This window comes from Ruditapes philippinarum, unplaced genomic scaffold (assembly GCF_026571515.1).
Source record: "Ruditapes philippinarum isolate M1 unplaced genomic scaffold, ASM2657151v2 ctg1297_1_1_1_1, whole genome shotgun sequence".
NCBI classification, from domain to species: domain Eukaryota; kingdom Metazoa; phylum Mollusca; class Bivalvia; order Venerida; family Veneridae; genus Ruditapes; species Ruditapes philippinarum.
The window spans coordinates 134,355-278,533 of record NW_026863527.1 but is presented as its reverse complement, the minus strand read 5'-3'; the positions used below and the strand labels follow the sequence as shown (position 1 = coordinate 278,533).

At 31.9% G+C, this 144,179-nt stretch overlaps 4 protein-coding genes and 2 pseudogenes across 13 annotated transcripts; 3 read left to right on the top strand and 3 right to left on the bottom strand.

Moving 5' to 3' along the window:
- Window positions 1–5,416: 5,416 nt before the first annotated feature.
- Window positions 5,417–17,188, bottom strand: LOC132722321 (uncharacterized). Of its 2 annotated transcripts, XM_060706798.1 has the most exons (5): window positions 16,924–17,188; window positions 16,504–16,699; window positions 7,291–7,414; window positions 6,687–6,901; window positions 5,417–6,327 (listed from the first exon to the last, which is right to left on the bottom strand). In XM_060706798.1, exons 2-5 carry the CDS (start codon window positions 16,571–16,573, stop codon window positions 6,269–6,271), a joined length of 468 nt encoding a protein of 155 aa, XP_060562781.1. In that variant the 5' UTR covers window positions 16,574–16,699; window positions 16,924–17,188; the 3' UTR covers window positions 5,417–6,268. The 2 variants fall into 2 exon arrangements, with proteins under 2 accessions (XP_060562781.1, XP_060562780.1); XM_060706797.1 differs by lacking the exon at window positions 16,924–17,188 and having other exon boundaries at window positions 16,504–16,798.
- A 5,119-nt stretch (window positions 17,189–22,307) lies between these two features.
- Window positions 22,308–39,345, top strand: LOC132722320 (solute carrier family 23 member 1-like; annotated as a pseudogene).
- Window positions 39,346–49,390: 10,045 nt separating this feature from the next.
- LOC132722312 (solute carrier family 23 member 1-like) lies at window positions 49,391–61,283 on the top strand (annotated as a pseudogene).
- Window positions 61,284–62,570: 1,287 nt separating this feature from the next.
- LOC132722318 (uncharacterized) lies at window positions 62,571–103,736 on the bottom strand. 9 transcript variants are annotated; one of them, XM_060706789.1, is made up of 29 exons: window positions 103,354–103,736; window positions 94,464–94,656; window positions 89,515–89,638; window positions 87,495–87,605; window positions 86,703–86,819; window positions 83,744–84,793; window positions 80,331–80,462; window positions 80,037–80,069; window positions 78,745–78,777; window positions 77,494–77,588; window positions 77,054–77,135; window positions 76,611–76,700; window positions 76,210–76,336; window positions 75,650–75,729; window positions 74,958–75,062; window positions 74,546–74,672; window positions 73,979–74,061; window positions 73,241–73,483; window positions 72,670–72,780; window positions 72,135–72,234; window positions 71,328–71,448; window positions 68,705–68,858; window positions 68,158–68,316; window positions 67,424–67,599; window positions 66,962–67,042; window positions 66,458–66,535; window positions 66,056–66,249; window positions 64,691–64,777; window positions 62,571–64,139 (listed from the first exon to the last, which is right to left on the bottom strand). In XM_060706789.1, the coding sequence occupies exons 2-29, from the start codon at window positions 94,634–94,636 to the stop codon at window positions 63,919–63,921; spliced, it is 4,287 nt and encodes a 1,428-aa protein (XP_060562772.1). In that variant the 5' UTR covers window positions 94,637–94,656; window positions 103,354–103,736; the 3' UTR covers window positions 62,571–63,918. The 9 variants fall into 9 exon arrangements, with proteins under 9 accessions (XP_060562772.1, XP_060562774.1, XP_060562773.1 ...); XM_060706791.1 differs by having other exon boundaries at window positions 94,464–94,650; XM_060706790.1 differs by having other exon boundaries at window positions 103,436–103,736.
- A 21,024-nt stretch (window positions 103,737–124,760) lies between these two features.
- On the bottom strand, window positions 124,761–126,456 carry LOC132722311 (uncharacterized). The gene is made up of 3 exons (XM_060706781.1): window positions 126,344–126,456; window positions 125,763–125,982; window positions 124,761–125,472 (listed from the first exon to the last, which is right to left on the bottom strand). Exons 1-3 carry the CDS (start codon window positions 126,441–126,443, stop codon window positions 124,761–124,763), a joined length of 1,032 nt encoding a protein of 343 aa, XP_060562764.1. The 5' UTR covers window positions 126,444–126,456.
- A 1,572-nt stretch (window positions 126,457–128,028) lies between these two features.
- On the top strand, window positions 128,029–141,091 carry LOC132722317 (uncharacterized). The gene is made up of 4 exons (XM_060706787.1): window positions 128,029–129,380; window positions 139,504–139,686; window positions 140,229–140,371; window positions 140,886–141,091. The coding sequence occupies exons 1-4, from the start codon at window positions 128,046–128,048 to the stop codon at window positions 140,965–140,967; spliced, it is 1,743 nt and encodes a 580-aa protein (XP_060562770.1). The 5' UTR covers window positions 128,029–128,045; the 3' UTR covers window positions 140,968–141,091.
- Window positions 141,092–144,179: the final 3,088 nt, after the last annotated feature.

Below are 144,179 nucleotides of genomic sequence, written 5' to 3'. Positions count from 1 at the left end.
GCTTTTTACATAAAGTTATTAAATACAAATATAACAACATATTTATTTACTTGGTTTTTACGAATAAAAATTAAACTAATTAACACAACATACATTAACTGCTGATAATAACAGCTCCTTCCATAGGTCAAAATAAAAAGCATTTCATAAGAGACGACGGCTCAGCGGCGTCGCCAATAAATGGAATTATTGTTAAAGGTTGAATAAAATATGTTATTTCCATTATATAAATTATTTATACTGTTGAATGTTGTGCAACACTATTTAAATGAAAATAAAAGATTATATTGTGTATTTGTTGATTTAAGAAAAATTTGATACTATATATAGAATTGCACTATGGTTAAAATTGTATAGATTAGGAATACAAGGTAAATTATTGAGAATTATTAGGGACATGTATACAAAAGTTAAATCCTGTGTTAGATCATGTAACGATTATTCCTCATATTTTGAGTATACTGTAGGTTTAAGACAAGGGGAGATAATGTCGCCACTACTTTTTTCTCTGTTCGTAGAAGACCTAGAATTATTTTTACAGGATAACATTAGTTCTGGACTTGATATTGAAGAAATTATCTTACTTTTACTATTATTTGCTGATGATATGGTTATATTAGGAAAATCGCCTCAAGAATTACAAATGCATTTAGATAGATTATATGAATATTGTAAAAGTTAGGGATTAGAAGTAAATACAGATAAAACTAAAATTGTTGTATTAAGGAAAAATGGCGGTTTACTGGGAAATGAGTTTTGGACATATGATGGTAATGACATTAAAGTAGTGAATAATTTTAATTATCTAGGAACAGTTTTCAATTCAACGGAAATTTTACTTTAATTCAGGAATACATTGCAGGTAAAGCTTTAAAGGCGCTTAATGTTTTAATGTTTTGCTTTTAAATTGTAAAAAGTATAGTTTTAAACCAAAGTTATTATGTCAGCTATTTGATTCTTTTGTTGGCTCAATTTTGAGTTATTCGTCAGAAATATGGGGATGTACAAAATCAAAACAAATTGAAAGAATACATTTAAAATTTTGTAAAAATATATTGTCAGTAAGAAATACTACCTGTACTGTTAGTGTATATGGAGAGTTGGGAAGATATCCTTTGTTCGTATCCCGTTATGTACGCATTGTTAAATATTGGTTTAAGTTGCTGCACCACAGACAATATTATTTTACGCTCAGTTTACCAGCTATCATTAAATGATTGTAATAAAGGATTATGTAACTGGGTAGCCTATGTTAAAAAGCTTTTGTGTGACTATGGTTTTTCAGATGTTTGGAATAACCCACATGATATTGTATTTAAAAACTTTATCCCGATATTTAGAACAGAACAGAACAGAACATATCTTTATTCAGACTTGTACATAGTACATCATCTTCAACACATATATATTTAACAACTAAATATTCTGCACATGATTAAAGCGTTACAAATCAATACAATTTTAATTTTTGTTTTCATATAAACTGATCTACAAATAACAGGAGAGTGAAAGTATATTACAATACAACTTATCATAGTTAATAAACATGATGAAACGGACTCCATAAAATACAATTTAGACAACGGCTAATTGATTGTTTTATATAGGGGTGGCATGTATCTAAAGAAACAAGTTCTGTATTGGAATTATATGAGTATAATGTGTGTAAAATTAGTTTTTGTTACAAAATTTATTTCGATATATTGCCTGATCATTTGAGACGACTTATTACTAGATTAAGAACTTCTGCACACAGCTTAAGAATACAAACTGGTAGATATGCTAGAAATAGAATACAAAGAAATGAACGGTATTGTCAATGTTGTTCTTTAAGAGACTTAGAAGATGAATTTCATTTTGTTCTTATATGTCCATGTTATACAAGTATTCGTACCCTTTATATTAAAAGATATTATTTTGTTAACCCAAGTATGTACAAATTTATTGCATTGCTGCAAAGTAATAATAGAAATGAGCTATGTAAATTAGCACTATATTACAAAAATGCTATGACTGTTAGAACACAGTGTTAAATAATGTTCAATGATAGATCAAAATTTAGTTTATTAAAAATAAAGTTTAATGATATATTAAAAATTAGTTTTGAAATTGATTTTCTTCTTAAATATGTTCATCCTCACTTAACTGAGGCTTAATAACAAATATCTGAACAATGACAATTGTTACAACTACAATTATTAATCTCTTTATATTATTTATTTTAATAATTTCTTTATATTGATTGCACTGAAAAGTACCTGTTACTTGAATATTATTATGTTATGTATATGATGATGTACTATGTACAAATCAGAAATAAAAGATATGTTCTGTTCTATGTTCTGTTTCATTATATATTTTCCGCACCTCAATTATACAAACGACTCATTTCTAAGCGTTGGACCCGGATATATTTATTTCTTAATTGGTTAATTTAATCGTTTAAAATTATATTGCATTTGAAATAAAAAAAAAATGACAAAACTAAACCCGGATATTTACAAAGTGATTAAAAGGTTTCTGACTGAAATTGTTTCCATTGTAATTGCTTTTACATCAGACTTGTCAGTATAGAGTTATTCCAGTGCTCACTGTGTGGGTTTCTTTCGACAAGCAAAGAAAGAAATAAGATTTCAGTTATCCAGAAAATATGTTTTGTTAAATACGAGTATATTTCATGTTATAAATCATTTGAACATGATGGAGATATTTTAATCATAGACAGATTTATCACAATCAATGAATAAATTATATCCGCACAGAGTCTGCTAGATTCAGATAACGTTCTATTCCCGAGGTTAATGTTTTTATTATAGTCTGAGATATCACTATTAGTTATTTTTTCACTTTTGTTGTTGGTTTGTTATCTTGAAAAATGGTTGAAAACAAAAAAATCTTTGTATTGTTACATGTTTTTCTTGACAGAAGCAATGATTGCCTCTAGTTAATTTTCTATATATTTTCAGTTTTTAAATACCATAAAAACGAAATGATATATTTACTGAGCTATCTTCAAATTAAATAGTTCTTTTTGAATATGCTGTTTTTACAAAATTTTGGGGTACTTACAGAATATATCCGAAACATGAAAACAACGATATTTTTTCATTAGCTAAGTGATTTTTTTGTTGTTTTTTTGCTGTTGTTTTTTTTGGAGTTCTATTTTATTTGTCAATTTGATTGAATTTTGTATTGTGTCCGAGTTTTTAGCTCGACTATGAGAGCTGTCGTACTCGCCCCGGCATCCGCGATTACAGTTTTGGTTCAGTAAAATATTTTACTCTATAACCTTTTCATTTCTTAAGGTATCAACTTCAAACTTCAAATATATGTTCCTTATCATCAACCACATCTTATGTGATAATGTTCATAACTCTAGCAGCAATATTTTCAGATTTATCTCCCCTTGAACTTAGAATTTTCTTAAAAAAATACAATTTTTTACTGTTAGTTCTTTATTTCTCAAGGGATCAACTTCATACTTCAAATAATTATATGTTCCTTATCATCAACCACATGTTATATGACAAGGTTCATAACTCTAGCACCAATATTTTCAGTTTTATCTCCCCTTGAACTTAGAATTTCCTTAAAAAATACTATTTTTACTGTTAGTTCTTTATTTCTCAAGGGGTCAACTTCGTACGTCAAATATGTGTTCCCTATCATCACCCACATGTTATATGACAAAGTTCATAACTCTAGCGCCAACATTTTCAGATTTATCACCCCTTGAACTTAGAATTTTCCTTAGAAATAGTATTTTTTACTGTTACTTCTTTATTTTTAAAGGGATCAACTTCATACTTCAAATGTATGCTCCTTATCATCAACCACCACATGTTATGTGACAACGTTCATAACTGTAGCACAAATATTTTTAGATTAATCTCCCCTTGAACGTAGAATTTTCCTTAAAAATTTTTTTTTTTACTGTTACTTATTTATTTTTTAAGGTATCAACTTCATACTTCAAATATATGTCCCTTATCATTAACCACATATTATGTGACAAGGTTCAGAACTTAGCACCAATATTGCAAGAATTATCTCCCCATAAACTTAGATTTTTTATGCTCCCCGAAAAATTTCGGGGGAGCACATAGTCGCCGGGTTGTCCGTCCGTACGTCCCGAATTCGTGTCCGGTCCAAAACTGTGTTATTTGAAGTCTAATTTTACAACTATTTCAAAGAAATGATCACCCTATTGAGACAACGTGTCGCGCGCAACATTTGGGTCGCTACCTTGAAGGTCAAGTCACAGCATGACCTTGAAGTAAAATCGTGTCCGGCCCATAACTTCGTTATTTACAACTATTTCACAGATTTGATCACCATATTAAGACGACGTGTCGCGCGCAAATTTCGGTCGGTACCTTGAAGGTCAAGGTCACAGCTTGACCTTGCAGCAAAATCGTGTCCAGCCCACAACTTGGTTATTTGAAGTCTGATTTTACAACTATTTTACAGAAATGATCACCATATTGAGACGACGTTACGCGCGCAACATTTGGGTCGCTACCTTGAAGGTCATGGTCACAGCATAACCTTGAAGCAAATGGTGTCCGGCCCATACCTTCGTTATTTGAAGTCAGATTTTACAACTATTTCACAGAAATGATCACCATATTGAGACGACGTGTCGCGCGCAAGTCGGTAGATAGATCTAATTGAGTAGAAGTGCAGTGAAAGAAAAGTAACTCTGCATTGCCTAAGTTTGGAACTATCACACTTTGAACTTTGTCTGGGACATAACTCTGGAACTACAAAAGATATACTTTTCTGTGTCCAAATCCTAGTCGGGGAGCATCACCCGGTTCAACCGGCTCTTGTTTACTTGAAAAATGTTATTTTTTTGTCTATAACTTCTTTAGTGGTAAAGATATCTACCTCAAACTTCAAATACTTATTCCTTATCATCAATTACATCTTGTGTGATAATTTCAGAATTATCTCTCTTTGAACTTAGGATTTTCTTTAAGAAATATTTAATAACTTCGTTACTTGTTTTTGGTATCTACCTCAAACTTCAAATATATATTTCTTATCATTATACACATGTTGTGTGAAAAAGTTCATAACTCTAGCGTGACTATTTCCATAACTATTCCCCCTTGAACTTATGGAATTTATGTTAACAAATGTTATTTTTTTACTACTTAATTCATAATTTTTCTCTCACAGTTTAGTCTTACTTTCTGCGTCCAGTATTTTATTAGTCGAGCTTTGCTGTCTCCTGTGACAGCTCTTGTTAAAGTATCTTTTGGCGGCCAATGATATCAGTCCTGTTTTTGAAAAAGAAAAATAGTATATGACGAAGGCTGCAAGTGATAAATAAAGTGGTGTTAATAAATATGAACACAATACTGTTAAATATATCGAATATAATCGAATATAAGAACTAGCAAAGTTATAGCTTTATTTCAAATTTACATATTTTCTTATTGCAAAAAAACATATTGGAATGATATAATGAAAATGCTGACGACTCACATTATGAGTAACATGTAAAATATTCATGTTCTCTAAACTTTACAGTAATGCAAAACAGAAATAAACTTACACAAACAAAGCATACTTGACTTCTTCAATTGACCCTAAATATATGTTTGTTTTCAAACAGGACAACAATCAAATTACAACGTAACATTTCACGAGGAGATATACATTAAAATAAACAGATGCTATATCTCAGAATCCAGATTTTACTGTTTACACAGATTTCAAACTGCATCACTCTCGGTAAGCTACGCATCAACTTATGTAAGTGCGCAGTAACCTAGTGGTTAAAGTTTTTTCCCCTCAACACAAGGATCCTGGGTTTGAGTCATATTCGACTTAGTTCGCCATATGACACCAACACAGATAAGACTAAGAGGTTTTAAACAAATGTATAAGCTGTAAGAATTAACCTGTTTTACAACCGAGCTTAAATGCCTTATTGAAAATATTTAATAAAAACCCTTAATTGGACAGACCTTAATTAAAAAAACATACATCGATGCAGTAGGTCGTTCGCAACATACTCGTACAATGGGAAAAAGTTACTTTAGTATTTACATTTCATTGCACTAGTGTTGTTCTACGTGTAAATATCCAATATTAACAATGTATTGTTGTTTTGTATACATGGTACAAGCGTATCTAAGATCTTATCGATCTCTAATTCACTTTAAATCTCATATCTTGATAAAATAGGAGTAATATATCTTTTTATTTTGTATAGGAATGTACAACTGCGACTGCCTCAGCGAGGAAAATTTCGTCTTTAGAATTTCAACATATAAACAACAACACTGCCAAATATAATATGTCCACTGTGCGAGCCTGAAATATAAAACATGAAAAATAGTTTGAATTATATTCACGTTAATTTGTTGGCGTATACAGAGAAAAAAACAACAACAAAAACACAATAACAACTAACAAAACATATACATGTATAAGATAGTATCATATACATTATATATAATGAGGTAAAAACATGTTCAAACAAGAGCTGACTTTTAGACTATTGAGAGTTGAATAAAACTTCATATTGGATTAAAACGTAATACTGGAAAAAGAAACAGACCTTTGAAATCTTTTTACAAAGCTGTGATTTTGATGCATGTTACTGCACACGCAAAACACATTAAAACATAAAACACATTAATTAGCATATCATGATTTTTTTTCAAACTCACTTGTAATCATAACGTTATTCTCGGGATTCGACTGCGGTTCTGATTCTGATGCAGATGCACACCCATTTTCTACCAGTAGCTGATATGAGATAATTTGTTCGTTAGATAAATGACAATCCCAAGGTGAGAAAGTGATTTCCTCGTATTGTTCACTTATAATGTCCAAACACTGTGGCACCTTTTTCCCTACACATTCAAGAAGTCGATGAAAACGACTGAAAAAAGCAGCGTCAAAATAAAATACAAAATATATCTATAAATAATGTATTCACTTTTTCTCTTACAGTCATTAGATTTTACTGATAAATAATAAAATAAAATTTACGCTTTCTTATCTACCTGCCTCTCAAAACACGCTCGATATGACACGTGATTGTTCTAATACCCAATTTACGTATTATATTGGTCATATTCTTTATCATTATCACTATAGAATTTAACAATGTAAATTATAATAAGCTTGAATAGGGGCATATATATATAGGGCAACATTCCACAAAAATCAGAAATTACTGGAGGCTTTAGGTAATCCTGTTATTGGACCGGAAGCTTTATTTTCAAGCACACGCGCAGTCTTCAAAACAACAGGTTTAGAGATACCTACATGCATACAGCAGTACCGTTACCAGAATCTTTTGCATCTTCCAGCAAGGACGCCGGATACTGACACTTTGTCATTGTGTCCGCTTTATTACTTTCAGTGCATGTTTCTATACAAATTGCCCACGCTGAAACAAGATAATATCATCTTAAACAACACAATTACAAACATGATTTTTCCCAGAATTATAATGTAAAAGTGTATAGAGAATATTATGCTTAATTCTGTCTTTGGATACCATGAGGTGGAAGGAGACACGAACATTTTTATAACGTATACATACTTAATTCGCAATAGAATTGTAAAAAAGATTACTAAAAGCAAAGAAACACTCATTATATAGCCTTATTAATTTCAGAGGCACACAAAGTTTATCATTTCTATTAAATTATTCATTTTTACTGGTAATTAGCGAAACTTTCATCTAGACTGGAATTATACCCGAGAGGATAAAATCCAATTCAACTGGCTTTACCAGCACCAGTAAGAATAATTTGTAAACAATTCATTTATTCATCATGCCAGTGTATGACTGGGGACAATCTAGTTATCTATAATTACGAATGAATAAAATTTACAAGGGAACAAAGCAAAAACAGAACAGCCATATCTCTACTGCATGCAATATTCAGATCTTCTGTTTACATTTAGCGCAGCTTCAAATAGAAGCTTATTTAAATCAGGTTGTTCTGCATGGTAATAGATTAGTGCACGTAAATAAGGTTTGCATATATTCGACGGTCTGTTGTCTGCCTCAAACGCTTTTAACGTTGTTTTTTTTCCCATTTTTTTAGTTCACTTTTAAAGTATCCAAAAATTTGCTCATTGACCAATTATCTGAACCATCTTTTTCATCTGTTGCTTTTTTGCAATAAGTACAGTTATAGTAAACTAGCTAGTATTTCGTATGGAATTCAAAATACAACTATGTTTACCTTTTGCTACTTTTGTGACAAACTATTTCACGTTTATCACTACTTTCTTCAGATAACAAGCATCTCACATTCTCAAAACCATTATTTGTTTGCCCTTTCTTAAGAAGTAAAAATTATTCATTTCTGAGGCATAATGTGCCTTTAACGACGAAATTTTATTGCTGCCATTGAAACTGAGTATAAAACTTATGTACATGATATAATTGTAGAATTGGTTTTAATAAAATATTGTAATGTTTTAAATGGCCACTATGAAATACTTAGATGTAACTCTCTATTTTTGTATTTATTGCATTACATTTGATATAATGAATAATTGTTTTATATAACTGTTTATTAAAAACCTTTATTAGTAAAAAACAAACAAACAAAATACTTTCAGTACTCGTGCTGATTACACATGCACGTTGTTAAAGAACTCAGGATTCAGTGATTTGGCATACATGTTTTAAATCAATACAGCAGCAAATTGTTATTTCATGAAGATGTCTAAAACGATGAATAAAACATACATTTTTAATACTCCAAGGCTTTCTGCTGCTAACTTTCAGTGGAATAAAAAAAGCAATTTGCATTTTGCATATTTTATATACGATGTTATTACAATAAAATATCTTCGATTATTCTATAGCATTTTTTATACTCATAAAATGCATTGATCAACCTGCACGTTATTCGTTCCCAATAACGTAAGATGTTGTTGACGTCAAAATCAAATGGGGACATATAAAGGATAGGAATATTATTTGGTTTTCAGTGCAAGATATGTTACAACAGATGCATTTCATTGTGTCAAAAAAGCCATCGATCATCTAGGTATCAGTAATAAAAATTACAGACTCATAAAAAACGCGACATCACTCATTAAATTATGACTCAAAGCACGAACTCTTATTTGCTCGTCTTTGTATAAGATGACTCACTCGACATTTGTCATTTAATCACGATCTCTACGGTTAATATTTATGTAGAAGGAGAAACAAATGTTGTAATTCTCTACTGATGAAATTATCTGAAAATTACAAATATGTTAAAAACGACGACGACAGCAATCTTATCGCCTCTCCCATTATAATAACAACAACATCAGCTGCAATTCAATAATAAAGTGCAGAAATTAAAGAAGAAACATGTGTTGATTCAGGTTCACGTTTTCCCGATAAATAATTTAATACTGAATCAATTTAGCTAATTAGTGTCTAAAATTTGTTCTAAAACAGTCGTAAGGTCAAGTGAATCTTATTAAATAATCTGTATTGGCAGGTTAAACATGTATACTTTAACAAGATGAGATAATAGTTCTCACAGGCTTGCGTTGTAGTACATATTTTACATTTAGCTTTTTTGCTGTAGAAAATTGTTCGTATTAACAGAAACAAACTTGATACTTTGAAATACTTTGAAATACAAGATTTTAACTTCTTTGAAAGTCTTTCAATGTAAAATGTTCTATTACGTAATCATGACAAATTTAAGATAAGATAAAAACAGATCGGATCTTATTTTTTTTCTTCATTCTAGAAGAAATTAGTATTTCTTTTTCATTCAAATGTATCAAACTGATTCATTCTTTTACTTAGTCAATACAATCAGAAGGGGGTAAAGAAACATTTTTTTGGCGTCCGTCCTTGCGACCATACGTCCGGATTTATATCTTAGAACTGGATGATCCAATTTCAACTTAAAATGAAATTTTGAGTCATGGCATTTCCTTACTATAATTATTTTAAGAAAAAAATCCATTTTGATTCTTTACTGTATAAGTAATTGGTTGGAATGTAATGAAATTGAGCATGAATGTATATCATAGAATGAAAAAATAATTATTTGAATCTTAATAATGTCCAGTCCTGGTCTGGGTTCAATAAAAATTGGTCGAGCATAAATCTGCAAATTTTCACCCCACTTGAATACTTTAGTAACATATACTAATATATAAGATAGTGAATGATCAAAAGACATCACAAAATGTCATTATTTCATTTTTGTGTCAATTTACAGAATAGAATACCATCTAATATTCATGTATATAAAGCTATTTTGCTTCAGCTCGGCCTGTTTGGCCGTGATTGTTGTTGTGGACATTGGCAATATAAGTACCTTATTTATATCTATGTCATATCATTCAAGTGCTTTGTATCATTTACTGAGGGAATATCAATTCAACGGATTTGTATGTTAATATTTGAAATAATATACTCACTTGCAAAAAAAAGTGTGCATTTGGTGATAGTGAAATTTTGTATACTTATTTAAGAAAAATATTGGCATATATTTGGTATCAAAATTTGTGAAAAATGTAATGACAACAACGGTTAACATTTAGTTGAAATTCGATTAATAACATAGTACTTGTAAACAGCTGAGAGGAGCTGAGAGGTGAAAAATATATTGGGATTTTTGTAAATGTGTAATTAGACAAATGGCGTTAAAAAGTCACAATCTACAACTTTTACTTTTCGTCCTTCCGCTTTTTCACAACAATTATCAAATTTTAATACCAAGTAAACATTTTTGTGGTCAATACAGTTCTGCCAATTCTGATATCAAATTTGCCAATATTTTGCTCAAGCGCAAATTTAATTTTCTTTGGCAAATGAGTATATTATATGTTTAAATATTTATTAAAGTATATACTTATATTCATTAATGCAATGAATGTTTTATAACAGGTTTCATTAAAGCGAAACATGCAATCAAACGAAGCCTATTGTTTATTTAATTTCTTTCCCACAGTTGTATTCATTTTTATTTATAACTTATCATTGCTTAAAATGATATAAAATCATTCTGGAAATAGTTAGTTACACAACGGATTTATATTATTATAGTCTGTATGATAAATCAAATATAGTGCTGCAAATTCATAGGGTAAAATGACATAGTGGTCTATGTCAGCCAACACCAAGTTTTATATTATAATATAAATCCGTGGTTACACAAACTTTTCAATCTCCAACGTTTCGAGGGGTTAAACCCCTCTTTTTCAAGGAGTTTCAGAAACTCGTTGAAAAAAGGGGTTTAATGCTTCGAAACGTTGGAGGTAGTAGATAATTATAAAATGATTTAACATTATTATATGAAATGTTAAGACACTGACGTTACTAGTAAGCTCATAGGTAATTCCAGTGCTTCGGGTTGTATATTGATTAATCTATACTTAGATAATAGTTTTCAATTTCAGGAGCAGCCTTTACATGTATTTGAAAATCAATGATACAAACGTCTGTATGATAAATCAATAAGCATCTGTTTGATAAATCAAATATCAAGCGTTTGTATGAGAAATATGATAAATCAATAAAAGAACTGTCTGTATGATAAATCAAATATAGTGCTGCAAATTCATAGGGTAAAATGACATAAAAGTGGTCTATGTCAGCCAACAGCAAGTTTAAAATACCAAGTTGTTCGTCTATGTCTGTAGTTTCCGCAATGAATATTCATTTGGCTCAAGTCCTCTGAGAAACTTACAAATCCAAGATGGCGTCAAAGATGGCCGCCAAATCCCTAAATATTCTAGAATATTAATGTTGACTCATATTCATTTCCATTTTTGTATTTCAAGTGCAATTTTGCACGGAATATATACCAAGAGTCTTTACTTCATTGGAGAAAACAGATTGTGTTTTGCTTTTTTATACATAAATAAGCAAACTAATGCCAAACGTATGGGTTCTTGCTATGATACTCTTGTCTATGCTTAAACAGAGAAATATTTATGACTTATTTTGTTATTCCATTATTGTAATGTACTCATGATGAAAGTAGTGCTTTAATGTATTCATATCATATCTAAGAAATGTTTGTTTGTAATTAAGCAGTAAGACATATAAAATGGAAGGCGCCACATTAAAATAGTTTTAAAATGTAATGTTGTAACTCGTACTTATTTGTTCTATCAATTATTTCCCCTTATTTTGTGTTTCTGACAAATTATAGCTTCTATGATGCAGTCCATGTAACACATTAACATATTTAACAATGAATATGATATTTTGATTCTGGTAATTTAATGAATTACTGGTCAAATCGTACAGCTTGGCATTTTTATTACAAAAAATCACCAACCAGAGCCAACGAAGCAAGACAGAAGACGAAAATTAATACAATTCAGATACTTTTAGAACTGTCCATTATAGAGTATTCCGCTTAATCCATCAGATGAAATCAAGAGATGAAAGCGAAGCGTCCAAATGGAAAATTTTTTAGCACCAAGCTTGCGGTACGCCTTAAAATAACTGGGTCATAGCCTCTTATAAAATTACTACGACCCATGATCATTGAAAGTTTATAAACCACATCTCCATAGAAAATCAGGCTTGATTATACCCAGTCGTAAATGATTTTTAAAGTACAAATGAATTTTAAAATATACCTGAATTAAGATGGTTTTAACTATGTAAAATATTTACGTAATTTATGATAGCGATAGCCTTGTTGAAGAAGTTTTCCTGTAATAAATCGTTCATTAAAATCATCCACACGACAGCAGGCCCTGGCAAATCTAATAAACTTAGAAGTATATACCCCATATGGTGTTGCATGAAGTACTTGTGAAAAGTTAAAGGTATTTAAAAACATAGATTTTAGTTACAATGATATTGTAAATGATAGAAATGTTTAAATCTAAAAAGGATAAAGAGTATGTTTAATTCATTTTAAGTTCACTTGGATATATTTAAGATTTTATTTAATCTAATTTGATCAAAATGAGGATTATTCATGTTCAGGGTATCATCTATGTAGTGGGAAGTGTTATTTTATGCACTGTATAACTTCCGGTAAGACTTAACATAAAATCGCTCTCGTAAATCAGTATCAGTATTAGGCCACTAACATGTCATTGGCATTATGATTGTAGAGAAGATCCTTTAAGAGTATTAAACAAGGCAAAGTTGATAATTCAGACTCGGTTTGATGGGTCTGTAGTCTGTTCATGAGAGACAATGTAATTTGCAACATCTCTCACGCCTCTTAGTACCGGCTAAGTAGTATTCAATCTTCAACTATAAAAGATTTGCAATCAATAATCCCAAAGAAACTATAAATATAACACTAAAATTAAGTAAGGTGCAACTTTTTACGGCTGCCACACAACACTTGAAACCTGCTGCCTGATGTTGCAGGCTCGGTTTGATCGAGCCTATTCATGGACGGTACTGGAACGTACAAGCTACCGTCTGAGCCCCCTAGCACCTAGTATTACTATCAAGTACCCAACAGGGAAAAGTTTAGCTATTTTCGTCCAATTGAAAGCTCATGAATTTAACAACGAACTTGAAAAAAAATGCATTTGGTCAAAATCATATACAAAGCTGTCAGTAGGCCAGGGTGTTTGACTATGCTCAGTGCTTGATAGTAAAAAATGGAGCATAGAATTGTAAAAAAGATTATGATGGTGAACAGATGTAAACAGATGTGCAAAGTCTCAAAGCCATGTGTCTATGGAATTTTGAAATTATCTGAGGTGATACGCAAACATTCCAAATAAAATAAGGGGCATAATTCTGTCAAAAGGCTTGATAGAGTTGCCTCCTACTGTGTACAGGTTGGAGGCACGATGGTGCAAAAGTGCAAAGTTTCAAATCCATATTTTTAAAGTTATATGTCTATGGACTTTGAAAATAGTTGAGGTGGTACGCAAACTTTTACGTAAGTTGTTACGCCGACGCGACTCTCGGGTGACTATGATAGTTCTCCTTAATCTTCGAGCTTAAAATGAAACTGGCCTCATAATATTTATTTTCAATTCACTCACAATACTATTTTATTCATTATTCAGATCCAGTCTAGCAGGAAGGTCTCTAACTGTAAAAAGAATTCCCTACCCATTTCAAATTTTCTAGAAAATTACATTTTACATTTTAATGAATATATCATATCCGTAAATCATAATGGCAAAACACCAAGTATGATTAAATTGTAGATTATCATATGTTAAGCCAATGCCTTAAAACAAGAGCTTTAAGTCGGACAGCACGCTCGAATACTCAAAATTAACAGCCTGCATAATTAAGGAATTCTCTTATGTCACAAAGTAGTATATTTAAAAGAAAACATGTTAGAGGGAAATAATCTACAATAATGATTTAGTTTCAAGTGCATTACCTAGATGGTTGTGGAGATAAATCTTGTCCAAGTAATGCTTTAAGAAAATAAATGGATACAATTATTTTCAAATAAATGCTCGAGTGATGGGTCTTGAAAAGTGACCTACAAGTATAATCCAAAAATCATATTTGAAGTCGAACAATGAATGTTTATGGCGAAGGAGAAACTTGCAACTGAGTCCTTAACCTAATGTGTAGATACATTTGTAAAGCTGTATAAAACAAAATAATGAAGGTTACACTGTTTAAACAAAAACGAACTAATAAGTTAGACATACAATGTATTACGAAAAGGACACCCAGTTTGCAACATATTTTCCTCTGTCGTTTAAATTAGACGATGAAAACTAGAAAAAAATGCAATAAAGTCAAAATTTATAGCATGAGATAATTAAAAATAAGAAATTTAATGTAAAATTTCAATTGATTTACAAAACTGAAAAAGAAATAAGCCAACATCAATATACTAGAATTTTAGGGAATTGGCGGCCATCTTTGACGCCATCTTGGATATCTCATGCAGCTTCGTATCGGGTTTGGGTCAAATGAATATCCATTCCAGGACAAAAAATTTGGTACATGAAACTTGTTGTTGGCTGACATAGACCAGTTGCCCCTCAAAATAGGCTAGTAAAGTAGGCTTATTTGCAGCACTAATAATACAAGCGTCTGTATGATAAATCAATAACATAACTAGTTTACCAGAAATGTCAGTAATTGTCTTGGCTTTTATGTATTATATCTCATCTTAAGGGACTTATTAGTGTTAAATATCGCTGGAGAAATGCGGCTATGTAACATGTGTTCTTGTTGCAATATTTAACTCATGTATAACTGTTATTTAAATATGTGGACTTTATTCTGATCTATATTTATTTGTTATATTGACATTGTTTAAACATTAATTCGATATAAGCTTATTTAAGTTATAAATAAATGTATAGAACGAAGAAGTTGTTTTCGTCGGGGTCTAATTAAAATGTGTTGTTATCAGTAACCGTTGTATTAATTAGCACAGTAATTATCTGATGTGAATACATAAATATTTGATATACAAGAACTGTGATATTTTTTTTTTCATCTTTTAACATTATTAGATTAAACAGTGAACATTTACAAGGAAAAGTTTAGATAATGTCTGTATCACTATATGTTATTATCTGTTATCCAGTATGATTATATTATTATAATTATTATTATCATTTCATCAAAATCCAGTTTTTGCATATTTGATTACTTGAAATACAAAAATTGATTACAAAAATATCAAAACGTATGAATGACTTACACTGACAAAAAAAATTACCATCTACTGTTGTAACAAATGAGCCGCGTCACGACAAAACCAGCATAGTGCGTTTGCGACCAGCATGGATCCAGACCAGCCTGCGCATCCGCGCAGTCTGATCAGGATCCATGCTGTTCGCTATCAGTTTCTCTACTTGTAATAGGGTTGGTAAGCGAACAGCATGGATCCTGATCAGACTGCGCAGGCTGGTCTGAATCCATGCTGGTCGCAACACACTATGTTGGTTTTGTCGTGACGCGGCTCAAATGTTCATAATACTTATCATGAACAGAACAGAATTCTTTCTACAGACTTATACATTGTTAACAACCACTCAATTAATCATAGTCACAGGGCAAGTGAAAAACGTACAAGCTAAACTCTTTTTTTCATAATAAATAAAAAAATGTTTAAAAAGCAAAAAGTTGTTGCAAAAAGACAAAAAGGTTGTGTTAAGAGTTGATGATTGTTTTTTTTTATGATAAAGATTCTGGGATATATTAAAAAAAAACTTAATTAAACTAGTTTTATTTTGCGTTGGTAGTAGATCTATATAAATTTGAATATAGATGGTCTAAAATATGATAATACATTTTATGGTTCTAAATTCACAGGCTATGAAAACAAGGGCAAGCATATAAAATGATATTCATCCTCAAGGCCAATATAACATCTATGACATGATAATGTCCACCTTTTCCAATAAATCCGATTTTTTTTTAGATATTAAAGTCTCATGTATTTCAGCAACCTGTTCGTGGTATTGCTGAGGAATACAATGTACTTTCCTTTTCACAGATGTTTACGGAACAGCATCTTTGTAGAATGGTTTACCTGTAGGCATAATTTACGTTAATATTTAATAAAGTGTTTAACTCACCTGTCTGTGTAATATATGAGAAAATAAAGACGAGAAAAATATATCCAGAAGAACGTGTCAGTAATTCCATTATATAACACTAGAAGTTTCCAGCATTATCACAGAGCTCGTTTAGATTCGACGTCTAGATCACTCTTTAAATCAATATTAGCTCCCAAAGGCAACAAAAAGCGATATGAAAGTCTGACGGGAAATCCTAGTGAATCACATTTGAGCCGCGTCACGACAAAACCAACATAGTGCGTTTGCGACAAGCATGGATCCAGACCAGTCTGCGCATCCGTGCAGTCTGATCAGGATCTATGCTGTTCGCTTATTAACTCGCTTACAAGTAGAGAAACTGATAGCGAACAGCATGGATCCTGATCAGACTGCGCGGATGCGCAGGCTGGTCTGGATCCATGCTGGTCGCAAACGCACTATGTTGGTTTTGTCGTGGCGCGGCTCATTTCATAGACTTCCCGTAAAACCATCTCACGTGCTTCCAGTTCCGTAGAAATCTGCATTTCCCGCCAGACACTGCATAATTCAATTGTCTCAGTAGAAAGTATCAACTATCGGTTATTTTTATTTTGCTAATCAAATAAATGCTAAATGTTCAGAAATACAATAATGGCTTAATTGTAATTTGTAACCGAATTATTCTTCTATAACGAACTTTTCTGAAAATTCATTGCAATTCAATGCGCTAAACATTATAAATATTTATGTTCTAGTGTCGGCTTGATTATAATTCTCTTTATCTGTATCAGTACTGCCTGTCTTCTTGTAAAAAAATCTGCTGAATCGTGTATTTTTTTCCTGAAATCTAAAAAATATACATAATCTTATATCAACTAAATTAGATCTAGGTTAACTGTAACACTTTACTTTTTTATGCTTTCGATAAAGATTTTGAAAATGCTTTTTTCAAAAAGATTGTAACACGTGATCATATATCAAAGTTCCATCTGCTGTTTATTGCGAAGGGTCTATCTGGAAATAGATCAACCTTCATGACCTAAGAACAGATATTGTAAAAGTTTATCAGAATTTTCTGATTGAATGAAGTATTGATTGGTAGCTTGGATATGCCAGTGCTGATTTTAATACGGTGGAAATTTGGCCCGACTTAGATCTAATTTACCAAATGACCTTTTTGTACTTGTAGAATATCGAGCGTTTTTTTTATAAATTTTTATAACCATTTTTATATTTAATTATAAGCACTTCCAGACCGCCACTGTCTTTCAATACACATCTTTCGTTAAAAATACCATAAAACTAATTATTTATTACACAGTACTTGAAACAATGTTTAACTTAATGCCCTTTTTTCACAGTCCCGGTTTGCCACGGTTAAGTCTACCGGGATCTGGTCTCCACCGGGATCAACCGGGTATACACAGGGTTAACATAGGCACTTACCGTATATATCCGGTGCTTAATCGGGTACAGAACCGGGAATACACCTGACCAACCGGCATAGACCCGTGCAGTATGACCAGGCTCTATACTTTTAGTATCTCAATTTTTACATTTTTTTTATTTTAAATCCCTTAATTTTTAAATGAACTATTCCAAATTCAAAGCTAAGCAGGTTCATTAGAAATATGTTTCATTAGTAATCATACAATGGTATAGACGATGTTACAAGCTCTGATATATACAGGCCTCTTGTGTATTTGTATTGTAAGACATTATATTGTATATAAGGCGGCGCTGGTAATTACGTGAATTATTACAAAGGATTCTGAAAAGGACTTACATCTAAGAGTGAAAATCAATAGCCACACTATAGTTATGATTTATTGTAAAATATTTCAGACGTGCATTTAGCCATATATAAGATATTGATTTAGTGTGAATATTGCAGACGTGAATTGAATTTAGCCATATAGCTAATGCAATCAGTAAACTGTCAAGAACGTCACTTTTAATTTGAAAACCGAGATTGGTATACGAGATCAAATTTTATTTCTCGCCGATTAAATGAAAATACGTTTTTCTTAGTTTTTTCCATCTTTTATTGTACATTTATATACATGTTTTATATAAAGTTTTCTCGTTCTAAAGAAATATTTAATCTGATTGAATAATTTTTTTTTATAATAATTGTATTAATAATAATAATATGAATGGATTTATTTTTGGTAGAACACTCGTCGCGAGACCGAGATAATCCGGGTTCGAGTCATTTTTATTCACTGCCTATTAAATATCTAATCAGGGAATCTTAGGAAAATATTTTTAAATTGCGATACTTGAAATCTTAACAGTTCTCTTTTTTTACATTGAATAGCTGCTGGTCAGTTTTCATTGCGAGATATATCAAACTGAATGTATTGTCGTGTGTGCGTGTGCGCGTGTGCGTGCGTGTGTGCTGTAGCAAACTTTTTAAAAATTGTTTTTAATTATCAGATTTATTTTCAAATTTAAAATAAACCAGACATCCACTGATTAAAATTTGTGTGACTTAAATACATGTCACATAGATTTATTAATCTTTCTAAATCGCAACCAAATTACCAACTCTCCAATAACACAGCACACTGCATAATTATTGGTAATAAAAATAAGCCACTTACAATCGACAACAAATGACCCTGCACGAAAACGCTGATAATCTTTGTGCATTCTGCACGCACAATTTGATATAGAACATTTCCATATGCTTTTTATTACGTTGATTCAAGAATGTTTACTATGCTGACGTCGATAATATTTAAGTTATTGGATTACATCCCTTTGAAGAACAAAAACCTCTTTATAACAGCATCAATTCTTCCCAACTTTTTATACCAGAGTAACACCTCTCAGCACAACAATCAAATTCTTTGTCTATTAAAGGATATAGCCTTCAACTAGCAGATAACACTAGAACAGTTTTTTTTTTAAATTAATTTCATGCATGTTTCATGATTCGCGAGAATCCCAAACTACCTACCAAAAAGTAGTGAGTGATTTGAATTTAAGATGTTTTCCACGCAAGACAGAAAGTACTTTTCCGGAATAAATATAACAATTATATAGCACGATAGATGTGTTCTCCAATATTGAAACGCCCTGTCACCCTATGTCCAGACTCAGCTGGTTATTCACGAGAATACCAAACTACATACTGGGAGGTAGTTGGTAATTCGGATATTGCATATATTCCTCTGAAAACAGAAGAAGGTATTTTTCTGAAACAAATTTTTACTGTTTTATAACAAGATATGTGTTTTCTATAATAAAATAACACGCCCTTCACCATAAATCGACCAGGGGATTCGCGTAAACCAGAAGGTTGTTGGTTATTGGAACATTACATGTATTTCTCTAAACAAAAAAACAACAACAAAAACAAAACAAAAAACAACAACAACAAAAAAAAATTCAGAATAAAAGGAACAAATATATGATAAGATGGATAAATCCTACCAAATGGTGATTGAATTAAAAAGTGATAGTTTTAAGTATACAAAATTGGTTTACAGTCTAACACTACATTCATTGTGTTCTAAAGAATACGAAAATAGTCTCTAGGATACATTTAGACTTTGATATTTAGGTTTTAGAAAGTATACATGTCAGTCCTGTAATAGATAGAAAATTTCAATGAAAAGAAGGGGGTGGGTGGCAGGAGTAGGGATGTATCCTCTTTGAAAGCACTTTGCAACTCTGACAGATCATCTTAATGTGACAGGCATTTCATTCTCCTAGAAAACTCACATCGTTTAAGTCTATGGGGAAAAAGAATATTCTACTGAAATCGTATAATTTATACACGGGGTTTTCACCTGGCCTAAATACATTTTGCTTATTGTAAGAACATGAAACTTTACCATTTTTGTCACCGTTCCTGGACTGCGACATGCAAATTACAAGATTTGATCATTTCTACTCGTAAATTGCATTGAAGCCAAACAAAATAAATAATTATATACTACATGACAAATGGACGACAAACTACACACCATGTTTTTGTCGGGTTACCAATGTATGAATTGAACAAGAGGGCCATGATGGCCCTAGATCGTTCACCTGACCCATCCGATGACCTACTTTTTCATCCGAGATGACCCATGTTCGAACTCATCCAAGCTTTCACCTAGACAAGCATCCTGACCAAGTTTGATGATGATTGCGGCAAAAAAGTGACCGCTAGAGTGTTAATAAGGTTTTTCTATTTTTAGCTCCGGTGACCTACTTTTTCATCTGAGGTGACCCATGTTGAAACTCATCCAAGCTATTACCTAGACAAGCATCCTGACCAAGTTTGATGATGATTGAGGCAAAAATGTGACCGCTGGAGTGTTAACAAGGTTTTTCTATTTTTAGCTCCGGTGACCTAGTTTTTCATCCGAGATGACCCATATTCGACCTCATCTGAGCTATCACCTAGACAAGCATCCTGAGCAAGTTTGATGATGATTGAGGCAAAAATGTGACCGCTAGAGTGTTAACAAGGTTTTTCTATTTTTAGCTCCTGTGACCTAGTTTTTCATCCGAGATGACCCATGTTCAAACTCATCCAAGCTATCAACTAGACAAGCATCCTGACCAAGTTTGATGATGATTGATGCAAAAATGTGACTGCTAGAGTGTTAACAAGGTTTTTCTATTTTTAGCTCCGGTGACCTATTTTTTCATCCGAGGTGACCCATGTTCGAACTCATCCAAGCTATCACCTAGACAAGCATCCTGACCAAGTTTGATGATGATTGAGGCAAAAATATAAACGCTGGAGTGTTAACAAGGTTTTTCTATTTTTAGCTCCGGTGACCTAGTTTTTCATTCGAGATAAGCCATGTTCGAACGCATTCTAGCTATCACCTAGACCATCATCCTGACCAAGTTTGATGATGATTGATGCAAAAATGTGACCTCTAGAGTGTTAACAAGGTTTTTCTATTTTTAGCTCCGGTGACCTAGTTTTTCATTTGAGATGACCCATGTTCGAACTCATTTGAGCTATCAACTAGATAAGCATTCTGACCAAGTTTTATGATGATTGAGGCAAAAATGTGACCGCTGGAGTGTTAACAAGGTTTTTCTATTTTTAGCTCCGATGACCTAATTTTTCATCCGAGATGACCCATGTTCGAACTCATCCAAGCAATCACCTAGACAAGCATCCTGACCAAGTTTGATGGTGATTGATGCAAAAATGTGACCGCTAGAGTGTTAACAAGGTTTTTCTATTTTTAGCTCTTGTGACCTAGTTTTTCATCCGAGATGACCCATATTCGAACTCATCCGAGCTATCAACTAGATAAGCATCCTGACCAAGTTTGATGATGATTGAGGCAAAAATGCGATCGCTAGAGTGTTAACAACTAAATGTGAAGGACGACGGACGACGGACAATCATCGATCCTAAAAGCTCACCCTGAGCATGCTCAGGTGAGCTAATAAAAAAGCACGAAACCAAATTGTAGGCTCCGACGGGGTAAACAATTTTTGGAAGACTTCTTTAGCTCTATTATCCCGGAAAGAGTTTATTTCTGGAAAAGAAATCGAATACCCGTCTGAATGTCGATTCCTAGCCTTTTTTTAAAATGCTCATACTTAAAAAGTGTTTGCAGTTAGACCTCATTTACATAAATCATGGCATAATCTGTCAGTTTTGTAAGAACATATCGTGTGCAGAAATAGGAACGAATCCATTTACGGCGTGATTTCGTCTGTATCATGTGTTTTAAACTACATCTTTATCTGGCCCATTAGATAAAGAATGCAGGAAGGCGGGTAGTGTGAAAATAAGATGTATTAGATAAGTATTTATGCACGGTAAACAAGTTTATGTGAAATTGATATTGAAGAATTTAATAATTATTTAATAATTATTTAGAGAACATCATTGCGCTTCATTTAGGACACATACGCAAGCAAAAGGAATAGTTATGGATAAAAATGAAAGAGAAGATGACCTCGAGTTTGACAATAGTCAGAAAGTCTTAAATGGTATGGTGTACGGTGTAGAACAAAATCCACCCTGGTACCTCAGTGTGCTGCTTGGACTCCAGGTACTTATTAACATGTATATAGTATTCATTACGACATTATGACCCCCTATTTTTTTTAGTCATTTTGATTAAGTTTACATTTTAAAGGACGTTTAAAGAAAAAAATCAAAGATTTATTATAGGATTTTTTAAATAAGCCGCTTTAAAGCTGAAAATTGCACGAAATTGACAGTTTTCTTTCCATTTTTCAAATATTTTAGGCGTAAAACGATAAATTTTATATCAACTTTAAGGAAAGAACAATTTCCGTTTGATGCTGTATGATTTAAGGTATTTTGTCCGCCAATGGCGTTGTGATACCCGTAATAGTTGCCAAGGATACGCAACGACGTCTTAGGAATTCCTACGGGTGGTACTAATTGTGCACCCTTGGTCGCCGATTTGTTTTTGTACTGCTATGAAAGAGACTTTATGTTGAGTCTCTCTGAAGATAAACAACAAGATGTTATAGTCGCATTTCATAATAATTCCAGATACCTTGATGATATTTTTAATTTAGATAATTCTTATTTTGATCAAATGATGTCTGACATTTATCCGCATGAGCTACAACTAATTAAAACGAACTCTTGAAATTTTAGTACATCATTTTTGGATCTTCATATTACTATCAACAACGATTCTATTCACACAAAAATCTATGATAAAAGAGATGACTTTGACTTTTGTATAGTTAATTATCCATATTTAGATGGAGACGTACCCCATGCAACATCTTATGGGGTATATGTTTCTCAGTTAATTAGATTCGCTAGAGCTTGTAGCAACGTAAAGGATTTCAACGAGCGGAATATTTTTATTACCGACAAGCTTCTTAAACAGGGCTACCGCTATCATAAATTACGGAAATATTTTACTAAATTTTACAATCGTCATTTTGATTTAATTTCTAAATTCAATAGTGATTTAAAAACACTTCTGCGACAAGGGATTAGCCAGTCTGGTTTTTATGGCGATGTGATTTACAAACTTCGTAAGATTTTGGGTCATGGTAATTTTTCTGCTGTTTTCACTAAAATCATTAAACGTTTTATTAAAAGAGGTTATGACCCTACTATTTTAAGACATACCACATGCTTAGTGTTCAACCCTTGTACAGTTGGACACTACGCTTTCCTCTTTTGATTACAATGGGAGACTCTATGATGGACAGTTCTTAAAGCCCTTTGGGACTGAATTGTCTTAATGTTCGTCTTCTGCCTTGCTTCGTCAGGCCCTTGTAGGTGATTTTCTTGTTGCTCTGTCTTCCTTTAGGACATTGAGTACTTTTGTTATGGTCATTGGGTTTACTTTTATATGTTTCTACATAATCATTTTAGTGTTTTACTTATTTAACCTTTTGTAACCATAACAACTGTTAGAATTTCACTTGGCGGGGATTCATTTTATTTACACTGTCTCGTTTATAGGAACATGGTGGGGCTTAGAGCGAGGTTTGGTGCACCATTAACCGGTTTAAACTCCCCAGCAGTCATTATTATGCTGCTGACCGTTCCAAGGCGGCGCCCCTCTGTGTTCCTCAGATGTATGTCTATGTTGTTTCATACTGTTTTGATAACACTTTTGCTTCTGTTCCTTGTTGTTTTCTCGTCTACGGTAAGTATCTTCCCCATTTACCCCTAGTTTTTATTTCTTTGATTAACCCCCCCCTTCCCCCGGTCTCCTGTCCCCTTCCCCTGTGCCCTTTGACTTTGTGGGCCTATTATTCAATCATTTATTTGTTTTCTTTGAATTCCTAATCAGTTACAAATTATTTATCATTTAGTGATTGGCCTGTCCGTGCTCTGTCTTGTGCCCTGTCCTGTTTTTGTTTGGGGTCCGCCTGGGCTCCTTGCCACTGGTTCTTGTTGCTGGGTCGTATGGGGGTTGCGTTCATTGAACGCCGCCTTTCCTTGATGATCTTGTTTATCATATTTTGTTCAAAAAACGGGCTTTGATGGTCAACTTTGACATCATGCGTGCAAAAATTAGTTGAAACTGTGGGAATAAAATCAACGGAATCAAATCAGAAATATGGTCAACTTTCTGCATGTCAATTTTCAAGACGCTACTCGAAAGTTCGCAAAGTGTCGCGTTCTACCTTAACAGAAATAAATATATCGTCGAGTTGTAGAATCCGAGTAAATAGATACTGGACCCTATAGATATCGGAAATATAAACGCTGAGAATCGGCGCTACCAAACACACAAGGCAGAGCGTTGGACCGTGGATCGGGCGACCCTGGTTTGATTCCCGGGCGTCGCAGGTCACTTTCGTTGTGATCGTGAAATCCTTTCGCACTGTACAGAAGTGATCAGTACCTTGCGAAAGTGAAGGCAAATACTCGTAGTACTGGTAAACTGCTTGACAGCCATGTGATGGCTGAACTGTGCTCTGGTAAATTCTGGTAAAAAGTGCCGTGATCCGGAGTGAAAACTACCAACACCACCATCACCTACCAAACTCACATCGTATTACCGGCACCAGTTATGACAGACGGTGGTAACAGAGAGCCGGCACCACTCACGACAGAATGTAAAAGTGATGACTGAGATCTCTTGTTATATGTTTATAAGTTTTGTATAAAATATCTCAATAAAGGGATTTCGTATTATGCATATTTACATTCATCCAGTACGGTCACTTAAACCACATATCCACCAGATAAGGTTTTTGAAAATGCTGTCGATGTTTGCTCTGTAAATGGCTAAAATTTTGACAGAAATTCAAAATAACTCTTTTATTGATTTCTCTGTTCTTACCACTATAGTTTTCTGTACAGCGGAATATTTTCTTGACCTCATTAAATAAAATTTTGCAATATAACGCAATACATTTGAGATCCTATATGTTATGCATAAATGAATAAACAGAAGTTGTGTCCTTTGAATACAATGTTCTTTGAAAATATTGCTCATTTGTTTTGGTCACATATTCATTTCTATCAGATAAAGATACTTGCGAAAAGAGCTACAATGAAGCTAACATATACAAGTTCCGAAAATGAGCCGCGTCACGACAAAACCAACATAATGGGTTTGCGACCAGCATGGATCCAGACCAGTCGGATGCGCAGTCTGATCAGGATCCACGCCGTTCGCTATCAGTTTCCTTACTTGTTATAGGGTCTGTAAGCGAACAGCATGGATCCTGATCAGACTGCGCGGATGCAAACCTTTTATGTTGGTTTTGTCATGACACGGCTCAAATGTTTAAGAAGCTTAAGACGATCTACGAGACTGTATTTCAACTAAAGTTGATCGAAATAATTAAAAAAAAAGAGTATCGAATGCAATTAAGTGATTATCGTATTCAAAACTGTACACTGACATTTGATAAAAGAAACGCTTTCAAGGTATTTTTCTGTATAAAATGGTAAACGCAAAAATCTGGAATTTATATACCCACGAAAGTGCTGTCGAATCTTAGTTGCAAAGTTTCATATATGAATCGTGATTCTTGCTTACAGATTTAGAGTTTCTGTACAACAATTTTGTTACGAGCTTTATAAGATTGTTTAGTCATACAGAAATTTTCATAATTTACAAAGACGATTGCTTTCATCATATTTTGTGATCTATTCTGCTTGGTTTTAAAAACCACTGAAACTACTGATTGACGAAATCGTATCATTCCATGAAAACAAAAATAAAATGTCCATATCTTCATGTATCTGAGATGTGTTCATACCTGACCAACGTCGGATACCCACGATTGATAAAGATGTCACATAACATGCAATCAACCGCTGATGAATGATAATGGTTCGGCCGTGGGTATCCGACTGATATTGGTTCGGCCGTGGGTATCCGACGATGATACCTGACAGACTGTTCTATAAATCATTATTTTGATATTGTAATTGATATGAAGCCCGTCAAGGCATTTCTGAATTAAATGCATATGAAATTTTATGACTGAGCACATTTAAACTGATATTGCAATCACAAAAATGAGGTAAACGTGAAAACAAGCGTGTCCCGTATTTGGATGAACCGACCCGTAAATGGTAAAATTAATTATGGAATATTCGTTGGAGTGTTACGAAATTTGTCAATGCATTTTGGTGAAAATGCAATAAGTTTGAGATATATTTTAGAAGGTTCACTGAAGGTTTTCTGGAGCAGAATTGATGAAAACTGGCTAGAATTTGTCCTTAGATAAAAGGATTCTAAAAACTAAATAATATCCCTTAATCTTTTAGATAAATGGGGTGTGAATTCATAATGCATCTGCATATATATAATATTTCACTTAATCAAGATAATTATGTTAGCTGTCTAAACAAACATACTATCCACTGTCTTACAGCTGATTTATAAGATATAAGTAAATTACTTGCTCGTATTCGCACTATTGCAAATGTTTTATTTGTAAGCTTATCTAGCAATTTTGTTGAACTTTTAGACTATATATACGCTCTTCAAATCAACTTTCGACCATTTTCAGTTCATTTTTCTTTTTCAAACATAGTTAATATGACCCAGTCTTGCCAAAAGAATATCTGCTCCTTTTAATATATAAATATGGAAACATAAAATCGTTATAAATATATAATTCGAAGTATCAACTCTTCTTGCCTCTGAAGATTGGGCCATTTACATAACATATTTAAGAATCCTAAATATTTTTTTCAAGATATGAGATGTCATAAAACTTTTCGCATTTGATAATTGAATAGTAAATAAATAGGCACTATCGAGAATTTGTCAGTAACAACAGCTTTTTCTAATTTGTTCATTGCATAGTTCTGTGGATTTTGAAAATAATGGTTCAGCATGTTCAGTATGAATTGCTTTATCAGATGATTATACCTGTAATTTGGTATTTTTGTTTCTTCTATTTGGCTTTTTTCAACTTGGATGGTTTCAGTATTCCTACTTTAATATTGTATAATCGCCCTTAAGATAGGTTGCCAGTCTGTGATATGCTGGCTTCATAACCTAAGATCTCATTTCAGGAAATCCATGTTATTTAGTTCCGTCCATTGTTCACACCCATTTTTAAATTGCATTTCATGGAATGGCACTAACGTGTGACATTGAAGGTTCCATGATAACCGCCGTATGAACACATCTGCGTATGTTTCTTAATTCAAAATTTCACCATTAACACGACTAAATGTTGAATTCTGCTTAAGGCGGTGCAACGGGGCGTGGACGGTAACTGGCACTTTCCTGTACCGTCCATGAACAGGCTCAATTAAACCGAGCCTGTAACATTTTTGATTTTGTCGTTTTTTTTGGCGTTTTTTAGGTGTTCCGTTTTTATCTATTTTAATAATGATCGAATTTACGTAATACATATAATTAGAAATTCTGATTCCCAGATGTTCATATAATAAAACTATAGAAAGTCATATAACGAGTCGGGTAATTGTTGTAAATAGAGTATTATTTATGTTGTTGTCGTCAGGTATATGTGTGTCAATTTTTATAACAAAGATCAAGTAGTGTCATGATTGACGTGTTGAGAAAAACACGGTTTTGTTGCTTTTGGTCAATAAAAGTATTCACATATAGAGACAGATTTAAAGTGATATGTTAATTTGTTATTGATTTTGTCGCTCATACTTTAAATACTTTTATGTGAAAAGATATTCATTCTTAAGTGTTTCTATATTCATTAGAACGTGAAGTAAATCCACAAAATCAGTTCTACATTATTAAACTTGCAACATTTCCGAGACACTTATCATTTAAAGTTATTAAATAAACTGCATCTAAGATTTATGCAAAATAGTGTACTTATATGATAATATATGTTTACTGATTAAGAACAGGTCTAGTGAAAATATGTTATTGATCACTCATCATTCTATAAAGAAATTTGTCCCTCCTGAAATCGTCACTTTATTCATGAAATGCCTTTATTTATGTAAAGTGATGGTTGTTGCCGCATATTATTCTTATTCAGTTCATGTCGCCTTTAATTAAATACCAAATATATGCTAGAAATCTGCATGATTGACGCAATTCTATAACCGACTTATTCAGAATATTTTGTTATGTGTAGTCATGCATAGGCTGATTTTTTTTTAAATTTAATTCGACAAGATATGCATTTTTGCATTAAATTTGTCTCCTTCACACAAAATATAAATTAAAAAGTTCTTCAATGAAATTCATCAAGACACAGAGTAAACTTTAAACAATGCCTAATGTTAAGTTTTCTACGATGATATATAAATCGGAACACTACTATATAAATTAGAAAACATAATGTTAACCAACAATTGTAATATTTGATCAAGTTTGGAAAAACTGAAAGTACATGCACATATTTCACAGCATTAATCAAACTTTGTATTTAGTAAGCTTCAAATATGAAAAAATTAAATTTAAATAGCATATTATAGTGATAATGATATAAATAAATTTGTAATCAAAGTATTGAAGTACAGTTGGGCAAAGTAAGAATGTCTATAAAACAATGTGCACAAATATGTTATTCTAAACAGAATGTGAAAACTGTTGTGAAATTGGCTTAAGAAACATACGTGAATTTATAGATTTGAATCGAGCGTTTTACTTACTAATAGTATATCTGCTGGCCGTGACACACAAAAAAAATTACGTGAAAGTCACGTGGTATGGACACATGACAACACTGATATTTTAGCATGTTCACCAAACTGTAAAATTTCGACACTTTATCAATTGATTATAATCGCTTAAAATAATCTTCTTTTTTGGCAAAATGCTACACAGACTCAAAATTATCAATTTTGGATGACTTGTTATTTCAGTTAAAGAACTTTTTGTCAAGAAATGCAAATGAAAAATAAGCAAGGTAATGATCAGACAAAAAAGTGTTAATATAAGATAAAACAAATTGTGTGTACTGATAACATAATCTACAACACCCTTATTACCTAGAAGGGTATACTTACCGACATTCCTGTCAACTTCAAACTTTCAAACTTATTTCCTGTAACACAATTTTCTCATGGTTTTAAATCATAAATATGCTGCTCAAATTAAGATTTATCAATAATATTGTAGGTTGCAAAAAGCATTATTTATAAAGATACATTTTATTACCGAATTTAACATTTCATGTAAATAAAGGGAGGTAATAAAAATTTATATTCTATAAAGTTTAAGTCAAATTTTACAATAAGAAATGAATGCATATATTCTAATGATGAAATATTATATGCACAAATATTTGCAGTACATATTTTACATATTCTTCAATGTTTGAAAATTGTTTTATTTGCATAATTATGTACATATATATAATTTCCCTTGGTGTGGTATACCACTTTGATCACAACATACGGGATCTTTAAGTTTACATCAAGTAAAACATAAGCATCATTTTATAATAATTATAGTGAATAATGCCGGCATATTAAGTTAACAATTGTCAAGTAAATGGAGAATCACGAACATATCCAAATAAACTTTAAAGTACATGTATATGGGAAACTCATGGCATATAAAATGAGAAGTTAACATAATGGAAATATACATTTCACAAGTAAACAAGCAATCCAGGCATATCAGCGTTACATATTTCGATAAGTATACTAAGTTAATTTAATAAAGTTTTATTGTCACTAGTAAAGAATTTTACTAATTTGAAAAAAAATGGGATTAGCATAAAAACCCGTTTTAATTTCATCAAAAACTTTTGACATGTGAACAAATAATGAAATTCATCACCTACATCTTCATTACAAAAGGTCAATTTTCTTTCAGAAGTAGGTATGCTGTGCCATCTTCCTGTTTCCACAGGCAGCCTGTGATTTCTAGTAAAAAAACGCATAATTGATAAGCTACGTCTAGATGACAAAATCACTAATAGGCACTTTTACCAAAATCAGTTTTAATATCTTTATAAATATTTGTGCTTGATGTTAATATGTTATCAAAATGCAATTTTTGGTGTAAAACAATCTCTTAACTTTCGACAAATTGATCCAATCAACCATTTGAGCCGCGTCACGACAAAACCAACATAGTGGGTTTGCGACCAGCATGGATCCAGATCAGCCTGCGCATTCGTGACGCGGCTCATTTTTCTTTTCAAAAGTGAAAACAATGCTTTATTTCCTTGGTCTGCTATGTATTTCTTTGTTGAAATAAACGATGCACTTTTGGTAAAATAAATGCCAAGTTTGATAATTTCTACTTGATAACTTGGGTTACCTATAATAAATAAAAGTACTTTTGTTTTATCAACATTGATTTTCAATTTCCACTGATCACAATATGATTTAAAAGCACATGTGTTTTAATGCATTTTGTAAGTCTTTTTCAGATTCAGCAAAAATTACAGGACAAAAGAATAAATAGTTTAAAGTACATTTGCAAGTTTTCCGCATTCAGATTTCCACAAAATCCATTAACATTTTTAACACATAAATCGCTTTCAAAGACATTTAAAAATATACTAAACAAAAAATTGGGACACATTTTCACCCTGTCTAACACCAACATTACAATAAAAAAGATATTAGAATCTTCACTTGTTACTACCTTTGACCATGGATTTATATTACAATATAAATCCGTGCTTTGACTTAATATTACTAAACAAGTTATAAATGACATTAAAATTTTTTCCATTATTTTTTCTTATCATAATTTATACCATAGACTGTTTCTCCAAACAGAGTAAAACGCTTGTTCAAAATCTATAAAACAACATTTTTTTTATATTACACTGCACTTTAAAAGACCATTTAATATACGTATACCTGTTTGTTTACATAAATCAATTAATAAGAAATAAACCATTATAATTCAACTGAACTTTAACAATCCTGAAGTCTGCATCGTGATCACCTGGATAAACGTGCATGTGTAAAAAAATCATCTTGTTCAATTTATTGAGTGTACTGAATGGACCTGACATAAGTATGCAAAATTTCTCTATACCCAAGTGCACACTTTCAGTTGCAACTTAGTATATATAAATAGATCAGTTATTAATGTATTTATTGTTGGAAATATACAATACCGTACTTGAGACAATTAATTTTGTGCATTGAAGCAGAATGACAAAGAAAAGGGATAATGCTGATATAAAATTTGTGCAATAAAAATCTTTTTCATTTCTATAACTCAATATAATTTGATTCTGAAGGGGTTTCGACTCATCATCCCTAAATTAATTGACCATTACAGTATACACGCACTCTGAAATCATTTTTCAACGAGCAATGTTCTTAAAGTTTTGACTAAACAATGTAGGGCAAGAGAAAGTGTACACTCACTTACTTGGAAATTCTGTAAAGTCATTTGAGCAAAAGGTTGGTATCAAAATTTGTCGAAAGGTATTGACCACAGAATGGTTTACTGTATGTTATCAAATATTTGGTTTTGTGAAATTAGCAGAAGGGTGAAAAATTAGATTTGCAGTATTGTTTATTTTTTTGTATTAAATGGTGACAATCAGAATTTGCTGCGTCCATCTAGTCTACGGATCAACTAAAGTGTTCGGCCTGAATGAACCTGACATAAGTATGCAAAATTTCTCTATACCCAAGTGCACACTTTCAGTTGCAACTTAGTATATATAAATAGATCAATTATTAATGTATTTAGGTGAGAAATCCATGCACATGTCTCAAAGCTGTTTGATTATTTTCAGCTAGTAAATGTTGGTATTTTTATAGTATATGCAAATATATATACTCTACACATTGTTTTATATGCGTTCTTATTGTAGCACTATTTGACGGCATTTGGTCCTATTATTGCGGTTCCTATAGTTCTACGGGAATATCTATGCATGGACGATGATACAACGGGACTCGGGGAGCTTATTGGAACTATTTTCTTTGTATCCGGCATTGCGACGTTGCTACAGACGACAATTGGCGTGAGGTAATATGAAGTCATTATTCATTGTTGATACAATACTGACTTGTACAACAGTCAAACCTTTATTGGACGAGGCGGTAGCCGATTCTGATATACATGTAGGTTTTCCAGCTGTATACGAGTCCAATTGAATTAGTGTTGTTCTTAACAATGCATGATGACCTATTTATTTCACATAACCATTGTTTGTAACATTGTTACTCTAAATACAATAAGGATTTGATATAATTAAAGAATTTGGACTCCGAACTGTGCGACATTTGTTACAGATATTTTGGACTCTGAAAATGAAAACGACGGTATATGGGGTACGATACGCTACTGAAATTAAAAAAAAATATATCGTAATTGAAATGAGTCTTCATTGATAAAATTGTATCTAATAGTGATTTAAGTCAATGATTATATTTTATAACGTGTGAAATAACATAAGATATCAAGAGGTCTAATGTATTTCAGACAGTTTTCGTAACGAGCTAACATAACGTATAGTTCGTAATGATGTTATAAATTATATATAGTTTTTTAATAATTATGTAAAAGTTTTGCAGGAATAATCAGAAACATTGTCATGGATTCATTTATATTATATTACCACTGGAAGCTATTCATGTACGATTAAGGAATATTGAATTTAGTGAAATCGTCATCAAGCCTAGGTATATATTATATGTGCTATCTATAGATTGCCTATAGTACAGGGAGCTTCGTTTAGTTTTGTTGCACCGGCTGTTGCTCTTATGCTTCAACCACAGTGGAAATGTCCGTACACAGAGGCAAGAAAAACAAGTGAGTTTCTCCCATGTAGAAATAAAAAAGTGTTCACACAATTTAACTCGAAAGTTTTTTAATTGCATTTGAAGTTTAATCATCTAAAAAGAATGGTTACAAGTTTATTTAGTATATTTGATTTGAATGCATGTTAAAGTTCGATATTTGCAAAAGATATATGCTAGTAATTCAATATCGAAATGTCCGTCTACTCGAACTTAGAGATGAGATAATGTAGATTATAATCATCATCTTCTATAAAATATGTAATTGTCTTCTTTGTGTTTCAGATGGAAGTTTAGTCAATTTTACATCACTAGGCTTACCAGAAATTGGTAGTGACGGTCACAGAGAAATCTGGATGTTACGGCTTAGAGAGGTGGGTGTAATACACTGTTTATTCACCTTGCTGGTGACATAAAAAAGACGAATAAACAGTGTAATGAAATAAGCAAATACAAGATGGTAAATGATTCCATGCGATCTATAATTCCAAAAGGTTAGAACGCAAACTTGCTGATGTTAAATTTAGCCATCAGAACAAAGCACACCCGATAATGTCTATAAATCGTTATTAATAATTATAGTCAAAAAAGTAAACCAAACGATCTTTTTCGGTTTTCTCTACATGTATTCAACTTTGAAAATCATGCAAAACAATTTGGTAAATACATTTGAGAAATTCCAGAGTCGCTAGTTCGATCATCGGGTAAGGCAAAATTTCTCAAGGGATGTGTGTCTCTTACAAATCATATGGGATCAGTAGTCTGTTTCTTGTGGAGAGGTTGGTAATTACTGGTTAGTTATCCAGCAAAGCCGGTTATTTGGTATAACTAAAACGTGTTAAACACGACGTAAAAAACAACAAAAAACAATCATTTGTTATTGCATAGCATTGTATTCCTAAAACTTTAGGCTTTTTTGTACAAATAACATTTATTTTTGACACTTGTTACAGATTCAAGGAGCTGTTATGGTTGCGTCAGTGTTTCAGATTGTTGTAGGGTTCAGTGGTTTAATGGGTATAATACTGAGATTTGTGGGACCACTGGTTGTTACACCCACTATAACTCTTATTGGATTGTCACTTTTTGCAACAGCTTCAAGTAAAGCTTCCGAGCAATGGTGGATTGCTATCATGTTAGTATACATGTGATTCAAGTTTTGTATTTAATCCTCAACAAATTGAATTTTTGTCATTTTTGTAATTGATTTGTCCTGCTTTGAACTATTTAGTATAGTCTTTTGGTCATGCTGAATATTTTTACTTGTGGTATTAAAGAGTATCAATTAATACTGAATTCACATTTGGCAACAATTAAAAAATTGCAATAATGAGAATAATGATATTAAGTAGTATTAATGTAAATGGTACAAACAATTATATTTTAATTTTAGATGTGATTTTTTATCGATTTATTGTAAATAAGCGTTATCTGCAGGATTAAATATCATATACTGTCCATTTATTATATAATTTTAGGACAATGTTTCTGGTGACACTGTTCAGTCAGTTTATGAGGAAAATAAAAATCCCTTGTATAACCGGATTCGAGGACAAGAAATGTAAAACGCAGAAGCTACCGATCTTCGACTTACTACCGGTTTGTAATACATGTCTAATGGGTTTTTATGTTCAATTCAGACATTTTTCACCTTCAAAGATATTTATTAATAATTCTCTTATAGAGGTGATATCGTAAAAACTGAACAAATGCAAATTTTTCGCTATTTTTGATAACATCAAGGTTTGCCTTGTATAGCTGATTTACAATGGTATTCAATTCAACGGTTTCCTTATAAATATAGAAAATCTCTATGTTTATGTTTTTTACATTATTGACTTGCCTTACACCATGAGATGACCAGTGTATGTATACAGTTGTATATTCAAAGACATTCGGGGGTCAGACCGTGACCCACCATACTAAGCTTTTGTAAATTCTCAATAAGTGGGACATCTTTCCCAGTATATAGTCATGATTCAATTTCCATGTGAATAGAAATTCCCATTTGCCATTTTGAGGCATGATGGTAAATGGCAATTTCCTAAGTGTTTTCAAATAAGATGGACGCTGTGTTAAAATGTAAAAAAAAAATCAATGACAATCGACAGAGACGGATGAAGCTGACCCCAAGTGTCTGTTTATATCTTCATCAAATAGAATAAATGAGCCGCGCCATGACAAAACCAACATAATGGGTTTGCGACCAGCATGGATCCAGACCAGCCTGCGCATCCGCGCAGTCTGATCGGGATTCATGCTGTTCGCTTACTAACCCTATAACAAGTAGAGAAACTGATAGCGAACAACATGGGACCTGACTGCGCGGATGCAAAGGCTGGTCTGGATCCATGCTGGTCGCAAACCCATTATGTTGGTTTTGTCATGGCGCGGCTCAAATGTATAATTTAAATATATATCACATTTTGTAAATTTTCAGGTGTTACTAGCTATTATTATAGCATGGATAATTTGACAAATTCTAACAGCGAGCAATGCTCTTACAGATGATCCCAAAAAATGGGGTTATAACGCCCGAACAGATTCTAAAATATATTTGGTACGGCAATCCGAATGGTTTCGTTTTCCTTACCCAGGTAAATATTTTATATGCGTTTATAATAATAATTGTTGTAAATTATGAAGACCTGGACCTGCTGAACCAACAGCGGTACACCTTTGCCTCCAGTATAGAACCATGCTAGGTTCTTCATTGTTGTTAGCTCAATATTGTACATGTTTATAGATATTAAATTGCCTTAAAATACAATTGATTGCTCCAAATTCAAAGTAGAGCAAATCCATTACACAAATTTAGCACAACTTAGAGTAAAATAATATGTGAAGCCTCGTCAATATAAGCCCTAATCGATATAAAATTAAAGTTAATTAAGCAATACACATGTTACTGCAATGAAAACTATAGGCACGACCACATTTTATTATTTCAATATTTAGATGTCGATTTTTTTTTGACATTTTAATACAAAATTGATCAATTCATTTATTTTTATTTATACATGCATATTTTTACAAATAACAAATGCAATGCATTAGGCTATATTTTTTATTGTATAGTGTAAAAAGGTTAATTTTATTTGTATTGTATTATTCTTGATATTGGTTTTTTAAACAAACTGAAATAATTTGTTACACTAGGACAATGGGGAATGCCTACTGTTAGTGCGGCAGGAGTGTTTGGAATAATCGCAGCTGTAATAGCCTCCATAATAGAATCTGTCGGAGATTACTACGCATGCGCGAGGATTTCAAAGACTATCCCACCCTCAACACATGCTATAAATAGAGGTGTTGGTATGGAGGGCATTGGTTGTTTGATAGCTGGTGCTATAGGAACAGGAAACGGTACAACTTCATACAGTGCAAACATTGGACTAATCGGCCTCACGAAGGTAAACCTCAAAAGTATAGCAAACCCAAAGATATTTATTTATTGATTTATAATAATAAGAAAATTAAATATTCATCATAGTGAAAACCGTTCAAATTATAGGAGGAAAAATATATTTTGTAAGAGGAATTGGTTTATGTGTCAACTCTAAACTCAATGATAGTGGTTTTGATCCCTACTAAGGTCACGGCTATGTTTCCTCAAATGTTGTTGTCTGAACTATGAAGTTATTCAGTTACGATTTAGGTTTTCTTGCAAAAATAAAGAAAGTTAGATAAATAATGTTTAAAGATGTCTTGTATCAAAACACTTTATAACATGTAATATATTTAATATAAACACAATAAACAGCTAACATACATTATATTAACTTGATAGGTTGGCAGTCGGCGGGTTGTTCAAGTGGGAGGTATCATCATGATTATTCTTGGCTGTCTGGGAAAGTTCGGAGCTTTCTTTGCAACGATTCCTGACCCGGTTGTCGGCGGCTTGTTCATGATAACTTTTGGTATGCCCAACAGCATAAAATAACTTTTTAAACTATAAGGAAATTGATTAGAGATGATATTTGCGTTGGTTCATTTTTTGGTCCGTATTTATACTTGATATTTAGTTCTTCTTTGATCAAATCCATCTGCCTCAAATCACTGTTTCCGTTCAAACTTTTGAAAAAAAAAATTGAAAAAAACCCTGATTGAATCAAGTTCTGATCTTAGTGAACAATGAGTTAAGTTGTCGCTTAATTCCTTTTGAAAAATGATAAGAAAACAATCTAATTTTGCATATGCTGCGTAAAACAACTGTGTTTTGACAAATGATAGAATTCGAAGTATTTAAAATTTATTTCGAATGATCAAACATTACGTAAACTGTGTAACTGTTCAACTGTTGAAAATAATATTTTCAAAAATAAAATATGGTTAACATATTCTAAGACTATGTTCCTATGATAAATTATTCTTGTGTTTTTTTTTATTGTAGGAATGATAACATCTGTCGGTTTGTCTAATTTACATTACGTTGATTTAAACTCTTCAAGAAATTTGTTTGTCCTTGGTGTGTCACTGTTCTTTGGTTTTAGTATGCCCAACTGGATTTCTTCACATCGAGATGCTATCCAAACAGGTGAGGTTAGATATGTATATGATATGGGTATACGAGGGCCATTCAATAAGTTCTGTCACTGAGTTCAAATACTGACTGCTACGTTTTTTGTTTTTTTTTGTTTGTTTGTTTATTTTTATGTTTTCTATTTCAAACCTTTGAAGTATTCCTCCTCTACCGAAAGCATTTTTGTAATCTGTCAATTCAGTTTCGAAAAGCCGAAAAATAATCGTATACACTGATAAACTACGCTGCCAAGGGACTTCCTGGGCGTACATGTTAATTTGAACCAGCTTTAGAAAAATTCAAACATGAGCTAATTTGTGTTGATGTAATGATATGAATGACAAGGTACATAAAACAGAAGTAATTTGAATGGGTACTTGCAAAAATATCCAGCAGTAAAATTTCTAGCGGTTGGTTTTCGTCTCAAATCACCCATATCATCACTTTTCCAGGAATACTGGGGGTCTTTTACAATCAGTATACTGGAAAGCCGCCTTATGGTCGTGATTGTCAAAACCATCCAATAATAATGATGATTAAATAAAAACAATAAGGTTGACAAATGCTTGTATAATAATTCCATTTTCTTTTTGTACAGTGAAGACAATGTTAACAAAAATGTTTTTCTTACATATATTTATATTGTAATATTACTTTACATAACAGGAAATGACGTAGCAGATCAGGTGTTGACAGTTCTACTCAGCACAAGCATGTTTGTAGGTGGAACCATGGGCTTTATCCTCGATAATACAATACCCGGTAAATGCTTTTTTTAAATAAAAATGACCCCTTGTTTGGAATCATTTTCCTCATTTGTAAGCCTTCTAGGCTTTTCGTTAATTTCTACATTATTTGGCAATGTTTTCAGATGGAGTGACCAAAATAACCAACGGACGCGAATTATGCCGTGTGGTCCTCAATTGCAAAACGATTTGGCTTATTTATTATAACATTAATATGGAATGTGTTGTCAGTTACTCACTCTGTCATAAAGCCATTAGACCAACCATTAGAAATTTAATACTTTGGTTTTTAGGTTTTTATGAAAATCATAACACTGTGCACTACATTTGCTTTCGTCTTTCCTTTGCATATAAAGCTGAACTTGAGTTAAAGAAGTCCTCGATGTCATTACAAACTAATTTCTTTTTAACTTTAGGTACAGATGAAGAGCGGGGAATACAGAAATGGCGGAACCAGAAATCAAACAATTCTGCTGATTTATCTGGGCTAGAAATATATGACTTTCCATTCGTTCAGGAGCGTTTTAACCAAATCCGATTGTTCAGATACATTCCGTTCTGTCCCTCGTTTATGAAATCAAATTCGGATCCTGAGAAAGTTGATGACAATAACGACGTTGGCAATGACAATAAAGCGAGGATCGGAAGAAAGCAGGCCGGCTTAGATAATGCTACCAATGATTCATCAAATCTAACTATTGATACACAGCTTTAGGGAGATCTTTTAATCGCATGTTGTTAGTATGATACTATTGACCAGACTATGTTATTTTGTTTTATTTACATGTATGGCAGTTTTATAGAATAGCAACGGTCAAAAAAGGCTTGCCACATTTCTATTACTGGTTCGTCCAGTCAAACGTTCGACGTACAGCTTTGTTGTTACTTATAAAAACAATACTCCTGGACAAGACTATGCACTTTTGCTTTATTTTCTGCACTTTAATAATCGACGAATGTTTTATTGTATTAATAAAATGTATTGCCTTTTAGCAATTTTCTCTTGCATTATTATATAGAACTTTTACGTCATTGCCATTCCTGTCCCTAACTCATTTATAATTCCATTACAAAAGTTATATCTGACATTATTCCCAGTATTGTCTAAGTTGCAAACGTCGTTTGAACATCTTAAATATGCAAACGCCGGTTGAACATATTAAATATCGGAATGATTATATATATATATATATTTAACCGGTGGTTATTTAAGTCAAGTTGCAAATATTACAATTCTCTGAACAAAATACTTCTCTCTTTTCTTCTTCTGTTTCATTTTAAAACATGCTTCTTCTTGAATAACAAACTTTCATAAAACTTCCATATATACATGTATTCATAAAACCGTATGATTTTCTCAAAATCAATTCCACACAAAATCCGTCGGGTATAAACTTTGATTTAAAAATTTAGAAAAATTTCAATCTTCTTAGGTTGAACTTTACAGCGACGTTGAACTACACAGTGAGAACACTTGGAGTAACTTGTTTCAAATAAAATTTAACGAAGGTGTTTTCTTTTGACCAATCTGCAGCGTTGAGAATTGATTTCATTTACGCACCTTTAAAAAGTGCCCATAAGGGATCTTAAGCTCTTGTAGAATGTGCTGTTAAACTTTTATGTTTATCTTCATAAGCCTCTTGAAAAGTTTTAACAATATATGAAGCCAAAGTTTGTGAAGAAGCTTTAGAATTAGGTACATTTATTGTCAGAAATAAACTTGTTTCATCTTTACGTCTGAAGGATTCAGTTCTTTTAAGAAAGATAACAAGCGCTCTTTTAGGATGGTCTTGGAGGCTGGTACAAAATTTTTGCTGATGAATGACCAGGTCTATCCTGTTTAGCCAAACCTTGTCTGATATAAGTTACCCCATCTGCCTTCACAGAAATAGCTCCTTCTCCTAATTTTGACGCTTGAAGGTCGCTGGCTCTCCTGAATGTCGTGATAGCTGTAAGAAAAACAACTTTATATGTTAAAAATTTAATTGATGTTTTTCTCAAAGGTTCAAAAGAATATTTTTGTTGCACACTGAGAACTTTAGGCAAATCCAATTCAGGCAACAACTTTGTTAGAGGAGGTCTTAAACTGAATACTCCTTTTAATAATCTGATAACATACGGATGTTGACCAATAGGAATGTTATCTACTGGAGGTACATAGAGCGGTAACCTGTTATTTTACAATACTGTAAACCTTTATTGTACAGATCTGATAAAAACTCAGCACAATTATTAAAGGATGTTGTGAAGGAATCAATATTCTTTTCACGACACCATATCATAAATTGTCTTAATTTACTGGAGTAATCTTTCTGAATACCAGTTCTCCAGCTGGCTGTAAGAAGTTTCCTAACTGATCTTGAAAAAACCTTTTTCTCTAAACTGTATGTCGATAGCAACCATGCAGTCAGGTTCAGAACACCTGGATTTGGATGACATATCTGAGATTTTGGTTGTTGTTACATATTTGTAACCAATGGAAGACATAACGGTTGAGCTACCGACATATTTAATAACTCCGGATGCCATGGGGTCGTGGCCAGAATGGAGTTTTAAGAATCAGTTTGCATATGATGAAGAACTTTGGAAATGAGACACATAATTATAGTCCAGCGTTCAAAGAGACATCAACGGGCGCTTGCATATATTTCAAATGACCAACCGACGTTTGCATAGTTTACATGATCAAACGACGTTTGCAAAATCGACAATAAGTGGAAAAACATGGGTTTATATATATCGAATATAACATTGCTAATGAAATTATAAATAAGTTAGGGACGGGAATTGCTTGTAAAAAGACATATCTCCTATTATTTTCCCTCTACATGGGTTTCCAGTGAACAAAAAAGAATAGAAAAGGTAAAACCTATCGGCGTTTGCCTTGCAAAAAGAAAATTTGTGTCGAAGTGTTCTAAATAAACACAAAAGTCTCGCAATTACTACCTACATAAAATAAAAGCTCAATTAACGCCGGGTCCTAAGGTCTAGGTCTTAATTTTGTGGATGCAGTAGAAAAAAAGATATCTTCAAATGATTACCTGAAATTGGGTCCGTGTTTGCTGAAATGTTAAATCGGCGTTTGCATTTGTGGTCACGTGACAAAACTTGTTCATCCAGGGTGATATTACTCAAATATGAATGTCGAATCAACATGCAAGCTCAAAAAGTTCAAGTTCTATGTCGTTGTGTTATGTAGTTGTGTTTTCGAGCATAACAACAGAAACAGAGGGTAAACCAGTAATTTCGATATTTATAGCTCAGTCTCTCTATCTGTTTTTTTTTTAAATTTTCAATCAGAATGCCCAAAGGTAGTGACATAGATATAACACAAGACTCTATGTCCATAAAAGCATAAAAATGAAGACTTACCTAGTTTATATATTAACGGGTTTATGCTGCTAAACCTTTAATCCAATTCTTACGCATGAAACACTACAAGAAGAAGCTGCAGTCAAGTAAGATATTGATGTACATGGTCAAACTTTTACTGTTGATTTTCTCAAGTGACCTCAATGACACACAGGACAGTGCAGCACAGACGCAATGAAATGTAAAACATAGTCTGCCTTCAGACAAAATTGGCTGGCCAGATTCAACCAATGGATGCATTCTAAATATCCGGGCCTCTCAAAAAACGTAAACAATTAAATCAATTCGTCAGTATATTTTATTAGGTCGGCGAGACGTGCTGCGACAAAAATGACCAAAGCATTGAACCTACTATAAATGTATTAATGTAAATATCTTCATACACGAACCACTTCCACACGAACACTTCCACAGAGAAGTTTCTAGAGTTTCGTTTCGTCTAGGACTCTTACTTTACAGTCATTCACAAGTATGCTATATAAAATGTTTACATATATTTAGATGCCACGAATATTGAACAAATGGTAAAACTGTATGCAAGTTAACAAAATTTATTCAACAAATATACAAGCAATAGCAGATTTCCTATTATCTTCTGTCTGGATGTATTTGGGCATGGTTCCAGCGCTCATCATGTTAACCCCACTAGGTTAACCAGTCACCAAACAAATAGTCGTTAGGGGCGACCTTAAAGCAATCCGTTAACTGTCCAAAAAGCTATACACAACAATACGCCCGAATTGGGGCTTTAAACTACGCCTGAACTGAGGCTGAAATACGCCCTAAATGGGGCTTTAAAGTGAATGTCATTATAGGCTAATTGACTGCTCGAAAATGTTTAAATGAGTAAACTTTAGCACTGAATATATGTGCTCCAAATGGCTTTAAAACAAATTAATACTGCGCCCCAAAGGGCTTTAAACAAATCAATACAACTAAATGCACGTTTTAAACTTTTTGCCGTAAACATTAGCGCCTGATCCTGGGAATCAGCGACCAAGCCATATGTCTGTGGTAAAACCATCACTTTAAATTACTTCATTAAAAGACCTAAGTATAATAAGTCATGTTCGGAGTTCGCTGTCTGCCAAATGGCAACGACGCTCCCAATAATAACTTTGGGACGCGACGCTTGCCACCGCCAAAAGAGAGACAATAGTACACTTTTGGAAACAGCGACCATCCGAACATTAAACCCAAATTCAAAATAAAAACGGATTGCCTGATGAGAACGGGAACCAGCATTATCACACTTGTACTACTCAAAGCAACTACCAGACACAAATGCTTCTAATGCAGACGATATCTGTGCCAGAAACAAACAATTACCAAGGAAGGACAAATGCACTCCATCAGCTGTAAATATTTGCTGGAGTAACTTGGCTGAGGTCAGGGTGTTTTAAGTAAAAACCACCGTTTTCAATTACTCTCTTGGCCGCATAACTATTTACCCTTTTTCGTGCTAAATCCATTGCAGCATGATTATCGGAATATCGCCATGCATTGCGTGGAAGTATTTGGGACCAAATAATCTTACATTTAAAAGTAACAGAAATGAACTTGATAATGATATCAATTTGTGAACGAAATTCTTTTAGATCAATCCGTCCTAAATCATTACCCCCACAGTGTAATAAAATTATGTCGGGAAGATCTCCGACTCTCTTTAAGGTCTTCAATTTACTGACAACATCCAGTATAGACATTCCGCTGTAGCCTTGCCACCAAAGATTAATACACTTCAAATCTAGGCTTGCTCCGCCAGGCCTTCGCCTTGCTACCGTAAATGCTTGCTTTATGATAGATGATCCAATCAGCCAAACCTTTACCGTGCCTATAATAACTTGGCTTGAATTAATTTCTAAGAAATGGCACATGCCGATTAGCATAAAAATTAATTGGCACATGCCGGTTAGCATAAAAATTGATTAACCTTTCCTTATATATTTATATATGTACACTCGTACAAAAAATTGCTACGATGCCAAACAGGGCAATGTGTGAACATCCTCTTTTTTAAGATAAACTCGATAAGCCTCGGAACGCCAACGCCCAGCACGCTTAATTGTTTCAACATCGTAACCTGACATAGCTGCAGCCGTTGCCGCCCCTATTCTAAAAGAATGTGATGTAAACTTCCCATAATCAAGCCTTAAATTGTTCAAGCATTTCTTCAAAACAGAAGTGAACTGGTATCGTGTTAAAGGTTTACCATTCAAGTGACAAAATAATGGCCCGTCTACTTGTGGGCGCCTTTTCAAGAACTCTAACATATTACTAACAGCACAGATAGCAGAATTACACCGCTTTATCTTTAAAACCGAACCTCTTCCATACTTATCTGTTTTAGAATACCGAATAGTAACTATGATATAACCTTCACTTCTATTCAGTAAATCAGACATTGAAATTACGTTTGCAGCTGAGTCTTTGCTTGTTACAGCCAAGGAAGGCAAAAAATGCAAGACAATAAGCTGCTGCAAATAAATGACTTTCATAGAAATTTGAACACACCACTGGCAAAACTGACAAAATATATTTTGAGTTATTGGTAGTCTTGACTCTCTTACTCGGGCGGACCTCTTTAAACCCTCTAAAAGCTTGTCAATAATGTAATGCCTTGAAACATCACAAACATTGCTAACCTTGCAACGAAATCAAATTGCATTAACATATAAACGGGCAGTTGAAAATGCCCTTTCTTTTAATGATAACCAGGAGATAAACATGACTATTTGCTCCAGGGTAGGTGGCAAAACTGACTGTATGCTGTAACTGTTCCTAAAACGTTCAAAACAATGAAGCCCCGTGTTGTAAGCACTAACAGTGTTATCCGCAAACGAAGCCTTTAACAATCTTTCAGCTTCAGATTGAACATCATTGAACGAAAACGATCTGGTATCTTCACTGGTTCTTGGTTTGCCTCTGGTGCCAGCTTTCGGAAACCACTGCATTCGAGAAATTGAATCAGCGATTGAGTTTAAATTAGTAGAAATATGCACTGCTTTAAACAAAATGCCTAACTCCATAGCTACCCGTACAAACTGACGAACTAATTGCATCAGACGCTTAGATTTTGATGTTTGCTTGTTAATGACTACAACTAAAACCTCATTATCTATGCGCAATATAACTTTTTTATGTTGCAACTGTGTCCCCCATAAACATAATGCAAGCATAACAGGTACCATTTCTAAAAAGGTTATGTCTTTCATAATTTCGTCGCACTGCCATGCTTTTGGCCACCGAAAAAACGACCATTCTGTACCGAAAAAAACAACCACAACCCATTGTGACCCTGCACTATGGAATATAACTGACACCATTGAATGAATCCAAAAATGTGAGCCACACAGTTCATGACTGTTTCTGCCGCTGTAGATTTGATTCGTTCAACTACTGGAAATCTACTGTAGTCACATGTAACAACTAGTAACATGTAACCGTCTGGAAATGGTCCACAAAAGTCACAACTGACTTCAGAAAACACATCTCGTGGTTGTAATGTTGGTTTGATTGGATCTGGAATAATTCTTGTTGGTGCAGCTTGGCATACAATGCATGATTTAAATACTTCTTCCACCATTCTATTCATATGTGGAAACCAGCAATAGTCACGTAGTAATCCTTTGCATTTTGACCTTCATGCGAAAGCAAAACAGTTTGTTTTTGCAGACTTTCTGGTATGATAAGTTTTATACCCCGTAAAAGGACAAATCCGTCATCCATATATCAACTGCAAGTTCTTGATTTTTACTTAAATTTTCGTATAACCGAGAACTTTCATCTAATTTGCATTTTTGAGTTTTCCAGTCATGTTTTTCTAAAGGATTTTTACACAGCTTAATATACAGTTCGTTTCGGTAGCTTTTGCTACATCTGACAGCTTCAATGCATCTGGCAAAGCGTTATCAGCGATAAAGCTAATATACTGCTGGGCTGCTGTATTTGTTTCGTGTCTTGCATGTGGATACCTGGAAAGATAATGTGATATCATCATTTTACCTGGTCTATAAACTGTCTGAAAATAATATGTTGTCAACTTAAAACGCCAACGTTTTAATCTTGGTGGTGACTGTATATTCTTGATATTGTAAAAGAGTGATTGAAGACCAGCATGATCTGTTATCAGTTTAAATTTCTTGCCGAATAAATACTAATGGAAATGCTGAATCATGATAACAGCACTCAAAGCGTCGCAAAATATAACATTTATATTCTATATTTGGATGGCTTACTAGCACAGAAACTAAACAAGACCCGAAGGATGGTTTATATATTTTATTATATGTGTTGCATCCAAGTACAGTAAGAACCCTCAATTAAGACCACCATCGGGACTGGACAAAAGTGGTCTTAATTGCAGGGTGGTCTTAATTGTGAATTTTCTTATCAATGCTTACACACTTTTTGACCATGGTCTATTTTAGTCATTTTGTATGAACCAACAATATATATACCTGCAAATACAACATAAAACTATGTTATAAATTAACATCTGATGGGAAGAAAGAAATTTAATATCAAATTCTATTATGTCTGATTTCAATATCAATTTCAATATTAATTATGATATGATGTACAATTCACCCATCCAAATAAAAATAAGTTCTTCGCATCAATGTGCTTAAAGCAAGATTAAACCACTCTAAAATCTACTTTCTCACCTTATTTCATACAATATTCCAATGATATAATGTGGTTTTGACACCTTGTCAAATTAGGTGTCATGCCTAAGAGCATTCAAGCTGATTATAACAACAAATTTAAGATCTAGGTAGGTGTTGACTTTAGATCAGTGGTCTCAATAGTGGGGTAAAATAAAGAACAAAACAAAGAATTGGGACTGAATCTGGTGGTCTTAAAAGTGGATAAGCGAGGTGGTCTTAATTCTGGATCATGTAACCATTGACATAAAGAACAGAAAATTCCGTACTTTTAAAAAATGGTCTCAATAGAGGGGTGGTCTTAATTCCGGGGTGGTCTTAAGTAGGGATTCTACTGTATATACTTACATACTCCCAAACATCAATCAAACATATACAGTAACAATAACGAAATTTGATATAAAAGGCGTGGCTTAATCTATCGACTTGCTTAATACAGTGGCAATGAAAATAAATCTCTAGTCTGGTACCATGCATACACTTACTATATCACCGGAAACATAGAAAAGGGAAGATAATCCAGGTAAAATTAACCAAGTAAGTTGGGCGCTCAAATACTGGACCTTATCAGTGTTAACAGTTTTATGTAAATTGGCTTACTTGTTGTCCAATTGCTACACTGAGATAATACATAGTCACTGGCACAAAAGAACACATGGTTATGTTTGTGATACTGTTTGTGAGCATTTTACCTAGCAATGTGTGGCTCAATGTTCCGCTACGAAAAACCGGAAAGGTCACTCAGAAAGTCACAATTTACTTAATGAAGAGCAAGCAGGTGTTCGTAAACAATATAACATGTATTTTCTTTGAAATAATTAATCGAATTTTACTTAAATTCTAAGAAAAAACTTTATTTTGTTTCCGTAGACTAAAGAAAAGTGTTCAATTCCATAAACGGAACGCATCTCTGGTACAAAATTTTGTTGCTTAATATTGACGGTAAATGTTTAAAAATTATATGTTATATGTATGATAAAGACATGCCATGTCTTACAGTTAATAATGAATTGTCGGATTTATTAGTAGACATACTGGTGTCCGTCAAGGTGAAAATTTGTCACCAATATTGTTTTCTATATACTTAAATGATTTACCTCAGTTTCTGTCTTCCAATATAGGACTGACTAATCTGTCTAGAGCATTAGTCTATTGTCCTATTGACGATACTGCTGATGTTTTCCAAAAGTTATACATGTACATGGTATTAGGTTTGTGAAATTGTTTGCATCTACAAAATACCTTTCAAACACACTGGTCCCAAGAAGGATACAAGAACCTTTCAAAAAACACTGGATCCCGAAAAGTATACAAGAACCTTTCAAAAACTCTGGATCCCAAGAAACTTTCAAAAACAATGGATCCCAAGAAGGATAAAAGAACGTTTCAAAAACACTGGATCTCAAGATTGATACAATAACCTTTCAAAAACACTGCATCCCAAGTAGGATACAAAAAACCTTTCCAAACACTGGATCTGAAGAAGCTTTCAAAAACACTGGATCCCATTTACCTGTTATTATATGCTGATAACACCATTTTATTTGCAGAAAGCAAATTAGATCTTTAAAATGGCCTTTAATGTCATGTGTGATTATTGTAAGTTGGGAGATCGGAATGTCATTGAAGATGAGATTTGTTCACGTAAGCCTAAAAACCTGAATCTTAACTTTACTTACAATGGTAAGCAGTTAGAAACTGTAGCTGGTTTTGCATACTAAGGTGTATTATTTTACTTTTGTTCTGTAAACTCATACCTTAATCTGAGAATGTCTACACCCAATTGTATGATATATGGTGAAACAGGACTATGTACAGACTCAATCAAACCGTGTTGCAATTTTCATGTAATTTTGTTGTAATTAATGCTTCCGAGGGATCACTTTGTTTCCAGATTTTTGCCCTTTAGAACTGCAGGTTAAAGCAAGAATATTGTGTTACTAGAGTAAGTTAATAACTTCAAAAATAATAAAATATGTAAAATATTGTATAGTACAGTTCCCTCTTTACATGCTAATAATGCTATGATCTCTCCTTGGATCTCATTTGTTAGAAATACTCTTGAGGAGTGTACATCATCAAGCTTTTTTGATAGTCAACAAATTGTAATTTTAATATCTTAAAGCTATTTTGAAAAATGATTTACAAGACCAGTTACAGAATCAGAAAAGTACCATAGCTGAATCTCCTAAATGTTTGATTTATCTTAAGTATAACAAAAAAAATGTATTGAGGAATATTTAGATATGTTACCTTTTAATCTTTGTAAAATACTTTGTTAGATCAGAACTATGAACAACCTATTACCAATTGAAAAGATTGATATTTACAAATTGAAAGAAACCAAAGAACATGTCATTTATGCCACAAAACAATATCTTGTGGATGAATTTCATGACTTGTTAGAATGTTGGTTTTTTTTAATTCTATTCGTATAAAGTTTATTGATTCAAAATTCTCAATTTATCCTAACATTTATAAATTAGAATCTTTAATGAATAGCTCTGACCACTTAACTTTATTAAAACTTGCATTATTTTGCAAAATTATTATTTAAAATTCAAATAACTTATTCTCCTGTATGGCATGATTTTCTCAACCTGTTATGTTACCTCGGTATGGTTGTATTAACATATAAATAATCTAGACATATTAAGTCTATACATAAATCGAATATCTTTATGTGTTATTCAAAATGTTCTCATTCATTATATAAGCATGTGTATATTTGTTTTATTAATCACTTTTGAATAACTGTTCACTATCAAATGTTGCTGACCTTTCATAACCTTATGCATATTATATGCTTTGGTTTTGAATAAGACCTGACTCTGAAAGCTGGTGAAATATTAATAAGTTTGGTCATATAAGCTTAACATACATGCTTTACATACTGTCAATCTTAATATATGACGTGAAGTAAACACAGTGTAAAATTATAACTACATCTTTGTATGGGCCATTGAATAAAGAATGCACGGCCATTAGGCATGCAGGTAATGTGGAAAAGGAGAAATGAAATAAGTAGTGTATATAAATTCTATTTTGTAATTGTTTAAACCACCACAGTGCACTTAGTTTAGGACACGGCAAGTATAGGTATGGATAAAAACGGTGTTAAGAATAGAAGGAAAGGTGACATTGAGTTTGACAATGGTCAATTGGACCTAAATGGTATGTTGTACAGTGTAGAACAGATTCCACCCTGGTACCTCTGTGTGCTGCTTGGATTTCAGGTACTTGAACATGTATATATTTTTAATAAGAAACACCCCCCCCCCCCCCCAAAAAAAAAAAAAATAAATAAATAAATAAATAATAACAATAAATAGATTTTAAAAAAATACATCTATATTACCTATATAGCACCTGCATGCGCGGATCCAGATGTAAGGGGGTGGTTTGGGACACATTACTTACCTGATATTTGGTTAGTAGATTTGGATATAAACATACGTTTTTAAAAATCACGCAAAACCTTGTGTAATTTAAGTCAGCATTTTTTTCTCATGAATGATTGGTATCTAAGTTGTTTTCGGTTAATGGTAAAGGAAGAGTATATATGTTATTGACGGGTAATTGTGGGTCAATTTGTATAGTATTAAAGTGTTAGATTTTCAGCTGTGCAAATGTTCGGACCTATACGGTTTTGTTGCTTTAATATTGCATTTACGTATAAAGTGAGATTTTTAAAGTGGTATGTTGATATACGAAACTTGAATGTAATGCCGCTCATACTTAAAAATGAAATGACATATATTTTCTTTGGCCAAGGGCCGTCTAAAATCAGTCCGACTTGTTTTAAAGTTTACAGGGAAGAACTGAACTGAAGAATTTTCATTGGTCATTTTAAAATTAAAAACTATCATTTGATAATCTCATTGGCCATTCTAAAAGGAAATGTAAATGAGAGTTCTTGCAATTAAAAAATAAAATGTGAAAGTTCTAAAATGAAATGTACTGTATAGTTCTTTAATTTTCTAGTTAATTTTAGTTCTTTAATTTTCTAGTTAAATTAATAGATCTAAGTTCTGCTTAACCATATACTTCCGCAAAACATTTACACTGTGTTTACATCTCATTACATTTTCTAGTGAATATTTCATTTAACATAACAACCTTGTAAGTTTATTTCACACAAGAACTTACTGAGTTAAAAATTTGTCCGAAATAAGGAAGCCTTTCAAAAATGTTCACGATCCTGTCCATGCACATGAAAATATCGAAAAACACACCAAAAAATCCGAACTTATCAGGTACCCTCACTTTCTTTTCTTAGCTACAAGAAAATATTATGTCATTTTATGCAAGCATTACTAACATTTCTATATGTATCAATAACTTAGAAATAACCCGTTTTACTTCGGCGTAAGTTTACCCGTTTTACTTCGGCCGAGTATCTTTTTAAAGATACCTCTTGTTAAGTGTCATGTTTATAAGAGCATGACAGAAAAACTTGTTTTACAAGTTTTTAATTACTGCTGAAAATAACCAAATTTTGTTGCAACTTGTCATTTAAACCAATTAGATAAAATGCATCCATGATTTAAGCAAAGTAATGTACATGATAACATCTGTTTGTTTAGTGAATATAAGTGGTTAATTTTGCAACGTGGAAATTATATGCGATTTTGAGAATAATAATCATTCGTAAATATTTGGTCGCGCAAAAATCATTCTCTTTAGGGAGACTATCTTCTGCTATTTGAAAACACGTTTTCATACAGCATCTTACATGAATAAGTTTAACTGTTCAGGTACTGAGATTGATTTTTTCATTGCTTGTTTGTTTTTAGTTTGGTCTTAACAAATCACAAATGTTTTAATGAAACAATATATGTGGTAATAACACAATTGGTTATTCATATAACAAAACAATATTTCAAATTATGACAAATAAATGTGTGATCAGATCCTATGTATATTTCAAACAATTATATAAATGATTAAAGGTATTAATCAGCTGAATAGAACGATAACAATAACGGTATATTCTTAACATGTACATTCTTAATTAAAACATTAATGATAAAAAAATGACAAAAAATAGAATTCAAATCATATTTCCGCAAATATTTCCGCACACAAAAGTTTTCTTTTTTTGACATTCGCAAAAATTTTTGTGACGCTTAAATATGCACTTACACAGTATACATCACTCTTTTTTTTCTTGTAATTTCTGAAACCGGCACTTTATTCATATTATGCAAAGTCATGACTGATGTTATTTCGTTATACTTTATTTCATTTAGCGTTAAATGTAAGGCCAAAAATTTAAATATTATCTTACTACAAGAATCTAAAAAAAATATACAAAAAATTCAATGCCAATCAAAGAAAATATTATTGTTTTGGACTCGATAGTGAGTTTGTCAATAAGAAAATATGTGTATAAGCCTCATGTTTTTGCGCAGGAAATTTATCAATTTTGATGTATATTGAATAAAGCTTTACTCTGCATACACAAATTCCTTTTTAAATTTCATTTCATTTAATTTAGACATGAATAATGTGTTTGTTTTGAAAAATAATACATAGCTACCCTTCCCAAACTGGCATGAGTGGCGGAGGGGAAAAATATATATTTTTAAGGCCTGCCTTATGTATGACTACGGCAATATATATTGTATCAAACTATAGAAACATGTAAATCCAGATACATATAGATGCAATATTTTAACAAAGTTGAAGAAAATAACTGTACTTCCATACATTAGTTTTAAATAAGCTACCAACAAAAAAACTAAATAGAACCATCATGGATTAATAAACTAATTATTGACGTGATAATATCAAGATGTGAAACTTTTTAAAAGTACCATTCAAAAGAATGCAATTTTTAGATTCAAATAATGGTTTGGAATAAAAACAGATGTTTTCATAAACTATAAAACATTATCGTGTTAAAAGGAATTTTGAAGCCATGTGATAGAAAAAAAAATTTAAATGACGGAAAATTAAATATTTCTTGTAAAAGTTTATCATGGTTTAAACCTTAAAATCAAGTAAAACAAAATTCGCAGTTGGACTCTTTTTTTCTCTTGTTAATAAAAGTTTTAATCATTTAATCAGTATTTTGATATCAGAAACGAGCTATGTTCTAGGAGTTCAGAGACGATTGGTGAAAGTTTTAAGTCTTTCTTCAAAAAAAAAATCCTAACGTTTCGTATAATCAGAAGTAAAACTGCCAATACTTTTTTCCCCAGATTTCTACTAATGGACATTAATAGTTTGTACAGTATATACATTTCATAAAGGTCAATGGTGCTGAATAGTAGTTTTGTTCTTGATGATCAAGGGGAGATCATTTTATGATAATTGTGCCGAACGCCTGTGATCATAATCATTTGATAGTGTTTGACATGTAATTTTTTTTTTACTTTAATATCATATGCACATATGTTTTTGAAATTACTCACAATGTTTGTATCTGAAAGTGCGTCTTTATTGTAGCACTATTTGACGGCATTTGGTCCTATAATTGCGGTTCCTATAGTTCTACGGGAATATTTATGCATGGACGATGATACAGTGGGACTCGGGGAGCTTATTGGAACTATTTTCTTTGTAGCAGGTGTTGCGACATTGCTACAGACGACAATTGGTGTGAGGTAATTTAAATTAAATTAAGACAGCTTATGTTTTTAGACAGATTCTGTAATACATGTATGTGTCGGTTGTATATGTCAAAGCTTTACTTAAGCAGACCCATTGTTATGGATTTATTTACATTACATTGTCATTAAAAATTAAAGCTATTCATTTAAGATTTACCACTTCGTGTTAAGGAATATCAAATTTAGTGAAATCGTGAATATTTATTTAACATGCTATTTATAGATTGCCCATAGTACAGGGAGCAACACTTAGTTTTGTTGCACCGGCTGTTGCTCTTTTACTTCAACCACAATGGAAATGTCCGTACACAGAGGCAAGAAAAACAAGTGAGTTATTTCCCATTTTAAAATCTAATGATTATCTAAAAGACTGAGTTGGTGAATTATATTTCATTTTAATGCATGCTATACTATCACAGTTTGATAAATCTATACAAATGAGTAAACAGCTAGATATATGCTGATATAATTTAAAAATGTTAATTTGGCATCAAAATCTCCACCTACTCAAACACTGTCGTTAAAACAATAGGCTATATTATCGTTATCTTCTGTAAGATATATCATTGTCGTATTGAAATCCCTACAAGTCACGTCACATCTATGACATTCTCTGAGACTACATGTCAATTAGAAACAATTACTATCACTAACAATCTTCTACTTTAAGAGCATTTTTAGGTGCACCCATATCTTTTTATTAAAAATAGTCACTCAATTCATGTTAGATGACCTTCACTTTGCTTCCTTTAAAAATTATCTCCTATTTTTTGGAACGATTCCGGGGCAACGAAAAATGCAATGGATGTTTTTTTTAAGGGTAGATAAAATTTAAAGAAAAAAAAATCCTTTTTGGGGGGGGCTTTTTACAGGGGGTTCGAAATAACAAAACACGTTTAAAAACAAACCGAAAATAACAAAAAAAGGTTTAATACCCGAAAATATATTTCCTCTAACATTAAACCCGTCTAAAAAAATAAAATTTGGCATTGTTCCTTTAAAATATTTTACTAAGACTAAATAGGATCATAACTTGAATTATCGTGCATTATGTTTGCTTTAAATATGGAGTAGGGAGTGTTGTTTAATGAAGTTATATATATTCAAGAAAAAGGGTAGAGGTATATATATATATGGTGTGTCTTTTTTGTGTTTCAGATGGAAGTTTGGTCAATTTTACATCACTAGGCTTACCAGAAATAGGTAGTGACGGTCATAGAGAAATCTGGATGTTACGACTTAGAGAGGTGGGTGTAATACACTGTGTATTCGACTATTTAATATCACCAGCAAGGACAATGAAATCAGCAAATAAAACATAGTAAAATGATTCCATACGATTTATAATTTCTAAACCCACAAAACATTTCCAAAAGGTAAGAAATCAAACTTAAATACGATTAAAAAAACATACATATACATCTTTAACAGTGAGTCATATGGTCATTTGCCTCTCACCGCTGAATCAAAAGTCGTGTGGGATAATTTAAGTAGTTGGTTATCTGCGGAGAATTTAATGTATATATTCAGAAAAGCCGGTTTGGTGGATCAAACGCCGATATATTACAAGAAAATGTGATGAAATCGGCGTACAACAGGGGGAAAAACAACTAATATTTGTAAATACGTAGTATTGTAGACCTGTTATAATATTTAATGCTTTAATAACAAATAAGATTAATTTTTGTTACAGATACAAGGAGCTGTTATGGTTTGGCGTCAGGTTTAAAGATAATTTTGTAAAAGGGGTCAGTGGGTTTAAAAATGGGTGTAAAACTAAGATTTGTAGGAAACCTTTTTGGTTTTGTTACTCCCCTATAACTCTCATTGGATTGTCACTTTTTACTGCAGCTTCAACTAAATCCGCCGAGCAATGGTGGATTGCCCTCTTGTAAGTATACGTGTGTTTCAAGTTTTGTACATGTATATAACCTTTAACCTATTGCATTTGCGTAATTGATTAGTCCTGCTTTGAATTTATTATTCGGGATATAGATATTAACAAGTATTAGCAATATCCAAAAAAATTCAAGGAATCACCGTTCAGTCAGGTAGTCATTTTTGTTGAAATAGACTCATTCCTGGACAATAGAACTTATGTTTCTTCTTTTAAAAGAAATATTTCAAATATTATGCCGGCTCGCCACGGCGAGCCGGTATTACGGTAGGATTTTACTGAAAGAAACAACCTAAAAAACTCCCGAAGCCATCCAAAAATTTAATCGACACTTGGCTTCCAGCTTTCTACAAAAATTTAAATCTATTCAGGGCTAGGATCCAAAATTATTTAGCCAATCAAATTTAATCTTACATAGCGTCAAAAAAACCTTCAATTTTCACGCCATTTTTAAAAAATCAGCAAGTATTGTTTTGAGCGCAAAGATAGTAATGATGATTAAAATGTTTGTCTTTATGAAATTCTTTTCAAAATCATATTTACTGTTTCTGATTTAGCGATTTCACCTGTTTTTCTCGTAGTAAGTTTTCGTTTTTTTGGTTAATTAACATAAAGTGTAATCTGGTTCTGTGCATTTTTATTTTTCCCTTTTTTTCCGGTCATTTTATCCTTTCCGGTATTTAGTGTATGTATTTACTGGCCGGGATCCGGGACGCCCGGGAATCCGGGAATCGTATAAGATAATGGAGGAAAAAACCTAATGAACTATATTTGTGTTGATTGTTGTCGTAATGAAAGGCCATTAAACGTTAATTTTTTTATTGTATATAATGAACGTTAAATTAATTTAACTTAGAATATTAGATATATTTAGAGCTATTTATTAACAAACTTAAAATGCGGAAATCACAATACTTATAATTATATGCCTAATTAATTGGAAAAATCAAAGACTATTTTCTTGAATTGGTCAAATTCCGGGATCCCTATATGTTTAAAACGATCCAGCTTTTCTGAAAACTATATACTTGAACTGGCCAATCCGTGAGATCTATTTACATTTTAATACGATCCCGGCTTTTCTGAAAACTATATTCTTGAAACTGGTCAATTCCCGGGATCCCTATATGTTTTAATAGGATCCCGGCTTATCTGAAAAGCATCTTCTTAGACTGGTCAATTTCCGGGATCCCTATATTTTTTTAATAGGATCCCGGCTTTTCTGGCTGAATTGATTGACAACTTGTGTTTACTTTAGGACTTGTGCCTCTCATTCCAATACTAAATAACATACATGTATTACAACTTAATTTTGTATAAAGAGACATCTTTATGAAATCTACCTATCTAACATTTTGTGGTCAAGGTCAACTGGCCATATAGTAAATGTGCATAGACATAGGTTCTTCATTCTATCTGTTTACATGCACCTTCATTTATACTCATACTCATCTTGTTTAAACTGAGAGAACTTTATATGTCACTTTCAGTCAATGAGTTTAAGATTTTGAATTTACTGGCCCGAATTCCAGTTTTGAATTTATTCTAGTAAATAATTAACAACATTTTCTTAAATTTACACTGGCCTGAACTTATATACACTGGCCATCGGGCACCGGGCCAGTGTTGACTTCACTTTTATTTTGATGTTCGCTGAAGTCTCTTCAGCTAACAGAACTGTCATTTTTACATTTAAACACACCCCTTGAAAAAAAATTACGAAGCGAGTCGCTACTAGCTTTTTTAAAAGCTAACCTTGTTTACCCTACAGTAGCCTACACAGTGTTTCGGGGTTCTTTTACATCAATTCTATAAATAGGTAACCCTACAAAAACATGGCGGATGACGTGCCCCTTAGGCGCCCCTTTTTGAGATCTCTCTGTTATTGGCTTAAGACAGGCGGTGTATGGCTAGAAATGGTCAAATCTATCCAATGCATTGTTAATAAGTGTTATATTTATTATATCTATTACATTTATATGATAAAATCTATCTTTTACTGTCCATTTATTATATAATTTTAGGACAATGTTTCTGGTGACACTGTTCAGTCAGTTTATGAGGAAAATAAAAATCCCTTGTATAACCGGATTCGAGGACAAGAAATGTAAAACACAGAAGCTACCGATCTTCGATCTATTTCCGGTTTGTAATACATGTCGGATGAGTTTTATAAGTTGAATAAACATATTTTTTTTTTCACTTTTGGGATATTGTAAAAAATACTAATAAACACATTAAAAGTGGTATCGTAACAACTGAACAAAGACAACTTTAAAATCTCCGCCATTTACCCATTACGTGAATAACATTATGAAATATGCGGTTCGATCTCTTAGAAATATATAATATCACCTAGTTGAGGCAGGGTCTTTCAAAAAGAAATTCTATTTGAAAGACCCTGGTTGAGGCATTCATATAATTGACTAACCTTACAATATAATGTAACATGTATATATAAATTATTCAAAAATATATATCACATATTGTGAACTTTCAGGTAATACTAGCTATATATGATTAAAGCATGGGTTATTGGTGAACTTTCAGGTATAACTAGCTATATATGTTTAACATGAGTTATTTGTGAACTTTCAGGTATTACTAGCTATGATTATAGCATGGGTTATTTGTGAAATTCTTACAGCGAGCAATGTCCTCACAGACAATCCCGAAGGGTGGGGTTATAACGCACGAACAGATACAAAAATATATGTTCTACGGCAGTCTGAATGGTTTCGTTTCCCTTATCCAGGTAAACATTTTATATGACTGCCGATATAATCAGATATAATGATAATTCCTGTACATGATTTAGAAACGTACTGATTGACCCTAAACATGCTGGCACAAAAAGTGATTGGTCTAGCCACCAGTATAGAGCCAGACCAGCTTCCACATCTTGCAATCTGACCAGACTTGATACTGTTGTGGCTCATTATTACATGTAGATGTATTTTGACATTGAATCCGTTTAATTTCAACTAGATCATTGCAGGGCAAATCCTTTATAGGAAATTCAGCAGATGAAGGGCTAAAACTTTATTTTAAGCTTTTTAACCCACTAAAATAATCTTTAAACACTAGGACAATGGGGAATGCCTACTGTTAGTGCGGCAGGAGTGTTTGGAATAATCGCAGCTGTAATAGCCTCCATAATAGAATCTGTCGGAGATTACTACGCATGCGCAAGGATTTCCGGGGCTCCCCCGCCCCCAACACATGCTATAAATAGAGGTATTGGTATGGAAGGAATTGGTTGTTTGATAGCTGGTGCTGTGGGGACAGGAAACGGCACAACTTCATACAGTGCAAACATTGGAATAATTGGCCTGACGAAGGTAAAACCTGATAAAATAAAACAATGACAAATCCGTTTTATCATATGATGAAAGAGGGGATTTTTCTATCCTATAGTTAGAACCGTTTTCAAGATAAAAAAAACAACCCACATTTATTTCATAAGGTGGAGCGAAAGCCAAGTCGTTAAGTTGTCTATCACTCGGTTCAGTATTTATAGGGTCCCTACTAGAGAGTCCTCGAATGTTTTCCAGTAGACGACTCGAGGGTTATTCAACTAAGCTTCAAATGATTGTTGACTATGCACACATAATATATATTATCGGGAAGAAATAAGTAGCGTTTTATGAACGTATATTTGTTTTGTAATTTTTGTGAAGAAGACTAAATTTCGAAAGTTAAGAAAAACGTTTGTTTTCATTGAACTGATTATATATTATCATATAAGCTTCTGGTATCTTTATAGACACATTACGTCTCAGAAACTAATACATGTGTCCTTCATTAGAAAAGACAAACATGAGATTTAAAACGTTTAAATAATGGTTTTAAAGCATGATAGATACTTAATAAAAAGTTTTTGAGAAATAAAAATAATATTATTTCTTGGGTATATTGGTCCTTTCAAAACATGTATTAATTGATATTTTATACGCTATCTGCTTGTGCAGAGTTTGTATCCATTTTGACTTTTGTTAACTTGATAGGTTGGAAGTCGGCGGGTAGTTCAAGTTGGAGGTATCATTATGATTATTCTTGGATGTCTGGGAAAGTTCGGCGCTCTCTTTGCGACGATGCCTGACCCGGTTGTCGGCGGCATGTTCATGATAACATTTGGTATGCCCTAGAATATGTTATAACTATCTAAATTATCTGTACTTGATGTTGATTATTTTTTACTGCGAATTAGAAATTATTCATAAAATCTTAACATTTAACACCCTAGACTCGAAAGTGATTAGCCATTGCTGCAAGTATAAAGTCAGACCAACCTACACTGTTGGTAAAATCTAGCTCATCTTTCTAACTTTAATTGTGATTGAAATCCCTTAAAATTTAAATGAATCGTTTCAAATGCAAAGCAAGAAGAAAAAACCCTAGAATTTAATATTACAACATATACAAATATTAAATTAGTAAATTGTGAGCTGATTATTTGCATTGGTGCAGCTTTATTTATGTATGTAGACTTGTTATTTAGTTCTTCTTTGGCAAGATGAAATACATTCTTTTTCTCTGATAAATTAATCTTGATTTTTATTGTAGGAATGATAACATCTGTTGGTTTGTCTAATTTACATTACGTTGATTTAAACTCTTCAAGAAATTTGTTTGTCCTCGGTGTGTCACTGTTCTTTGGTTTTAGTATGCCTAACTGGATTTCTTCACATCGAGATGCTATCCAGACAGGTGAGGTTATATATGTATCCGCAAAGACGGATATATATGGGTATATTTTAGTGCATAAAAGCCCCCCACCCCACCCCACCCACCCCCCCCCCCCACCCCCCCATAAAAAGAGAGAAATAAATAAAGAAGAAAGAAAAAAGATTGGAAATGAATAACGATAAAATATAATGACAATTTTATAAATATAGACTTATTAGACATACATGTACGTAACTTACCACAAATGTCTTTCCATCAATATTTTTGAACGATTTCCAGATTTAGAACTTAGAAATAGATAGATTTGTGTTGATTTAAAGAGAAGGTCAAGACATTCAAACAGTAAAAAAGTTGACAAGGTACATAAAACAGTTTGACTGGGTACTTGAAAAAAAATATCCAGTTGTAAAATTTCTAGGAGTGGTCAACACCTACAACATCGAATTACCCCATCCCTACCGCTGTGGTTCGAATCTCTTCAAGAACTTTGGATTCTTTCATGTGTGAGGAATATATCTAGCAATCTGGTGGAAGGTTGGTAATTCTACTTTGCAAGTTCGTGTCTGAAATAATGCAAAAAGGGTCACTTGAGGTCATTTATAACGAGTAAACTGGAAACTCGCCATATGACCTTTTATGTGTCCGTGTCGTTATGAATCCAACCGATAAAAATAATACATAAATAATAAAAAAAATAACGTAAATACATATATAATTGCATTTTATTTTCGTACAGTCAAGACAATGATAACAAAAATGTTTTTCTTATATATATTTATATGTTATATTACTTTACATAACAGGAAATGACGTAGCAGATCAGGTGTTGACAGTTCTACTCAGCACAAGCATGTTTGTAGGTGGAACCATGGGCTTTATCCTCGATAATACAATACCCGGTAAATCACTTTTTTAAAAGAAAAAATAACCCCTGTTTTGATCCCCGTGCTATAATATGCCTTTTAGGTTTTTCGTATATGTCTATCTTATTTGGCGGAGAGACCTGCGTAACAAACGGATGTGCATTATGCTGTTTGTTCTTTAATTCAGAACCGATTTGGCTTATTTATTATAACGTTGATACGGGTTGTGATTTGTCAGTTTCCTTGACCAATCTTTAAAAATTTAATCAACCTTTTTAAGTATTTATCAAAATCATAACAAAATCTTATAGCAAAATCTAAATTTGCTTTCGTCTTTCCTCTGCACATAAAGAAGCTGAACTTGAGTTTAAAGAAGTCCTCAATGTCAATACAAAACTAATTTCTTTTTAACTTTAGGTACAGATGAAGAGCGGGGAATAAAGAAATGGCGGAACGAGAATTCAGACAATTCTGCTGATTTACCAGGGCTAGAAATATATGACTTTCCACTCGTTCAGGAACGTTTTAACAAAATCCGTTTGTTCAGATACATTCCGTTCTGTCCCTCGTTTATGAAATCAAATTCGGACCCTGAGAAAGTTGGAGGCAATCACGACGTTGGCAATGACAATAAAGCGACGGTCGGAAAGCATGCCGACTTTGACAAATCCACTACGAGTTCGTCAAATCAAACTATCGATACACAACTATAAGGGGATCGGATGTTGTAGCTTATAAAAATGTTACATGTTGACAATACAATGCTTCATTTTCTGCACTTTTATATTCTACTTTTTTATTTTATCAATAAATGCCTTCTAGCAATGTTCTCTTGTATAATTATATGGATCAAATACAGATAGAAATGTTTTATCAAAATAACAGTTAAACCGGTTTTCTTAGAAGTATTTAACTTTCACTAAGTGTGACACAACTTCATGTAAAACAGCTGTCCAAAAAAATTAGTAATCTTCATGCACATTGGCCATGATCATTATATTAAGCTTCATAACGGCAGTTTTGTGTCCTTTTTCATATCACCCTTTAATAAACTTTTAAAAAACGTTAATCAATATTTGGAAGTTGGTATATCTACAGTTCTACTAAAACTGGTAACTTTACACTGTAAACAAATACCTATCACTGATTAGTTACTTGTAACAAACACCCAAACACCCAGTGTCTTTATTTTCCATTCGTAAATAGAGACATACATCCAGTATACTAGGTTCAACAATCTCAAACTTTATAAAACAGTTGTTTCAGCAACATATTATTTGAACACACAAATTATAACATAAATATAATAACTTTAAAATATTTTATTTTATCATGAATGATCGGTGAAACATGTCATGGAAAAAGTGTAACAATTGAAAACAAAACTAAGATAATAACAATAAATAAAGTCCTTTATGAAGTAGATATTGTTTTATATTAAAAAATTGTGCAGATATTTTGATATAAAACAAAATGAAGTAACAAATATCAGTCAAACAAAACATGTATGACTAATGTAAAACTTTGAAACATATTTATTTTATTAGACTTGTCTCACAGACCTCTCAAGAAGCAAGTTTGAACGATTTTTTTTTGTATGCTCTGACCATAATATTTTTATGTTCTGTAATTTCTTCAGAATAGCTATGTGACTGTTTCATTGTAAACATGTTAGACAATTTTAATACATAGAGAACAAGGTATATAAATAAAAAGTGCATGTATAACATAACATCATTTCAGAAGATGTACATGTTCAGTAGGTAATTCATTATTTGTAGTACATAATTTCAGCAGGTATTTTTGTTGGGTTTTATGCCGAACCAACACAATATAGGTCATCATGGTGCGACATTCCAGCTTTACTGCTGGAGGAAGAACATCTATGCATTACTTCAGGCACGAATGGGAGAATGATTAGAACCACCAAAGTTCTGTAAGCTAGCAGGATAGCTTGCTCACAAAATTCCCTGTCAGAATTCGAACCCACAGTGATGACAGGGAAGTGGTAATTTAACCAGGTTATGTATGCACTGAATTATATATTAGAAGTACATAATTTCAGCAAGCATTACATTATTTTAAGAAGTAAAATTTTACTCATACTTATTTTGGAAATATTATTTTCTTCAAATTTTCTATCATAAACTGTGAAATGAAGTAAAAAGTTTGACAATATGCTGATGAAAGTTAAATTGTGAGAAATCTACCATAGACATTTACTCTCTGCCATTCATGGAAATTTCATTAAAAAATATTTAATAGTTTTAAATAACATTTCTGATAAATAAATAAAAATAAAAAAGTCATAACATTTTGTAACAAAACTTAAAGATTGTAAAACTTAAGAGTAATATATATTTCTACACATATATAATATATAACATTTAAACATTTTGGCACTATGAAAGATCATAGAAATAAAAGAAACCTAAAAATAAACATTTTTAATACTTAAGAAAATATTAATGCTTTATCTATAAAAATACCTATTTACATATATATACAATCACACAAATGTAAATAAAACTATGTTAGTACTAGGTACGACTAGAAAGTGCAAGAAATATATGAACATCATAGGTGCAAGTTAGGGTTTGTTATTTTATACATACATGTATAAACATTTTAAAAATTTGTGTCAGTGTTAATACAACATGAACATCCTTAAAGAAAACAATGGGAAATTTTTGATCAAAGTATAAACAATATTGACAAAAATCTGTTGAGCATCACTACAAGCCAATTGTTTGACAGAGAATATTGGTCGCAACAATATAGAACAATATCAGGTGTACTGGTCTACCCTCACAGCTTGGTTTGTCAATAGTATATATCTACTGATATCTACATATACAAGAATAAATGTGCCCTAAATTTACATACATGTATTAAATATTTCATGTTATAAAAAGTTTCCTGATTTACAAAGTACCAAATATTTATTTATTTATTTATATGTGACCATGTTACACTAAAATTTGTGTTATCATATGTGTCAACAAATAAAGTGTTAACAGATCAAGTGCTCACATACAATATGTTAACATATACTATGACTGGCAAATTGTCAACATATGTTAACATATAAAGCATTCGCATATGAAGTGTAAATGAAATTCCTCAGAGACAGCTCATTTCATGCATGAAAAATACAAAACATGACGATTATAAATGAACAAGACTAAAGTAGAATACAAATCCAGGTTTTGATTCACTAAAAATGGTTTTCGTGAAGGATTCTTAAAACATATAAAACTGTACACAATTCTTCAATTTAAAGTCTTAATAAGACGTCTTCATCTTTTCAATTTATGTAAACCTAATCTTGTAATATTGCATATGGAAGATCGCAACTTCCTTAATGTAATGTTGCTTAAGTGTGACATAATCTATAAAAATATATCATTTGTATCTATGAAGATATACATATACATACAAACACACAAGTTTTGAGCTGTTAGAACATCAGGTATTTTGGAGTTGCACCGCCGCTAACTGGAGGTAACATTTTGTGACGTGACATTGATGTTCCGGTTCTGTAATGGGTCGTACCATGTGACGCCTGCATGGAGAACGTCGACTTACTCATTAAATCATGTCTTATCATTGGCAGTGGGCCAGGTTTAACACGTTTTGATATAGCCCTGATCAAATCCCTGGCATGCTTCAAATTGTATGCTGAAAACAAACAATAAAAATAATATGATTAACAAAATTCACAAAGTTTAAACAAGTTAAAATTTTACCAGAAATATAACAGTTTTATCATTACATGTGTATTAAAAAGTAAAGTGATCATTTCAAGTCCGTTTTCTCAATATTGGTATCATATAAATATCAGGTAAATAATAAAGGGTTTAAAACAGATACTATTCAAATATGTATATTTTCGACTCATTTTTACATTTTATCTTCTATAAAGAAATGAATATCAGTGAAAAAACTACAAGATTTGTATACGATACTGCACATGTGTAACATCAATTTTAATTGTACAATTATTATGTAATTATTGCATATAAAAACAAGGCAGCGTCAAGAATATGAATTAACTTGTAATCATTGAAAGTGCAGTCTTCTGTACTCCTTATCGAAAAGTTTGTGGTGTTTAGTTCAGAAGCACCCGCCGTACAGTAATTTGATTCTCATTGGCATTAATCACTTGGTCACATCAATTATTTTAACAATAGTAAGTCAACTACATGAGATATTCATTAGCCATGTTTTACCTTTTAGTCTTGCCTTTACTTCTTCATTGAAATACCCACACTCTATCCAATCCTCAAAATCTATAATGTAGTCAAACGCTGTGAGACCTGTAAATAACAAAATGTCAAAATAGTGAGAGATATAGAGAGGATATTTTAGTGTTTCTGTCATAAGAATGTTTTCACCAGTAAAGAGTCGAGCCAGCCTATACTGTTGGAAGCTCAATTTTTGCATTTTGATACTGAAATCTCTTAAACATTGAATGGACTGTTCCAGTTTCAAAGCTGGTTTATTCTGTAATACAAATTCAACAGACCCCGAGAAACATCACCATGACAACATCAGACATAGTATTTTCAGAGTGACCTAGTGTCAAACAAATATGAAACAGCTGGTGTTCACAAGAGAAATATAATTTTATCCTTTAGTTAAAGAAACAAAATGAGACTATTCTTTAAAAAATTTTTTTTAAAAATTAACATACTTTTTTCAATTATGTTAATTCGTTTAACCCTTTACCACATATATACGCGAAACAACGCACTTTCGACCCCCCCCCCCTCATTTTTTTAGGCCTGAAATAGTGAAAAAATGTCCTATTCGGGTCCCAAACACATGTTTTTGTTTGAGAAATGTTGCTAAAAAAAGTGAGCACTTTTTCGGCGCGGCCCCCCATCCAAAAGATACATCAAGGGGTTGCCAGAAGGGGGATGTTCCCCCTTTTGTTTGGGGGGTTTGAAGGGGGGGCGGAGTCCCCCTCATCGCCAAGAAAATTTTGGACTTGTGAGAGGCTTAAAATTACCCCAGGTCGATCATAAGGTAACGTGTAACCAACGCTGAAAAGCCTTTGACTCTATCTCAAACCCTTGAGAAGTTGCAGCACTTTGAAATAAATTTTGATGGAAAATATCGAGGCAAAATAGTGATTTTTGGCAATTTTGAGATGTCCCCTCGTTGCCATGGTAACAGGAAATTTAAGACTGAGCATGTCGTTACAAAGGCAATGGTCCAGTCAACATTTGTGCCAAGTTTGATTAGTATTGAAGCATTTTTCATAGTTTCATAGCAGTTTGAACTTGTAAGAGGAGGCTTTTCAGTGAAAATGGCCATTTTTCACAATATGCTCATGGGGGAGAGGGTTAAACTAATTTCTACACTGTAATGTCATACACTCTCCTTCATAAAGTTTTCATTTTAAATGGTGTGTATTTTTGCTGCAATTTCGGATGGAACTTCCATCAATTTTAAATACATGTCATCTTGGGCATTCAGGTTGTAAACAATACAATTTTTTTTTCTGTATGGTAATATTTGTGTACAGACTTAAAGCAGTCAATATGCAAAATATGTGGAGGTATATACATGTATTATATATATATTTATACCTTGTGTATTTTTTTGTCTGACATTGGCTCCCTGTTCTATCAATACACAAGCAGCAAATTTGTTGTTAGACTGGGTAGCAAAGAAGAGTGGAGTACAGCCATCCTCATTGACTGCATCAATCTCTGCCTTGTACATTACTAACAGTTCTAGAACATCACTAGTCCCTGACAAACTAGCTGCATAATGTAGCGCTCTATAATAAAACATGAGAGATAATAATTAACTTCTGACAATGCTAACATAGTTCTTTAACTTAACAACTGACTTCTGACAACAATAAATTGATAAGAAAACAATGACTACTGGCAAAACTAACAACTGACCTCTGGCAAAGGTAAAAATTGACCTCTGGCAAAAGAAACAATAGGCTTCTAACAAAAGAAGAAAATTGAGTAACTTACGAATTTCCACCAGGATATTTTGGACTTGGTTCAGCTCCGTTGTCTAACAAAAACTTGATAGCCTCAGCTCTTTTCTCTCTGTAATTAAAATATTCATAGATATTTTATCCATTCCTCTAGCAATACTTATATCATTTGGTAACAAAAAAAAACATGAAAGTCGTCAGGAATATTACTCCTCCGCTCAATGTTGTTCAACATATTTTTACCAATTCTCTTTTAACCAGTTTGTAAGAATGAAAAAAGATATTTTCTCCTTACATGCAAGTATTTAAACAGCAGTGATTTATTTCCTGAAAATTTTGCATTTGTCAGGATGTTTAATTCTTACTGTGACAAAATTTAATAACAGTACATGTACATAAAATTTAAACATGTAACTTTTGGTAAATAAAAAAAAAGCTTTATCCAACATTGACCATTGGTATGAATGTGTATCGGTATATTATATAATCAGTATTTTTCCTATATGTAGTCTTGAATAATGTTTCATATTAAACTTACAACTTAATTTGTTCAGTTAAAATTCTTCTCATCAAAATATCCTGTTCTTTCTCCTTAAACTGGAAACCATTGGCCAGTAACCTGTATAGATATAGAATAACCACAAAATTATCATACTATAATAAGGAAATAAGCTTTATATGCAAAAAGTTGAATTTTAGGCAAAACGCAAAAAGTTTCATAGGAAAAAAGTTTATTTTTTAGTTAAAAGTTTAGTTTAAACACTATTAAAACTTTATTAGGAATTTGTGAGGAAGCTTGTAGCTTATCTATCTGAACCACTTTCGAGTCTGCTTCCTGGAACTAACCAGCACTGGTATCACAGGATGAAACATGGTGGTGACCCAAGTAAGGCATCAAACCCATGACCAAAAGGTTGTGCGGCAGATACTTACCACAAGCCACCACTTCCCTCAAAGAAGAGGAGCAGAAGAAAGTTAAAAGATTAAAATGTAAATTTACCATTCAGCACAGTCAGGGAAATCATTGGCTAAGGCAAGATGTAAGAGGCTTGGAGGTTTCTTGTCATTTTCTTTACTCAATGCTGTTGCTATGGCGTTATTTTTGTCATGGTTCATTAACAGTTGCATCACATCTATACGACCTTGCATTACACAGCAATGAATCGGCATCAACCCCTGAAATATGTAAAATGTCCGGGTAACAGATGATATACTAAAGTTTTTTTTACTTAACTCTTCTTTCACGTCTGCTGATAAATTCAACAAAAACATGATGTTCTGTAACATTATCAATAGAACTGTGTTCCAACTTAACAATACTATTACCGAATTACCTCCCACTAACAAATGGATATTAAGACCCAATACATAAAACAAATGTTGAATTCAGTATTTTCAGTTTCAAGTGAATTCTGTCAGTTGTTTTTAAGATTGATGTTGGATGTAAAACTTTAACAAAGTTCATAAAGGGCCGGGCCATAGTTCTGTCAAAAACAATGCTAGATAAATTGGCTTTGGATAGTGACGTCCTATAATGATTTTAAATAAGTGTGAAAGTACAAGCAAATATCTTTAGTGGTTGATGAGATATGATTTGCAAGAAGTTGCACTTAAAATTTTAACCACAGTGTTATGCTAACGCCCAGGTGACTATGACAGCCAAACTTTTATCTGAATAGTTAAGCTAAAAAATGGGATGACAACACTAATGTGAAGTACAGGTCAATATATTACCCTGCTATTCCTGATATTAAGGCTGACATTTTTGTTAAGTAACATCTGGATACATTCAATATCTGATGGCTTTCCTGTTTCACCATAACATTTCACGTGCAGTGGAGTGTTACTCTCTGAATCTTCAGCATTCACATGTGCCCCAGCTTCCAGAAGAAGCTGAAAAATGTTAACAAAAAACTGTAAGTCAGATGACATTTCAATGGGAAATATTCATTAATGAATATTTAACTACAATGTTACCTAAACAATGCAAAAATATGGATTAAAAGGATAGGACTAACTAGGGATGGTACTGATCATTCCTGTGACGTTTCATTGAAATCCAGCCAGCAGTTTGACCTGTGAAAGCCAGACAAGCTGAATGCTGACAGATGGATGGACAACATGGTCTCCCAAAAATTTTCTGTCATGAATTCTATAAAATCTATTTCTATGCTAAATATAGCTGTTTTTGAACCCTAAAAGTAACAATAATTTCATAGTTTTTATTTATACCTATAAAATAAAATAAATATTGGTACTCTATATAACTGAAATCCTTTACCTCCATGATTTCTGGACTTTTTGCTCTATGCAATGGTGTAGCTCCTTTATAATCTCTAATATTAATATCAACACGTAGTGACAGTAGTTCCTTGATGGCAGGAATATGTCCGTAATATGCTGCCGTGTGTAACAACGTACTACCATTGATAACTCTGTAATGAGAGAATTATGTACCACATTCAAACTTGCTTTCTAATATCCCCTTAATAAAGACCACATGTAGTTAAGGTGACAACGGAGTCAATTATCACTGAAAATACCTAAAATGAGATTTTTTGCTTAGTAGATATATCAACCTTTTCTGAACACATTCGTGATTTAATTTTGGAAGCAGTTAGTCCAAAAAATGTGTTTTTAAACGTTTTAAAACGGTACCTGTACCATTTTTATCTGCTATTCGCGTAACCTGTCAATTATCGATAACGCTCCGCCCCCTGTTGAGGCATCAATGAGGGAAATCGGTAGTTCCATATATACTCGTAATTCATGTATCTTACAAATACCGTACATCTTTTATGAATATCGTCTACCTTTTATTTGGCATTTTTTATAAAATAAGAAATTGTCGGCCAATGTACGTAACATAATGTATGAAACATAAATAATTAAGCATAGCGGCAAATCGCACGACCACGGGGTTGATTAAAAATATAGTTGCTAAAATATCCATAATGTGTGAAAATAATTTGTCTGTCCCGTTAATCTGATAGATATTACATTGAGTTTATGGACTTTTGTACGGATTCAACGGCTTGCTTTACATTCAACCTCGTTTTCTAACAATGTCAAGTAAAACAACAACAAAAACAGACAACATTTTTTATGTGAACGCCTATATGACTTGTGGTAAGGTGTCCCTGACAAATTTCTAAACCATTTTAGATTGTTTAAGGATGATTATTTCTCTATGAATCAATAAAAAAAGATATTAATATATATTATCAGTGAATGCTTTGAATAAATTGTTCGCCAGTAAATCGAACACAGTTCTAATAAACCTGGGACAAAGTATGGAATTTATTGTATATCCCAGTAGAAACTGGATATCTATACCGTGCATAGATGATTTTCATGATAATAGAAGTCAAGAAGGTCAGATCATAATGATCGAGTGATACCTTTTATTTCTATTAAAATATGTGAAGCATTTATATCAATTTGGAGGAAAAAATATATAATATCCCGTTCTTATTTGTACATCTACCATGGCCTTTAAAATACCGTCAGAAGCTCCGTTTTTTGTTATTTTAATTCATATTTTAACGGAATTTCACACACGAATACACAGACAGAGTGACACTGGTATAATATAATAATAATGCTGATGATAATAATAATAAACTTCAAAAGTGAAACAATTAAATACCCCGCTAGCGGTGCGCAAATACGTTCCATTTCCCCCCACCGAGTGCCTCAATTTTTACCGAAAGTCACGTGGCATCTGCGACTTAAACCAGACGGACAGTAAATCACGTTAAGATTTGAAGAAATTTCTGTTATAAACTGATATTAATCAGCAACTTTTTAATTGGTCAGATGTCACTTGGTCATAAAATGTTGTTAGAGTATGTTACCGCAACCTGTGACCCTCTCTGGTGCGATATTTGTGTATTATGCAATTATTTAGCGTGAAACGTAGGGGTCCGAGAGAGAACAGCCGATTTATGACACTTCGTTTGATGCGGGTCGGACTAACTTTGAATCGGCATAACTTTTTTAATAATAAAGCAATTAACATGCGGTTTAAAGCACATGAAAGGGAATTCATTTACGGAGGGAACCGTGTCAGGGATTTTTGTTTGCTCAATCAGCGACTTAATTATCTTTAATTACGTAATATGTATGGTGTAAAAAGTCGCATAAATTGTTTGACGTTACGTAATATTTTTTTGAGAAAAGATAGAAAAAAATTGAGACACAGTTCCCCAGATATTATAAGTATGTTTATTTTCCAAAAGTTTGATAACAAAAAAATAAAAAATGACTTTGATATGACGATTTAAAATTTTAGGATTTTTATTAAAAATCAATCATTTACAAAGGCATTTTTTCAAATATGTTATTTTTTATGATGATCAGCGACATTTAATGCACAAAGATTAAATATATAACAATTATTACCAAAATAAGTTGGTTTAAATGACATTTATGTGAGTACCACAGAAAGTGTCTGTTGTCACCTTAAAATGTGTTTATATTAGCTAATCATTACTTTTCATATTTTCAAAGTGAAAGGCTGTGCACAAAGAAAATGCTTATTTAATTAAAAGAATGGTCTGGACTTAATAATATAAAGGTTCATAATGCTGCCCTTTTGCAACATCAATTTTCATTGGACAATCATTATGTTATATATTACCTCTAAATGAGATATCTGCAAATATATGAAATGTCTTTGTTCTATTACCTTCCTGCAGAGTTTTTTAATTGAGTTTATGGCAGCTATATTTTGGTGCCAACAATATAATTGCACCATCTCAGGTTCATGTATTTATTCACACCAAGGTGAAATGAAGCAACTTCTTCAATAAAACAAGAATCTAGGACGTTAATGTCCTACAACTAAGGCCACTGTTGTTAGCTTTTGTGGTAAAACTTTATTTTACTACTTGAATACCCACCTACTCCTGAGACAGCAAAATTCTTGAGCACCTGAGGCATGATCTGCTACCACCTGATCCAGTAAATTCATATCTCCACCCATTATCTTTGGTACACAGTCAGAATAAAAGTCATATAACTCTGAAAAAGCAAATAACTATTTATGGCTTGGTCAATTATGTTTTGATTATAAAACTACGAGGGCTATCACTGTGTTAAGCTGATTTTACATTGCACCCCCCACCCCAGTCACACATATTCAACAATTGCGCGTGGTCATCTTTCCGCTATTGCATATTATTAGTTTTAAAGATCGTTGACAGGTTATATGTCCCTGTATAAACGGCTTTTTGTAAATATCACCCCAGCCGTTAGGCGTGGGTTATATTGCAAACAGCCGTTTATATACGGCCATATAACCTGTCAACAATCTTTATAACGAATTTATAATACAGCAAGCAACATTTTTAGAGAAAAAAGTAAGATTTCTTCATGAATCGACAGCAGCCGTGTATATAAAACTATATAAACGTCACGATTATCCAATGAAAAATGATGTTACAAACATGCAGAATTATAAATATTCATATAACCTTTATTAAATTGGTAAGAATGTTATTTAAGTAGGCAAATTCAGCTAATTCCCTCACAATTTATTTTGACTTCAGAAAACATTCCAGACTATTCCAGGGAGTATTAAATTAGAGTAGAATACTTTTAAAAGTTTTTCTATACAAGCACTTATTGACATACCAGCTATATTACAATATATCATTCTTTTTTCTTTTATCAATTTTACTATCAAATATTTATTCAATTTATCATACCCATGAGATTTCTTTTAAAGTCATCATTTTTTATTGTCTCTAGAACTGTTTGTCCTTTTACATTTTTACTGTGAACATCACATCCCCATTCTATCAAATACTGCAATAAATAATATGATAAATCAGAAATACATTACTATTGTAGGCAGCAACATATGCTTAATAAGTAGACACATATCTACATAAATCTGTTTTTGATTTTATTCTTGTACTTTTGAAAATGTACAACAATTATACAACAATGCACTCAAAATTGATATCTATTTTCTAAATATAATCTATTCTACAATATATATTTTGCATAAAAATGGCACATAAATAATTTTGACACACAAAGAAATACCACAGAAGAATTCTGAATCAGAATGCAAGCCTGAGTTAGTTTAAAAAGGGTCAAATTTCTTTCAATATTCTATATTTGTACTTTGATTCACTGGAAAAAAGAATGAATTACATAGGTGGTCCTGCTCATATTCAAAGAACCAGATTATAGATACTAAAATGCTATTTTTCTAGTAAAATGTTGTATTCATACATGACATATTTTCCTCTGTAATGACTCTATAGCCAAGTTGATAGGTGCACATCGGAAGTTATTCTTGATATCAAAGTTTGCTCCGTTCTCTAGAAGCAACCGGACTATATCCTGAAAATATGATACATAAATGATAAAACTTTATTTTTATTATGTGAAATATCAGTATTGAAACAAAAGCTGTCTGTAAGGCAGTGGGCTAAAAAATTCTCAGTGCTTGACAAAGAAAAGGGGCATAACTCTGTCACAAAGACATTAAGAAACGGGTCAGAACTCGGTAAAAACTTAACTCAATTATAAGACTCATACACATCATGTGAGATAATCACAGAAAATGGGTGTGTGAAGTTTCAACAACTTCCCTTTAGTAGTTTTGGAAATACTAACTTGTAGACAAAAACTTTACCAATGTGTGATGTGATGTTGATGCCTTGGGAGAGTACAATAGCTCTCCTTATTCTTTAAAAAGTCTAGAAAAAAAATGAATGAGACAAACCCTTTTTACAGTAACTACCATAATTAGAATTTATAGCAAAATATTCAGACTTAATCATCAATATATCTAACTTACAAAATGTCCCATTCTACAAGCTAAATGCAGTGCAGTATTGCCAGTTTTTGGTTCTCGGCAGTTGATGAAACTAGAATCTTCTCGGAAGAACCCAATCATTTTTTCTACAGTCTCGTACTCGCAATCTCGTGCACTTTTGATAAACAGCCGTTGCCAGGTAGATGTGTTGCCGGGGAACACCTGATACAAGAAGAAACTTCCCGTTTTCAGCTGTTTGTTCCGGCTCTGTGCCTCAAAGTAAAACTGAAAATAAATTGATAAGAAATCTAAAGAGAAAGAATTTATAACAAGTCACTGAAACAGTTTCAAAAATTTGTCATTATATTGGTGAAAAATGCATAAGGTTGTCGGGAATGATTGATGTGACAATGTTTGGTAGCCTCAAATAAAATGACAAAAGCAGAAATTTCAAACAACTATGAATTAACAAAAATCTAAAAACTCATGTAGATAAAGATATGTAACATTAACTTAAATTAATCTAAATTACTCTCAAATGCATGAAAACAGAAGTCATCAAAGCAAATCACTGTGAGAAACCAAAAATGTTAACATATCTTCAATACATTATCAGTATTAAATAATGTCAAGAATGGAAAAGGCATTGGCCTATATCTATAATCAATTATATAATAGGCAAATCATTGTCAAATTATTAATTTGAACTAAAATGTGACAGCTTAACTAACTGTTCACGTTTTCACTATAAATCCTTCTCACATTAACATAAATACAAACCTCAAAGTCTGGGTAATCTTCAGGGTTGACCTCCAACACTTGACCAGGTATTTCATGAATGTGTAAAGCATCCTTTATACTCGCTGAAATATTTTAATGTTTTCATCACATATCTTATTCTGTGACAGTACATTTATACAAAGTCACACAAACAGTGAAAATATCAACTAAAACTGAAAAACCTTGGACTTGTAGGTGTCTCCTTCTAAACTGTGTATCACAGTTAAATGACAGTTTAGTTCTAGTCCTACCCTAATACTAGAAGTGACTAGGTTTCATTGCCACTATAGAGCTAGGCTGTGCAGCCTGACCATAGTCTGACTAAATTTATATTTTCATCTTGATATCCCCAAAACTGATCATGGACAGTTCCATGTCTATTTAAGAAATTAGCAAGTTCAGGGCTAAAACATCAAAACATAAACACAGCCTTTGGTCTTATAACAAATGCTAGGTAGGATAAATTAAGGTAGATTAAAATTGAATCTATTATACTTATAACCACTGACAACTATCATGCTATAAACAATATTAACTGGTACATGACTGGATTATTAAAATTTTTACTTTTTGATTTGTTTGTGAAGTCTTCAATAAATTCTCCATTCTCTTTCCTTCTAAGAACTAATCTACGACCCTCACTCAAGTTTTCCTTCGCAGTTGAGAGGTAAAACCCACATCCATTACTCAAACTCTACAATGAGAGAAGAAAACATTGTTCTTTAATTAAAACAACACTGCTTCATAGGATGGAAAATTTGAAAAGGAACAATACTATGATTCAAAGTCTAAAAATCTAAGTTGAAAAAAATGAATACAATAGATTCATTCCTCACAGAAAGTTGTATAAGCATCTGTATTTTTTATGCTTCTTTACTGAATTACTTTTGTAATAAAACAAAGTCAAACTACTTTTTTCTTAAAAGGGTTGAGCATTATAATAGTGAATATGTGTAATGTATTATTTCAAATAACGTACCAGATTGATTACAGCAGCTAGACAGAAGTCATTGATTGTGATATTTCTGGGTACTTCAACAGTTTCAAATCTCTCACGCATCTTGTCTCTGATTTCTCGTCTCAACTAAAATAAAATCAACTCCTATCTGTATATCACGAATGACATTTCAATATTAGTAAACATTATCTGTACCTAGACTAGCAGTGAAATCAAAATATCAACACTTTTTTTGAATATACAACTGTAGCTTCTTTTTAACAGATATCAAACACAGTAAAGAATATACAAGTCAGCAAATAAAGTTTTCAGTTATAAATATCAAAATTAGACTCCTACCCTCTCTTAGTATTCACTTTATGAAGTAATTTAAAGATCATGCCAGAAAATACCTGTAGATTGTCTGTAAGTATGCATGTAAAATATGGATGTTATACCAATAGTTACATCATTTACCAGTTAGGAGAAATATAGATTATTAAAATTTGAAGCCAGATCAGTATAATTTAGTACATACTGACTATCACTCCTTATATTTATGGGATATTTTATTTTATTGAGTTCTATTTTCTTAACAAGCAAATCCATTTTAGCATTTAGTCAAGTTACTGCACTGTGTATTAAATATCAAGCTTTAAATATGTTTAAAGGAAAAATGATTAAAAAAACTGTTGATTTAGAAAAGCATTTTTGTAGATCTATATAATAATTACCTCATTTTGCACATGTTCCACATGCTGTACCCACTTCCTACAGAAATCCACGTCATATTTCTTCTCCAGATTCTCAATAGCTGAAATTATGTCATCAAGCATAACAATTTGTTTTAATTTTTTCTCATCATAATGTCTCATACTTTAGAATTCGAAACAATTTATGTCAGGTGAAATGGACCCAATGTAAATGTTGTAAGACAAGATCTGCTTGATGAGAGTTGTATGTCAGACTACCATATAAAATATCAAAACTCTTAAATTACACGTTAAAATTGCTGTTATAGTATAAATTTTTCTGCAGTTACCTTATATATCTATAATATAAACATCAAGGTTGTCCAATAAAAATCAATGTTACATATCATCACCTTTGTGCAATAATAACTGGTTAACTCCTTTAAAATTCAGAAGGACTTAACCTGTTACTGCACTTAGGTGACAGTATGTCAGAATCTTCATGTTACCAATTATTTCAATATTGGTATTATATATGAATATTTCAACCACAATCTAGCTAAATGCTATGCTATATTCTACCAGTAACACAATATAATTACCTTGTCTATGTCTGTCTAATTGTTGTTTTATATCTTTCCTACGCTGTAACTCCTGCATGTTAGAGATAATTGGTGGAAACTTCTCCAGTTCATGATTACACTCACGTATCAACATGTTTATAAAATCCTGAAATACATATAGTCATAGGATTTAAAAAATGAGATATACCGCCTGAAATTTGTAAATGAAAAAACAATTTCACAAATTATTCAAAAACAAACACAAAACAACATCACCTAAATATTGCTCACCTGAAATTAGCTTATCTTATCCAGACCCAGAGAAAAATATAAGGTATATAAACTCTCAACTTAAATGTCTATAGACCTACGGCTTTCATTTCCTATGTTAATCAAGCTGACCTTGTGATAATAATAGAATGATGTTAAAGTATACATACAACACGGTTGACCACTGCTGTAGTCTGCCTATATCTGTACGCCACCATGAGGAAAAATGCAAAATATGCACAAACTGCCATAGGTTCAGCCTGAAATAAAAAATACAAAGTTAAATACTGCAAGATACGGTAGTTACAGTGTGCAGAGAATAACAGTCACAATATCCAATATCTCACACTATGCCTAGACCACCTGACCTGTTCTTTACTTTAAGAAATACAAGTAGCTCATTATTCAAAATTTGTCTTTTTTATAAATATTTTACTAATCATGGTGACCTATTGTGAATTAGAATTCAGTTTTCAATTTTGTTGTCACATCAAATTTAAAACCTATCTTTTTGTTTTATATTTCACACCAAAGAAAAAGTGTTCTTTCTCAGAATAAAATACTGTTTTAATTTGCTAAAACTAGAGGTTATTATAATATCTTCAAACCTTACCTCAACAAGATCTTCAGCAGCAAATGGGGTCTCAGCATAAAACATTTTCTCTGCAGTTTTCAAGGCCAAGTTTATTGTCCATCTGTAATTACATTTTGTATAAATATATTTAGGTCAGTAGAGTAGCAGACATGACATAAACCATACAGCACACTGACAACCTAATGACCGTTCACTATATTTAATCCTTCACTTTCAAAATAATTATTCTGATCACATCTTGTCAGTTTCAACCTAAACAGAAGCATAGTATTACAATTCAAGAAGCACAAAATCATATGCAAATAAAACCTATTCTTGTTAAATATATATAATGATTTTACACCCTTTCATGCAACAGGTGATATACGCTGGAACAAATCACCAAACAACTTGGGACCAGGGTAATATATTGTGGAGCAAGACACCAAAGGACTGTAAAGACAAGAAAGGTACTGTACCTGTCATTAAGCAAGAGGTCGGCAGTGAAGGTATTTGGCACGAAGGAATTCACTAAGGCACATAAAACTCGGCTGTCTACAAAATCATCTATACTCTAACAAGAAGAACACACACATGTATTAGTACCAGCATGCAAAAACCCAGGAGTGTAAGGTTAACTGTTAACTCTGTCAATCTGTATGCATCATTGATTGACAAAGAATGACATGGTTTAGAGTTGACATAATGTCCTTTTAGAACCCAAAACATAGATATTATAATACTACTTATGTTTGTAACATTTATTATTTTAATGTTATCAATAAAAGCCATTTTGCAGTACTTTAAATTTCCCATAAAAACATTCGATAGCTTATATAACCTGAGCCACTAAGAAAAAATCACTTCACATAAACATTTGACCTCATTTCACACAAACAGTTTAAACTTGAAACCATGTCAAAATAATTATGTAACTCGGTCATTATTATTATTTCTTTCCATTTTAAATTGATCTTCATCTTTTTCTAGTATCTAAATACAAACTTTTTACAACTTATGAGGTAGCTCTTCACATTGATAAACATTTTATGAAAGTTAACTTGATAAAATCACTTTTTTTAAACAAACATATTACAGAATGCATAAATTCAACCAATTGTATTTCAAGTAAAACACCTGATATTGCAATTTTATTAATAGAAGTATTTAAAACAAGTGTTATGATTTATGTTTCTACTTTTCTGATGGAGCTTTTACGAAGAATCCATAATATATGTAATATATGTATTACACTTGTTGTAGTGTATTAATTAATATTTGAACAGAAACAATTAGACATTTTATTGTCACCAAAAACACTACAACAAAGTACAACTATTAACAAGCTATATGATTAAGGAGAGGAAGATGAATCCTGGAACTATTATTTTTTAATTTTAGGACCAACAACATCAGTGCCTACAGTGCTTTGATTTTTACTGTGAAGAACTACCTGAATCTACATCTACAAGTAACAAGACAACAACAGGATAAAGGGACATTGCATTAACCCAAAACCGCCCTAACAATCCTGCTGTAGCTGTTAATCAATATTAAAAAAAACACATTTAGATGTTCAAATCAAAAATAGAAACTTTCTAATAAAATATCTTTTTTTAATGTATATTTTTATATCTCATTATCTCATATTTATAAATATCGGTCTCTACAGATAGATTATAAGGAAATAGTAAGTAATTGACTACAAATTATTAACTGTCTATACTTACATAGCAAAATAAACCTTTTCCATCTCGAGTTACCTATAAACAAATGATGAAACAATTTCATTCAGAATGTATGCAAGTTTTTACAATTCCACGCACTCGACATCATTAAACATTTTAATTTTTTGTTTTTGTTTTGTATTATTAATAAGTTAATAACTATTTTATAGATATATTCTTACTTTGCATTCATGCAAGAATATGAATAATCCTGGAATAAAAAAGTAAAGATGTTGTAATCATTCATTCATTTAAAAGCACCAATAAATTGCAACCTCTACCAAATCCAACACCTATTCTGAGAATCACAAAATAACACATTGGAGAAAATGTTTAAAAAAGAAATCACTACTGCAAAAAGAAAAACACAAAACATATCTTTATAATCACCATACTTTTAAAGTTTTCAAGACCATTTCATGTATCATTTTATCAAATCAGTTAACATTCTATGTCCCTGAATAAAATTAAGTGATTTTTTTGCATGCCCTAGTCTTAAATGTTTCTGCATTCCCACATCTTATATAATTTTTGCAATCTCTACTGGCATGCGAGCAGTTCCCGTACAAAAGCAGTGCCCGTATTTTTTGTTTAAATGCTTAATTTTTACTTGCATTCTTAAAAAATTGATATCAAATCAAGCAGATCAGAGGACAAAAAAAAGAGAACTGTAACAATATCGTTTTGAAATTTACTTATAGCAGCATAAAATATCCAATACTAAAGTTCATGAGTAGTATATACAATGAATATATGTACAGCAATTGCCTAAAATTTCTTCCTAAATTAGGAATCAATGTGAAAATTATCCCATTCTACAGGCACTTTTCCCCAAGAAAAGAGAGAGCATTGAGTTTTGCAAAGTTTTAACATGGCATCCTCACATTAAAAAAAGAATATGCTTAAGAAAGGAAATTGAATTTACCTCACATCAAAGAGCATAAAAAACTCATTTCCATTTCCACATCAAATCAATTCAAGATAAATACAAAATTTCAGCCTCACTGTGTTTAAATACTACAATTATTAAAACTTTAAATGAGTCAACCTTTTATTAACCATAAATAAATGTATATATTAGATTTGACTCTAAAGTACCACATGTGGGTGCTAATTTTCTGAATAAATGCTATAATGAAATAGCGTATAGGTTCCTGGCTGAAATTTTGTTTCACCATGATAATAAGCAGAAAGAAAGCTTTCCAAATCTTTCCAAAGATACCAGAATTTGTGTGAAATTTATCCTGTGGAAAACATTATCTAGATTAAAGAATTTGTATATGACAAAGTTTTACCGATGAAGGGTGACGGGTGGAGTCAAAATGATGCTGAAATTTAACAGTAAAATTTCATTTATCTACATATACATGTATGTATTATAAACAACACTTTTACCCTGATGTTTTTTACCTAAATTTTATCATAAATGAAAGCACACAAACTAGATCGGTCAGACTAGGCTGTCACACTTACAATTCCTCAATTATAATATTCTAATACTGAACATCGGACTGTGCCAATTTCAAAGCATGAAAATTAAATTTAACAATATTGATGAGTGTACATATTAACAAGGAAACTAAGTATACCTTTAGTTGGTAATTGATCATTTCAAGAATACAATCTTCAGGTGGAGGGTAATCATCCGGATTTCTCTGTTTCTTCTTAAAACCTTTCATATACTCCGCGTTAGGGAACTTGATCCATTTCTCATCATCATCCTGTTTACAAATATTACAATGTTTATGATATAGATATTTATATGAATAGAAATATTTGGGAACTCAGCAAATGTAGGTATTTTTTCCCATCTAATCCTGGGGTAAAAGCAAACTTTTACAGTTACAACTTGATAAATATATTGTTAAAGGCGCAAAATGCCTACATCACTCTATTGTGAGCGGAAGTGCACTATGAAGCTTATATAATATCGCTATAAGTTTGTTACTATATCTAAAGTTTGGGCTTTAAGTTTCAGAAAAGAAGATTTAAAGTTTCTTTTAAAAGCAGATGTAACTATAATGACTTAGGCATACATGTGAACTCTCCCACTCTAGGGGAACACTCCCACTTTCTGCAGCTATATTTTCAAAGATTTTTCTTAAAATAAGGGGTATTTTCACAAATTAAAGAAATCTCCCTATCTTTGATGTCAGAACTTCCTTCTTTGTTTACTCTCACTCTTTTTGAAGAAAAAATTTCCCACTTGATCATTGAAAAAAGTTCACATGTATGCTTAGGGTGAAGCCATTTTGAATCTGTGGTCATGATTGATTTGTAGAGTTTAACAAGTCAATGTTAGGCAACAACACATGTCAACTCATCATTAAACTTGAACCTTTGAAGATATTTTTGAGAAATGTGGGTAACAACAAATGACTGACATCAGGCAACCACAATAATTCACTTTCCACCAGTTTTTGCTCAGATAAGCAAATGTGGAAAGTGACCAAATCCATTTTTTCTAAAAACTTACTTATAAAAAGCCATATTTGTAAACTTTATAAAAGTTTATATTATTGAGGTATTACTATTTCAGATATTAAAGTTCGTTTAAATTATTTTTAAATTGATAAAAAAAGATCAAAACACATCAAATCAAATAAAAAAAACTTTAAGTGATAAAAAGAAATACATTTGCTTAATTAACAAAATATATTTAGATCTACTAAAAAAATTCTTTGTTAACACTTCACCAAAAACAACTATACGACACAAAAAATCATACAATTCTTAAACACTACCTGATGTAAGCATGCTAGTGTAAAAAAAATCCCATAGTATATCTAAAGTAACTTGAAGATATCTTCCAAATACCTATACAATAAACATCAAAACAGTATAAGGTTACAACAAAGTGGTGTTAATATGCTTTAAATATGCATTCTTGATCTACAAATTATGAATAACAGCTGAGGTTATTTCTAGCTATTAGTTTTGTAATAATTTGCAATGGTTTGGTTCAAAAAGTATTTGAATTATTAGTGTAATAATATATTCTGGCATTAGTTATGGGGTAAACTTCATCTTGAATGCAGAAAGTGTTTAATTAAGCTCATAAATCTTTTATGAACAAGCAATTATCATAGTATTGCAAGCAATCCATAAGTCCCCTACCGGTAAGAGCTCAAGCAACATTCTGAAGGGCCATTCACTTAGGTTCCAATTTTAAGTAAATTTGTTGAAAAAGTTCTTTAAAAGTGATCACAGAAAACAGTTTTTATGTACAGACAGACGGACTGAAGGACACTCTAAAGTTAATTTTTAAAACATCCTGTTATCAAAATATAACATTTTTTAAAATCCTATCATGATTGAAGAAGTTGGAGTAAAAATTACCAGTTTCTCAAAAAAAAGTCTAGAGTTCAAAAGGGGTCATAATTTCTGGAAATAGTCTTGCTAGAGTATTGAACACTCACTAAATGTTGAGTGACAATAAGAAACATTTATATGAAGTTTGAAGTAGATACATTCAGAAAAAGAAGTTATTAAAAAAAACAATGTTTTTTTCATGAAAATTTTAAGTTCAAGGGAGGTAATTCTGATAAATTTTGTACTAGAGTTGTAAACCTTGTCACATATGATGTGGTTGATGACAAGCAACTTATATTTAAAGTTTGAAGAAAATACCTTAAGAAATAAAGAACTTATAGTGAAAAAACTTAAAAACTAGAATAAGAAATCTTGAAATTCAGTCTATTTGTTGCCATAGCAACCAGAATTTTCAACATAGGAAGAAAAGAAAAAGACGTGCATAATCTCCATACTGCCATCTATCCATATATCAAGTTTCATAAAAATATTTTCAGTACTTTTTGCGTTATCGCGGGATCCAGTTTATGTGTAAAATTTGTCATATTTTCAGTCTATTTGTTGCCATAGCAACCAGAATTTTCAACATAGGAAGAAAAGAAAAAGACGTGCATAATCTCCATACTGCCATCTATCCATATATCAAGTTTCATTAAAATATTTTCAGTACTTTTTGCGTTATCGCGGGATTCAGTTTTGTGGATGGACGGACTGACGGATGGACAGACGGACAGACAGACGGACGGAGGGTAAACCTAAAGTCCCCTCCGGTAAACCTGTAGGGGACTAATAAACTGCCATTTTTTGATAACTTTTCCAACATTCTGCATGATACATTGACCATACCTGTGAAGTAAATTATTTATTATTCCTATTTCTAAGTTAAATTCTACAACTTACAACACAACTTATAGACTACACATGCAAATCCGTCTTTTATATAACATGTATATACTATCTCCAATTATATGTTAAAATAATGTTTACCCATTGCATTCATCTTTTAGAAATTATAAAAAACAGATTATGATAAGAGAATAAAGGTCAAATAAAACATTTCACTAGTATTGCACACAATATGTATACATTGTATATGTATAACTACTTCAACAGTAAATTTGTGACCAGACAAAACATATTTATGAACTACATGTAACACAACCCATTTCATTCACGTCACTTTTCTTTTAGCCATGTTAGTAAATTCATATCCACCTAATAGCTACAGAATGCATAGTTTAATTAGTTTTCAATACTGTTAACTAATTTTGTATACATATTTGAATGCTCTTGTCCAGACCTATTGTCCCATTTTTGTGTAAACATCAGTGGAATGATAAACGAGTTCATAACCAAATACCTTACAAAGTAATAAAAAATTAATGCAAAATACAATTAAAAAAATTATAAAAGAAAACCCTGCCTGAAACATTCTAATTAATATTTCTAAACGTTGTCCAAATAAAATGTTATTTATGTCTTTTTTGGGAAATGAATCATTCAGAAGATTCTCACATTTCACTTAGAACAATTAAAACTATATAGAGAAGTTGTTCATCTCGTAATAATTATAGACAACTAATTTTGTACAGAAATAGAATTTTATTTGAACAACCATAGATTTATTCTAAACAAGTAACCAATAACAAGTAACAAGTAACCAATAACAAGTAACCAACAAATATCATACACTCTCTGCTTGATTCACTTCTTCAACAACTGTTTCTTGATGGTTTTTGTTAACATTAGATATTAAATCTTCCTCATCTTCAAATGTAACACTTTTTGTTTCTTTTTGACAATTATTTTCCTCCAAATGCATCACAGTGATTTTTTTCAGTGAGTTCCTTCTTCCCCTGGAACTGGATCTTTTACCCTTTCTGTGTGATTTAGTTTTAGTCATTCTTGATGGTTTATGGTTTTCAACATGATTATCAGGTGAGGTTTCTTTTGGATTGCTGTTCTTGGATTCTTCTTTATTCACCTGTTTAAATTCCATTGTCAAATGTTCATCTTTTGTAAATTGTGTGTTATTTTCAACTTTAATCATAGAAATACATTCTTTCTCTTCAGCTATTGCATTCTGTCTTGCTTTAATTTCAGTGTCCAAGTCTAATTTTGTTTTATCAGGTCTGTCATCATCAACTATTACGTTACCTGTATTGTCTGCAGCAGCTGAGTTACTTCTCTCTTGAAGAATTTCAAGAACTGAATCATTTGCTGTATCATCCTCGTCAGAATCTAGTTCTTCTAGAAGCCAAGGAGAATACCTGCCAGAAAATGTGGTCATATCTTCATCTGAATCATCAGGATCTTTTAATGGTACCATAAATATACTAACCAATGGTTTACTATCAAGTTCTGACTGATCAGAGTTATCATCTGTTTGAGTATCAAGGTCATCTTTTTCAATATTGGTGTCATCTTTTTGAGTATAGGTGAATTTGATGTCATCTGAATACCTAGTCATATCTCTCTCAGAAACTTCATTACATACTCTGCTTATCTCATTATCTTGTGAATCATTTATATCTTCTTTTGCCTCTGTATCCAGCTGATTCTCAGCAAGGTAATCCTTGTCCATATAACAGGCTGATTCACCTTGGGGATCACTAGATGTTAGACTACTGGATTGTTTCAATTCCTCTTCTGCAGAACTTTTCACATTTATGTTCATCGGTTTTACAGGATTTCTCTCACCTGCCCCAAAGTTCCAACAAATTTGAGTACCTCTTCTTTTCTAAAAAATGTTGTCAATTTAAGACAAATCAATCAAAGAGAAACATCTTCAAAACCACTTACAGTTGCCATTATAAAATTAGAAATAACATTTTTGGACAGGTTATATGACTCTACAGGGATAAACTGTTTGTCAACTTTCTGGAAACCAATCAACATTTTTATAACAAATTTATCATTCATCAATAAAATATAATAAAAAACTTTATATATATAAATTAACAGCAGCAGCTGTGTAATAATGTCTTAATTATCCAATGAGAATCAATGTGACAACATGTGCTGTCACAGTGCAGTAATACAATCATTGCTGACATGGTAATTTACAAAAGATTTCAGCTTGAATGAAACTATTAAGTTCTGTGCAATGCATTGATAAAAACGTAGTGTGTGCTACCTGCCACTCAAACATCATTAATTAACCATTTAGTGAGATATTCTTACCCAGTCAGACCAGATATCAAAACTTCTATTACTTTTTGTCTAAAATATTCAAGAATTCAAATTTGTATAAAATTTAGGCTTCCAGATTTATATAAAATTTTATTTGAAATTCAACAAAGGAATTCTTGAAGTCAGCAACATCTTGGGAAAGTAAAGCTGGCCAGGGGGCCATGAAACATAAAGCATTCACAATAAACAAATACCTATATTATCATTATATTTTGCAAGTTTCTGACATAAATAATTCTGGTTACTGTACCTCTGTCAGCGGAATGCCCACATGCCCAACATATATAATTGATAATAGACTAATTTTAACTAAAAAGGTGTCTATATTTCCAGGAATTACAAGTTAGAACAATGAGAAACGAAACTCTGGTCTATTTTAATCACACCAAAATTACTAAAAACATTTGACTATAACAACCTGCACATAACTGCAAAGCCTGAAATTGTTCAAAGCATATTAGTCAAGCATACACAAAGTCAGTCATTAAAAATAATTCACATCATTTTCAGGAAAACAAAGTATGAGCGATGAACATTTATATACCTGAACAATACCTCATAAGAATAGTCAGAATCATCATCATCACTACTATCATCTAATACTTCATTTTCATCCATATTAGACATAGGGGAAACTATGGCAATGTCTAAATCGATGAAGCTTATATCGTTGTCATCATCACTTTGATTACCTAATACTTCACTTTCTCTACATGTAGAGGGCTGGCTGTACTGAACACTTTGATCCTTAAAGTGTTATAAGAATAGGATAAAAGATACTGACTGGTTTACTCTCAATATGTAAAAGATACAGACTGGTTAATCTTCAATAGGTAAAAGATACAGACTGGCTTACCCTCAATAGGTAAAAGATACAGACTGGTTTACTCTCAATAGGTAAAAGGTACAGACTGGTTTAACCCCAATAGGTTAAAAATACTGACTGGTTTACCCTCAATAGGTAAAAGATGCAGACTTGTTTACTCTCAATATGTAAAATATACTGACTGGTTTAAACTATTTGCTTTGCTATCCAGGATTATAAGTCAAAGGTAGTGTTCTCCTTATTAAAATATATACATTAAAATATTAACCCTTAACCTGTTGTATTTTTGTAATCGACTTGCCCTGCAATGACTTTAGAACAGTCCATCTGAGTTTCTTGAGAGTTCATAAACAAATTACCAAAATTGAGCTACCAACATTATATAGCTTTATCAGACAGGTTAAGGGTTAAAATAAAGATATAAAAAACTGAAAAAAATTAATAATAAGAAGCTAAGTCATAAAACAAGAATCTTTTTTTAAAATTCTTTGGGTTTTTTTGGTAAGTTCCTGCACAATCAATGATTGCTGTATAAAAATGGTCAACTTGTGAACTCATCAATTATTTGTTTAGAGTAATCATAAATTCATTTAAATGAAAATTTATCTCAAATATCATTGATATAACTCACATCGTCGGGTTTTTCCGGTTTTTCATCTGTTGTTATAGACGCACCAAATCCTGACAGCAATGATTTCTTCTGTTTACTTTTTGATTTCTTTTTCTTTGGGGGAGGTTCTGGTGTCCACTATAAAATAGTGATACTTTTATATTTCAAATTAAGAGTAACGACATGTCTATTTGTAGATGAAAAGAGGTTTTTTCTCGGATAATTGTAAGCTTATAAGATCTAACCAGCTAGTCAATACATGTAGTTACATAGCAGTTTTCCTGTTATACACAGCCATATACATGTATCATAGCAAAGGTGTTTTATAATAAATTCATAATGCTGCAAAGTTGCTTTCTTGGATAATCATAAATTTACAGCAACCATGTATTGAGATAATATGAATGTCAAAACTGTTCAATAAAATTGAATATGATATGACCTCCATAGTGAAGGTTTTTTAACCTTAAAGGCAATGTTAGACGCCAAATATAGATGCATAGTATTTATCCACAAAAAAGATAAGATGTGTATTCCTATACCTTAGTCTACATACCAATGTGCTATGTTGGTGTATAAATTTTGAAGAAAATCACTCAGTAATTTCCGAGTAATGCTCTGGAGACAAAATTGGGAGGGACGCACATATTCACATTATTATGTAGACAATTGATTTCTAATTATAGCCTTTGGCGAGGGGATAAATGAAACTAATGGTAAAAGCCCAATTTGAGTTTGGGGGAAAATGGCGAAAATATGCCACCATGAAATTATCCCAAAATATGATAAACTGAAAAAGTAAAAGATACTCACAGTGAAATGAACTTGTGTAAGAATATCAGGATCATCTACTTGTAGAAACTCTGCTCTCTCCCACACAAACCATATGTCATGGCTTATCAGTCTCCATAACAGATTGAACACCTGGAACAAATAACAGAATGAACATCTAGTACAGATCACAGATTGAACACATAGTTGAATACCTAGTACATATTACATATTGAGCATCTAGTACAAATAACAGATTGAACACATAGTCGTATAGATTGAGCATCTAGTACAAATCACAGATTGAACACATAGTCATATAGATTGAGCATCTAGTACAAATCACAGATTGAACACCTAGTACAGATAAAAGATTGAACACATAATACAGATAACAGATAGAACACCTAGTAGATATAACAGATTGAACACCTAGTAGATATAACAGATTGAACAACTAGTATATATAACAGATTGAACACCTAATATATAAAACCGATTGAACACCTAGTAGATATAACAGATTGAACACCTAGTAGATATAACAGATTGAACAACTAGTATATATAACAGAGTGATCACCTAATAATGATTACAGATTGAACACCTAGTAGAGATTACAAATTAAACACTTAGTAGATATAATAGATTGAACACCTAGTATATATTTAACAGATTGAACACCTAGTAGATATAACAGATTGAACACCTAGTAGAGATAACAGATTGAACACCTAGTAGAGATAACAGATTGAACACCTAGTAGATAAAACAGATTGAACATCTAGTAGATAAAACAGATTGAACACCTAGTAGATATAACATATTGAACACCTAGTATATATTTAACAGATTGAACACCTAGCATATAAAACAGATTGAACACCTAGTATATATAATAGATTGATCACCTAATAATGATAACAGATTGAACACCTAGTAAAGATTACAAATTAAACACTTAGTAGATATAACAGATTGAATACCTAGTATATATTTAACAGATTGAACAACTCGTATATAAAACAGATTGAACACCTAGTATATAAAACAGATTGAACACCTAGTACAAATAACAGATTGAACACCTAGTAGAGATAACAGATTGAACACCTAGTACAGATAAAAATTGAACACCTAGTATATAAAACAGATTGAACACTTAGTTTATAAAGCAGATTGAACACCTAGTAGATATAACAGATTGAACACCTAGTACAGATAACAGATTGAACACCTAATACAGATAACAGATTGAACACCTAGTACAGATAACAGATTGAACACCTTGTACCGATAACAGATTGAACACCTAGTACAGATAACAGATTGAACACCTAGTACAGATAACAGATTGAACACCTAGTACAGATAACAGATTGAACACCTAGTACAGATAACAGATTGAACACCTAGTACAGATAACAGATTGAACACCTTATAATGATAACAGATTGAACACCTAGTAGAGATTACAAATGAACACTTAGTACATGTTAAAACACAATGGTTAATATATGATTCTACAAAAAACAGGTTTAGTGTTAATTGCTAAAAGTTTATCATGTAAAACCCAGCATGAATAATGACCATACATCTGACACATCTCTATTTTACAAAACTGAAACTACAGGCTTGCCTAACAATAATTACATATACATTATATTTCATTTACTTTGCACAGCCTGGAACTATGGTTTAAAAACATAATGATCAATGAAAATAGAGTGACAAACTTAAAATTCAAACAGAATGACTTGAACATTTTTTTCACTTCACATAATAACTTCAACCTTCAACAAAACATAAAATTAAATGATTATAAAATGACCAGCCAATGCATTATTCTTCATGTCTAGTTCATTTTAGACATCTTAAAAAATATGCCTTATTTAATTTTTTTTTTAAGACATGACTTATTTATCTTAACATGATAATAAATATGTCTGGTATATTTAACTCTTAGACAGATGGGGTTAAATGGTTTTGTCCAGAATGAAAGATGGACAAGTCCATTTAAGATATTTAGGATGGTTAGGGTCAATATAAACAGTTGTCTTACATGATCTGCACTTCTCATTGCAAACAACCTTGTATCAACAAAAACATCTTCAGCTATCACATTCTTTTTCTTTAGTTCTTCAACCACCCAATCTATTCTGGTTTGTTTCTGCTGATCTGTCAATCTGTTAAATATAATGTCCAAATTTTAAAAGCTATTAATTATGAACATATTTTTAGCAATTATCAACAAGACTTATATTAATAATAATATCCAGATTTCTGGAAGTAACTATATGAATCAATTATAATACTTAGTGCAAGATTTTTTTCTTCAATACCTTATTTCAATACACATGTTGAACTAATTATTCACACCCAAGTGATAAGTAAAGTTTTAAATAAAGAAACAAGAACATGTTTGTTAAACACAAATGCCCCCGGCTCAGATTCTTGTCAGTAGCAATATTTCAAAAAATGTTTACCCATTCACTCAGTTATGGACAGAAAAATTGCCAAAAAATTGTAAACACAAGTTATATAGCTTGACAAAGTCATGGCATTTTGTAATTGTAAAATATAAGTTGCCAAGTCATTGCTCTGACTTGTGAAGTTGAAAAATATTCAACTTCATGCAAGTTATCTTCCTACCAAATATGAAATACATCTGGCATTAAATAAAGGCTGTATGGGCAAAAGTGTAAAAATCTATTTTGAGCACTGGTGACCTTAACCAAACTGACCCCTTACTCTATCCAAAAGAAAAATACCATGTAAGTTATCTTCCTACCAAATATGAAATACATCTGTCAATAAATAAAGGCTGTATGGGCAAGTGTAAAAATCTATTTTTAGCACTGGTGACCTAGACCCAACTGACCTCTTACTCCATCCAAAGGAAGAATACCATGCAAGTTATCTTCCTACCAAATATGAAATACATCTGTCAATAAATAAAAGCTGTATGGGCAAAAGTGTAAAAATCTATTTTTAGCACAAGTGACCTTGACCCACTGATCCCTACCCCAATCAAAAGGATGAATACCATGCAAGTTATCTTCCTACCAAATATAAAATATATCTGTCACTTAATAAAGGCTGTATGAGCAAATGTGTGAAAATCTATTTTTAGCACTGGTGACCTTGACCCAACTGACCACTAACTCCATCAAAGTTTATGTTTCTATCAATTATAAATAACATTTGTCTATAGAATAAGGTCAATACACCTGTTAAAATGTAAAAATCTATTTTTAGCATTGGTGACCTTGACATTGGTAACATTGACCTTGACCCAAATGACCCCTTACTACACCCAAAGAAGAGGGACCTCCCTTGGCATGTTTGTATTAAACTTAAGACATCACATAAAATATAAAGGCTGTATGAGCAAAAATGTTAATATTTCTTTTTTTAAACCAATGACCTTGACCTTGACCCTAGAGACCACTTACTCCACAAAAAATTAGAGGACCATCAAAGGTATCCACCTTCTAAATATGAAAGATATCATTAAAGAAATTAAGCAATTAGGAGAAATTTAAGATAAATCCAACTTGCCGAAATAGGTTAACCAGACTAGGCCCTATTTTCAAAGTGAACAAGGGTGCCATAGTCACAAAATAGGCCCATTTACGAAAGCTTTAGATGGAGATGGGGGCATTATGGATAAGTGTTATCTAGCAAGCAAGTTTTTATTCTTGGCACTGTGTTGTTAAATGAACCTTAAAACAAATCAGTAGGGAAGATATGCACAGGATGTGTGACCTTGACCTTGGTCGCAGGGACCTGAATTTTATGCACGGCACTCAGCCTCACAATGATGAACATTTGTGCCAAATTATATTGAAATCCCTCTATGCATGTAGAAGTTTTGCTCCAGACAAGCGTTTTTCTATGAGCTCTAACTGTGACCTTCACCTTTGACCTAGAGACTTGGTTCATGTGCAGGGCACTACGTCTCATGGTGGTGAACAATTCTATAAAGTAACATTAAAATTCCTCCATGCATGTAGAAAATATGCTCCGGATAACATCTGGATATTTAATCATCTCCAGTGACCTTGACCTTGCAAATATTAACCTAAATTAAATGTGTCACACCTGTAGTCATGATAGTTACCATTTGTGCTACAATCCATCAATAAATGATGACTAAATGGTCCCTATACACATCTTCAAATTTTTATCTGAACTTTGACCTCTATGTGTAACCTTGACTTTGGTCGCAGGGATCTGAATTTTGCGTGCAACACTCAGCCTCACAATGGTGAACATTTGTGCCAAGTTATATTGAAATCCACCTATGAATGTAGAAGTTTTGCTCCGGACAAGCGTTTTTCAATGAGCTCTAAGTGTGACCTTGACCTTTGACCTGGAGACCTGGATCATGCATGGAGCAATACATATCATGATGGTGAACATTTCCATAAAGTATTATAAAAATTCTTCCATACATGTAGGAGATATGCTCCAGACAAAATCTGGATATTTCACCATCTTTAGTGACCTTGACCTTGCATATATTGACCTAAAGTACATGTGTCACAGCCGTAGTCATGATAATGACCATTTGTGTTACAATCTCTCAATAAATGATTATTAAATCGTCCCTATACACATCTTCATATTTTTTATCTAAACTTTGACCTCTATGTGTGACCTTGACCTTGGCTGCAGGGACCTGAATTTTGTGCGTGACACTCAGCCTCACAATGGTGAACATTTGTGCCAAGTTATATTGAAATCCCTCTATGCATGTGGAAGTTTTGCTCCGGACAAGCGTTTTTCAATGAGCTCTAAGTGTGATCTGACCTTTGACCTAGAGACCTAGTTCATGTGCGTGACATGGCTTCTCATAATGGTGAACATTTCTATGAAATTTCATTAAAATCCCTCCATGCGTGTAGGAGATATGCTCCGGACAAAATCTGGATATTTCATTATCTTTAGTGACCTTGACCTTGTATATATTGACCTAAATTATATGTATCACAGCCATAGTCTTGATAATGGCCATTTGTGTTACAATCCCTCAATAAATGATGACTAAATGGTCCATATACACATCTTCATATTTTTATCTGAACTTTGACCTCTATGTGTGACCTTGACCTTGGCTGCAAGGACCTGAATCTTGCGCGCGACACTCCGCCTCACAATGGTGAACATTTGTGCCAAGTAATATTGAAATCCCTCTATACATGTGGAAGTTTTGCTCCGGACATGCATTTTTCAATGAGCTCTAAGTGTGACCTTGACCTTTGACCTAGAGACCTGGTTCATGTGCACGACACTGCTCCTCATAGTGGTGAACATTTCTATGAAGTTTTATTAAAATCCCTCCATACATGTAGGAGATATGCTCCGGACAAAATTGGACGCCGCCCGCCAGGGGCGTTCCCATAATACGTCCCGTTTTTCAAACGGGCGTATAAACAAGAGCTGTCAGAAGGACAGCGCGCTCGACTTTTTTAGTGCTTGCCTATAAAACAAAACTTTGACAGTTAAGGGCACACAAGACTTTAACTAGGAATTTCTAAGTACAAATCAAGAAACATTTTCACAGAGTTATCTTCTCTTGCTTACAGATAGGTCTCATGATGGCACATAAGAACTCCAACTTCCAAAGTAATATCTCAAATGGTTAGGTCAACAAGTGGACAAGAATGAAATTTTAACTGAGTTTCTAAGTCAAAAAGGGCCATAATTCAAATAAAATCCTTAACAGAATTACCTTCTCCTGCCCATGTTTGGGACCATGATGGTAAACAAGTATTCCAACTTTCAATTTAATATCTCAACCAGTTCAGTCAAAAAGTTGACTGGTACAAAAAACTTAACCAAGATTCTAAGTCGATAAAAGGCCTTAATTTTTAAAACAAATCCCTGACAGAGTTACCTTCTCTTGCGTACAGATGGGGGTAATGATGTGAAATAGCATTAAAAGTTTCAAAGCAATATCTCAAAGGGTTAAGGCAATAAGTGGATTTTACCCATATTCAATGTATTTTCTAAGTCAAAAAGGGGCATAATTCTGTCAAAAACCTTGACACAGTTATGTCCTCTTGTCTGTTGATGAAGGTCGTGATGGTAAACAAGTATGGTCAGTTTCAAAGCAATACCTCCAATGGTTTTGAAATAAAGTGAGGTGGTACAAAAAACTTAACCAAGCTCAATACACTTTCTAAGTCAAAAAAGGGCCATAATTCTGTCAAAAACCTTGACAGAGTTATGTACTCTTGTCTGTAGATGGAGGTTATGATGGTGAACAAGTATGGTAAGTTTCAAAGCCATACTTGTAATACTTCTGAAATAAAGTGGGGTGGTACGAAAAACTTAACCAAGGTGTGACGCCAACGCTAACGCCGACGCCGACGCCGGGGCGAGTAGGATAGCTCCCCTTTTCATAGAAAAGTCGAGCTAAAAAGGGGAATAACTGGGAAATATGGATGACACAGTTATATAACTTGGCAATATCATGTACTTTGTATTGATAAGTAAGTGTGGAAATTATAAAGCCATTAGTATGGACAAGATATTTCCAACTTGCCGTTTTAGGTTAACCATTATTCATTTTCTAAGTGCTGAAAAGGGCAATAACTTGGTAAATATGAAAGCCAGAGTTATGAAACTTGCCCAGATCATGTACTTTGTATTGATTAGTAAGTGTGTAAACTTAGAAGCCATTGGTACAGGTAGAACTTAAGAAAAATCCAACTTGCCGTTCTAGGTTAACCTCGTACGGACAGACGGACGGACGGTTCAATCACTATATTCCAGGGGGCATAAAAAAAGCTTCCATAGTAATTTATTTATTAACTTAACTTTAAAGATCAGGAAAATGAAAATAAAAAAGAAATTTAAAGAAATTATTCTTGAAAATAAATTTGTTTTAAAATATTTATATAAAAACTTCAAAAATAATTGGTCCTGGTCTTATTCAGGCAATATTAACTATTGATTTTCAATCTTCTCATTTTAATATTTAATGCACAGTTCAACACTAACCCATCCAAGTTTTCAAGACCTTTCAGGTGACTTCCTGTAAAACTCTCTAACAGGTATTTCATGTGTGTCCCTGTCAGTAGATCCATCAAAACATTGTTGAGCAGCTGATTATAGGGGGTTAGGCGTAGATTCACCCACGCTGTGAACCCGTTAATCTTTGTTCTCAAAGACATCCTACTTTTTCAATCTGTCTCTGTAATTAGAAATTCTTTTACATGATATACTAAAACACATACCTAAAAAAAAATAATTCAAACATTCTGTTATTTACAGATAAAAATTTAGAATGGTTAATTACATACTTTTTTTTAAAATGCAATGTAAAATTATATTTAACCATCTCTCAACATTCAATATATCTACATGTATTTTGAATAACAAATACTGACAATACATTGGAATTATTCATATGTATTTCATTTGACATGGCACCAACTCTTTGCTTGTCTCATTCTATATTTATGTCCAAGCTGAAACCTCAGACTTCATTGCAAAATTTTAGCCAGCAGAAAATAATGAGTGTCTATATCCCCACAAGGGGTTTGACAGAAAAGAAACATACTTTGTGTAAAATTATGTAACTACATGTTTAGCCATGAACCCTAAGCATTTTAACAGTGCTAGTATGATACACTTTAATCTAATAATCCAAACTGAGGGATATAGGTCTATAGTTGGCAGGATTCCTCTATGCTAAATGAGGGTCCATCCGCCCGTAAGCACAAAAAAAGCAGCTTTCGCTGTCGAGTACAGACCCCGGACATGTCACCAGTCATGCCCTTAAAGAGTTAATTTTGAAGCACAAAGTGGTGATAATTTACCTCCATGCAATTCCCAAAGATCTTGTATTCACTATTTTATTAAATTGTGTTTAACTGTCACATTTTGACATTAAAATACACATGTCATTCATAGAACAACTCAAAGATTTAAATTACAAACATCTATGATCAGGCCGCCATGTTTTGAAAGGGAGCTTAAAAGGAGAGCATTATGATACCGTGGTATGTAAATTGATAGCCCTTATTCGGTCTAGTATAATTGTTTTCAACAGAATATGATGTCACTACAGTTTCAGCAGACCACCTTCACTTGTCAGAACATGAAATTATCAGTTAAACTGGTATATAAATATGGGGTACAATAAAGAAGTATTTTCAACATACGCGGGCAGCTTTGGATTTTCCTATCAATGACAGAAATTTATTTTTTTTTTTTTTTTTTTTTTTTTTCTTTTTCTAATAAACTTTTTTTTTTTTTTTTTTTTTTTTTTTTTTTTTTTTTTTTTTTTTTTTTTTTTTTTTTTTTTTTTTAAGCCCAACAGGTTACTTCGTTTATTGTCCCCGTCATCGGTAAAATAGGGTCGGGGATCCATCCGCTATTTTACCTTACAAGTTTTCTAACAAACAATATATACACAATATGACAAGGACAACATAATTATGTAAATTGTAAATTATAATAATTCATGCATGGGCTATAGAATTATGACGTGTTACATAATAATGCAACAAGATTAATAGATATAATAGATATAATCAAGTACACATAAGTATTTGTTTCTAACTTATATATGAGAAAAGATATATATTAATGTAAATTCACATTGAAAACAAACAAAAAAAAAACAACAACATTTGTTCGTATAGAGGCCTGTATGTACGTTTCTCATTTAGGTTGTCTGATTATATTTTAAAAATCTTTTATGTTGTTATAATTTCCTTATCGGTATTCTGATATAAAATATAAGGTTACTCATTATCAAGGGATAATTTTTGAATAATATTTTGCCACAAATTATGAAAAGAAATTACATCTCCATTTAAAAAAGCTATGTATTCTTGATTTTTTAATTTCATTTTTAAGTATATTAAAAACATATTTATATTTAAGTAATTTTGACAGTTTTCTCTAAATTTTGTTTTATAAACATAGTATTTTGCTAATAATGTTACAAAATTCAAAATAGAATGTTTTCCATAATACGAGAACAGTATGCCTTTCATGTCTGAAATATCAAATTCGACAAAACACTTATCTCTAAGCCAGTCTTTCAATTCTAAAAGAAAAATATTGGTATACGGGCATTGATAGAATAAATGTTCAATCGTTTCTCTATCAATGTTACAATATGAGCATAACTCATTATCTCTAATATCTATTCGATGTAAAAATGTATTTGTCACAAGAATTTTTTGATTAATCTTATATTGAAATCTTTCAACTTTATTTCTTTCACAGTATTTAAGCTTGTACAATAATTTAAAAACTCCTTCTGTGATATAGGTCCTACAGAATTTACCCATTTGTTAGGAAACAACTAAATTGTCAGCGTCAATAAGGATATCATAAAAGAATCTGCAACCTTACTGTTTTGTATAACACATTTAAGATAGGGATTTAATGAAATGTTTGCTTGTATAAGAATACTTTATCTTTTTTACTGTTCCTAAATTTTTTCTCTCCATAAAAAGGGATGGACTCAATGACTTGTTGAAATATCTAAAAATGTGCCTCTTATCTTATATATATCTTTCAATTTTTGAATACTGTAAATATTACCGTCATTGTCATATAAATCAATAATAGATATTATATTGTGATGTATCCAATTGTTAAAAAATAAATTAGTGTTACGGAATCTAGTGTTAAACCATAATGGTGAATATAATATATCTTCGATACTTTCTATGTTCACTTTTTTGCAAAAGTAAGTCCATGTTTTCAACACTTGTTTCCAGAAAATATTTTGAAAGTTCTTCAGATATAACTGATGCAAAAACCCCGGCCCAATTTTTACCATTTTTGGTTAAAATTCAAACCGGGAGAAGGGGTAACCCAAGTTGGGCCATTTTCTTTCCCAAATAGACGTTTGATCCAAACCTTAAAATTTAAAAACGGGGTTCAAAAAAGGCTCAACATTTAACTTTTTAAAAAACCACCTGCCTCTAATTTTATCTATAACTAAATCTTTTAATTTTTTCCCGGGGCCCCTTTTTTTCCAAAAAAACCGGGGAAATAAAAAAATTTCTTTCTATTTTTTTAAATTTAAAATCTTCTGAAGGTTTTGGCAATGACAAAACAAATTTGTACAAAATTTTAAAAATAATAAAGTTTTAAATAATTGGGGACTCTTCCAAAAAGATTTAAAATAACCCCTTGGGACATCCCATTTTTTAAATTTTTTTTTAAACATTTCTAAAAATTTTCGGTCGCGGTTTAAGTCCCAAATGTCCTCAACGTCTGCAGGAAAATATAAAAAAAAAAAACAAAACTACTCCTAATTTTTTATTGGGGTGAGTTTGGAGACCAGTCTAATTCAATCTGGTCGCCATAAATTTAATATTTGAAATTTCTTCTCGACCCTATTCCAAAATGGCCCTTGTTTTTTCAGTATTTATTCTTTAAACCAGAAAAATAGCATAAAAATTATCAAAGCGTGTTTAGGCAATTTTTTCTAATTGAATTTTTTCAGTTCCATCAAAAAACAGTTTGTGTGTCCATCTGCATACTGACCTTAACTTATTTCTTTATTGTAAATCGATATGCCAGTAATATTATTTATTTTTCCCCTAATCATTGAAAAACCCAAAAAAAAAAAAAACTTTTCCGCACATAAGATATTAAGATATACGGTGTGAAATTGGATCTCCCTTCTAACAACCACGTTTAACTTTAAAGAAATCTGATAAATGACCATTTTGTATGATACAGGTTTCTGACCCATTTTGGAATAGATTTATCCATTTTTTGAAAGAGGGACCAACATTAAAATAATCTAAAGTTTTCTGAATAAACTTCCAAGAAACTGAATCGAAAGCTTGCTGAAAATCTATAGATAGTAAAAGACCTGGTATATCGTTCTGTTTAGTTTCAAAAAAAAATATCATATATCAATCTGATATTTTCACTTATACACCTTCCTGAGATAAACCCTTTTTGATCTTGGCAAATAATGTTGTTTAAAACTCTTTTCAGTCTGTTTGCTATAGCAGCAGAAGCCATTTTATAAATTACATTTAAAAGTGTTATTGGGCGCCAATTCTTCATAAAAAATCTACTTTTATTCGGTTTAGGCAGACACGTTATAACTCCTTGTTTCTGAGTGCCAGATAAACTATCATTAAAGTAGCCAAAGTTAAGAGCTTTTAAAACAAAAATTGAGAGATCTTTCCAGAAAAATTTAAAAAAATTCAACTGTATATCCGTCTAAACCTGGACTTTTACCATTTTTCATGTTGCTTAAAGCAATATTTAACTCATCAATTGTCAATTCGCCCTCTAACATTTGAGAATCAAGTTCAGTTAATTTATTTTCATTTTCCCCTATAATGTCTTTTATAGGAGTTTCATCTATATTTGAATTTTCTGTATATAATTTTTTCGTAATAATCTTTTTTGAAAATTGAGTATATCTTTCGTATTTCTTATTTCTTCATTGTTTTCCGTAATCAGTTTTGTTATTAATTTATTTGTAAAATTTCTGTTTTCAAGATTTAAAAAAATAACTACTAGGTTTTTCTCCTAAATTTTCATAACGGCATTTCGATCTTAACATCACTCCTTCTAACTTTGATTTCCGTAACGCTTCTAGCTGAGATTTCTTTTCATTAAGTGCCGCCCAAGTTTCCTCACTCGAAGAATTGAGATTTTCGGATATTTGTTTTTCTAATGCTTGAATATTTATTTCTAAATCTTTTTTCTAGTTTTTTCTAATCGTTTTTTTCTTTCTGCACTATATTTTATTGTTTCGCCTCTAAGAACGACCAAAAATGTTTCAAGAAAAAGTTGGGGGTTAATATCTAAATCTGGATCTGTATAATTATCTTCAGTGTTATTTTCTGTTTTATGTAAATCTACTAAATTATGTAATGTATTCTTAACTAGATCAATATATGAGTTTTCGGTCAAAAGAGAGCAATTAAATTTCCAATAGCCTTTTCCCCTTTCATTTTCAAATAATTTAATTGTTAACAAAACACCTGAATGGTCTGTTCTATAACCTGTAGTTATTTTACAATTAGTTACATAATTCATCATATCCTCATTTACAAGAAAAAAATCTAACCGTGCTTGCTTTCTTGTCGGATTTTTTCTTTTCCAAGTATATTCTCTTTTATTGCCATTTAAAACACGCCAGACGTCTACATAATTGTAATTGTTCATTAGCTCTAAAATACTCTGTCTTGCACGAGGGTTATTAATATTTGTGTAATTTTCATAATCTACTGAAGGATTAATAACAAGATTCCAATCTCCGCAAATTATCACGTTATCATTACCAATTTCAAATATTTTTTGTTTAATATTTTTCATAAAAAAGCCGGTTTATCATCATTTGGACCATATAAATTAACGAGAGTAAGTCTGAAGTTCGGCATTAACATGTCAAGAATAAGATAATTTCCATTTTCGTCACTGTATATATATTTCTACTTTTTGCTCAAAATTATTTCTAAACAAAATCATTACCCCTCTACTATTACGTTTATATGGGCTAAAATAGGCATCATATCCCCATTCATTTTTAACAAAGGAACATAACTTTTCTTCAATGTGAACATCCTGCAGACATATAATATTATAATCTTTTTTCCTAAGATAATGAAAGATATCGCGACGTTTCTGAGTATTTCCCAGCCCTTGACAATTTTGAGAGTATATGGTTAAATCATCACCTATTGGGTAAAAGAAAAACACAATTTTCTATTAAACAACCTAAATAAAATAAGTAACTTAAAATTTGACGGCCGTTATATAAACTATTACTAGGCGGCATTTTCTATTATATTATTGAGATGACGGAGAAAATAGTTTCAAGTTTCATTTAAAGAAAATCTTTATACAAACTTACAAACAAACAAACGAACGGACATAACAAATAAGACTACACATATCTTTTACATACCTATACAAAAAAACAAAACAAAAAACAACAAAAAAATACCCCCAAAATACTACAAATACCGTTCTAGCGACAAAAACAATGTACATGTATAAAACATGGTAAACAAATTTCATATACATCCTGTCATTTAAACTTATATGTAGATCTAAGTAAACAATATATTATTTAATTTATCTAACATTATAAATTATGTGTTCAAAACATAGCAAAATATTTACAAATACGAGTACCTATACACACGATATAAATAACTTTCTAAATATAGACAATATCATGTCAAATTTTGGTTTTTCTCTTCGTTAAAAATAGATACCACGTGGAGGTAAACAGCTGATTTACCATATAATACATGTATCTTGTGTGTGTGTTTATAAACAGTAGTGTGCTATACATGGGGAGAATATATATAGATGTTTAACACATAATAATATTGCAAATTAAAAAAGAAGAAATTTTTAGATAATATTTAATTTAAGCTTGGAATAAATTTGCAAGGACAAAAAAGGTATTTACTTTTTAACACTCTGTTTTGTAATTATATAAACGTATAGATCCTTTATTATTTATCACCTAGATTAGGTATTGTGTTGAAACAATATACATGTATATTTAGATAAATCTCTCTCTCTTTTTGAGAATGCAGTAAAAAAAAAAAAATAAAAAAATTACACACATATATGTATCTTTAGATGATGTATGCATATTATACAGTAATGACTTTGTTTATATTGTCTATGTTGATTTCCTGGAAATGTAAATCAAACAAACAAATTTTATGAATATTAAAAGCAAAAAAAAAATCAAAAAAAAAAAAAATCATTACTGATGTTAGGTTACTGGAATAACTTGTAAAACACATTGAAAAGTTCTGTTGTTGTACTGTAACAAACAATGTTGTTATATAAATGTTACTTTCTTACTATTTATGATTTGTTATTTACTATTTATGAATTGTTATTTTTTCCATATTTAATTACACATAGACACTGTACACTGTCTTTATTTGATGCATTTTATTAGACTTTTCTTGTTACCCACATGTCCTCTTTTCCTTTTCTAACTTGCAGATAGACATCCAAGCCTCTTTCTTGTATTCTTGTTTTTAGTTTTTCACTTTGTCTTATAGTATAAGCAATTTTTGCAAGTCTTCCCCTTTCTCTCTTCATTATCACAGGTAGGTCTGTAAGGATTCTTTTCCTTTCTTGCCTCAGCACAGGAAGTAAAGACTTTGAGAGGACCAGGTCCCTATCACCAAAGGACAAAAATCTCACAATGATTGGGTTTGGACCATTTCCTTCATTTGGGACCCTGTGTAGGTGTGTGAAGGATATATTTTGTACAGTGCCTTCTTCAAGTTCCAGTTTGTGTATAAAAAAGGACTTCATTTTTCTTTCAATATTTTCATTTTGTTCCTCAGGGAAACCATAAAAAAGCAGGTTATATTTTCTGTCTTGTTTTTCTAAGAGTAGCAATTTTTTGTCCATTTCATCAATTTTTTCAGACATGCTCTTCATCTTAGACACATCTTCCATTTTTTTGTTTTCCAGTTCCTTGCTCTGATATTCTAGGCATGTTTCAAAATCATTTATTTTTCTTTTCATTTCTATCACATCTTGTTTAGCCCCACCCACCTCTTTTTTCATTTCGCTCATTTCTCTTTTCAAAATGTCGAACACATTTGTAAATTTTTGTTCTAGAGTATTCATTCTATCACAAATCTTTTTGTCAAACTCATTAAACATTTCTTTTATTTCTGATTTAAATTGATCAAAATCATTTTCATAATGTTCTGATTGTTGACCTTTCTCTTTCTGCTTTTTCTTATCGCTTTCTTTATCTTTTTTTGAGCTTATTTCATGATCAAATGTTGCTGTGGTAGATTCTCTCCTTGTTGTCATTTTGTTTAAAGGCATTGTAATGATTCAATTTAATTTTTAATTCGATCTTTTTACTTTTTTTTAGAACAGCACGTAGTGGGTGGGGTGCGTGGGTGGGGTGGCTTTGTGCACTTTTTTGGTCAAAGTTACTAGTTTGTCATATAACTGGAGTGTATAGATGTTTGTACAAAGAGACACGGTATTCACTTTAAACAACTTACTAAATGCATTTAGTTTGTAATGTTTGTATGCATTTTTGAAACATTTTTTCTCCGCACGAAATTTTTCTTATGTTGACATGGGTGTGCTCGATTTATTCCTTTCAGAAATTTATTGAAAATGAAAATATTTCTAAAATTCAAAAAGAACCACTTCCACTTTAATGGTGGAAACAGTTGGTTGGTAGTGTTCAGTGTGTAAAAGTACACATTTTCTGATTTCACCAGAATGAGCATGGACGTGGTACCTGCGGGGAGTACTATGAAGTATAAATGCGGAGGACACAAGTCTACACTTCCATTTTCAATCAGAATATCTTGGTTTTTATCGTTATCTTGAATTAATTGACGTGTCAATTCAGTGCTTCGGACGAAAGTTTTTAAAACGATCACAATCTAGCAGGTACTGGCGTTACCGTAATGCTCGATTTGAGAGCAGGCCCTTCTGGCAACCTTTTCGAGCTGGCTATAACGCCTAATGTGTTGGATTCTGATTGAGCAAGATTGCTATATCTATCATGTACAGTACATATCAATCCAATTACCCAAGATAATTTTCGATAAATCCATAAAAATGTTATTTAAATTTTACAATAAAAAATAAATGTTGAAAAGTATGTAACTATACCATATAAGGGAAACAAACAACAGATTGTTAAGTAAAACATAAATTGGTGTCACATTTAAAAGGCGACAAAACCAATAATATCTGCTATTCGTTCGTTAATTTCTCGTTACTTGGTCGCCATTTGTAAACAAGTTTATGCAAATTAAGCGAAGGGAGACTACTCATGTGGCATCAACTTGTACATAATATTGCAGCTTGTTTGTTAAGACTGAGAGTGGCAGGTTGAGCATCTGTTTTCAGCATGATAAATAGGACCTACACAGGCTATAGATTATGTTTCAATAGCAATGGTGTTCAAATAATTCCGTTTGAAGCGAAACTTCGGTAATATCGTTTCTCACCGGCATTTTTGTATAAACACCGTAGATATCCGTATACAGAGATATTTCGGCCAATCAGAGTATTTGTTGTAACTGTACCAAAGTCAAAAGCCAATCAAATTCGCGTTTAGGAAGGCAAGGCATCTATGACGTAGCACGCATGGGATCCACGTTGACGCCACATTTATTTTATTAATTTAGAATTTGCATTATTTCACTGCCAGCTCACAATGATTATGATTTATATCATCTAGATTCACGACGTTTATAAGACAATGCTGTCAGACGCACCATTCACTAGGTAAATATTGTTTTAAAGTACCCAAAATGGTGACTCACGTGTTTGAATAAGGTGAACAAGTCATTTGTAGTAAAATTTACTCTACTATTTTCTTCAATTAGATCTACCATGATGCACTGGTCATTTGTGCATTCATAGTGAAAGCCATTCAATTTCAGAATTGTTTAAAAATTAACCGATATGAATAGAAGATAAATATAGAGATAGAATTTGTCTTCTTGCACTATTAACATTTTTAGAGACCAAATTTAGAAATTAGTTCTGGCCACAGGTGGCAGTATCAGTCAGTGACAGTGTTTGGACTAGCTAAAGAGACTTCAGTGAACAGGTTTTATAGTACTGCTAGACATATTCGCTGATGCCAATCCCATTTCGAAAGTCAACCAGATCTGTGACATTTTTATGTCATGCTGTAATTCAATAAATTTGCGTGATCTGGACAAAAGCTATTTTAATACAGGTAGATAGATATACTTGGGACACTTCAGTCTATATTTTTGAACAGAGAACGTTAGATTGTTGAAATAATGCCTCAAAGTTTATCAGTGGGTTCACATTTCATAAAATTCACCGCCATTGCTGCCCAAATTATCATGTGACTAGCGAGAATATAGGTTCGGATACCTTTGCATGACATTTGGTGATCCGTGACCCAAATGCTATTTTTAATTGAAAACATGGCTTTGCAATTATGAATAACGGTATATTTATTCAATAACAGACATTGTACCTAAAATGTTGGATTTATATTGTTTTGAGTGATGAATTTCATGAATTATTTGTTTGTCTTTTGCAAAATAAGTCGTACAAGTTCTCAGGTAGCGATATAGGTCAGTTTAATCGATGTTTTGCCCTGAAAATTCTAATTTAAAGACTATTCTAGTTTTTTGTCATTTTAAGGGAGAATGATATCAAAATAATTGTTTTATCAAATAATGCACAAGAATTATTTGTGAAAAGGGGATTTACAAATTAATGAAAGTCTGGTTCTAACGTTGTCCAAATTTTAATCCAAGCAGATGAAAAAACAAATTATTTTTAAAAAATTTGTATGATTAAAATTTGTGTTTTCAGAGTTAACTCTTACTGTAAATCCAAAATGGTTCATAATAAAATTGGTAAGTCAAATGAAGGCAGCTTTGGGAGCAATGTAAAAAAATAACGGTGCAGTCTTTTAAAGTAAAGTATTATTTTTTCTGGATGAAAATTGATAATTGGGGTTTTTAAATTTTTTACTTTTTCCCGGGCCCGTGCTTCTGAATGTTTATAAATGGGGGGTTTAAGCTTCCAGCAGTAAGAGAAAAGTGAGGATGATTTTGATTTACTTGACTTTTTACAAAGGAAATTATTTTTTTCTTTATTTTGACTTTTTACTTTACCCGCAATTTTCATAAAAACCGACATATTTTAGTAAAGTGATTTTTATATTAGAATAAAGGGAATTTCATGCTCTATAAATACAGGCTTTTACATAAATGATCAATTAGAACAAAATTGCCTATGAAATAATACATATGTGTAATTATTTTATTGTTCTTTATTGTGTGGCTTATCAGTCTTGGAATGGTGCAGGAAAATACCTTCTTATCTATGGGAATATAGTGCAACAATTAGCATATCTCTATGAAGGAATGGGTTATAGGACACATTGTTTAAAGCACACAAAAATTAATAAATATAGTATTTGTTGAAACTAAAGTTAACTAGTAATTGTTTAAGTATTTTTGAAAAATCTGAAATTGTGACTGTATATGAACTTGACGAATGGATAAATAGTTTCTTGACTAAAGACAGTTGACAGGAAATTGACTGACAGAAATTTTCATAATTAGACCTTCTCATAGGTTGGGAGAAGTAGGGCAAAGACCAGACTGTTTGTAAATCAATATTTGAGTCAAATGTTTCAACCAGATTTTTATGTTTCAGTACATATGAAATAGATAATGAGGGTAATACAGAACAGATGACAGGATCAACACACATGAGAACAAGTTCGAAGGTGGTAATGAAGTATGTACCTCGAGGCTGACGCCGCGCTATTGCTTTTGTGTTTTGAACTAAACAGCTGTCTGTATGCAGGACTCCGAATCCAAATCTAAATGGTTATATAGGTATGTTTCTTAAATGAAATTTACTTTATAGAGTTGAGCAAATTACTAACTCGTGTAGGCCCCATGTAAACAGAGAAATAGTTAAAAATAGGATCTTTATGTGTTTGCCATAAAATGGGGAGAGGTTTGTAGGGGTGCATAAAGAGTTACCCTTATTAGTTTTTATGTCACACTGGGCAACACTGTTAAGGTCAGTTTAATAATGATATGGTAATGGCAAGCTTTACTGGTTTGGGGGAAGGGCCAAAAGGGGGCTTCATTTTCTTTATTTAGAAAAACAGGCCCCAAAAATAAAAAACCCCAGTTTTTCCTTAAATAGTTAATTTGTGGATCGGGATCAAATTTTATTTTAGGGATGACATGTTGTTTGGGGTGGGCCCCCTTCAAAACCCAATAAGTTTTTTATTAAAAAATTTGAGAATAATGATTGTTGTATTTTTAAAATTAAAAATATTATTAACTTATTTCAAGTTTTTAAAAAATTAAATGTATGCATGAGGGGATCTAAATTCTAACTTAAAAATTAAAGGGGTTTCCCTTTTCCGGTAAACTGGGGGAAAAACACCGTTTTTAAAATTTTTTAACTTTTGTAATTGCTCAGAACCTTGTAAAGGGCAGTTTGTTCTATTTTAAAAGGTATCTTCCCTCATTTTTTCCAAAACCCTATTTTTTTAAAGACCAAAGTAAAACCTTTTTTAGTTTTTCATACATTTTGTAATTAATTTTAGACTGAAAATTTAAATTTCCTGAAAATTTTTCAACTTGTTTAAATTTTAGTCTATTTATGCAAAAGTAATTGGTCGGGAAGATGTGTGAAGGGTGATTTATGATAAATTTTTTCAAAAAGAGTAGAAGTACTCCAGTTTAAACCCAGTCCCGATAAAAAACTGGTCACCAGATTTTTTATGGGGGGCCCGAGGGATTCACCGTTTACAATAAAAACCGTCCCTTTAATGTCAGTCACGAAGATTGAAAAAAACGCCTTTTCAAAAAAAAGGGGTTTATTTATTTATAAACAAAAATTTTTTATGTGTTATTTTAAATTTTTTTTATTTAAAAAATTTAAAAAAATTTAAAAAATTAAAATTTTTAATTTTGGTGAAAAAGCTGTTATTTTCAGAAATTACATACATGTTCTGAGTATAATGCATCAAAATATGCATGAATAGTCTTTTACAAGTAACAGAATATAGTTATGATATTAGAAATTTTAAATTCAGTCATATTTTGCATAAACTAAAGCTGGATTATGAATATTTATATATTTCTTCTTTCTTTCTATTTCTTCTTTTAAAATTTTGCTTGCTAATTATAAGCTTGTAGCTTATAGCCTTCTTTTTTCAAAAGAAAAAAAATCTCCTGAAGGGTTTATTTTTAAAGTTGGCTTTATCTCCTTCCATGACACTGTTTGATTCTAATGTTGCAGTACTTACAATATTTTCTTACTTCAAATTCTTCTGATGATTTTCACACAAAAAATTTCAAAAGTCTTTTTAAGAAATTTAATTCTTAAAATGAAAAGTTTCAGTCTTGATATTAAAATAAAGTGATGCAAGGTGTTTGCTGTGACAGCTCTTGTTTTGTATATTCAAGAACCCAACTTGATAAAACTGTCTTCTATATGTTGCAATAATAATTGAAGATATGTATACAGGTTGTCATATTGTTACAGGAGTCACATGTCGAAGTCACAGAAGGCAAAAACAGTCGATGAATTGTCTCTAACAATCAGTAATGGGAAATTGGTTCCGAGAAAAGTGGAAATTTTTTAAAGTTTTTTAAAACCCTCAGCAAAATTTCAAAAAACAAACAGCAGAAATTTTTTTGATAGGTTAAAAAATTTCTGATGCTGTTTTAGACCCGTTTTATTAAAAAAAGTTCTGTATTTGGGGCCCCAGGGGCTGCATTGTTTTGGGGGCACTGAAAGCGGAGTCAATTTCCATTTGATGTCAGTTTGAAAATTTCTGTCAGGACTTGCATTCAGGGTATAATTTTAGCGAAACAAAGGTTGGGTTTTCCAAAAAGGGACTGATATTCTTTGTAAAAATTTAATGAGGATCCATACCCAAGTACTTTCTCCAACTGTCAAAACTCTGAAAAATTTGCCACATGATCTTGACAGTGTTGAAGTAACTAAAACTTCACGAGAAAAACTTTCTAATAAGCCACGATATTTGCACTTGTTAAATTTTTACATTATCTGTCAAATGCTTTACTTTTGGAGTAGATATTATCAATTGATATTATTTCTTAGCACAGAATGTCACTGTTATTTGAATATTTGACAAGAATATTGTACGAAACAGAATAAAAAGATCCATAAAGTTTTATACTGCTGTATTAAATATGGCTTTAGTTGTTTAGTGATGGTTTTGCAGCATTCACTCAATAAGAAGTATACAAATGTATTTCTTTCGGGTATTTTGGAATGATTCTTTTTCAAAATTAAGACAATAATTTTGTATATTACAGACAGTAGATATATGGCTTTATACACTTTATGAGAAAGAATTGTTTTTGTTTTCAGATTTGAACACTATAGATATGTAAAGATTAGAGAAAGATACAAGTATTAGTTAACTTTCATTGTGTTTCAGTCTAATGGATATAAAAATCATCATTTAAATTGTAAGTCACACTCGGCCAAAAAAAATTCTAACAAGGTAATAATATAGATAAATCTGTGAATGTCTATGAGTAAAAAAATGTTATTTTCTTATACAAGGATGTTTTTTATGAAGGCAAGCATTTTTATATGTTAGTCAATATCTTGTATAACCTTGTTAAAAGCTGGTTGGGCCCTTAGTCTTTACATTACAAGAGATGAAATAGGGCAAGTGTAACGTCTTTTGAATAAATAAAATGTCCAGAGCTTTAGATATTAGGTTTTTTTGATCCCGTAGTAGGTCTCTACATAAGTTAAATAAATCATAAAGATCTGGGGAACAAACTGGCTTTACATCAGGAAATCTTAAGCTCACCACCAGTAGAGATCTAGTATGATTTAAGGATGGATGCATGCTGTGGTATACAACACCATCCGTCTTCAAGACTCTTATAAAAGATGTTTCCCACTTAAACTATTTTCATGTTTGCAATAAAGAATTTAGTTTTGTTTGCCCGTTTTTAGCTCGACTATTCGATAAGAATAAGTAGAGCTATTGTAGTCACCCGAGCGTCGGCGTCTGCGTCGGCATAACCACTTATTGTTAAAGTTTTTTGTAATAGTTCAAATATTTTCAAAAGTCCATTGACATATGGCTTTGAAACTTTGCACACTTGTTCACGCATCATGACCCCAACCTGTAGACAGGAAGAGGGTAACTCTATCAAGCATTTTGACAGAATTATGCCCCTTTTTAGCTCACCTGTCACAAAGTGAAAGGGGGAGCTTTTTGGGGGGTTTTTGGCCGGGGGGTCCGTCCCTCCCTGTCCCCCGGGAAAAATTTTACTTTTTGACATTTCCTTTATAAAACCCCTAAGCCAATTTTATCCCAAAATTCACAGGGAATTTTTTCCTTTGGTGGCACCCTTTAAAAATTGGGTTTAAAGAATTTTAATTCCCTGCCAAAAAAATTTGGGTTTCCAAAGGCAACCCAAAGAAAAACTTTTTAAAAATTTCTTTTTAAAAAAACCCTAAGAGCTAGGCTTAGATATTTGGGATGAAAAATCTTTTTAGTGAGTGTCTACCAAATTTGTTTTTAAAAAAAAGCCCCGGGGAAAATTGGGCCCCCCCCCGGGGGGTCATTGTTTTTCCCCATATTCAAAAGTTTAAAAAATTAAAAAAATTTTTTTTTAAGAAACCCAAAAAAGCTAGAGCTAAGGTATTTTGCATTGGAAAAAAGTTCTAATGGGTGTTCTACCAAGTTTGTTCAAATAAAGCCCTGGGGTTGAAAAATTGGCCCTGCCCCGGGGGTCATTGATTTTCCCTATATGCATATAGTAAAAACTTAAAAAATCTTCTTTTAAAGAACTCAAAGAGCTAGAGCTTAGATTATTTGGCATGAAACATCTTCTAGTGAGTGTCTACCAAGTTTGTTCAAATAAAAGCCCTGGGGTCAAAATTGGCCCAGCCCCGGGGGTCATTGATTTTCCCTATATGCATATAGTAAAAACTTAAAAAAATCTTCTTTTTAAAAAGAACCCAAAGAGCTAGAGCTAAGATATTTAGCATGAAACATGTTCTAATGGGTGTCTACCAAGTTTGTTCAAATAAAAGCCCTAGGGTGAAAATTGGCCCCGCCCCGGGGTCATTGATTTTTCCCTATATGTATATAGTAAAAACTTAAAAAATCTTCTTTTAAAGAACTCAAAGAGCTAGAGCTTAGATATTTGGCATGAAACATCTTCTAGTGTGTGTCTACCAAGTTTGTTCAAATAAAAGCCCTGGGGTCAAAATTGGCCCCGCCCCGGGGGGTCATTGATTTTCCCTATATGCATATAGTAAAAACTTATAAAATCTTCTTTTAAAGAACCCAAAGAGCTAGAGCTAACATATTTAGCATGAAACATGTTCTAATGGGTGTCTACCAAGTTTGTTCAAATAAAAGCCCTGGGGTGAAAATTGGCCCCGCCCGGGGGGGGTCATTGATTTTCCCTATATATGCATATAGTAAAAACTTAAAAAATCTTCTTTTACAGAACTCAAAGAGCTATGGCTAAGATATTGAGCATCAAACATGTTCTAATAGGTGTCTACCAAGTTTGTTCAAATACAAGCCCAGGGGTCAAAATTGGCCCCGCCCCGGGGGTCATTGATTTTCTTTATATGTGTTTTAGCAAAAACTTTAAATCTTCTTTGAAATAACCCAAATAGCTAGAGTTTAGATATTAAGCATGAAACATCTTCTTGTAAGTGTCTACAAAGTTTGTTCAAATAAAAGCCCTGGGGTCAAAACTGGCCCGGCCCCAGGGTGTCATTGTTTTTTAACTATATGTGTATAGTAAAAACTTTAAAAAAATCTTCTTTTAAAAAGCCCAATGAGCTAGAGCTTAAATGTTTAGCATGAAACATCTTCTTATGGGTGTCTACCAAGTTTGTGCAAATAAAAGCCCTTGGGTTAAATTGGTTCTGCAACTTTGGGGGGGTGGGGGGCCTATATACAGGTGAGCGACCTCAGGGCCATCATGGCCCTCTTGTTCGACTTAGAATTTACGTTAAAGTTTTTGTAATAGTTCAAATATTTTCAAAGTCCATTGACATATGGCTTTGAAACTTTGCACACTTGTTCACCATCATGACCCCAACCTGTAGACAGGAGGAGGTAACTCTATCAAGCATTTTGACAGAATTATGCCCCTTTTTCGACTTCGAATTTACTTTAAAGTTTTTGTAATACTTCAAATATTTTCAAAGTCCATTGACATATGGCTTTGAAACTTTGCACACTTGTTCACCATCATGACCCCAACATGTAAACAGGAGGAGGTAACTGTATCAAGCATTTTTTTTTACTATCAAGCACTAAGAATAGTCGAGCGTTGCTGTCCTACCGACAGCTCTTGTTTAAGACCTTAGGCTTAAAGCTGAAACTAGAGAGAGAAAACAATGGAAGGATTGTCAACCAACTTGGTTACTTTATGGTAAAAAATTCTATTTTTCAATATTTTCCAACATGTCTTGTGAGTGATGCAGGGCCATCATGGTCCTCTTATGATCTATACAAGTCATGTATATTCCATTTTACATTAATGTTAAAGTGCCACTTTGTACTCTGTTTTCTTTTTGCTCATGTTATAAAGCATTTTTATCTGCTGTCAAAGGTTTACTAAGTCTTATCTCTGACGGTTCGTACGAATGCAATAGTAATTGCCAGAAACAATGGACAGGATAACCTTTGATCTTTTCCTTTGTTATTCATGGCAAACATTGGATCTGACAAATGTTCATATTTATTGACATATGTTGTTGTTGTTGACTTTGTTTAGCTTTATGAACAAATATTTTAGCTATTATTATTACCATCAACATTAGATAAATCATAATACTACTGTAGTCAAAATTGACCACAAGGTTTCTATTGTCACAAAAACTAGACAGATAAAGCACTTACTTTAAACCTATTTAGAAACTAAAAGGCCAAAATGTTAAGGTATTTATCAAAACCATTTTCTAATCAGCTTCTTCAAAATTAATGTTTTATAAATTATGACCCTTCTGTTCAAATTTCCCTGCACTTTTGAACATTTTATCACTATTTTCATTTATAAAGGCTTAAAATGCTTTGAAGTATGGTACCATATCAAAACTTGTATTATTACACTTTCCTGTTTCTTTGCAAGCAGAAAAATAAAAGTCAAGACAGAAAACCAAAAGTTCCAAAGCAGAGAGTACAGAAGGAATACAGACAGAAGTTAAAAGAGAGAAGGAGTGGTCTATTTGTGAAGGAGGAAAGACTGGCTGTTTCTGATACTATAATGGAAGAAGATATAGACATTTTAGGATGACACAGGCTATACTTGTTATATAGGATACCCATGTCTAAATATTCAACATTCTTAATGTATTTATTATCATTCATTTGACCTATTGCTTTACATGACCTATCTTCCTTATTGAAAGTTAGAAAATCACCATGTGATTTTTATGGTTTTCTGTGTGTAGTAAAACCCACCTAAAGTATATAGATGAATTTAACAGGAAAATAAAAGGGAATCTTTAAGACAGCCTGGCGATCCCTGTAATTTTGGGTTATTTGTCAAGCAGGTTACATTGCAGCAAATTCATGTATTTTTACAATTTTCCCTCTCTTTTTTTTTTTGGTCAATCTGTTAGTTACACTTACAATGCATGTGTTCATTTTTACAGGTACTGTTTTATGAAGTAAATATTAAAGTCTTTTTGGATACAGTTCATTTGTTATGTTGCCTGAAATTTTGTAACATGAAACTATTTTTCGCTACCAAAAAATGTGCTCAGTTGTTTTTGTTTGTTTTTTAAAGACAAATATTTAACACAAATGTGCTAGTGTGAAAATGTACTTTAATTTAATGAAAATGTGATGAAAGTTGAGGTGATTTTTTGCAGGCAATGTGAAACATTACCTAATATTGAGTTTTTCTTGTGACTTTAGATTATTTTTCTACAACAATGAAATGAGAATAAAATAAAACCTTAAAATAAAAATATGATAATAAAAATTAAGTTGTCATTTTTTACTTTGCCTATTATGGCCATATCAACAATTATATACTAATTGGGTGCTCAAGACAGGCCAGAGTTCATAAATATATATAAAAAGAGAGTTCACAATTTCTTTTAAAAATATAAATCTTATTTGCCATTTTCTGTTCTACCAAACATTGAACTGAGTTCATTTCTGTATTGGTTTAGACCCGTTTTGATGTTGAAAGAGTCTGTTCAAAGTTTAAGGTCAATTCAATGTCAAAATACAAAATTTATCCACTAACAATTTCAAGCCTGGTCAGAGGGCAGGAGATGGCCTGGCTCTATAATTGCCTGGTTCAAACATGATGATGATTTATAGGTTGAGATATACATACAGTTCAATAAGCTCCCAACTTTTGTCACTGGGTCTAAGACAAGAAAAAATTCAATAGTATAAGACAATTATTTCACTGTATCTTATTTAATTTGATGTTCTTTCATGTGATTTATGCCTCTGCCCAGAAATATTGTGTTACCCTTATTTGTGTATGGTGTTCAAGTTTATGTTAAAATAACTTTGTATACATAGAGGATGGCCCAGGTCACAGCACGGTATTGGACTTTGCGTTTTTTTCATGTAGTCTGTAGTGCTGTCGGAGTTTGTGTCAGAGTCATAACTTATGCACGCACATAAGGCCACCTTAACCAGCTCAAAGGTCAAGGTCACGGCAAAGTGTTATATAGTATCAAGTGCTGTTCAGTTTGTGTCTGTCTATAGCTTCTTCATGCATAATTTGATTTCGAGTGAAACTTGTATGCTTGATTACCATAAAGAGACTGTAAGGCGCTGAAGATCTGGGGGCCGTTTTATCAACGTGTGGTAAACTACGACATTTTATTGTCGGTGTCGTATGTCTGCGACAACGTCGTACGACCGTTTTATGAAACATGTCTCTAGGTCAGAGTCGCAGCAAGGGACTGAACTTGTGTTTTGTCACAGCTTGGGTTTGTGTCCGCTCTATAACTTCTGCATGCATAATGAGATTTTCATGCCAAACTTTCTGGACTGCATTCTGATTTTATGGTACCATTCAACCTTGATAAATGATTATAATAAATCAAAATAGCAAAAAACGGCAGTCAATCTGTCGTTTTTAAAAGTTTTTCGATTCTCTTAATTCAATCAGTCCTAGAATACTACTAGGATAAGTAATGACAATTCGCATTTCTTTTGGTCAAAATGGCTAAAACATTTCTATTGGAATTTGTACAAATGTCCGCCATATGTACACAATTTGTTGTGTGCAAGACACATTTCCATAACCTCAAAGCCAAGGTTTGTACACATCATCAAAGAGCCACCGCCAAGCTGGGGCCACGGTCTACTATTTATGCCCCCAAGGGAGGCATATTAAAATCGCACCGTCTGTCTGTCTGTGCGTCCTCACTTCATTCGTGTCCGGACTGTAACTTTGTCAAACATTGAGGGATTTTGAAATAGCTAGGAACAAATGTCTACCGCATCAAGACAATGTATCGCATCCACGAAACACGTCCCTACCTCAAAGGTCAGTCACACATTTTGAAGTTTCACATTATCACAATAAGAGTTAATAGGTACACACAATTGTGCCCAGGTTGTTACTTTGTCATGCATCAAAGGATTTACTAAGACTTGGCATAATTGTCTACAACATTAAGACAATGTGTCGCGTCCAAGAATCACGCCCCTACTTCAAAGGTCAAGGTCACACTGATATTTTGAAGTTTCACTTTATCACAGTAAGAGTTTATAGGTACACAAACTTGTGTCCGGACTGTAATTTTGTCATGCATCGAAGGATTTTAGAATAACTTGGCATAAATGTCTACCACACCAAGACGATGTGTCGCGTCCAAGAATCACGTACCTACCTTAAAGGTCAAGGTCACATTGTCATTTTGAAGTTCACTTTATCGGAATTAGAGTTTAAAGATACACACATTCGTGTCCGGACTGTAACTTTTTCATGCACTGAAGAATTTTAAAATAACTATGCATAAATGTCAACCACATTAAGACGACATGTCGCGTTCAAGACCCCGGTCCCTACTTTCAAGGTCAAGGTCACACTTTTTTGAAGGAAGTCATTCTCTTAAGCAATTAGTTACTTTCATTCTCTAAACCTTTTCGGGGGCATTCGTCACTTGCGTGACAGCTCTTGTTTATTACTGAAGTCTAACAGAGAAGAAGAATAATTATGATAGTAAGAAAGAACTCATACAAAACATTTTTGCAGCATAAAATTCAAATTTCATATTTTTACCTTGATGCTCAAGGTCAATTAAAGGTCAAGGTCACATTTGAAATTTTGCATGACACACAGAAAAAAAATATTTCCAATCTTGTTATGTCAAGAAATTTCAGAGGAGTGCCTTAAAGATTATTGCTTTTGAACTAAGTACTACGCAAAATGACAAAATGCGATTTTCCATGCTAATTTTGTATGCACTTGTCATAAATGATTGGTGAAATCCTATTGGCTTAAAAGTAATGACGTCAAAGATGCGTTAAATAAACGCTGTCACCACGTTACTGACGTAGAAAAAGTTACGTTCAAGGATAGATATTGCTTCAACGGTAAAGCTTTTTGGAGAAAACAAATCATACACAATGGGAGCATACGTAGGAAAACACAAGAAAAACCGAGTGTCACATTCACCATTGGAGGCCGAAATACGAGCAAGATTAGCTGCAAATAATCGCTCACAAAACGGTTCAAGGAAACCAGGAATGAATGGTATGTATTATTCACAAAATTGCGGTGTAAATTAAAACATGAAGTTAAATCTACACCATACAAGTTTTGTATTCATTAATACGATATCATAATACATATTATAGAAAAATAGCTGTTTTTCACCCGACATTCGCACGAGAAACGTCACATGAATTATTTTTTTCGTGCAACATTGAAAATATGATTTAATATGGTCTGTGAATAATCTTAAAACAACAACAACAAAACTGAATGACAATTTTATAGCAACGCGCTAAGTAGAAAATGTGTTTTGAATTAATAGATTTAAAGCATACTATTGTATTGTCCTTTTTTCAATAAATATTGGGCTTATTATTAACCTTTGTATATTTCTAAAGGGTGTGAGGCAATCACCATTGACAACACACCAAAAGGTCTGACAAATCACATTGAGGGTGAAATTACAAACGAGTCGGATAATAAGGTATGTAGCACAAAGCCATGCGAATTTATTGCTAAACCCTGTATTTGTTTCTAAATTGGAATATAAAGTTCGTTTGGCATGCGTAAATACTGGGAACAACAAGTTATCAAAGTAAATTTGTAAACATGATGTTTATACTTAATTTATTATTATTGTGTATTTTGATACCTTTATAGTTTAGGATGACAAAAGGGACGTTTAATTAATATGTGGAATTTTTCAGGTTCTTGGGGAAAATGAACTGTATGCAATGTTTCTATGCAGTGACTACAAGAAGGAAAACTTGCAACTGTAAACAGTCTAGCTTAGGTAACCGTCCTCTTATTATAATTCACAATATTGAGTAAAAAAACTGTAAACGGTAAAAAAACTTTATTGTAGAATAATAATCTAATGTTGCAATTGTCTTTAATGATCATTTTAATATGTTGGTCATTTCTGCTTACAATAAATAGTAATAGTAGAAGAACGTGCAAGTTGAAAACCATATAACATTTTATGTTGTTTCAAACGTGTGAATAAAAATAGTCCTTCATGTTTCATTTCAGGTTACGGATGCTGTTAAATTGAAATTAAATTAGAAAATGAGCAAACAGTACTTTATAGATGTAAAAAAGAAAAGCATTTTTGAAATTATTACTCTTACAATAGAAATAAATAATTCGTATAAAACTCTTGGAATTGTTTACTCTTTCTCATTTTCACCTGTTGAATACTTTTTTAATTAAAGTTAACAATTTCACACAATTTCCCTTCACCTTTTATCATTTTATGATTTGTTGAATTGATATACAATTTACTGTCTCTCAATTGATGAAAATATATTCGTTTTACGTCAAAATGTCAAATGTTTTCTCAAAGCACCATGTCATAAGCTAACAAATACTTGCATGATATTGTGCTACATGTTCATAAATTGACATTTTTTTTTTGATACAAACTTTTTAAGTCACGGTTGAAGTACATGTAATATGAAAAAGATACAATCCATGAGGAGGTATAAACTTAATGGTAAACAATTATTAAAGAGCTTCGGACGGGAAAACATTATATACAATCCATGTCAAAGGATAAACGTTAATGGTAAACGAATTATTAAAGAGCTTTGGGCGGGGAAACATTACATACAATCCACGTGGAGGTATAAACTTAATGGTAAACGAATTATTAAAGAGCTTTGTAATATCCTTCATTACTGTAGTCTGCTATTTATAACTATATTGCATGATGGGTAAAAAGAGTACTGAACTTCCGGTCAAGATATAACATGGCTTTCTAAATAAACGTAGTTACAATCAAATGTGTTTCTTATAATATCTATACCCTGGACATAACATCTGGCGACGAGGATATCAAGATATGTGATTAACCGTTTAAGAATTATCTGGATATAAGAATTTTACTAGTTTATGGATGGATAACGAAGTAAACTAATAAAAAAAATGAACAACTTGCCACATTTTCCAAGTTTCGATCTTGAGACGGACAAAACAAATTCAGGAGCACGGTGGGAAAAATGGATTGGTCGTTTAGAGAATTTATTCAAGGGAATGTTAGTGGACGATGATGACCAAAAAAGAGCTTTATTATTACACTACGCCGGTGAAAAGGTTTATGATATTTATGACGTTGAGAAGAAAGAGACGGAAGAAACATATGACGCAACAAAGAAAGTGCTTGGGGACTATTTTTCGCCACAGAAGAACATCCAAATAGAGATATACAATTTTCGAACATATAAACAGTCAGAAGAACAATCCCTTGACGAATATGTCACGGAATTGCGGACACTTGCTAAAACCTGTGGGTTTACAGATATTGATGGCGAAATATTGCAGCAAGTTATACAACACGGGAAATCTAACCAGTTACGTCGTAGGGCTTTACGTGAACCTGACAAAAAACTGGATGCTATTTTAACTATGGGTAGGATGCTTGAACAAAGTGACCAACACGCCAAAGCAATGGAGAAAAATGACCAAAACTTAGTAAGGAAAGTATCAAATTACGCACAAAGAGGGCGAGGTGGAACAACACGTGGGAGAACGGCTGCACGACGTGGATTTAACTCGCAGAACCGTGGGAATTTTCGGGAGACTGGCCAATCGTATCAGCGCGGGAATTATCGGCGCGCGTTGCCAACCAATAAATGCAGGAATTGCGGATATGAATTTCCCCACAGAGGTACCCCTTGTCCAGCAAAAGGGAAAACCTGCAACACATGCTCAACAGTTGGCCATTTTGCGCGGTGCTGTCAGAAATCAAAACGAGGCAAAGTAAACGAAGTAAGCCGTGAAGAGGATTTACAGTCCAATTCAGAGGAAGAATTCCTCTATAACATAACTGTTAAAAGTGTCGCAAAAGAAAACAAAAGGAAAACGCCTCAAACAAAAATAACAGTGAATGAAAAGAAAATAACAGCAACGATTGATACAGGTTCAAGTGTTAACATTATAGATGAAAGGACTTATAATTACATTGGAAAACCTAAAATTCAACGAAAATATTTACCAAAACTTTTGCCTTACGGAGGAGGAAATCCGCTTCCAGTAAAAGGGTATATGAATTTATCTGTTGAAAAGAATGAGAAAATAACCGTAGCAAAATTTTATCTGGTGAAAGGAAATTATGGAGTTTTAATCGGCTATGATACATCATGTGAAATGGAATTAGTCAAGATTACACAGAACATCTCCTTGAAAACAAAGATTGAGGATAAATACCCTGGAATTTATAAAGGTATTGGAAAACTAAAACACAAAACCGTGAAATTGCACATCAATCCAAATGTGAAACCTGTAGCACAAAGAAATAGAAGAACACCATTTCATTTGAGAGAAAAAGTAGAAAAAGAAATTAAAACCTTGTTAGAAAATGATATTATTGAAGAAGTTATAAATGAGCCTACACCTTGGGTTTCACCAATTGTCACACCTCCTAAACAAAATGGCGATGTTAGACTCTGTGTTGATATGAGAGAGGCCAATAAAGCCATAGAAAGGGAAAGACATCAAATGCCGACGATAGATGAACTAATTCATGATATGAATGGAGCAAAAATATTTCGGAAATTTATATAAGATGATGTTTCAATCCAAGAAGAGGAGGGATGTAATATCCTTCATTACTGTAGTCTGCTATTTATAACTATATTGCATGATGGGTAAAAAGAGTACTGAACTTCCGGTCAAGATATAACATGGCTTTCTAAATAAACGTAGTTACAATCAAATGTGTTTCTTATAATATCTATACCCTGGACATAACAAGCTTTGGGCGGGGAAACATTACATACAATCCATGTGGAGGTATAAACTTAATGGTAAACAATTATTAAAGAGCTTCGGACGGGGAAACATTATATACAATCCATGTGAAGGCATAAACGTTAATGGTAAACAATTATTAAAGAGCTTCGGACGGGGAAACATTATATATCCATGTGGAGCTATAAACGTTAATGGTAAACGAATTATTAAAGCGCCTCTGCCGGGGAAACATTATAATCCATGTGAAGCTATAAACGTTAATGGTAAACGAATTATTAAAGAGCCTCTGACGGGGAAACATTATAATCCATGTGAAGCTATAAACGTTAATGGTAAACGAATTATTAAAGAGCCTCGGACGGGGAAACATTATAATCCATGTGAAGCTATAAACGTTAATGGTAAACGAATTATTAAAGAGCCTCGGACGGGGAAACACTCTGTACATCCATGTGGAGCTATAAACGTTAATGGTAAACGAATTATTAAAGAGCTTCAGACGGGGAAACATTATATAAAATCCATGTGAAGGCATAAACGTTAATGGTAAACAATTGTTAAAGAGCTTCGGACGGGGAAACATTATATACAATCCATGTGGAGCTATAAACTTAATGGTAAACAATTATTAAAGAGCTTCGGACGGGGAAACATTATATAAAATCCACGTGACGGCATAAACGTTAATGGTAAACAATTATTAAAGAGCTTCGGACGGGGACACTTATATACAATCCATTTGATGATATAAACTGTAATGGTAAGCGAATTATTAAAGAGCTTTGGGCTGGGAAACATTACATACAATCCATGTGGAGGTATAAACTTAATGGTAAAAAATTATTAAAGAGCTTCGGACGGTGAAACATTATATACAATCCATGTGGAGCTATAAACTTAATGGTTAACGAATTATTAAAGAGCTTCAGACGGGGAAACATTATATACAAGCCATGTGGAGGTATAAACTTAATGGTAAACAATTATTAAAGAGCTTTGGGCGGGGAAACATTACATACAATCCACGTGGAGCTATAAACTTAATAGTAAACGAATTATTAAAGAGCCTTAGACGGGGAAACATATTATATACAATCCATGTGGAGCTATAAACTTAATGGTTAACGAATTATTAAAGAGCTTCGGACGGGGAAACATTATATACAATCCATGTGGAGGTATAAACTGAACGGTAAACAATTATTAAAGAGCTTTGGGCGGGGAAACATTATATACAATCCATGTGGAGCTATAAACTTAATGGTAAACAATAATTAAAGAGCTTCGGACGGGGAAACATTATATACAATCCATGTGGAGGTATAAACTGAACGGTAAACAATTATTAAAGAGCTTTGGGCGGGGAAACATTATATACAATCCATGTGGAGCTATAAACTTAATGGTAAACAATAATTAAAGAGCTTCGGACGGGGAAACATTATATACAATCCATGTGGAGGTATAAACTGAACGGTAAACAATTATTAAAGAGCTTCGGACGGGGAAACATTACATACAATCCATGTCAAGGGATAAACGTTAATGGTAAACAATTTAAAAGAGCTTCCGATGGGGAAACATTATATACAATCCATGTGATGATATAAACTCTAATGATAAACGAATTATAAAAGAGCTTTGGACGGGGCACATTATATAAAATCCATGTGGAGCTATAAACTTAATGGTAAACGAATAATTAAAGAGCTTCGGACGGGGAAACATTATATACAATTCATGCGAAGGTATAAACGCTTATGGTAAACGAATTATTAAAGAGCTTTGGACGGGGAACATTATATACAATCCATGTGGAGGTATAAACTTAATGGTAAACGAATAATTAAAGAGCTTCGGACGGGGAAACAATATATACAATTCATGCGAAGGTATAAACGCTTATGGTAAACGAATTATTAAAGAGCTTTGGACGGGGAACATTATATACAATCCATGTGGAGCTATAAACTTAATGGTAAACGAATAATTAAAGAGCTTCGGACGGGGAAACATTATATACAATTCATGTGAATGTATAAACGCTTATTGTAAACGAATTATTAAAGAGCTTTGGACGGGGAACATTATATACAATCCATGTGGAGCTATAAACTTAATGGTTAACGAATAGGACGGAGAGCATTATATACAATCCGTGTGGAGAGATAAATGTTAATGGTAAATGAATAATTAAAGAGCCTCGGACTAGGAAACATTATATACAATCCGTGTGAAGGCATAAACGTTAATGGTAAACGAAATGTTAAAGACCTTCGGACGGGGAACATTATATACAATCCATGTGGAGCTATAAACATTAATGGTAAACGAAGTATTAAAGAGCTTCGGGCGCGGAAACATTATATACATACAATCCATGTGGAGAGATAAACGTTAATGGTAAACGAATCATTAAAGAGCCTTAGACAGGGAATCATAATCCATGTGGAGCTGTAAACGTTAATGGTAAACGAATTCTTAAAGAGCCTCGGACAGGGAAACATTATAATTCATGTGGAGCTATACACGTTAATGGTAAACGAATAGAATTAAAAGAGCCTCGGGCGGGGAAACACTCTGCAAATAGAAGTTCTAGGAGCTTTTTACGCAATTGATGTTTTTTAAATATTTGAAATTACTGTCTGGCTACTCGTTGTGATAAAAGGGCGCAATTAAAGACGTACATTTCATAACAACGAATGTTTTGACGCATAAGAAGAATTTTGGATGTGACAGAATATAACTATAATGTCCCCGAGTATACAGCACAAACTGAAGATGAGTAACTGTTGCCCTGATAAAGCCAAATTATACTGCATTACAATTGAAGTACGTAAACGGATCTCTGACATGCCACAATTCCTATTATGTCCTTAATTTGCCAAAAGGTGACCTATCTATTAATTTTATTAAATGTATGCACTTGTCATACGTGATTTGTAAAATCCTATTGGCTTATAAGTGATGACGTCAAAGATGCGCTAAATAAACGCTATCACCACGTTACTGACGTCGTAGAAACATTAACGTTCAAGAATAGATATTGCTTCAACGGTAAAGTGTTTTGGAGAAAAATACAAAAATCACAATGGGAGCATATGTAGGAAAACACAAGAAGAACCGAGTTTCACATTCAGAAATAGAGGCCGAAATGCGAGCAAGGTTAGCTGCAAATAATCGCTCACAAAACGGTACAAGGAAAACAGGAATGAATGGTATGTGTTTTAAACAGTTCACCAAATTGCAGGTATAAATTAAATCATGAAATTAGATCTACAACATACAGGTTTTGTATTAATTAATACGATATTATACTGCAATTTATGGAAAACTAGCTGACATTCGTATGAAAAACGCCCGATGATATCATTTTAAATATCCGCACAACATTGAAAATATGATATCATATATATGAGAATAATCTTTTAAATTAAAAAGAAATATTCCGGGGAATGACAATTTTAATTGTAAAATAGCAATCGCAATGCGCCATGTAGGAACTACGGAGGTATTTGAATAGAAGACCGTACTTTAAATTAAGGAAATACTAGTATATGGTTAATGCAAATTTAACATTATATTGGATGCCTCTTTTATCAATTTATATTTGGCTTATTATCAAACTTTGTATATTTCTAAAGGTATCCAGGCAATCACCATTGACAACACATCAAAAGGTCTGGCAAATCACATTGAGGGTGAAACTACAATCGGGTCGGATAATAAGGTATGTAGCACAAAGCCATGCGAATTTATTGCTAAACTCCCGGTATTTGTTTCTAAAATTGGAATATAAAGTTCGTTTGGCATGTGTAAATACTGTTAGCAACTAGAACAAGTTATCAAAGTAGATTTGTAAACATGATGTTTAAACTTTATTTATAATAATTGTTTATTTTGATACCTTAAGATGACACGATGGACACAACATTATTCATGTTTAATTAACATTTTATCAAACTGTTTCTGTTGTAAATTAAAGTTGCCATATAAAATCGAAGGTATATATTTGTGGAATATTTCAGGTACATGGTGAAAATGAACTGTATGCAATGTTTCTATGCAGTGACTACAAGAAGGAAAACTTCTAAACAGTCTAGCTTAGGTAACCGTCCTCTAATTATTATTGTCACAATATTGAATTAAACAACTGTAAACGGTAAAAAAGAAATATTTATTGTAGAATAATAATCTAATGTTGCAATTGACTTTTACGATAATTTTAATTTGTGTGCCGTTTCTGCTTACAATAAAATGTTGAAGCACATGCGAGTTGAAAACCATGTAACCTTTTATTTGTTTCCTACGTGTTGAATAAATATAGTTCTTTATTTTTCATTTCAGGTCACGGATGCTGTTAAATTGAAATTAAATTAGAAAATGAGCATACAGTACTTTTTAGATGTAAAAAAGACAAACATTTTTGAAATTATATTACTCTGATTTATTTTTACACAATAAAAATAATAATTCGTATCTTAGAATTGTTTTCTTTTCCTCACTGAGATCTGTTCAATACTTTCTTCATTATAACAATTAAAAACAATTTCCCTCACCCTATATCATTTCATAACATGTTGATTTGATTTAAAAGTATCAGAGATGTGTTTGTCACATGCAAACATTGGCTTTATAGTCTCTCAATTGAAGAAAATATGTTCGCTTTATGTTAACATGTCAAATGATTTTGCAAAGCAAAACATAACATAACCTAAATATACTAAAACAACATTCTTGTAATGCTGGTAAATTTACAATTATTATTGGTACAATAGCTTATGTTACATTTTGTAAGACTATTTTTAAGTCGCTGATGAAATTAATATAGCTTATTCTATCCTTTACCCTGTTAGTCTCTCTGTGTATCTCTGTGGTGATATAAAAGTTTATGGTAAACGAATAATTGAAGTCTCGGAGAATGCAGATAGAAGTTCCAAGGCCTTTTTATGCCTATGATAAGTGTAAATGTGCTCAAGGAACTTTATACATCAGGAGATTTATACATAAATATATGACTTCTTCCTATGAAGATTGGACTGTTTATATATTTGTTGTTACCCCGATTGTATTGGTTTATTAAACGGTAAACCATTCACTGGCGGGACAGGAAAGAACAGCAATACGAGGTCAGTAGCCTAACTGACATAACTGACTTATACTCTCAGCAACGAGTGCATCCCTTGTTTATATATTTAATCACCGTATCTTCAAATACCTTACAATTAATGAATACATATTTTATACCTCAACGAATGCTTGGCAGGGTATGTTTTTCGAGTATTCTGAATTCTAAACTTCATTTCATTAAAACCTGAACTGCTAACAAATGTTATTTTATTCCATAAAATTCTAAAACAGTTTTACACTTGGATTCTGTTTGTTTTCGATATTCCGTTTTTATCTCGTTTTGCCAGACTCTAAATAGAGGTTTTCCATTAATGACGGCCTCGATTCTCTCGAATTCCTTATTTGTGATTTTCTTATCTATAAACTCAAATATATTGAATACTCCTATACTTTCATCAAATAAATCTTCAGTTTTCATAATTATAACTCTATCAGACACTGCCAATTCTCTGTTTCTAAAGGTTTTCAAATCGTTCTCCATTTTGATACATAGACTGTTTATATTTCTTGTAGCCTCGATCGTATTGTTTTCTTGAACGGGGAACCAGTCGGTTTTAATCCGGGAATTCATTATAGCGCGTGGGTCTCTAAATAACATTACTATTTTTAAGATGGGTAAATTTCTTAACAATTTTTCAGCGGTCAGTAGATCCAGTCGCAAAATCTTAACAATTCTTGTTTTTGCTCGTTTGCACTCTTTTTCAATGTCTAAAAGGCATTGTTTGGGAAAACTGTTACTTTTCTCAGGTGGAGTTACCTTTAAGCAGGTGTTAAACTGGTACCAAGCTGGTCCTGATTTATTTTGGTCCCGTATAAAGTCCATGACCACTTTTGGAATCGCTTGTATATTGCACGAGAAAATAGCATGCACGATTTGTAATGCTTCCGAAATTCGTTTACCAGCTTGTTCAGTACTGAAATGATGATTTGTTAAATGTTAGATAACACACAAAAAATAAAGTTAAAAATAATACAATAATACTGTAATAAAATAATAAAACAGGAATGATTATTTATAAATCAGTTAAGCTGATCCAGATTTTAATCCAGATATTGCCCCTTGGTGTGCATCCCATAAATTAAGCCAATTATTTCACAACCAGGTTTAGATTAAATAATAACAATGATAATAATAATAATAAACATTTGCCGTCTAGCTAAATTGGACAGTTTTTTTACATATCAACATGTTCCATATACTTACCTGCAGTCTTCATCTCTTACTCTGCAAACAGCACTCTCGGTAAAATAATGGTAAGGTGCCAATGGTTGTAAAGGCTCGAACACAAAAAATGTTCCCGGCGAATCCCTCAACAGTTCTCCAGTTAATGTTGAACCACTACGCATGTTTGACAGCAAAAGAAGATCTTTAACATTATTTACCTCTGGCCTTGGTACATACATAACTTTCTTACTTCTTGGCCCTAAGTAAAAAGTGACAAAGAATTTGTTTTAGCTTCAGTTCCTTAGTTATAATCTATGTACAGTTATCCAACAATTGTGATATCTATGAAAATACATGTTATATTCGGCTATTTATTTCCACTGTTTCAGATGATATGCATCTGAAGTATTCTTAATCAATAATTAAAACATTAAAACACATGTGTGCCCTTTCTAAAGAAACTATTCATTATTTAAAAAATATGATGCTTAATTAATGTGCCTTGTGTTTTGAGTTAAGATATAGTTTAACTTGAAAGCTCCAACAAATCTAGTCTGTAATTTTCACTTTTCATTTGCATTGTTAATATTTCAGAAAATGTGCTACATATAAGTATTTACGTGTATAAAGTAGGTAGACCAGTACAACACCAACAATACAACATGGTATCAGATTCCTTCTGTAAACTGACGTAATGACACGTGATCTTTCTCGTCTCATATTTTTACTTCTGAATGAAAAAAATAATGTATCAGGTTGTAAATGTCTATAAACGAACACTTTCAATGTTTTCTACAACAATCCATGGTAGTTATGAACATGAGCATATCTGTAAAGTGTTTTCTGATAGAAATAACTTTAAAGTCTTTGTAAATGAAAAAATCCAATTACTGCTAATCTAAACTGGTACTATAGAGTATTACATTGTGAATATCGATTTGCCGCAAAATGAAAAACAGAAAGCTATATAGACTAGTACATAAATATTGTAAAGTACTTACCTATAAAGTATTTCCCTTTGTATTCTTTCTTGGTCGGAATTGTGACGTCAAACACAAATTTAGTTTTTTTACTCGTAACAAACAAATTCACAAATTAAGGCTCTATAAATATACATTTAGCTAGCCAGTACATTCTGATTCATTTTTATTACCTGAAATTGCAGCATTGTCCAGTAACTTTTGTATATTACGTGTAAAATTATTGATCAGTTGGCTCACGGATTTCCATGGTTGGCTACAATAATGATGAATATTTTATAAGAAAATTGCTATTCTTGCTGGCAATATAATAACAGTAGATTTGTATATTAAATAATTTGACGGATTCTCCTTCCATGAAGCGTTCATGTGGAGAAGGTACAGGCCAACGGCAGGTGATTTCTGGGTAAATGTCATAACGGAAAACCAATATATTTGTATTTCTTTACACTGACATATGTTAATGTCCCCGGGTATACTGTGCTGAATGTCCTGCCTAATACCGAAAAGCTCGGAATAACAATTAAAGTACTTAGAGAACGATGACATGTACTGGCAGACATGGGTCATCATTACGTACAGACCATATCAATGACAGAGCACATACAATGCACGAACACTCCTTTATCTTGGCCACTTATGGTCAGGCTTCCGTCGGGTACCGCTATATACCTACTTGTTCTCTTAATGACCCTTGTGATATCATCGAGGTATTTTGTTTGACTATGGACTTATGCAGACGATATTATATATATGGTGCTGATTACTCTTATTAGCGTCCCAGACAGTGAGTTACGGTTACTGACAGGATGAATATCTTTAATAAATAATGCACGTGACTTTGAAGGTAAGTTAATGTAATGGACCTGTAAAACAATACACATATAATTCACATACATACATCCATACATATATATACGTACAGCCAAGCTATTTGAATAGATGAAATGCAAAAGCTATGTTTTTCCAGATATTTGTCTATTTCATGAAAAATTATATATGTGCATATCATAAACGAAATTTTGATGACCTTGCGAGTAAACAAAATCCATATTTTTAACCATGTTATCTATTGAGACCTCATCCAGAAAAGGCTTTCTTTATTTTAAAACCATCATTTGAGCACAATCATTGATCAATGTTGCCTTTACCATTGTTATACGCAACAGCAAAAAAAACAAGCAAACAAACTTCCCACATATATATTAAAGATTAGGGTAAGGGTTGTTTATCTTAATACGATTTGATGTTCCTGTTAAAATTGTAAATTTCGTGCGACTCGTGAACGTTCAGGATAGTAATTTATTTTACGTAAAGTTGTTCCCCCTTACATGTGTTACAAATGGCGTGGGTAACGTCAAAATGGAATATTGTCAAAATTTTACTTATCGTTTCCATTTATTTACTGATATCTAGAAAATGTCATATATTAGGAACTCAAGATTCTTCAAAGGAATATGTGTTTTCACCAAATGTAATCCTGCAGGTGCTCGAACAATCCTGTTTTATAGGCATCTCAAAATCGGCACTTGACCGGGAAGAGATTTCAAATGTATACTCGCTTATAAAAAAGGCGTTTGCGGATGAGGATCTTGTTGTTATTGGGCTTATAAATGCGGAACATTTTGTTTGGCCATCAGGAAAGTCATTGAAGACCAATGGCGGCAATCCCAATGCAAGTCCTGAAATTTTGTCTTTCCCTAAAAGGGAAGTTGACAGGACATGTTTATCTACAGGAAATTTGGCGAAACCAGACCCAGTGGCTGAAAGCTTTACGGGAATTAAAACTGTAGATATACTTGTTGAATTTATTAATCAAAAATGTAATACTTATCGGACAAAACGTGGTTATTTATCTGTTGAAGGCCTTCATCGACAAGAAATCCTTAGTTCATTATTCAAAGTAAAAGAAATATCTGAATATGATATTAAAAAATTGCTTACAGAATCTGATACTAGAAAAGGTCAATACTGTAGCAAAATTGACTGTAGAAGAGAAATCAATAAAATTTCATCTCTTGAAGATTCAGAAATGAGGTTAAAGGGTGAGAAAACAAAAGCTGGATATATGATAGCTTCTGCCGATCTTGAACATTTGCTCAATTTCAAAGATGAAGAGCTCAATATAGCAAAGTGTGAGCATGCGCCTTTACCATCCAAAGATAAATTCTTTCATGAATATTTAAAAAGATCAAAACCAGTAATTTTCAAAAATGCTATAACTCATTGGCCAGCAATGAAAAAATGGACAAATGAATATTTTAGAACACATTATGGTGATAGGTTAGTTCATATTAAGCTTACACCTCTAGGTAAACTAGAAGGTGTTGACTTTGCATCCAATTTTGAAAATTATAATGACTTTAACATTCCACCTGTAGTGAAAGAACAATTACTATTTCCAGATTTAGTTGTTGTTCGACCTGCAGAAGCAAATATGAATTTTTCAACATTCATAGATACTTATGAATCTGTAGCCAATGGGAGCAGGAGTAAATTTTCAGCATATCTAGAGTACTCGTCCATTTCTGACATAATGCCTGAGTTGCAAGATGACATAATAGAGATGCCTTTCATGCAGAAAACACTTCGTTTAGAGCATCTGAATATGTGGCTGAGTGACGGGAATACACTAGGAAAGTTACATTTTGATCCTTTTGACAATTTTCTCTGTCAGGTAATCTATCATTGTTGTTAAACTAAAAAAAAAATAAAAAATAAAAAAATAAAAAGCTTTTTTTTTTTTTTTTTTTTTTTTTTTTTTTTTTCTTTTTTTTTTTCATTTATTTGATATTTGAAGTATAACAATACAAACATACATATTAACATACAATTCACAGACTCATACCTATAATTTCAATAACAAAAAACTACATAAGTATGAAAAAAAACATCCATTTACTCCATATTTCTACTATATATTTATTCATTTCGAATAAAAGAAAGAGTATTTCAGATAAAGAGACTGAAAATTTAAAGTACATGTATATTCAAAGACATTTTAACATTATTTAGAGAAAGGGAGAATGAAAAAAAGAAGGATTTTTGAAGTATATTCAAAAATATTTAACATTATTTGGTGTAAAAATAAGGAAAGAGAGAGAAAAAAAAACAACAAAGAAAAAAGTCAGAGAAAATATACATACACAAACATACACACATACATTCAAAAAGATACTTTTTTCCTACATACATACAAAACATACATACAATCGCAAAAAAGAGACCAAAAAAAAGGAACAAGCGAGCTAATTTCAATTAATTTTCTTACGTTTTATGATTTTGAAATTATTTTTAACTTACTGTTGGTTTGTAGATTAGAGCGTTAAACAAGTTACCCCATTTTTGTTTGTGTGATTCAACGTTATCATTTAAAAAAGCAATTTCCTCTTCAATTTGTATTCTCAATAGCAAAAAGTTTTTGAAAATATCAAAAGTTGGTTCATGCTTTTGGTATTTCATTTTAAGGATAAAATATTTCATAAGTATGATGATATAATTTACTAAAATACTATTAATATTGTTTTTCAGTTCTCCAAAAAACACTGTTTCTAAATTATATGAGAAAATAATATTGATTGATAAAAGAAAAGAATGTAATTTTGACCATAAATTTTGTACAATAGTACATTCCCAAAAAAGATGGTAAAGCGTTTCTAAATTGCTACCACAAAAATCACATAGATTTGAATTACAAAGGCTATACTTAAATAACATTGTATTAGTTGGAATAAGTCTATGAATAAATTTGTATTGAAAATTTCTCAATGACACGTCTGTAGTACTTTTAAATGGAACCATATATATTTTTTGCCAATCCAACTCAGTTTCTATTTCTTTTTCCCATTTCTCTTCATTTGTATTTTTGAACCTTTCATCATTTTCAAGTTGAATATTATATAAAAGCTTATTTGTAGATTTTGATTTTTTAACTTTATTTAGGAGTGTATCTTGTACTTCGTTATAATTTCTTGTAGATTTCAGACTATTAAGATATCCTTTTGGTATATTATTCACAAGCGTGTAATATTTTAAAAACTCAGCATTTTCCATACCATAGATATTTTTAAGGTCTTCAAATTTGTAGAGTTCATTTTTCCTATAATCATATAGATGTTCTAAATATAGAATACCTTTTTGATGCCATGTTTTATAGTACACCAATTTATTATCAATTTTAATATTCGAATTATTCCATATTATATGTTTAAGGTTATCTTTTTTATTATTGTGTTCTTGTTGAATATGAAACCATGACGAAAGCACATTGTTTACAAATGAATTATGAGGAAAAAGCTTATTGATATCTGATTTCGAAAGATTACAGTCAAATATAAGGTCATTTCCATACTGTTTTATCTTTTGATTTATAAAAAGTTTCCATAATCCTTTATTGTCCTCATTTATATATCGTTTGACCCAATTTGCCTTTACTGCATTTAAAAAATTATTAATATCGATCATTTTTAAACCACCATTTTTAACATTAAGTTTTAATGTTTTACGTTTGATTTTTTCTGGCTTGCCATCCCAAAGAAACAAAAACATTGCTTTAATTATTTCTTTTATCTTATTACTTGATGGGTTTTCTAAAACTGAAAATGGATACAACAGTTTAGGTAAGGCAAAAGTTTTTATTACCATCACTTTACCCATAAGTGTCAGTTTTCTGTGTTGCCATTGTTTTAAGCAAATAAAAAAGTTTCTTAGTTTTGGTTCTAAATTTATATCTGTATTTATTTTGTAATTAGACGAGAAAAGAATGCCTAGAGTTTTTGCTGAATCAGATGTCCAATTGAATTTTTTATATTTACAATGTTCTATATCACTTTTTGTGAGCGATCCCACTCGTAGAACTGTGGATTTTTTTGTATTAAGTTTTAAACCAGAGATTTTGCTAAATTCCGTTATTACATATACAAGTTTTTCAAAAGACTTCACTGATCCATCATTAACAAATGTTGCATCATCTGCAAAAAAGGATTGCTTTATTGTTTTGTTCGCGATTTCTATTCCTTTAATTTCACTATCTTTTTCTATGAAATTTGATAATATTTCTATACATAAAATAAATAATGAAGATGATAATGGACATCCCTGACGTACTCCCCTTTCTATATTAAAAGACTCTGAAAAATGTCCATTATTGATAACTATACTTGATATATCAGTATAAAAGATTTTAACCCATTTTATAAGATCTTTGCCAAAATTAAATTTATTCAGTGTATCAAATATAAATTGATGGCTTAGACTGTCGAATGCTTTTTCATAATCAGCAAAGAATAATAAACCCGGTTTATTTTCTTTCTGCAGATGTTCAATAATTTCAAAAATCAGCCTTACATTTTCACCAATATATCTATTTTTCATAAAACCAGTTTGATTAAAACTTATTATAGACGGCAGAACTTTTTTTATTCTATTTGAAATTGTTTTTGTTGCAAGTTTATAATCAACATTGAGCAAGCTTATTGGTCTCCAATTTGAAATATCTGTAAGATCTTTATCCGGTTTAGGAATAAGGGATATTATTCCTTGTCTTTGAAGTGTTGTTAATTTTGAAGTATCAAAAGAGTAATTAATGGAAGCTAGATAATAGTCTTTTATGCTATTCCAAAATAATTTATAGAATTCAACTGTTAAACCATCAGATCCTGGACTTTTATTATTTTTCATTTCTGATAAAGCTATTTTACATTCATATTCATTAATTTTCCCTTCACATGTGATCTTTTCTTCTTCATTTAATAATTTTATATCTGTATCAAAAAAATTAATATTTGAGTTTTGAGAAGTTCTATATCTATACAAACATTCATAAAAGGATTTTTCTTCTTTTAATATTTCTTTTATTTCTGTTATTTCTTTATTTTCTACCTTTAATTTATGTATAACTTTTTTCTCGGCTTGTCTTTTTTCTAAGTTTGCAAAATATTTACTATTTTTTTCGTTATGTTCTACATGAATAGCTCTTGCTCTTAAAATTGAGCCATTTACACGATATTCATAAATTTCATCAAGTTTTTGTTTTTTTAATAAAATTTCATTTTTTAACTTATTTTCATCTTCACTTTCTTTATAGGAATCAATTGTTAGTATTTTTTCTTCTAATTGTTTTATTTCATCAATCAAATTTAACTCTTGTTCTTTTTCTTTCTTTTTCTTAAAACTTGCATAACGTATTGTTTCATTTCTTATTGCACCTTTTATTATTTCCCACAAGGTATTTGGATTTGATGTTTTATTTATTTCTGCTGTTGTTTGAATAATTTCCTTAATTACACTTTGATAAACTTCATCTAATAATAAAGCACTGTTCATTTTAAAGTATCCAGGTCCTTTTTGCATTGCATTATCATTAAATGTCAAAGTAACTAGAGAATGATCTGTTTTAAAGCCATGTGAAATATTACTTTTTGAAATGATGTTTCTAAGCGAATCGGATATAAGAAAGTAATCAAGTCTACAGTATATGACTGGTTTTCCATTAGAGTGCCATGTAAATTGCCTCTTTTCGGGGTGTTTAAAACGCCAAATGTCAATTAGATTACATGTTTCAATTATGTTTTTTATCTTATCTCTACATTTTCTACTTGTATGAAGATTTCCATTCTTTTTATCCAAAGATGTATTAATTACTGTATTGAAATCGCCACCGATTAAAATGTTCTTGTCGTCATTTTCAAGAATAAACTTTTCAAGTATATCAAAAATATATATGTTATCATCATTTGGTCCATAAATATTAATCATTGTGAAATCCTTGTCATTTATTTTTACTTCAATCATTATTAATTTTCCTATAATCAATTCTTTTTTATTTAAAATTTTAATATTACAATCGTTTTTAATCAAAAATGCAACGCCTGCTTTGTTAGATTTATTTCCACTGAAAAAAGTTGTGCCATTCCATTCATTTTTCAAAGGTTCATATTGATTTGTTAAGTGGGTTTCTTGTAACATATAAATAGAATATGGTTGTGAATCCAGCCAATTAAATAATTGTTTTCGTTTTTGACTATTTCCTAACCCTCTAACATTTAAAGTAATTATTGTAGTTTCCATGAAGAGCAAACCAACCTCATACTTAAAAGTATAAAACCATAATACACAAAAAACAAAACCAGCTCACCTATTAAATTGAAAAAAACAAATACGAAAACAAACTGTTGGTTGTTTTTCATTTACATGTAATGTGATCCATATATTGCTAACCTCAAAAAAATATACAAAGTAGACTTTAAAAAAGTGACAGAATTATAAATGCAATTTTATTAAGCAATCAATATATGTGCTCTTTTGCTTACTCTTATTTTTTAACTTTATATAGTATGCTTTTTATTACTTCAATATAATAAACTTCAGTAAATAATGCTTCCACAAATAAAACAAAAATATTCTTAATTGGATACATTTAAATGTAAAACTCATGTTAACTTGTTATCTATTTTATAATTATCCATAGTGTATTTTATTACTAAAATTATTAAGGTTGTTTCTTATACTTTAGAAGTATACATACAATTTCCATGTATATTAGTTTAGTATTTAACTTTTTTCTTTTTGCTCCGTGGATTTAAATATTGTACCGCAAAATTCGAAAGTTGTATTGAGAAAAACAACATAAGTGAGAAAAAATAACCTTTTGAATGTGTTCTATTAATAATAGAAAAAAAAACTATATAAAAAAAACAACAACAACAAAAAAAAACACACAAAATACAATCTCTTGCTTATATGCCTTTTAAAGAAAAATGAAAAGTCGAAAAGAATATAAAAGACATACAACATGGATTGTAAAACTAATGGCATTGTTTTATCTATCTATGTCACTTTTTTTTTCATAAAAAAAATCTGAAAAGATTAAAAATTATAGTATCAAATATTTTATCATCAGTATTAAAATACGATAAAGTAACAATTTAACCTTTTGAAAAGTTAGAGTAAGAAACTAACCTTATTTTAAAAAAAAAAAAAAAAAAAAAACAATCACTTGCTTGTATGCCTTTTAAAGAAAAATGAAAAGTCGAAAAGAATATAAAAGACATACAACATGGATTGTTAAACAAGTGGTATATTTTATCTATGTTACCTATTTTTCATAAAAAAAAACATCTGAAAAGGTTAAACATTATAATATCAAAGATTTTTCACCAAAGTTAAATATGATAAAATAACAATACGAATCTTCCAAAGTTACATATAGTATGACCATTTGTATCGTGTTTTAAATATATTTGTTTCATTTTGATAAACTAAAACACAACATAATACAGCATGTATGATCTTATAAATTTAAAACACAATCATAAACAAAAACATAACGTTGTTTTTACTGAAGCGTATTTACTTTCAAATTAACCATTTTTGTGTGACCATGTACAGCTTATTTATTAAAAAGCATAGTGTGAAGCTTGATATAGGCATACAACATATCTTTCAAAGCTTTTTTCATTTTGTTTACCAACTATTTACTAACTTTCAAAGATATTCGAGATTCAGATATTTTTACATTATTTTTGTTCTTTTTTAAACAACAATAGATTTTCATGCATACATAAAATTTCATTATTATAAACTATTTTGTATTCAAAACTGAAGCTGTGTATCTTAACTGTATTGACAGTTATAAAAATGCACATCACATGCCACTTAACTGTTATAATCGTATACATACAGTATTCCCACAGGTTCTTGAATTTTCTGTTTGTTTAGATTTTTTCTGTTGTATATTTTGGGTTGAGTTTGTTCATATACATATGTTTATCGAATATTATTCCATGAAATGTTGAGCCACTTTTGATAATCTTGATAAGGAACATAAATCACATTTCCATATCTATTTTTATAGAATATTTTTCCATCTTTTGTCCAAACTGATTGGACCTCCATTGGGTTACTTTTTTTTATTACCATTAACACATGCATATTTATACGTGTAAGGTCTTCACTCACAAATATTTTGCTCCCTTTCAAATGTTTCTTATTCCTAATAACTAAATCTCTTTTCATCCTTGAAACAAATTTCACAATAATTTGCCTAGATCCTATTATTTCTACAGTTTCATTTTTTTTCAATATTTCAGCCATCGTTTCATTTCCTTTGTTTTTTTGTGTTGTTTCATCTTTCTTCAAACTATTTTTTTCTCTACCCTTGTTTTGACTAGCATTATTTTCATTTTCAACTGAACTTGTTTCTCTGTTTTTACCTTCACCATTTTTCATTTCATTTCTAAGCTCCATCAAATTCATTTGCTCTGTACTTTGATTGGGTTTTCCTATGCGATGAGCAATATCTATGTCATTTATCATAAGATTTAGGTTGGGAATCTTTTCATTTAATATGTTTATAACTTTTTGTGCTGTTTGTTCAGCCGTTTCTCCACGCATTTCCGGTAAACCATGAATTCTTACGTTATTTCTTCGGCTATATTGAGCCTGATCATTGTGTAGTTCACCATGTGATCTTACTACCCTTTCAATCGTATTGATTCTGTCTGTGTGATCATTATCCTTTGCTTCAACGGTTTTTTAAGGTCAACTATTTGTGATTTCAACTGGGTATTTTCCTTCACATAGTCAAACATTTGGGTTTCCATAATTTCTAGCTTTTTCTCAATCGATGAAAAAATTTCAGATCGCATCTCTAGTATAACATCTTTTATAAGATTTTTAAAGAAAGTATCATCTTTCGTAATTACATTTTCTAGCTTTTTGTAAATCTGTTTCAGCTGATCTGCAACATCATAATTATTGTTTTCAGCCATAGTTTCAATTGTTACGTCTAATTTTGTATTTTTTGAATCTTCGAATGTAGTAATTGTCTTTTGTTTTTTTTATATTAAAACTTGTCTCTAAATCACTTATGCTACTATTACTCGACCTATTCCTATCTCTTTTATTTCGATTTTTTTTACCCATTTCAGAAATGTATTTTCCATACTTTTTTTAATAATAAAAAAAAAAACAAATCCCTGTGGTATTTAACAAATACTGGTCAATACACTGGTCAATACACAAATTCAATACACAAATTCCTTTCTATACATCTATTGTTCCATTGTTTGCTTAGTAAAGCTATACAGTACTATCACATTAGATACATATTAGCAGTTAGTTCAGTATTGCTGTTTGTCTACCTTAGTGTGTAAAACTATGGATCCATGCTTGACAAATAGTTTATATAGTCATTTTTCTCATTTCTTAATTAATAGTAGCTATTAAAATTAATTACCATTGATTCTACATACAATAGTCCAATAATAGTCCAATATTTTCCTCCAACAAAATAAAAAAACACAGTTATTCCAATTTTTTTTCTATTTTTTAACCCACTCACAAAAAACATGCACATACATCAAGGGACATCACTCACAAAAAATAAAAAGCTGTCAATCCTGTCATCTAAATCAGGGTCTTTCAAATAGAATGGTCTGGAAACGCGGTATGTAAACCTTTCTCACTAGGCCTACAGATAAACATGTCTCAGTATAACTGGGTATAGTTGGCTATATGCAAATTATGTAAGTGATCAAAAAAAGGGTGAAAATTAAATACAAGAGCAAAAATGAAAATTCTAACAACATAATGTTCTTTTAAAATCTTTAAACTTACGAAAAAAAGATAAATATTTCAGAAAATAATGTTTTTAAAGCCATTTCTGTTGAAAAACGTAGATTGCTTCTTCCGAGTATTTGCCAATAAACGGTCCAATTTTGAAAATGCACCAAATTAAACATCAAATATTTGTAAAATTCATCACAGAATATCGTAAACATTTTACATGATACGATTAAATAACATTCTTTCTCTTTGAATTCAGTTTCTATTTTGTCATTGAACAATTATTATTATTATTATTATTTTCTCTGTCAGGTAATCTATCATGTATTTCTAGAATAGATAACTGTCATCTAAATACATTGTATTTATGCTTTGCTTAAGCGTTTGAAGAAGCACAGGTATATTGTTGGATCATCATTCTGTAGTCTGATCAATTACTTTAGCTTACAGTCTTCCAATTTTGTGTGGAGGTTGCTAATGACTTGTGTAGGCCAGTAGGATAAACATAACATTTGTTATAGTGACCTTGAGCCAATCAATTACTAAAGATGTATTATGACTAATTGTTGGCTGTTGAAGGGGCTTACATTTTTAGCTCACCTTGCACAAAGTGCAGGTGAGCTTTTAGGATGGCCAACCAAATGGCGTCCGTCGTCTGTCGTCCGTCCACATTTTAAATATTCTAAGGACATCTTCTATGATACCGCAAGGCCAATGTTAATGAAACTTGGCAGGAATACTCTTTGTATGAAGCTCTATCAAGATTGTTCAAAGAATTCCATTTCATGCAGAACTCTGGTTGCCATGGCAACCGAAAGAAAAATCTTTAAATATCTTCTTTTAAAGAACCGTAAGAGCTAGAGCTTAGATATTTGGCATGAAACATCTTCTAATGAGTGTCTACCAAGTTTGTTCAAATAAAAGCCCTAGGGTCAAAATTGGCCCCGCCCCAGGGGGTCATTGATTTTCCCTATATGCATATGGTAAAAACTTAAAAAATCTTCTTTTAAAGAACCCAAAGAGCTAGAGCTAAGATATTTGGCATGAAACATCTTCTAGTGAGTGTCTACCAAGTTTGTTCAAATAAAAGCCCTGGGGTCAAAATTGGCCCCAGCCCGGGGGGTCATTGATTTTCCCTATATGCATATAGTAAAAACTTAAAAAATCTTCTTTTAAAGAACTGTAAAAGCTAGAGCTTAGATATTTGGCATGAAACATCTTCTAGTGAATGTCTACCAAGTTTGTTCAAATAAAAGCCCTGGGGTCAAAATTGGTCCCGCCCCAGGGGGTCATTGATTTTCCCTATATGCATATAGTAAAAACTTAAAAAATCTTCTTTTAAAGAACCCAAAGAGCTAGAGCTAAGATATTTAGCATGAAACATCTTCTAATGAGTGTCTACCAAGTTTGTTCAAATAAAAGCCCTGGGGTCAAAATTGGCCCCGTCCCAGGGGGTCATTGATTTTACCTATATGCATATAGTAAAAACTTAAAAAATCTTCTTTTAAAGAACTCAAAGAGCTAGAGCTAAGATATTTAGCATGAAACATGTTCTAATGGGTGTCTACCAAGTTTTGTTCAAATAAAAGCCCTGGGGTCAAAACTGGCCCTGCCCCGGGGGTCATTGATTTTCCTTATATGTGTATAGCAAAAACTTAAAAATCTTCTTTGAAAAAACCCAAATAGCTTGAGTTTAGATATTATACATGAAACATCTTTAAGTAAATATCTACAAAGTTTGTTCAAATAAAAGCCATGGGGTCAAAACTGGCCCTGCCCCAGGGGTGTCATTGTTTTTAACTATATGTGTATAGTAAAAACTTAAAAATCTTCTTTTAAAAAACCCAATGAGCTAGAACTTAGATGTTTAGCATGAAACATCTTCTTATGGGTGTCTACCAAGTCTGTTCAAATAAAAGCCCTTGGGTAAAAATTGGCCCGTGGGGGGGGGTGGATGGGGGGCTATATACAGGTGAGCGACCTCAGGGCCATCATGGCCCTCTTGTTCACAAACAACTTTTGTCAATTTGCTATTAAATGTTGACAATGATATTTTTCTTGCATTTAAAAATGAATAAATTCATTTTCAAGATAACATTTTATAGATATTTGAAATTACTTCTGAAAAAAGAATTTATATTGTTATGTTGCACATAATTATATGTAACTAATACAAATGTATACATATTATTGTATATCATGTCAAATTCTCTAATGTAATCTAAATATTTCAGATAAGTGGACGGAAGCAGGTGATTATGTTTGAGCCCCATGACAACACAGCATTATATGAGGCACATATCCCCGAGGCAAAGCTTACATACAATTCAACCAACAATACATTCCACAAAAAACGATTGGTAGACACATCAGCAATGGTCATGTCTCCAGTAGATATAATTAATCCAGATCTTGAGGTATCAAAGTTTATTTATATTTTGTATTTTTGTATTTTAGCTCAGATGCAGATCCAGGCTATTTTACCAGAGGGGGTCACAAAATTTGACAAGGGTTAATGCATATTCCAGAGGAGGTTGTGTCATGTTACTAGTTTTCAGTGGTGTTAGTGGGGTTAAAGGGGTGTCATAAGTCTAAATTTTTGTCTGATTTTCACTTAAATAAAAAAAAAAAATTCAGTTAATATCAAAAGACATTCTTGATGATATATTTTATGCATAAGCCAAATCTAAGGGAGTGTGGGGGGGGGGGGGGTCATGATGCCCTAAACTCCCTTGTGATCCATGTATGATGTTGTCATGTAAATGCATGTAAATGATGCTTTTGTGTAATTGAAAGGAACTGAAAGTCTGAAAGTGCAGTAAATATATTCACTTTCTTACAAAAATACTGATGAAGTTTTGATAATTTTATACCCATAATAAGGGGAATATGATAGTCAGGATTTTTTTCTTCTGTAAATCTTAAAAGATTTAGATCTTATTATATGATTGTTTTTCAGAGATTTCCATTGTTTGGAAAAGTTCATCCATTGAACTGTACAATAGATGAAGGTGATGTTTTATTCATGCCAGCATTCTGGTGGCATGAGGTACAGTCATATCCAAACTTAAAACAAGGACGAAACTTGGCTGTTAACTTCTGGTAAAAACATTCATCCTCTTAATTCTAGCAAAACTTTATATTTTTCAAATTTTAGACCATTCTGTATGGACTTTCAAAACCTTAAACTGGCTGTCAGTACAGAAGGAATTATCTTGCTCAAGGGTAACTCTTTACAGCAGTAACAAGGCTTTGCTGAGCTTTCGCAAAACTATTTGAAGGAAAGGGAGAACTATTGTTCTCTCCCAGGTGTCAGCCTCACACTTTTAGTTTTTGCGTGCAAGTTGGTATCACCAAAACTAGTTGAAACTTCACACACTTGTTCTCTCTGATTATCTAACATGATGGGGCACAGATCCCATAATTCTGAGGTACCTTTTATCAGAGTTGTGCCCCTTTCCATACTGTGAATAGTCAAGCTTGCTGTCTGTTGCCTCTAAAATGTTATATCAAAGTAAATGTTATATATTGAATTAAAGAACTGCAAATGTTGTTAATCCACTGTAAGAAGGGTAACTGTATAACATAAGATTATATATATATAATTTTATTTCAGGTATGAACCATTTCTTCAGAAGGAATTTCCATGCCAAGACTGCAAGCTAGATATCCATCCAAAATATAGACATCTTCTATAGTGATCTATAGAAACAAGTTCACATCAGATTTTGTAAATATCATCCCAAATATCATCCACAAAGCCATGTTCACATACAGATGATTATTATCCAGAATATTGCATTAATATCTATAAATGTTCATGATTTGTTCATAATCTTTTTTAAAAACTTTTTTGAAATGATTTAATATTTATTTTGGTAAAGTGAAAATATAAATATGTTCGTCTTTCTAGTAAATACTTAAAACAAAATCAATCTTTTCTTAACTTAAAGGAAATATCTAACAAACATTATTTCAAATTTTTACAACTTCAAGAAGAAATTTTGATATTTTTAAAAGAAATGTCTTTACCAGTATAAAGTTAGAAACATTACTGTTGCAACAATCAAAGATAAAACATGCTTCATGCTATTTTTGTACACAGAGGATATTGAATAAGTGTAGATTTTATACTAATTTATTGAACATCAAAGTGTTATTACACTAGTGTAATATTGTATATATTGAATAGGTTTATTACACATCTTTTCCATGGTTTATGTGATAATATGATTTATTTTCCTGTTTCTTGTATTGATATCTAAATATCTATAACACTTTTATAATTTTTCATCTGCATAGATCAAACTTTGTGCGGCAAAATGTTTTCTTTACATCTTAAGTTATATACACCTTCGATCATTTTTTAATGCCAATCAAATATGAAAAATAAATGTTGTATTGTTGTGTATGACACACAATGAGGGCAGGACATTTCCACTTGAACTTTATATTCCAATATTGGAGTGGCACAAGCTGCTGTATCAGAACTATTGTATTTGAATTGCACCTGTAGATCAAAAATAAGTAAATGTTATAGTACTTTCTAACTTATTGTTGTTTTATGTCAAATGTCAAAGCAATTAAGGTTGGGTTTTTTTGTGGCTTTTTTTACAGTCAAAATGTCTTTTCTTTGGGAAATGGGAGTTTATTACTGTGGTCAGAAGTATAATAATATAATATATTAATCAAAATATTACAGCGCAAAATGTTGGATGTTTCAATTCTTTCTGCTAGTTTTTATATTACTGTATATTCTTTTAAGCAATTGTAATTATTCCACCACAAGATTGATTTTATAAGATTCACGTTTGTATTTCTTTACATGTGTTTTTTTTCCAGAAATGTTATGATATAAGAACAATGGTGATTATGATGACTTTGTTTTATTATCACATGTTGTGTAATTTATAAATGTAGTAGTATTTTCTATGATCTCTATTTGTATAAGTCAAACTTGGATGTTTGAAGTGTTTGTGTTCAGTAAGTATTATATATTTGCATTCATTGAAAAGTAGGAATTATTTTAATAGATTTCCATCAATGGCATAGTTTTACATATATTTGACTTATTTATGTTCAAAGTATTCAATGAGATTTCTATACACTGTAAATCCACTGTTATTCTTACTGTATTTTGTTTTGCTCATTTGATTTTAACCCTAAACTTGCTGGATCCAAAAGAGGGCCTTGTAGTTTGATCAATCTCTTTACTGTTGGTAAATCAATTTTTACATTTTGATACTGAATTACTTTTGAATAAACTATTCCAAATTCCGTTGAACTTTGAATGGACTATTCCAAATTCTCTTGAACTGTGAATGGACTATTCCAAATTCTGTTGAACTTTGAATGGACTATTTCAAATTCCGTTGAACTTTGAATGGACTATTCCAAATTCTGTTGAACTTTGAATAGACTATTCCAAATTCTGTTGAACTTTGAATGGACTATTCCAAATTCCCTTGAACTTTGAATGGACTATTCCAAATTCTCTTGAACTGTGAATGGACTATTCCAAATTCCCTTAAGCTTTGAATAAACTATTCCAAATTCCATTGAACTTTGAATGGACTGTTCCAAATTCAAAGTGGGTCAAATACATTATAAAAATTAAGAAGGTCAAAGGTTTATTCTTTCCTTTTCATAATTGAACTATATAAATATTTGTTACTCTGATGGAGCAATGTGCCGATTGATGGACCAATTCCTGAATATTTAAGTTATATTATAAATAGTGTAATACTTATAACATTTGTTGAGTGTATATCATCATCTGTTGGCTCCCTGTCAAGATGTGAAAACTGACCAAAGAATACATTTAACTTGACCCAATGATCTTCTTCTGCATTGTAGAAATTATGACCTTGTCTTGAAATGTATCAGGTGAGCAGTATACAGTTATCATGGCCCTCTAGTATTGAATTATTTATTTTGCTAGGCTTTCATTTTGAAAGATTGGGATCACCACTGACTTAGTTACATGTACAGTTGAGTTCACACTAAAGGTTACACAAAGTGCACTAGAAGTGCACTAGATGTGCACTACTAGTGCACTTCAAAGTGCACTACTAGTGCACTTTGTAATGCACCAGACCTATTATATGTATTAAGCAGTTACCTTTTATTTCAATGAATAGCAATTTGACTTTTACAAAAAGATAGATAAATATAGATATCTGTATAATAGTTTTTCATAATAAATTTGAAGTTGTGAATATTGGATTTTGTAAAATATGGTGTAAAATATTAGAACAATAATTTTTCAAAGTCATTAATTTTACTGATTTTAAAACTTAATTGTTAGAATAAGTAAATATAAATAATTATAACTTTAATGTTGATAAGTGCATAAATAAACAAAATTAATTGATATTTAATACAATGTATAATTCTATTTCATTACAATCTGGTAATGAAACATTGAAATGCCAATTAAACAATATTCAGTTTGTTTCTTTTTTTTTTTGGGGGGGGGGGGGGGGGGGCAAATTATACCAATTAGTTATTTTTGATCTTAACTTATGGTTGTTTTAGTTAAAGGTTACAAAATGATTTTAAGCATTAATAGCCTTTAATACATTAAATATTTAATATTTTTATAATTGGCCAAAATTTTGTCAGTTTTATCTCATTTATAATCTCTCTTACCTTCTGATAATATAAATGATAAATATTATTCTAAAAATAAATATTTATATATAATGGTGGTATCTTAAGTATTGATATGTGTGGATTAAGTTTTGATATGTACCTGTGGGACACTAGTATACTTTAACTGACATGGATATTAACAAAAAGATTAGAAAATCTTTCAATTCCATTTTTTGAGACAACACCAATCTTTTTTAGCTCACCTGTCACAAAGTGACAGGGTGAGCTTTTGTGATTGCTTTTCGTCCGGCGTCCG

Coding starts and splice junctions, on each gene's coding strand:
- LOC132722321 (XM_060706798.1), bottom strand. CDS start 16,573: ATGGAATTACTGACACGTTCTTCTGGATATATTTTTCTCGTCTTTATT. Junction 7,415..16,503: donor CTCATATATTACACAGACAG/GTGAGTTAAACA, acceptor ATCTTGTTTCAG/CGTGGGCAATTTGTATAGAA. Junction 6,902..7,290: donor AACGGTACTGCTGTATGCAT/GTAGGTATCTCT, acceptor TGCTTTTTTCAG/TCGTTTTCATCGACTTCTTG.
- LOC132722311 (XM_060706781.1), bottom strand. CDS start 126,443: ATGAGACGAGAAAGATCACGTGTCATTACGTCAGTTTACAGAAGGAAT. Junction 125,983..126,343: donor GGTCTACCTACTTTATACAC/GTAAATACTTAT, acceptor CTTTTTACTTAG/GGCCAAGAAGTAAGAAAGTT. Junction 125,473..125,762: donor GTAAGAGATGAAGACTGCAG/GTAAGTATATGG, acceptor TCATCATTTCAG/TACTGAACAAGCTGGTAAAC.
- LOC132722318 (XM_060706789.1), bottom strand. CDS start 94,636: ATGTCTTTGAGAACAAAGATTAACGGGTTCACAGCGTGGGTGAATCTA. Junction 86,820..87,494: donor TTACACAAGTTCATTTCACT/GTGAGTATCTTT, acceptor ACTATTTTATAG/TGGACACCAGAACCTCCCCC. Junction 75,730..76,209: donor ATTAGACAGACATAGACAAG/GTAATTATATTG, acceptor ACATAATTTCAG/CTATTGAGAATCTGGAGAAG.
- LOC132722317 (XM_060706787.1), top strand. CDS start 128,046: ATGGCGTGGGTAACGTCAAAATGGAATATTGTCAAAATTTTACTTATC. Junction 129,381..139,503: donor TTGACAATTTTCTCTGTCAG/GTAATCTATCAT, acceptor TAAATATTTCAG/ATAAGTGGACGGAAGCAGGT. Junction 140,372..140,885: donor AACTTGGCTGTTAACTTCTG/GTAAAAACATTC, acceptor ATTTTATTTCAG/GTATGAACCATTTCTTCAGA.